This window comes from Grampus griseus (assembly GCF_964374135.1).
Source record: "Grampus griseus genome assembly, chromosome: 8".
NCBI lineage: Eukaryota > Metazoa > Chordata > Mammalia > Artiodactyla > Delphinidae > Grampus > Grampus griseus.
This window is the reverse complement of record NC_139002.1, coordinates 31221244-31365422: the sequence shown is the minus strand read 5'-3', so window position 1 is coordinate 31365422 and position 144179 is coordinate 31221244. Positions and strand designations below refer to the sequence as shown.

Genomic DNA, 144179 nt, shown 5'->3' with positions numbered 1-144179 from the left:
TTGAGAATTTCTATTGGAAAGAATGTTCAAGATGATGTTGCTGAGTTAAAAGGATATGTGGATATAAGCTTTTTTTTTTTTTTTGCGGTACACGGGCCTCTCACTGCTGTGGCCTCTCCTGTTGCAGCGCACAGGCTCCGGACGCGCAGGCTCAGCGGCCATGGCTCACGGGCCCAGCCATTCTGCGGCATATGGGATCCTTCCGGACCAGGGCACGAACCCGTGTCCCCTGCATCGGCAGGCGGACTCTCAATCACTGCACCACCAGGGAAGCCCGAGATAAGCTTTTGATAGTTGCCAGTGGACTCTCCTGAATCAGAGTGGGATGGTCTTGCTATGACTGAATGGATGCAGGACTGTGAACAGGTTTCCTCAGCCTCCCACTGAATGAGAATTGTGGTGGGATGAACACAGCTCAGAGCCAGGGGAGGAACAGGGTTTGCAGGTCTCCAGCCAGCTCCTCAGGACTCTTAGCCAGGGCAGCACCTCCTGTGAGGCATCTGCCTTTTTGAAGCTCTGGGACAAATTTGAGAAGAGTGTCCTTATAAAACAGAGGCTTTGGAGGATGGAGTTATAGTGACCAAGAAGCTCAGCAGGCAGGCCAGGGCCGTCACACCTATCAGGGTGGAGGAGAATGGATTCCTAGGTGACATGGGAAACACTGGCCGTAGGCTTAGAGAAAGGACTGAAGCCCTTGGTGAGGGGAGAGTAGAATTTCAGCCAGATCTTTCTCTCTGTAACCCCTGCTCCTGCACATAAACACTCCCACATAGCAGCTCTATTAGCAGCTCCACTGTTGACTGAAGTCCATGTTGCTTTGCTGTTGCTGCAGAGGTGAGGGGCCAGGAGCAAACAGCTGGGCACCTCAACCTCCTCTCCCTCGGTATGTTGGGGCTTTAGCTCCTGGCTCCAGAAGAACCAAAGCAGAAGAAACTTTTCGCACCTTATTTCATTAGATACAACTTCAAATACAATGTTGAAAAGGAGTGGTGAGAGAAAACACATTTGCTTTTTTCCTGATCTTACCAGAAGTCTTCTGGTTTCTCACAATTAAGTATAATGTTAGCTGTACGTTTTTGTAGATGGTCTTTATCAAGTTGAGGATGTTTCTTTCTATTTCTTGTTTGCAGAGGTTTTTTTTTTTTTTTACCATAAATGAGTACTGAATTTTGTCAAATGCTTTTGTTGCATCTGTTGATACAATCATATCATTTTTTTCTTCATTGTACTATTGACGTGATGTGTTACATTAATTGTTGTGAATGTTGAACCAGCTTTGCATATCTGGGATAAAGCCCACTTGGTCATGGTGTAGAATTTCTTTTATACATTGTTGGATTCTATCTTATAATATTTTGCTGAGGAATTTTGTATCTATGCTTATGAAATTTATTGATATGTTCTTTTCATTTCTTGTGATCTTTTTGTCTGTTTTTGGTCTTTGGGTACTGAATGCTGGCTTCATACAACGAGTTAGGACATATTCCCTCTGCTTCTATCTTCTGGAAGAGGCAGCAGAGAATTGCTTCTTCATTAAAATTTGGTAGATTTCACCAGTGGATCCATCTGAGCCTTGTGATTTCTATTTTGGAAGGTTTCTAAACCTTGACTCAAATTCCTTAATAGATGTAGGACTATTCAAATGGTCTCTTTTTTCTTATTTGGATTTTGATAAATTGGTTCTTTTAAGAAATTAACTTTTTCTCCAGGATACCAAATCTGCATAGAGTTGTTCAAAACATTCCTATTTATCCTTTTAATGTCCATAGTATCTGTCATAATGTCTCCTCTTTCATTTCTGATATTAATAATTTGTGCCTTCACTCTTTTTTCTTAGTTAAGTTGCATAAAGACTTTTTCATTTAATGATTTTTATTTACTGTTAAAAAGCACAGTATATATGGGCTTCCCTGGTGGCGCAGTGGTTGAGAGTCCGCCTGCCGATGCAGGGGACACGGGTTCGTGCCCCAGTCTGGGAAGATCCCATGTGCCGCGGAGCGGCTGGACCCATGAGCCATGGCCGCTGAGCCTGCGCGCCCGGAGCCTGTGCTCTGCAACGCAAGAAATCGTATAAAATTTTGTCAACAATATTTTATGAAAAGAATTCCAATTAATATATGCATGCCCCAGAAAGCAAAGCATAATCTACCTCTCTTTTAAGGATAGGAAGTACTTAGTGACTCAATTCCATAAAACAGAGTAATAAAAGAGGAAAAAAATCAACGTTACAGGAAAGAAACCTTCCAAATACGACCTTAACCAAGTAATCATGCTTAACATCAACAGTCATGTCAGGTGGATACCTCTTAATTCTGATAGGATGTGATGAGAAGAATGTTTTACCTTTGTGTTGCTCCTCTCGAAAACATAACCCCAGTCTAATTATGAGAAAACCCAACAGTGAGCATCATTTTACAAAAGGCCTGGCCAGTATATTTTAAAACTGTGAAGGTCATGAAAATCAAGAAAAGAAACTGTCACAAACCAGAGGAGGAATGAGCACAAAGGACCATCCTTGATGGGATCCTGGAATGGGAAAAGGATGTTAATATGAAAACTGGTGCAATCTAAATAAAGTTTGGAATTAAAAAATCTGGAGATAATAGTAGTCAATGTTGATTTCCTAGTTTTGACAAATGTTGCATAAAATAAAAGATGATAATTTTAGGGGAAAAAGAAACTACGTGAGGGTGTATATGATAAATCTCTGTATCTTTTTTTCAACTTTTTTGCAATTCTAAAAATAATCCAGAGTAAAATTTAAAAGTTTACTAAAAAGATAAACACATGAATAATTGAATCTCCATATGAACTGTTAAATCCACACAGTGTAATATTAAATAGAAGATGAAAAGTATACAATCTTTGCATGTACTGATATGAAAGTACTTCATGACATATTTCTCTAACGAAAAAGGCAAATTCTGGAAGGGTTTATATAACATAATTGAGTATCTGCAAAATATCCACATAAATCAGTGTTTTCCTACCACGAATTTTGTGTGTGTGATAGGTGGAAGCCTGATTCAGACCTGAGTCTCTGAATCTCCACAGCTGGGTCTGCTTTTCCTCTCAGTTCTGCTCTATGCCTCTGTTTTTCTTTTGCGGTATCTATCGAGGATGTCACTTCAGGAGCAGGCTTTCACGTTGCACTTGCCTGGCATTTTCTCTTTTCTGTTGTGATGGTTTGCGAGTAGATCCTCATGGGATGATACATTCACAGCTAAATCCTCTCAGTGAAGATCTCAGGGATGACTTGTGTCCAGCTTAGTCCCATCAAATTTGAGAATCAATTCTTTCTGCAGAAAAAAAGACATGTCTAAAATCTCATATGGGATTGTCTTCTGTGTGTAATATTTCGTACTATGTTTCAGTGCCTAAATCGTGACTATGAGTCAGTGCCTATGATATAAGGACAACAATAACTGCCTAGAAATAAAAAGAGTGGGGATCTGTGTTTGTGGAAAGAGCAGAGGGGACATTTGAAGAGAGGAGAGCCAAGCACCATGGGGGAAGGCGGTGAGTACCAAGAATCTGGAAAAGCTATAATGGGACAATATAAAAATTATAATAGGTAATACTTTTAATTTTATGTGCTTAGAAGACTTTTTTGTGATTTTTAAATATTGAAATCAAAGAAAGGGAGTTATTATTTATCTGAAGCTAGGATAATTCTGAACAGTTGTGGCTAACTTAGGTCTATGATAGGTTCCAGAGCCTGAACAGATTCTGATTCTGTCTAAGAAAAGATGAGTCCCACAGATTTAGCAGAAAGGTTAGGGAGGACTTTGAACATTATCTGCATGGAGCATTTTGAGCCAAATATTTCTATTTCTTAAGAAGCAGAGTGGGGGGGACCTTGAAGATGGCGGAAGAGTAAGACGCAGAGATCACCTTTCTCCCCACAGATACACCAGAAATACATCTACACGTGGAACAACTCCTACAGAACATCTACTGAAGGCTGGCAGAAAACCTCAGACCTCCCAAAAGGCAAGAAACTCCCCACGTACCTGGGTAGGGCAAAAGAAAAAAAGAAAAAACAGAGACAAAATAATAGGGACGGCACCTGCACCAGTGGGAGGGAGCTGTGAAGGAGGAAAAGTTTCCACACAGTAGGAAGCCTCTTCGCGGGCAGAGACTGCGGGAGGCGGAGGGGGTAGCTTTGGAGCCGCGGAGGAGTGCACAGCAACAGGGGTGCGGAGGGCAAAGCGGGGAGATTCCCGCACAGAGGATCGGTGCCGACCGGCACTCACCAGCCCGAGAGGCTTGTCTGCTCACCCGCCGGGGCGGGCGGGGCTGCGAGCTGAGGCTCGGGTTTCGGTCGGAGCGCAGGGAGAGGACTGGGGTTGGCGGCTTGAACATAGCCTGAAGGGGTTAGTGCACCACGGCTAGCCGGGAGGGAGTCCTGGGAAAAGTCTGCACCTGCCGAAGAGGCAAGAGACTTTTTCTTCCCTCTTTGTTTCCTGGTACGCGAGGAGAGGGGTTTCAGAGCGCTGCTTAAAGGAACTCCAGAGACGGGCGCGAGCCGCGGCGAAAAGCGCGGACCCCAGAGACGGGCGCGAGACGCTAAGGCTGCTGCTGCCGCCACCAAGGGGCCTGTGTGCGAGCACAGGTCACTCTCCGCACCTCCCCTCCCGTGAGCCTGTGCAGCCCGCCACTGCCAGGGTCCCGTGATCCAGGGACAACTTCCCCGGGAGAACGCACGGCGGGCCTCAGGCTGGTGCAACGTCATTCCGGCCTCTGCCGCCGCAGGCCCGCACCACACGCAGTACCCCTCCCTCCCCCCCGGCCTGAGTGCGCCAGAGCCCCCGAATCAGCGGCTCCTTTAACCCCGTCCTGTCTGAGCGAAGAACAGACGCCCTCCAGCGACCTACACGCAGAGGCGGGGCCGAATCCAAAGCTGAGCCCCGGGAGCTGTGAGAACAAAGAAGAGAAAGGGAGATGTCTCCCAGCAGCCTCAGAAACAGCGGATTAAAGCTCCACAATCAACTTGATGTACCCTGCAAGTGTGGAATATATGAATAGACAACGAGTCATCCCAAATTGAGGAGGTGGGCTTCGAGGGCAAGATCTATGATTTTTTACCCTTTTCCTCTTTTTGTGAATGTGTATGTGTATGTGTATGCTTCTGTGTGAGATTTTGTCTGCATAGTTTTGCTTCCACCATTTGTCCTAAGGTTCTATCCGTCCATGGTTTTTTTTATTTTTAATTTTTTTCTTAATAATTAATTATAATAACTTTATTATACTTTTCTTTCTTTCTTTCTTTCTTTCCTTCCTTCCTTCCTTCCTTCCTTCCTTCCTTCCTTCCTTCCTTCCTTCCTTCCTTCACTACTTTAGACAACGAATCATCCCAAATTGAGGAGGTGGTCTCTGAGAGCAAGATTTATGATTTTTTCCCCTTTACCTCTTTTTGTGAGGGTGTATGTGTATGCTTCTGTGTAAGGTTTTGTCTGTATAGCTTTGCTTCCAACATTTGTCCTAAGGTTCTATCCGTCCCTTTTTTTTTTTCTAAATAATTATTTTTTAATTCAATAACTTTATTATACTTTAAATTATTTTACTGTATCTTCTCTCTTTCTATCTTTTTTCCTTCCTCCCTCCCTCCCTTCCTCCTTTCTTTCCTTCTTGCCTTCTTTCCTTCTTTGCCTCTTTCTTTCTTCCTTCCTTCCTTCCTTCCCTCCTTTCTTTCTTTCATTCTTCATACTTCTACTAATTCTCTCTACTTTTTCTCCCTTTTATTCTGAGCCGTGTGGATGAAAGGCTCTTGGTGCTCCAGCCAGGAATCAGGGCTCTGCCTCTGAGGTAGGAGAGCCAACTTCAGGACACTGGTCAACAAGAGACCTCCCAGCTACACCTAATATCAAATGGCAAAAATCTCCCAGAGACCTCCATCTTAACACCAGCACCCAGCTTCACTCAACGACCAGCAAGCTACAGTGCTGGACAACCTATGCCAAACAACTAGCAAAACAGGAACACGACCCCACCCATTAGCAGAGAAGCTGCCTAACATCGTAATAAGGCCACAGACACCCCAAAACACATCACCAGACGTGAACCTGCCCACTAGAGAGACAAGATCCAGCCTCATCCACCACAACACAGGCACTAGTCCCCTCCACCAGGAAGTCTACACAACCCACTGAACCAACCTTAGCCACTGGACACAGACATCAAAAACAGCGGGAACTATGAACCTGCAGCCTGCAAAAAGGAGACCCCAAAAACAGTAAGATAAGCAAAATGAGAAGACAGAAAAACACACAGCAGATAAAGGAGCAAGATAAAAATGCACCAGACCTAACAAATGAAGAGGAAATAGGCAGTCTACCTGAAAAAGAATTCAGAATAATGATAGTAAGGATGATCCGAAATCTTGGAAATAGAATGGACAAAATGCAAGAAACAGTTAACAAGGACCTAGAAGAAATAAAGATGAAACAAGCAACGATGAACAACACAATAAATGAAATTAAAAGTACTCTAGATGGGATCAATAGCAGAATAACTGAGGCAGAAGAACGGATAAGTGACCTGGAAGATAAAATAGTGGAAATAACTACTACAGAGCAGAATAAAGAAAAAAGAATGAAAAGAACTGAGGACAGTCTCAGAGACCTCTGGGACAACATTAAACGCACCAACATTCGAATTATAGGGGTTCCAGAAGAAGAAGAGAAAAAGAAAGGGACTGAGAAAATATTTGAAGAGATTATAGTTGAAAACTTCCCTAATATGGGAAAGGAAATAGTTAATCAAGTCCAGGAAGCACAGAGAGTCCCATACAGGATAAATACAAGGAGAAATACGCCAAGACACATATTAATCAAACTGTCAAAAATTAAATACAAAGAAAGCATATTAAAAGCAGCAAGGGAAAAACAACAAATTACACACAAGGGAATCCCCATAAGGTTAACAGCTGATCTCTCAGCAGAAACCCTACAAGCCAGAAGGGAGTGGCAGGACATACTGAAAGTGATGAAGGAGAAAAACCTGCAACCAAGACTACTCTACCCAGCAAGGATCTCATTCAGATTTGATGGAGAAATTAAAACCTTTACAGACAAGCAAAAGCTGAGAGAATTCAGCACCACCAAACCAGCTTTACAACAAATGCTAAAGGAAATTCTCTAGACAAGAAACACAAGAGAAGGAAAAGACCTATAATAACGAACCCAAAACAATTTAGAAAATGGGAATAGGAACATACATATCGATAATTACCTTAAATGTAAATGGACTAAATGCTCCCACCAAAAGACACAGATTGGCTGAATGGATACAAAAACAAGACCCTTACATATGCTGTCTACAAGAGACCCACTTCAGACCTAGAGACACATACAGACTGAAAATAAGGGGATGGAAAAATATATTCCATGCAAATGGAAACCAAAAGGAAGCTGGAGTAGCAATTCTCATATCAGACAAAATAGACTTTAAAATAAGGACTATTAGAAGAGCCAAAGAAGGACACTACATAATGATCAAGGGATCGATCCAAGAAGAAGATATAACAATTGTAAATATTTATGCACCCAACATAGGAGCACCTCAATACATAAGGCAAATACTAACAGCCATAAAAGGGTAAATCGACAGTAACACATTCATAGTAGGGGACTTTAACACCCCACTTTCACCCATGGACAGATCATCCAAAATGAAAATAAATAAGGAAACATAAGCTTTAAATGATACATTAAACAAGATGGACTTAATTGATATTTATGGGACACTCCATCCAAAAACAACAGAATACACATTTTTCTCAAGTGCTCATGGAACATTCTCCAGGATAGATCATATCTTGGGTCACATATTAAGCCTTGGTAAATTTAAGAAAATTGAAATTGTATCAAGTATCTTTTCCGACCACAATGCCATGAGACTAGATATCAATTACAGGAAAAGATCTGTAAAAAATACAAACACATGGAGGCTAAACAATACACTACTTAATAATGAAGTGACAACTGAAGAAATCAAAGAGCAAATCAAAAAATACCTAGAAACATATGACAATGGAGACACAATGACCCAAAACCTATGGGATGCAGCAAAAGCAGTTCTAAGGGGGAAGTTTATAGCAATACAAGCCCACCTTAAGAAGCAGGAAACATCTCAAATAAACAACCTAACCTTGCACCTCAAGCAATTAGAGAAAGAAGAACAAAAAAACCCCAAAGCTAGCAGAAGGAAAGAAATCATAAAAATCAGATCAGAAATAAATGAAAAAGAAATGAAGGAAACAATAGCAAAGATCAATAAAAATAAAAGCTGGTTCTTTGAGAAGATAAACAAAATAGATAAACCACTAGCCAGACTCATCAAGAAAAAAAGGGAGAAGACTCAAATCAATAGAATTAGAAATGAAAAAGGAGAAGTAACAACTGACACTGCAAAAATAAAAAAGATCATGAGAGATTACTACAAGCAACTCTATGCCAATAAAATGGACAATCTGGAAGAAATGGACAAATTCTTAGAAATGTACAACCTGCCGAGACTGAATCAGGAAGAAATAGAAAATATGAACTGACCAATCACAAGCACTGAAATTGAAACTGTGATTAAAAATCTTCCAACAAACAAAAGCCCAGGACCAGATGGCTTCACAGGTGAATTCTATCAAACATTTAGAGAAGAGATAACACCTATCCTTTTCAAACTCTTCCAAAATATAGCAGAGGGAGGAACACTCCCAAATTCCTTCTATGAGGCCACCATCACCTTGATACCAAAACCAGACAAGGATGTCACAAAGAAAGAAAACTACAGGCCAATATCACTGATGAACATAGATGCAAAAATCCTCAACAAAATACTAGCAAACAGAATCCAACAGCACATTAAAAGGATCATACACCATGATCAAGTGGGGTTTATTCCAGGAATGCAAGGATTCTTCAATATACGCAAATCTATCAATGTGATAAACCATATTAACAAATTGAAGGAGAAAAACCATATGATCATCTCAATAGATGCAGAGAAAGCTTTTGACAAAATTCAACACCCATTTATGATAAAAACCCTGCAGAAAGTAGGCATAGAGGGAACTTTCCTCAACATAATAAAGGCCATATATGACAAGCCCACAGCCAACATCATCCTCAATGGTGAAAAACTGAAAGCATTTCCACTAAGATCAGGAAAAAGACAAGGTTGCCCACTCTCACCACTGTTATTCAACATAGTTTTGGAAGTTTTAGCCACAGCAATCAGAGAAGAAAAGGAAATAAAAGGAGTCCAAATCAGAAAAGAAGAAGTAAAGCTGTCACTCTTGGCAGATGACATGATACTATACATAGAGAATCCTAAAGATGCTACCCGAAAACTACTGGAGCTAATCAATGAATTTGGTAAAATAGCAGGATACAAAATTAATGCACAGAAATCTCTGGCATTCCTATATACTAATGACAAAAAATCTGAAAGTGAAATCAAGAAAACACTCCCATTTACCATTGCAACAAAAAGAATAAAATATCTAGGAATAAACCTACCTAAGGAGACAAAAAACCTGTATGCAGAAAATTATAAGACACTGATGAAAGAAATTAAAGATGATACAAATAGATGGGGAGATATACCATGTTCTTGGATTGGAAGAATCAACATTGTGAAAATGACTCTACTACCCAAAGCAATCTATAGATTCAATGCAATCCCTATCAAACTACCACTGGCATTTTTCACAGAACTAGAACAAAAAATTTTGCAATTTGTTTGGAAACACAAAAGACCCCAAATAGCCAAAGCAATCTTGAGAACGAAAAAAGGAGCTGGAGGAATCAGGCTTCCTGACTTCAGACTATACTACAAAGCTACAATAATCAAGACAGTATGGTACTGGCACAAAAACAGAAAGATAGATTGATGGAACAGGATAGAAAGCCCAGAGATAAACCCACGCACATATGGACACCTTATCTTTGATAAAGATGGCAGGAATGTACAGTGGAGAAAGGACAGCCTCTTCAATAAGTGGTGCTGGGAAAACTGGACAGGTACATGTAAATGTATGAGATTAGATCACTCCCTAACACCATACACAAAAATAAGCTCAAAATGGATTAAAGACCTAAATGTAAGGCCAGAAACTATCAAACTCTTAGAGGAAAACATAGGCAGAACACTCTATGACATAAATCACAGCAAGATCCTTTCTGACCCACCTCCTAGAGAAAGGGAAATAAAAACAAAAATAAACAAATGGGACCTAATGAAACTTCAAAGCTTTTGCACAGCAAAGGAAACCATAAACAAGACCAAAAGACAACCCTCTGAATGGGAGAAAATATTTGCAAATGAAGCAACTGACAAAAGATTAATCTCCAAAATTTACAAGCAGCTCATGCAGCTCAATAACAAAAAAACAAACAACCCAATCCAAAAATGGGCAGAAGACCTAAATAGACATTTCTCCAAAGAAGATATACAGACTGCCAACAAACACATGAAAGAATGCTCAACATCATTAATCACTAGAGAAATGCAAATCAAAACTACAGTGAGATATCATCTCACACCAGTCAGAATGGCCATCATCAAAAAATCTAGAAACAATAAATGCTGGAGAGGGTGTGGAGAAAAGGGAACACTCTTGCACTGCTGGTGGGAATGTGAATTGGTTCAGCCACTATGGAGAACAGTATGGAGGTTCCTTAAAAAACTACAAATAGAACTACCATATGACCCAGCAATCCCACTACTGGGCATATACCCTGAGAAAACCATAATTCAAAAAGAGTCATGTACTAAAATGTTCATTGCAGCTCTATTTACAATAGCCCGAAGATGGAAACAACCTAAGTGCCCATCATCGGATGAATGGATAAGGAAGATGTGGCACATATATACAATGGAATATTACTCAGCCATAAAAAGAAACGAAATTGAGCTATTTGTAATGAGGTGGATAGACCTAGAGTCTGTCATACAGAGTGAAGTCAGAAAGACAAAGACAAATACCGTATGCTAACACATATATATGGAATTTAAGAAAAAAAATGTCATGAAGAACCTAGGGGTAGGACAGGAATAAAGACGCAGACCTACTGGTGAACGGACTTGAGGATATGGGGAGGGGGAAGGGTGAGCTGTGACAGGGCGAGAGAGAGTCATGGACGTATACACACTAACAAACGTAAGGTAGATAGCTAGTGGGAAGCAGCTGCATGGCACAGGGATATTGGCTCGGTGCTTTGTGACAGCCTGGAGGGGTGGGATAGGGAGGGTGGGAGGGAGGGAGACTCAAGAGAGAAGACATATGGGAACATATGTATATGTATAACTGATTCACTTTGTTATAAAGCAGAAACTAACACACCATTGTAAAGCAATTATACCCCAATAAAGATGTTAAAAAAAAAAAAGAAGCAGAGTGACTCCCACTAATATTTGGGTAACTGAAGGAACAATTATATGTCTGCCCTTTGTATTGTCCTGTGGGAACTGCTGTGTCATAAAGTGAAACAAACAGCAAAGAAACAGCAGAACCTGGAGAGGTCTCAAGATAAGCACCAGTTCTGACATCCAATGTCTTCTGTGTCCAGTGCACTAAGGCTGGTCCTTAAAAATTAAATACTAGCAATACTAACAATGGGTCCCTAATTCATAACAGACCAACATACAAAGGAAGAGTCAACATTTCCCCCCAAGTATTGGAGGCAATAACAGAAAGAAATCATTTGCTAAGAAGGATAGGACAGACACACCACAAAAATTACCCCATCAGTGAATATTATACCCAACTAATGATTTTTCTTTGTGTTGAAAAATATCATTTTCTCAGTATTAGCACCAAGGAAAGCAGAAGCATCTGGATGAAACTGAATTAAAAGTTCTCCTCTACAATATTTAATTGGCATACATGAGTGCATATATATATGACAGTGAGTTGTGTGTGTGTGTGTGTATATAATGAAGGAAGAAAATATGAAAAGGTTTAACTATTGCCCATGATATTTGATTTGACTGATAATATTTTGTGATATATCTCAAAAAAATGGATGCCTTTTAAATATTAATTCTATAATAGAAATTTAAAGATGAATGATCCTACTCTATGGTTACTATAATCCACTTATAATATATGTAATTTAATTCTGTGGATGAAATTATGGAAATATAAATTTAACCCAAAACCTATTCTGTATTTCAGAAGGGGATAGGCAGAAGTCTATTTCCCCTTAGCACCAACCAAAAAGCACAAGATAAAATAGTTGCATAAGTAGTACCCATAATTCTCAATTATTTTTTGAGCAGTGTTTTTGCAAGTGACAATTTCCATAGAGTCAAGGTGAGAAAGGAAAAGAGGTAGAATTCAGGGCTGTAGCCTCTATTTTCCATTCAAGGACTAACCTGCAATGTTTCTTCTGTTCAGAGTCATTTGGAGTTGGCTGGACTATGGAAAACTCTGAAAGTTACAGCTGCTGACCCATCCAAGAGAACATAGAACCCCTGACCTGATTGGATGGATTTTCCTACCAGCATTGATGAGATCCATTCTACAATCTTCTTGTGAGTAAAACTTTCTGAGTAAAGGAATTCATATTTCTTTCCCTTAAAAATAAAAATTTTTTTTAATTTAACAGCAGACTTAAGAATTTCTCAGGTGTATGAAATATTCCTAGTTAATAAAAACTATGTAATTACTTTCAGTTTACTCTGGAGCCATAGAATTATAATCCCTACAAATGTTTGAAATTTATAAAGGAATACAAATGTTTCTGCTAATTTATGATTTCTATGGTGTAAAAGTAAGATGTGGGTTTCTGGAGAGGAAATCCTAGACAGGTGGTTTTTCCATTTGGCATGATACCTAAAACTTGGTTGGGAACCTGCGTTGTAGAAGGTGAAGAGTAATGCTTCTTCAGGAAAGTTTGCAGCTTCGGTCTTTAAAGTGCCCCATGACAATCCAGCAACTGGTGATGGCTGCGAAAATGTAACACTGGTGACACACTGAATACCAGAAAGCAGAGGAACTTCTGCACTCGCTCTGATATAGAAGTGGGAATTTTGATTAATTTCTGTCATTTATTTGAAAGCACGGTATATCAGATGGCACTGGTTTTTATTTTAACTTGGAATTTTCATATTTCCAAATGGGACAACACTTGTGATAGGATAGTCAATCTGATATGATTGGCAATATATTGATCTGCTAGTCTAAGAAATGGATTCCCTTTACATTAAGGTCACTTAAATTCACGGGTGTCAATGTCAACGAGAAGAGAAAATTCAATTGTTTGAATTCTCAAAACTGAAGGTTGTAGTTAAAAAGCGACTAATACACTGCTAATGAATTATTTTTATTAGTGATAGATAGGAATGAGTTTTTAATAGAATAGAATATTGAACAATAATTTTGTTTAGTGTAGGTATACTGTGTGTGTAATGTCATTTTTTTTTCTCAAGTTGCTCTATCAATGGGTGGTAAGAAGACTATTTTTGTGTATCAGTGCAGGAGACAAAATGCAAAGAAGTGCTTCTGCTGCCAGCTCCTAAAGTACCTGCACATTTCTCCATAATGGCAGTTTTTATTGATATCTTATTTGTTCGTATCTGTGAGCTTCCGTTGAGAGATATGTTTTCGTCATCTTTATATCTCTACCAAAACAGAGAGTACCTGTCTTATTGTATATGATTGTATTTAATATACATTAATATAAATAATGTCTACTGATGTTACCAGAAATGAGATATCTAGGTCTTTAGCTCCTTGGCCCTTACATACATCTTTACACTTCTCTTCCTTTCACCTCCCTATCGTACTTCCACGATATGTTTGTTAGATTAATTATATCAGTTATTCTCTTTTGTTAAAAAAAGATGTAGCTCAGCCAAGAGCTGTATTGTGAGTACAATTCCTGTTTCTTATAACATCTTCATTCTGCAGTTTACAAGTTTATTTTCTGTGGCTTTCTCTAAACCTATCACACACTCAACCTGAAACTCTGAACTGAAACCTCTTCTCAAGATATACAAACATATTAGTAATCCCTGAATTTCATCTAGAAGCTGTCTGTCCCTTTCAGGTTCAGTTTCCCACTGTTACAAGCCTTTGGGAACCTCAACTCCTTGTAGGTTCCACTCACCAGGCTAATAATATTGTTAGTATCCCCTAACTAATGAATGATTTAATGAAATCGTTCATTAAACGATTGAGCTATCTGTGATAAATTTTTTCCCACTTTTCTGATGAATGGAATCTATTTTTAAAACTGAAAAGCTCTTCTTAAAATCTTTACTTTTAGTTTTTTTTTTACCTTTTTCGTAATTTAGGTAAGTAAATAAACTCTCTTAATGTTTTTAGTTTCCTCATCTAAGTCCTGGGATAATAATAAATGTAAGCTATTTGGAAAAATGCCTGGCTCGTAAAAGTGCCACACACAAAAACTACAGCAGAACTGTATTTCAACCTTCATTGTTTTAAATACATTATCTTATCTTTTACAATAATTGGAAAGAAAACAATTTTTCCTCTCCAGATTCAGATTTCAAATATTCCACTTTTCATTTGTAAAGGTGATTTTATATAATTTTCCACCTTTTTTCTTAGTTACCATATATCTGAGAAGGCTTAGTTTTACACTAGAGGAATATCCTAAGAGATTGTTCAAGGTGTTTGGGGCAAGATCTTATTGTGTACCACAGATATGAAGTTAGAAAAGATCGTCTTTTCTATCCAACTAATTGGATAAATGGATATGAGAAAATTGTGCGCTCTTACAGTTCTTCCACTTGTTTAAATTCTAGTAAGTACCAGGTTTTTTGTGGGGAGTTTTCTGAAGGAGGTAACGCTTTCACTATGGCTTAAAGACTGATACAGTTAAGAAAATAAATACTCTAAATATTACATAATTTTCACTAAATCCTTTCCATTTAAAGACAAAAATTATGGCTCAATAAAATGCATTTATTCTAATGGACAGAGTCCATTAGTCTATAAATCAGTCATTAACTTAAGGTTCAAGTGTTCATGACTGATCCATGAAGTGCTCAGAGCAGGATGCAAGTCTGGAGGGTCTCCTAGGCTTGTCTCATTTCTATTTCTAGCTCCTCAGTTGCACATTCAGTCCATGGCCATCAGGACCCTTCTTAGAAGGTAGCTATGCTCTGGAATCCTGTGGAGTGTTACTGTTTTAGAGAAGATTAGATTCACAGTAAAATTGAGTAGAACGTACAGAGAGTTCCCATATACCTCCTGCCTCCTCCAAATAAACACACACACAGTATCCCGCATCATCATACACTGTACCAGAGTGGTGTATTTATTCCAATTGAAGAACATACACCGGCACTTCGTTATCACCTAAAGTCCATGGTTTTACGTTAGTGTTCACTCTTGGTGTTGTATATTCTGTAGGTTTTGACTGATGTATAGTGAACATGTGGAATCATGTATCCACCTTTATAATATACAGAAGAGTTACACTGCCCTAAAAACCTTTTGTGATCACCTATTCATTAGTACCCCCAGCCTCAACCCTTTGCAACCACTGATTATTTTACTGTCATCATATTTTTACTTTTCCAGAATGTTCTATAGTAGGGCTCATGAAGCATGTAGATTTTTCAGATTAGCTTCTTTCACTTAGGGATATGCATTCAAGTATATGTCATGTGTCTTGATGGCTTCATGGCTCATTTCTTTTTAGCACTGAATACTATTCCATTGTCTGGATGTACCAGAATTTCTTTATCCATTCACCTACCTAAGGACATCTTGGTTGCTTTCAAGTTTTGACAATAATGAGCAAAGCTGCTATAAACATCGCTGTGCAGGTTTTTTTTTTTTTTTTAATGAATACGGGTTTTCAACTGATTTGGGCAAATACAAAGGAGCATGATTACCGAATTACATGGTAAGAGGATATTTAGTTTTGTAACAAACTGCCTTATTGTCTTTCAGAATGCCTGTACTAGTTTGCATTCCCATCAGCCATGAATCAAAGTTCCTGATTCTCCACATCCTCTCAGTATTCAGTGATGTCCTTGTTTTGGGAATTTGACCATTCTTATACATGTGTTGTGGTATCTCATTGCTATTTTAAAGCCCTTTCCTTTTCAAGCATTTTAATTTTTAAAGTTCCCTTCGTTTTCTCTTACCCTATGCCCCTTGAGTGAGTAGCCAGTCTTTAGTTTTGTTCATTTGTAGTTAAAACAAGCTGTGGTGAGGTTGATTGGAAGGCATGTTGGAACGGGGCCTGAGGATTTTTAATTGTATGAAAGGAGCTCTTAATGCTCAACATGAACCTCAACTCAGAATTTGGGCCTGTTTTCATTTACATTTTTAAAGGTAAATTAAATGATAGAAGGGACATATCCCAGGTAGGGTGTGCTTTTCTTGTGTATCACATAGGAGAGAACCTTTCTTTTTCTTTCTCTTCAGAAACATAGAAATCACACACACTGCAGGACTTCCAGAAATAACTCACCAGCTGAATCTTGAGAGTGAAGAAGCTGGAGATTTGCTGAGGTGTTTGAACTGCTGGGATGATATAAGTATCCCAAAGAACAAGAAATGGTGTTGCCTAAAGGCCAGGATGACAGGTCCAAAGAAGATATTGTGAAGTTATTGGAATATATGGTGAATAACATTCCATCCAATGACAGGCACGTGTTCAAAACAACCCAGTCACTGATGGACTGGGAAAAAGTAGCTTTTAAAGATTTTCCTGGGGAAATGTGCAAACTCAAATGGTTAGAAATTTCTTATAACTTGAGAAAGTTTTGCACTTTGAAAGAATTAGTCCTGGAAGCAAAGGAAAATGTTGACAATCCTTACAAATGCAGAAAACACAAGAAGCATCCTGATTTACCCAAGAAGCCCTTGACAGCTTACCTCTGCTTTTTCAAAAAGATGCGACTCCAGTACACCAAAAACACCCTAAGCTGAGCAACCAGGAGCTGACCAAGGTTCTGTCTGAGGAATACAAGAAGCTTCCAGAGCAGCTGAAGCTGAAATATAGTCAAGATTTCTAGAAGGAGAAACAGAAGTTTAAGGAGGAAATGACTCTGTTCAGAGAACAGCACCCTGATCTGGTCCAGAGCTCCACGAAATCTGATGTCCCCAAAGGAAGCCAAATCAAAGTGCCAAAGAAGTTTCAGGGAAATGTGCAAAAAGTGGTCTCCCCCCAGAAACAGTTTATTCATGAAGAGCCCAAGAAGCCACCTATGAATGGCTATCACAAGTTCCACCAGGATTTGTGGTTGAGTAGGGAGCTGAAAGGGTTGCCCTGAGGGAGCACGTGGTAGAGATTAGTAGATGCTGGCAGCGTGTCCCACAGAACCAGAAGGAGCATTATAAGAAGGAGGCTGAGGAACTGCAGAAACAGTACAAGGTGGACCTTGATCTCTGACTCAAGAGTCTGTCTCCTGAAGAACATGCTTATTACAGAGAGACAACCTATTTGAAGCGTAAGAACATGAACATGATGGGAGGCCCTAATCCCAAGATTAGGAGGATGGATCTGCAGTCCCCATCATCAGGGAATCTGCAGGGAGGGCTTGGACTGGGCCAGGGGCTTCAGGCTCCAGAGACAGAATTATCAGATATGATTGGAGAATATTTTCCTGCCTCAGGGAGATCAGAGGAAAATAAGGAAGATGAACAAGAGGAGAAAGGCAGCAACTCCTCAGACCACAGCATTAGGTGAAGATGAAGATTGTGTCTGAGGACAGTGGCTGCAGCTCATCTACCTCAGGGGAATCCTCTGGCTCCAATTCCAGCTGAGCTTTTTTCACAACCTGAACAAAGAACTCCCCAGCAAAAGGCCATGGCATCTGGGCTTCCCTGGTGGTGCAGTGGTTGAGAGTCCGCCTGCCGATGCAGGGGACACGGGTTCATGCCCCGGTCTGGGAAGATCCCACATGCCGCGGAGCGGCTGGGCCCGTGAACCATGGCCGCTGAGCTTGCGCGTCCGGAGCCTGTGCTCTGCGACGGGAGAGGCCCCAACAGTGAGAGGCCCGCGTACCGCAAAAAAAAAAAAAAAAAAAAAAGGCCATGGCATCTTCATCAAATGGAAGGGCTCTTCTCCCTGTGCCCTTTCATTGCCTTCCTTCTTTCCTTCCCTCTTCAATACAAAGTATGACCAGTTGGGAAAAAGACATCTCGTGCAGTAATTTCTGGTTCCTCTCTGTACCCCAAGTCCACCCCCAGAGACAGTCAATGCCATGAATACTCTTGGAATAAACAATGATCTGATTGGGCTGCCGTACACTCTGGACTAGGCTGAGTTTCCTGAACAGAGAAGTTTTATTTTCCTCACCTTCTGCTGCCAGAGCTGTGAGGGAGCCCCGAGGAGTCTGTGACTCCTCCCTTCTCTGTGATCCTGTCCCTTAGGACTTCTGCATGGGAACAGGGAATGGGAAGATTTGATTGACTGGAGGTAGGAGAGTTGCCTTTAAGAAGATTGTCAAGCTCCTGATGTCTCTCTCCCTGCTCTGTGAAGTGAGAAGTTGGCCCTTCCCTATCTTGCTAGTGGCAGGGGCATGCGAGCAGCAGCATTTCTATATGTATATTTATCGCTTAGCTGTCACTGAGATTGTTCTTACTGATTTCAAAAATTAGAAATTAATTTTTAGAACTTCATCATTTCCATTTGAATTAACTCCTCCTTAAAATCAGTCTCCTTTGACTCTTGGCACTAATTTTCCAGGCCATGTCTAAATTTATTTTGGTTCTGCCCCAATCCCTTCCTCATGCTCCGGGTTGTAAGTGAATAATGTTTTCACCATACACTTGATTTATTTGTATTACGTTATGAGTTTGTACGTGTTGTGTGTATAAGTATTTTAGTCCATAGGCTACTAAACTTTTTGGAATTAATGTACAAATATGACACTGCTTTTATTATTTTGGTTTACTGATATATATATATATATATATATATATATATATGTTTAACATCCTTAGTGCAGTATAATTACTTTACAATGGTGTGTTAGTTTCTGCTTTACAACAAAGTGAATCAGCTATACATATACATTTATCTCTGTATACCCTCCTTCTTGCGTCTCCCTCCCACCCACCCTATCCCACACTTCTAGGTGGTCACAAACCACCGAGCTGATCTCCCTGTGCCATGCGGCTGCTTCCCACTAGCTATCTATTTTACGTTTGGTAGTGTATATATCTCCATGCCATTCTCTCACTTCATCCCAGCTGACCCTTCCCCCTCCCTGTGTCCTCAAGTCCATTCTCAACATCTGCGTCTTTATTCCTGTCCTGCCCCTATGTTCTTCAGAACCTTTTTTTTTTTTTTTAAGATTCCATATATCTGTGTTAGCATATGGTATTTCTTTTTCTCTTTCTGACTTACTTCACTCTGTATGACAGTCTCTGGGTCCATCCACGTCACTACAAATAACTCAATTCCATTTCTTTTTATGGCTGAGTAATATTCCATTGTATATATGTGCTATTCCTCGGCTGATGGACATTTAGGTTGCTTCCATGTCCTGGCTATTGTAAATAGAGCTGCAATGAACATTGTGGTACATGTCTCTTTGTGCACTATGGCTTTCTGAGGGTACATGCCCAGTAGTGGAATCACTGGATCGTATGGTAGCTCTATTTTTAGCTTTTTGAGGAACCTCCATACTGTTCTCCATAGTGGCTGTATCAATTTACATTCCCACCAACAGTGCAAGAGTGTTCCCTTTTCTCCACACCCTCTCCAGCATTTATTGTTTCTAGATTTTTTGATGATGGCCACTCTGACTGGTGTGAGGTGATACCTCATTGTAGTTTTGCTTCCCATTTCTCTAATGATTAGTGACGTGGAGCATCCTTTCATGCGTCTGCTGGCAATCTGTATATCTTCTTTGGAGAAATGTCTATTGAGGTCTTCTGTCCATTTTTGGATTGGGTTTTTGTTTTCTGATATTGAGCTGCATGAGCTGCTTGTATATTTTGGAGATTAATCCTTTGTCAGTTGCTTCATTTGCAAATATTTTCTCCCATTCTGAGGGCTCTCTTTTCCTCTTGTTTATGGTTTCCTTTGCTGTGCAAAAGCTTTTAAGTTTCATTAGGTCCCATTTGTTTATTTTTGTTTTTATTTCCATTTCTCTAGGAGGTGGGTCAAAAAGGATCTTGCTGTGATTTATGTCATAGAGTGTTCTGCCTATGTTTTCCTCTAAGAGTTTATAGTGTCTGGCCATATATTTAGGTCTTTAATCCATTTTAATTTTATTTTTGTGTATGGTATTAGGGAGTGTTCGAATTTCATTCTTTTACATGTAGCTATCCAGTTTTCCCAACACCACTTATTGAAGAGGTTGTCTTTTCTCCATTGTATATTCTTGCCTCCTTTATCAAAGATAAGGTGACCATATGTGTGTGGGTTTATCTCTGGGCTTTCTATCCTGTTCCACTGATCTATACTTCTGTTTTTGTGCCAGTACCATATTGTCTTGATTCCTGTAGTTTTGTAGTATGTTCTGAAGTCAGGAAGCCTGATTCCTCCATCTCCATTTTTCTTTCTCAAGATTGCTTTGGCTATTTGAGGTCTTTTTGTTTCCATAAAAATTGCAAAGTTTTTTTTCTAGTTCTGTGAAAAATGCCGTTGGTAGTTTGATAGGCATTGCCTGAATTTGTAGATTGCTTTGGGTAGTATAGTCTATTTCACAATGTTGATTCTTCCAATCCAAGGACATGGTATATCTCTCCATCTGTTTGTGTCATCTTTAATTTCTTTCATCAGTGTCTTATAGTTTTCTGCATACAGGTCTTTTGCCTTCTGAGGTAGGTTTATTCCTAAGTATTTTATTCTTTTTGTTGCAATGGTAAATGGCAGTGTTTCCTTGATTTCTCTTTCAGATATTACATCATTAGTGTATAGGAATGCAAGAGACTTCTATGCATTAATTTTGTATCCTGCTACTTTACCAAATTCATTGATTAGCTCTAGTAGTTTTCTGGTAGCATATTTAGGATTCTTTAAGTATAGTATCATGTCATCTGCAAACAGTGACAGTTTTACTTCTTCTTTTCCAATTTGGATTCCTTTTATTTCTTTTTCTTCTCTGATTGCTGTGGCTAAAACTTCCAAAACTATGTTGAATAAGAGTGGTGACAGTGGGCAACCTAGTCTTGCTCCTGATCTTAGTGGAAATGGTTTCAGTTTTTCACCTTTGAGAATGATGCTGAATGTGGGTTTGTCATATACGGCCTTTATTATGTTGAGGTAAGTTCCCTCTATGTGTACTTTCTGGAGTGTTTTTATCATAAATGGGTGTTGAATTTTGTTGAAAGCTTTTTCTGCATCTACTGAGATGATCATATTGTTTTTATCCTTCAGTTTGTTAATATGGTGTATCACATTGTTTGATTTGTGTATATTGAAGAATCCTTGCATTCCTGGGATAAACCACACTTGATGATGTTGTATGTTCCCTTTAATGTGCTGTTGGATTCTGTTTGCTAGTATTTTGTTGAGGATTTTTGCATCTATGTTCATCAGTGATATTGGCCTGTAGTTTTCTACATCTTTGTCTGGTTTTGGTATCAGGGTGATGATGGCCTTGCAGAATGAGTTTGGGAGTGTTCCTCCCTCTGTTATATTTTGGAAGAGTTTGAGAAGCATAGGTGTTATCTCTTCTCTAAAAGTTTGATAGAATTCACCTGTGAAGCCATCTGGTTCTGGGCTTTTGTTTGTTGGAAGATTTTTAATCACAGTTTCAATTCCAATGCTTATGATTGGTTTGTTTATATTTTCTATTTCTTTCTGATTCAGTCTCGGAAGGTTGTGCTTTTCTAATAATTTGTCCATTTCTTCCAGGTTGTCCATGTTATTGGCATAGAGTTGCTTGTAGTAATCTCTCATGATTCTTTGTATTTCTGCAGTGTCAGTTCTTACTTCTCCTTTTTCTTTTCCAATTCTATTGATTTGAGACTTCTCCCTTTTTTTCTTGATGAGTCTGGCTAATGGTTTATCAATTTTGTTTATCTTCTCAAGGAACCAGCTTTTAGTTTTATTGATCTTTGCTATTGTTTCCTTCATTTTTTCCCCATTTATTTCTGATCTGATCTTTATGATTTCTTTCCTTCTGCTAACTTTGGTTTTTTTTTGTTCTTCTTTCTCTAATTGCTTTTGGTTTAAGGTTAGGTTGTTTATTTGAGGTATTTCTTGCTTCTTGATGTAGGATTATATTGCTATAAACTTCCCTCTTAAAACTGCTTTTGCTGCATCCCATAGGTTTTGGTTTTCGTGTTTTCATGGTCATTTGTTTCTAGGTATTTTTTGATTTCCTCTTTGATTTCTTCAGTGATCTCTTGGTTATTTAGTAGTTTGTTGTTTAGCCTCCATGTGTTCGTTCCATGTTGCTTTTGGATGGAATGTCCTATAAATATCAATTAAGTCCATCTTGTTTAATGTATCATTTAAAGCTTGTGTTTCCTATTTTATTTTCATTTTGGTTGATCTCTCCATTGGTAAAAGTGGCATCTTAAAGTTCCCTACTATGACTGTGTTACTGTCTATTTCCCCTTTTATGGCTGTTAGCATTTGCCTTATGTATTGAGGTGCTCCTATGTTGGGTACATAAATATATACAATTGTTATATCTTCTTCTTGGATTGATCCTTTGATCATTATGTAGTGCCCTTCTTTGTCTCCAGTAATAGTCTTTATTTTAAAGTCTATTTTGTGTTACATGAGAATTGCTACCCCAGCTTTCTTTTGATTTCTGTTTGCATGGAATATCTTTTTCCATCCCCTCACTTTCAGTCTGTATGTGTCCCTAGGTCTGAAGTGTGTCTCTTGTAGACAGCATATATATGGGTCTTGTTTTTGTATCCATTCACCCACTCTATGTCTTTTGGTTGGAACATTTTATCCATTTACATTTAAGGTAATTATCGATATGTATGTTTCTATTATCATTTTCGTAATTGTTTTGGGTTTGTTATTGTAGGTCTTTTCCTTCTCTTGTGTTTCCTGCCTGGAGAAGTTCCTTTAGCATTTGTTGTAAAGCTGGTTTGGTGCTGCTGAATTCTCTTAACTTTTGCTAGTCTGTAAAGAAAATTTTAATGATGATAGAATACTTTTTCTGTGTATTAGCTATTTCACTCATGTATTTGTTCATTCATTTGCCTTATATTTATTTTTGTTATGTTCTAAGTGCTTCATTGGATCGTGGGAATATAGTAGTAAATAAGTCAAAGGCCATCCTTACTCTCTCATAATTTTCAGTCTGCAGTAAAAAGTATCTAGTAATTTGGGGAAAGTTTGTTGAACATTATGTGAGATGACATATGCTCAGAGAGTGTGTTATAAGAGGAACTATACTGGTCTGTGGAGTCAGGAAAAACTTTCTGGAAAAGCTGTTGATGAGCTGTGATGTGCTGAATGACCAGGGTTTAGAGAAAGTCTAAATGTTTGACAAAGAGAAAGAGTTTGACCAAATCTGTCAAATACATTTATCCAACCAAGTAGGTCACACTTGAAGAAAAAACTGAGCTATTCCTTTTGTTTACTATGCTGAGATATATACCACTTCATTCTTCTACCCCAATATGGTTCAACTATGGAAGAAAAAACACATTGCTTAAAATGTAAATGAACCTTATGATATGTAATTTTTATTTTAATACAAATATTATTTTTTAAAAAGAATATTGATTATATTCTAGAAATGCTCGATAAAAAAATTTTTATTAATAGATCATTTAATTAACAAATTTATACATTCAACATGGTTATGCCATTTTATAAACATACCATCATTATGTTCCATTAAATTACAATAGGCTCAGAGACAGTCAAGTATCATCCTGTAGCCTCACATGAGGTCTCAGGACAGTAACTTCCTCCGACGAAAAGTTCATCTAATAAATGGTCATGGAACTTGACTATTCATGGAGACCTAAGGCAAAGGAAAGGCTTCAGAGGGGAGGAAAAGAATGAAGGAAAGAAAGTATATATGAGGGAACCTCTGCAAACATCATAGAAGCTCACAATTCCATTGTCATAATCCAGAAACACTCCAATCCCACCCAGAGGCCTTTGCACATACTGAATTAAGGGTGGGGAGTTCGTGGACAGAATATAATGATTGTTCACTTTCATAGAAGATAGCAAAAATGCTTCTTCAGAATCAATACTGATAACAGTATTGCTTGTCAAGATATCTTTACAGACTCCCAGAATCCAGTTCGAGGAGTGTGTCACATCCACCTCCCAGTAATGCCTTCCGGAGGTGAAGGCCACAGCTCCCCAGGCCACAAAACTCTCTGCACCCTGGAGCTCTCTGGACACACCATGATGGTCATCTCCATATATCATAGTTGTATCATCCTCAGAAAGGCTCACATTGTGAATGGTCGTTTTCTGACTCAGAACGTTATCCACTGCAGAAACAGCAAAAATGTGGTCAACAAGTGGGATTTCCATGGCCTGAGAGGCAGAGGCTCTCTACCCAATGAGTCTTTTCATTTTCCCTCCTCCAAGGAAATACAAAAGGAAGACAAAAGGGAGTTCAGACTGGCTCTTCTGTGAAGAACAAGAGTTATAACTATCTCTACAGCACATAGAAACACCTCAAATCATATAGAAAAAGAAAAAATCATACAGACATATCATGAACTCTGTGAAGTCTGATTTAATGTCAAATTCTTGATAGTTTATTTCAGGACACATAAAATTTTATTTTTTTCTTTAGAAAACTTTTCTTGTGTCTTTTGTCTTTAACACTGTTTAATATATAGAGAGCATTTTGATATTATGTGCGTATTTGTTGGGCTAGAGTCTCTACCTAGCAAGTTTTCAAAGCAAAAATGTTGATAGAAATCCATCAATGAATAGTTTGGAAGCTTCTAAAAGCATGTTATGACTAACCATGTTCACATATCCCTCACCTTTCAATTATTTTGAGTTTGATCTAACAGCACTACAATGATTCTGCCTAAGCCAATTGTAGTCTATTTTGTCAAAAGTTAGTAATTATAGAAATAAGAAATATTCTTTGTATAATGCATGATAAACAATTGTAATATAGAACAAATTAAAACCAGCAATGCCATATATAACCTTTCAAGAGTGAAATAAACTGAATAAACATACAACATTAACTGCTACTCTGAGAACTAAATATTCTGTTCTTTATAACTAGCTGATCAATCCAGTTGCTCTCTTCTTGCTCAGCCTATTTCAGATGTAACTAAAAATATGTATCTTGCTTTGCATTTGCAGTAAAATATAGGTTGCAAAGTTCAGCCTTGTTCTTTGTAGCATGACTGTATTGGCAGAAAAGATATAACAACTTTGGAAAGTCATGTACTAACTTCATGTCAGAAAAAATAAAATCAAAGAAGACTCCTTCCCAAGAACCATCAAAGAAATGGAGGCCTGATCACCAAAGTGCTGACTCTTACCTCTGAAGCTGTTCAGCATGTCTAGGATTCCAGTGACAGGCCAAGAAGTGAGCTCTGGGTTCACTGGCTGAGGCTTTTGCATCTGTACCAAATCAGTCCTGTAAAAAAATGATATCAGTTACACTTCAGGGCCAAAGGTTAATCACACAACCATTACAAAAGAAGCCATTTATTATATTTTTTTATTGGAGTATAGTTGCTTTACAATGTTGTGTTAGTTTTTGCTGTACAGCAAAGTGAATCAGCTATATGTGTATATATATCCCCTCTTTTTTGGATTTCCTTCCCATTTAGGTCACCACACAGCACTGAGTAGAGTTCCCTATGCTATACAGTTGGTTCTCATTAGCTATCTATTTTATACATAGTAGCGTATACATGTCAATCCTAATCTTCAAAAGAAGCTATTTTTAATCCTAGATATTTCATCAGAATTCTCCCATTTTTGGTTAATTGTGCATTCATTATATTCTACACTCTTGGGATTAAAAAAATATGTTACCTTACTTTTTTTCAAAATATAAATTATATCCGTTTTCAAATTCCCCGTTCATTTTAGTCATTATTCCATTTCTAGAAATTTTGAGGTTTGTTTACTCGCTCTATTCAATCTCAGGTGATGCAAAGATCCTGGGCATTTTACGGAGAGCACAAATTCAGGCAAAGCTTTTGTACTTCAGTCAGCAAGTAGTCACCAAAAGGAAGAGTACACTGAACCAGACAGCTTTGCTCTTGTCAGCACAGCGAGGGAATTCAATTCCAGCCTGACTACCCTTGTCCTGAAAGTACAACTTCCCAGTGTGCACCAGGAAGCCATTCCCTCTGAGGTCCAGCTTACAAGGGGGCTTTCAGTGATGGAACAGGTTGAGTCACTGCTACTTCTAGGAGCAAAATCACAGCCCCTCTTCCCACTCTTAGGGAATCTACCTCTGTCCAGTATTATTCACCTTCCAACTCACTCAGGTAGGTTCTTCCTCTATTGCAACTGAGAAAATTTCGTTCAGTACGTTTTACTGTGGTAAGGCTAGAGAGGTGGAACAAAGTCCAGAATGTCAGAAGCCTTTTAGGTATATTTGAAATCAACCAAATGAGCAGGAAACTTCTGAGACCAAGGAGTAGGAGTCCTTCAGAACTCTTTTGAAATAAAATAGAAAATAGCCACAAAAACAATGTTAATAGCTCAAAAAATGTACAGTCCACCTGCCATTTGTTAGGATTCCACACCTGTGGATTCAATCATGATTTGAAACTGTGAAATCTGAATGAAAAATATTCAGAAAAAAAATCAGGAAATTTCAAAAAGTAAAACTTGAAAATGCCGCACACCAGGCAACTATTTACATAGCATTTAATTTACATTATAATAGGTGTTAGAAGTAGTCTAGAGATGACTTAAAGGATACTAGAAAATGTTTGTGAGTTATTTGTACATACTATGTCATTTTGTATAAGGGATTGTACATCCTCAGATTTAGGTATGGGGGAGGGCTTGGAACCAAATCCTCATGGTACTAAGGGATGACTGTACATTTACTTCATCAAAAAGACAGAAACATTCTCAGAAATCAGAAATCTTTAGTGTAAACTCACCTTTCCAATACATTGCCCAAGTTCTGCAAGGGAAAAAGAAATGATGATGTTAATCATCAGGGTTCTGTCCTTTTGCATCTTCTTTAGTATTTTTGTTTATTCCTTTCATTAAGGTATTTATTCTCTGATTCTTCTCTAAGGAACAATTAGAGGTTATCTTAATAACAGAGCCTAAACTAAAACATGATGGACTTAGTCAAGATGCATTACAGAAGGAAGAAGGCCAGGAAGAGTCTGTGTTATGATGCAACAACATCTAGGTCTCCAATGTCACTCAGTGCCCTGTCCTATTCCCAAGGAGAGATCTCATTTATGATAACAATTAAAGCAAAACAGAGGACCATACAAAATGAATTATAGAATACATTGAAATTGATTACCAGTTCTAATTTTTTCTAGACAATGGGCAAAACCTCAATGTATTCAGTAAGTATGGGATAACAGAGTGACAAGGGATTAAGGGAACATATATTGAAAATTATTCCAACAAAGTTAACTTTTCCTGGCTACAGAATTTTGCTGGCTTTGGATAATCAGTGTGGAGAGTCCCCCTGATCACACCGAAATAATTTTGTCCTATGTTAGCTAGTGAAAGGATTAAAAAAAAAAAACTCCCAAAAATTACCAGGCTATGAGAAATAAGGGATTGGACAAGTAAGATAATGGGAGTCAAGGAGCATCATCCCTTAGCTGAGATAAGAGTATATGCAGGTAACATTTCAATGTCATGGCAACAGTGCCCAGAATAGTACTTCTATCTCTGAGGATGGAACCTCCCTTCTCACCTGGAGCAGCTCCAAGTCGGGCTTGTGGCACATCTCAGTCAGCTCTCTGTACATTTCTTTCAGACTTTCTTTCTGTTGAGTCATTCTGAATTCACTCTCCCTGAGTTGCTGAAGAGTCTCCTTCGCTTCTTCCTCCAGCGCCTCCAGATGGAGTTGCTCCTGCTTCTGGAGAAACAGGTGGATCATCTGATACTGAACTTTGATCATCACCTTCCTTATGGCCGCATAGTTCTGCAGAGATAGTGGATTCAAAGAATCACTCATCCTCATTCTCAACAGAAAACGTCAAACATTATTTCCTTACTGTCATCAGGAAAGCTCTTGACAAACTTTCTACCTCACACCTCAAAGGGTCCTTCCTGTCCATCCTTCTCTATATTCCTAGTTTCTTTCCCCGTTTAAATCAAGCCATCCGAAGGATCCCAGTTTTTCTCCCTAGGAGGTTTCTTCAGGGTTCCTAGTCCATTATTTATTTTTTCTCTTACCTGAATCTTCTTTTCTTTTTGTTCCTTTGCCTGACTTTTCTAAATATATTTTTAAGTATGTAAACCCCATATTGTACAGTTTAAAAAATATTCTTTATTTTTCCTCTAGGCACTACTCTATTCCTCTCCTCTCCTTTAGAGTCACACTGAGTGCAATGTTCTCTTATCATCCATATCTAAGAAAGTTTACCCAAATCTTCAAAATTTGGACTATGAATAATTTTCATGCCCTGGTTTTCCCATATACTAGCAATATTTGAAATAGCTTGTATGGGCCTGTATATTTGTGATCACTGATATGTCATTTGAAACCACTACTTCTCCAGGGAAGAGACCACTGTCCTTTAACTGGGAACTTAAACTGAGCTAAAAGTCTAAGCTAGAATTATGTCAATATTCATACAAATGAAAAGGAACATTTTCATCCTTACCTCTAATGACAGAGTTTTGTGAGTTTCCAGATTCAGATGGTTTTGCATTTCTTGTGTCATTTTCCATAAAGAGCCCATTCTCTTTAGAAGTTTCTCCTGGAAAATACCCATAAGCTTTAGTGACACAGATGATGATACTGTAAATTTCATCCCCTTAATTATGAGCAAAGGGAGTCATTGAAAAACCGGTAATTGTGATTTAAAATGAAGTGATAAGATTTTTCCACATTAATCTAGTCTGATTCTAATATTTTGAATATCAGAAATGACAGAGACGTATCCTAGAAAATTGGGGGAACTTTACAGATGATGGAATCCATTTCCTAAGAAATTGAGACTCATATATTTATATAACCTGACTGAGAAAGCCTCAAGCTCACATCAGAAGCCAGTATGCCTGGTGCTGCCACATGCCCCAGGATGCAGCATTTCCACATGTTTGGACAATTGGGCAACAACATTGAAATGATACATTTCTATCTTGGGACCCACACTGAAAAATCTCCACCTCGACCATCTCCATCCCCATCAACTTCATTATTATCCTCATCTTTCTCTCTGATTTAGGAGCCTGTAGGTTCCTAACTGCTTTAGAAACATCACCTACCCGGTATTCCTCAGCAGCCCATTGTATTGGACTGTGGCTGTGAGCTGCATGCTCTGGGGACTCAGAGCAGGGGCCACAGAGCAGGGTCTTGTCAACCTCACAGAAGAGTCCTTTGGCTTCTTTGTGTGTCAAGCAGATCTGCGCCTCCAAGCTGTTGGTTTGTTTAGCTGCGTCCTGTCTGGCGAGGGAAGCCAGCCTCTTGAGTACAATATTGGTTTGGAAATCTGGCTTCTCTGATAGTCCCCTGCACTCAGGGCAGCTCTTTGGAGTCTGGTCTTCCTCCCAGCAGAGGTACAGGCAGGGACGGCAAAAGCTGTGCCCACAGTCTATGGTGACGGGGTCTATGAAGTAGTTCATACAGACGGAACAGGTTAGTTCATTCTGGAAAGCTTGCATGAATCCTTTGGAATCCATGTTTCTAGAAATTAAAGAGAAAGAACAAGAGTAATCATTCTAGTGATCATTCTTTTACCCTGATTAGATAAAAAACAAAACAAAAAACAGCCTTTGGACAAAGCTTGTCTGCTTGAACTCTATCTGATTTACCTATTTGCTTACCCCCAGTACAAACCTAGAAGTGGTGAATACAGACAGATTGGGTTCATGCTATAACACAAATGATGAAATTAGAGAAGAGACTACCTAGCAACTTTATTGTTTAAAATAAGCATGGTCTCAATCATACCTAAATTACATGGAAAAGCTTAAATATTAGAGCAAAGGCTAAGAGACAGGATGACACCAGAGTACTTTTTAATAGATGATTGGTGCAGAAGCACAGAGAGAATCTCAATCTCTTTCTCTCTCTCCATGACTGGTACCCATACATGCACACACTTCATCGCTATGCTAATGGTCTCTATGCCTCATATCTCCCAAGTGACAGATACCCTTTTCCAAAGACAAAATTGTTTACATATAATTTAAGCTTGTTCATTTAATCAATGTTGACTGAAATTTTGGAGTCCTAAAACTATAAAAAGTTGAGTATTTGCTTCCAACTTAAATAGCAAAACTCCTCCTCTCAAGGAAAAAGTATACTATTTCTAGCTCAGGAAAACATTTTTTCCCAGTCTTTTCAGACAATCAGAGCACCTTCACATTTCAAACTGATGAATGTTCAAGCTACAACGATAATCAGTAAAAATCAAAATTTAAAACCAACCACCCCCCAAAAACATTATAATTTACACAGCAATTTCCTCTCTACACTAGAATATCCAGAGATGCAATTGATGGAGGCATGACCATAGACCTGTGTTATTGATATTTTCTTATATGATCAATGTCGCTTCTTGGAAGTCCCTACCAGGTGATTGGATCTAGTCTGAATACATTTCAACTCTAGACTGCAAACTGAAGGCTTTCAACAGGTAGCAAATAAGACCTTAAAAAATGTATCATAATTAGTTCAATACATTTAACTCATGTTGATCTGTACAAAGACCATGTAATGTCTACATTACATTCAGCATTTTAGGTGTTTTATGTGCTCCATAGATACATATAAATGGGAAAATTTAAGACCTAAAAACATCTAATACCACATAAAGTAATGAAATAAAAAGTATTAAATAACAATATTACAAATATCAATTTATTGCAATGGCTCTAGTTACAGATATTTTAAATATTGATGTCATTTTAAAAAAAACGAAGAAAACTACTTGTTTGCTTGGACAAGACCCAAGTAGGCCAAGAGGTAAATGAAAAGTATTTGCATAAGGGAAAGTAGGCATGAAGATATTTGCAATCAATTCCTTGCTTACCAGAGTCTACTGTGAGTGGTCTCACCTCTGGAAGCCTGGACGTCCTAGTAGCCTGTGGAGGTCAGGGTCAACAAGAACTCTCCAAAGCTTGGCAGCTACACACTCTCTCAGTCTACCTTGGAGAATCAGTCGCCTCTGGACAAAGGTGCTTTTTAAAGGATTAGACTCACTTGAGGCCACACCTACTTCCTGAAATTGGATACAACCTTCAGACAGGAAGGTGTGAAAACAGCTGATTGGGTTTGCAGCATATAGAAAACAACACTTGAGGGGTAAGACCCTAAAAGAATACAGACTTCCTTTAGGGTAAATGTAAGAAGGTTGACCCCACACAAGTTGTTTGAAAATACATTTGAACTGAAGAAATGATTTCATGAAATGATTTTTTATTCTTCAAGCAATGACTTCATAATTGTTAAAATGTATATTCTTACTCTACTTTTAAAATTTGTAATAGCTAATGATGTTTCTAGCCATTGTTTATCTGATTATGCTTGAAAATAAAACATTAATTGGAATAATTGACACACCTACACTATATACATTTCTCATAAAAAAGGGTAACTAGGCATTCAAATGTTGTTTAAATAATTGTATATATAATAATTGGTGAAATTAACTGTGCTAAGCTTTTTCTTACCTTTAATATTTTATGAGTACTGTGGAATAAGTGGTTTATGTCCAAATAAAATCTATTGTTTGGACTCATACATTTGTAAATTTTCTTTTTTTGGGGGGTGGTACGCGGGCCTCTCACTCTTGTGGCCTCCCCGTTGCGGAGCACAGGCTCTGGATGCACAGGCTCAGTGGCCATGGCTCACAGGCCTAGCCGCTCCGTGGCATGTGGGATCCTCCTGGACCAGGACACGAACCCGTGTCCCCTGCATCGGCAGGCGGACTCTCAACCACTGTGCCACCAGGGAAGCCCCTGTAAATACTTTTAATCAGAATACTTTGTATATATTATGCATATAACATATACATCAATGGATATATTCATATTAAAATATAAATATAATGTAGTAACTACTTATACAATATTTATGTGAATAATTATCTTTAATAAAATGAATAAAGAAAATTGGTTTTTCGTGAGGTATAATTGACATATAACATTATATAAGATTCAGATCTACAAGCTGAATGATTTGTTATTCATATATATTATGAAATAATCACCACAATAAGTCACACTTCGTCACACTACATTAACATTCGTCACACTACATAATTACAAATACTTTTTCTTGTGAAGAGAATTTTTTTTATAATGTTAATTTATTTATTTATTTTCTTATTAGTCATCCATTTTATACACATCAGTGTATACATGTCAAACCCAATCACCCAGTTCATCACCCCCACCCCCGACCGCTTTTTCCCCTTGGTGTCCATAGGATTGTACTCTACATCTGTGTCTCAATTTCTGCTCTGCAAACTGGTTCATTTGTACCATTTTCTAGGTTCCACATATATGCGTTAATACACAATATTTGTTTTACTCTTTCTGACTTACTTCATTCTGTATGATAGTCTCTAGATCCATCCACATCACTACAAATAACCCAACTTCTTTCCTTTTCATGGCTGAGTAATATTCCATTGCATATATGTACCACAACTTCTTTATCCATTTGTCTGTCGATGGGCATTTAGGTTGCTTCCATGACCTGGCTATTGTAAATAGTGCTGCAATGAACATTGGGGTGCATGTGTCTTTTTGAATTATGGTTTTCTCTGGGTATACGCCCAGTAGTGGGATTGCTGGATCATATGGTCATTCTATTTTTAGTTCTTTAAGGAACCTCAATACTGTTCTCCATGGTGGCTGTATCAATTTACATTCCCACCAACAGTGCAACAGGGTTCCCGTTTCTCCATACCCTCTCCAGCATTTGTTGTTTGTAGATTTACATGTAGCTGTCCAGTTTTCCCACCACCACTTATTGAAGAGACTCTCTTTTCTCCATTGTATATTCTTGCCTCCTTTGTCATAGATTAGGTGGCCATAGGTTCATGGGTTTTTCTCTGGGCTTTCTATCTTGCACCATTGATCTATATTTCTGTTTTTGTGCCAGTAACCATACTATCTTGATTAAATGTAGTATCATTTGAAGGCAGGGAGCCTGATTCCTCCAGCTCTGTGCTTCTTTCTCAAGATTGCTTTGGCTATTCAGGGTCTTTTGTGTTTCCATACAAAATGTAAAGTTTTTTGTTCTAATTCTGTGAAAAATGCCAGTGGTAATTTGATAGGGATTGTATTGAATCTGTACATTGTTTTAGGTAGGATGGTCATTTTCACAATACTGATTCTGCAATCCAAGAACATGTTATATCTCTCCATCTATTTGTATCATCTTTGATTTTTTTCATCAGTGTTTTATAGTTTTCTGAGTACATGTCTTTTGCCTCCTTAAGTAGGTTTATTCCCAGGTATTTTATTCTTTTTGCTGTAATGGTAAATGGGAGTGTTTCCTTAATTTCTCTTTCAGATTTTTCATCATTAATGTATAGGAATGCAAGAGATTTCTGTGTATTAATTTTGTATTCTGCGACCTTACTAAATTCATTGATTAGCTCTAGTAGGCTTCTGATGGCATCTTTAAGATTTTCTATATATATTATCATGTCATCTACAAACAGTGACAGTTTTACTTCTTTTCCAGTTTGGATAACTTTTATTTCTTTTTCTTCTCTGATTGATGTGGCTAGGACTTCTAAGACTATGTTGAATAATAGTAGTGAAAGTGGACACCCTTTTCTTGTTCCTGATCTTAGAGGAAATGCTTTCAGTTTTTCACCATTGAGAATAATGTTTGCTGTGGGTTTGTCATATATGGCCTTTATTATATTGAGGTAGGTTCCCTCTATGCCCGCTTTCACCCTGCAATATTTTAAACACTTTATTTTGAGGATCAAATGTGCAAAACAAATTTACTGAAGAAATGACTTAATATTTTCAGCTTTCATCTCAGATACCAGTTTCCACCTTACATTTTGGTGAGTGTCCATTGAAGTGGCTGTTTCTTTGAGAGGCTTCCTAAGCCAGCCTGAGATGGGACGGGTGGTAGGTGGAGAATACATACACATATGCATACTACACACACACATAATTGCTTTTGATTTTTATAAAAACTAGAAGCCAAAAAAAAAAAAAAAAGCCTTTATCCAAGAAATAGATCATGGTGAGCATAACAACAAAAAAAATTCCTATAAATGCAGAAAATCTTCAAATTCTGATATATAATTTTGAGTTGGTTAAACGAGTTTTAGATGAGGGATAGTCTTTTCATTTTCCCACCTGTTATGTATCAAGGTACGGCCTCTATCTTTCTTGTTCTGGGGGTTTAGTTCATAGCACAGTGCCTGACACACAGGGAGACTTCCACAGACATTTGTTTAATCAATGACGAGGGAAGAGCAGTTTTTGCAGCACTGCCCATATTCGTTGCAAGTTTTGACACCTTAATGGTGCTTGTAAGTGAAATCATCTTTTTCTAAATTGTCTTTCTAACAGCCCTTCACAGTACCCTGAACTCTGTGAGCATTTAATAAATTTGAATTTCAGTCACACTGTATTAGGAAGGCCGAAATGCATTCCATCCGGTTTCCAGTTCTGCTGAAATTAGCGGAGCTCGCCAGGTCCAGGAGCTCAGTCGGCCCGGCGCCCACAGCACAGCACAGCCCTCCAACCCCAAACTCTCCCGCTTTTCGCTTTGGAGGCTGCAGGGAGGAGCGGAAGATCTGGGATCCGGGGAAGGGGTCGGTATACATACCCAGCATAAATCCACCCAGGAAATATGCCAGCGCTGTAGCCAAGCACATCCAAAGCTACGGAAGACCCTGGACTTGGCCATGGCTTCCGCAGGACTGAGAGAGAAGAGCCTGCTGGCCGAGCGAGCCTCGGGAATGCTGGCGAACTAGAGCGCGCCCAGGGGATCCAAAGAACGGCCAAGTTGCTGCCAACCTCACCCGCTGCAGCCTTGCGCAAAGCCCCGCCTCCGCCCCACAGGTGGGTCCAGAGGCGAATGGAAACTGGCAGCAAACTCCTGGCCCCTGGAGCACCTGGGGACTTCTATGGGAGAGAGGAAGCCGTGCAGGGAGAGGAGACATTCTGCTTGTTGGCAGACAACGTCCATTCTGTTGACCCTGGACAAGTTTGCGTTCCGGGGGACTACTGAAAATGTCCCTGCTTGTTCCCTGAAGAACTCTACTTACCAGCCTCTTTCCAGGAGCTGCTGAATGTTGGCAGCCAAGTGCATTTAACTACTGCTTTTCCTTCACTGTTGATCACTCTGCTGTCGGATTCTAATTTCTAACTTGGCACATTTGGGAAACATTTCTGGTCCTGGCTGCTCCCTGATAACACGTTAGTTTCTCAACAACATATAACATCGAAACTGATGGGATTGTGTTCTTTGGTTCTCCCTTACCTGAACAAGTCTCCAAATTTCTGTAATTCTCAAGTTTCTTCCTCTGTGATTGGGGTTTTTGCCTACCTCACTACAATGTTGTAGGTTCAAATTGATACAATTAACCACTGAAAATGCCTTGCAACATAACTTGATGGTAGGTTTTCAACAAATGTCATCTTCCCTGCCCTCCCCCCTCCTATCACATTTCCCCCAGTATTTCTTTCTGAAAGTGATTTAAAGGTTTACAAATGGTGGTCCTCTTAAATAGGATGACTCCATCCATTCATTTTACCCTGGAGGAAATCTTTAGCAATTCCTGAAGGGATTCCTCCTATCCAACCAAAAGCAGTTTGCAGTCAGAGCAAAGATGGCTGCTGAGTGGAATATGAACAGGATAGTACATGTCTGGTTATACCCCCAATCTTCGCTGCATTGTCTGAAGCCCTGATAATCTTAGTAAAGACACTTTTCTTTGTTCCTATCAAGTTGCCGGAAGGGTCTAATTTCTTTTTCTTGCACTGTAATTGTTGATAGATGTATTTGATGGTTTTTCCCTTAGCACTTCTGTAGAAGTAATGTACAATAGAAGAAATACAGGTTTCTAATAACTGTCAGACTATACTACTGAATTGGGTAACAAAGTACAGAACTCTAAAAATCTAATGGCTTCCTAAAACTGCTAACAAAAGATCAAGCTCAGCAAGAACCAATCACATTCATGATTGAATGAACTGATGAATATGACTATAATTTTTATGACTTTTTGTTTGAAATATTACTTTTTAATCTTTCATTTTCATATATGAGGAAACATTTCCTCTTATGTAATGAAATATAGCAATTTGGTAAATTATACCTTTGTAAGCAGAATTGAAACATTTATATTTGTTCTCCCCCCCGATCCCTCCAGAATTTGAAAACTCTTAGTGAGTATTTGTGTTTTTATGGCAATAGTTACTTACATAAATCCACTAATAATCTGTTCTCCTTTTAAGAGGGCACAATTGGAAAAATTAATTATATTACAAGGCTTTGACTAGAATGTCACATTTTAGAATATGCATCCAATCAGACATGACCAGATAGTTTTAAGGAACTAAGATTGACTTTATGGAGACATAAAGCCCCTTGGAAAATCAGCCTGGTACCTTGCTTGTAAAGTTCCCAGAAGCCTTAACAGGTGAGAAAGTAAGGTCACTTCCTGGCAGATATAAGAACCTCAGGATATTTGGGGGACCTCAAGAAGAGAATTAACCCAAATCTATAGGTATTACAGGTGAGTCTGATGGTAAGTTCTTGGCTTGGCTGGCTGACTTCAAGAAGCTATTAAAAATTCAGTCTGGAGATTCCTTATGAAAAGTTTCAGCAAAGAGGATTTAAAAGAGCCTATGTGAAAAAAAAAAAAAAGAGCCTACGTGTTCAATTGCTATCCTTGCCAGACTTATGTAAATATTCAGGCCAAATTTCATGTAACTCATCTTATTTTGCAAACAAATTAATTTTAATTTGGCTTTCTTTGATAAAAATGAGGGTGACGATAGAGAGGAAAAAATTCTCTTTCAGTAGAAACTATAATACACTGTTATTAATATTAGATTCTAGTTCTATTAATCATCCTTGAGATTTTTGTTGTCCACCTGAAAACCAAAATGGATCCTGAATTCTTCTAGTTTCTTCAAATATTTGACTACAATTCTTCAAACTAACATTTCCAGTTTTTCTCCCACTTTTGACTTGGAATCATTGAGAACTAAAGCTGCCCTTTCCCTGAAGCCCTGCTATCTGAAGCTGAACAGCTTGATATAAATGTAAGAGAGACCACCACAATAGCCCATGCTTAGGCAATCTCTGTACCTGTTGCTTTGTAAGCCACTCAGAAAGTTTACATGAATACCTAATGACATCATCAGAGACATTTCTAACTGCAAAATATACTTCAAACTTCAGATCTAGAAATCTTCTCAAATGGAAACTCTCAGGACTCAGTTGCTGAGTTTATATTTGTTCCAATCATTAAACTTTGTTTTACTTTTGTCTCCACAGAAATGCATCTTATTAAATACCTGACTGCTCGCACCCTATAGGCCTAACTTTGAGAGCCCACTTGCATCACTGCCTCCTGAAATGAGTAACTGACATGACCTACTGTCAGAACTAAGAAATTGGCTCAGTGAGATGAAGCAATCTATTGACTCAATTTCTGGAATGTGAAACTTCTTAAAAGAAATTTCAAAGTCAGGACTGTAGGAGAGCAAAATTTGCCACCCCTAAATGTCTCTTTGGTATGTGTACTATTTCTAGATGAAAACAGCCAAGGCCTCAAAGACTCAGGAATAAACTTTTACCTTCCCCCTAACTGCCGAAAAGAATGTAGATAGAGGACCAGTGGCAGGAATGGAGCTATCACCATTGATAACTATAGGATGAACCAGGTGTGGTAGACAGGGAAGAACCAGGAATAGTCTGTTAAAATTCCTCTCAGTGTTCCATTGTCTCTACCTGGCCCAGCAAACTTTTTTTTTTTTTTTTTACCAAACATTTGCTTTTCCATTTCCATGTGAAATGCCTTCCTCCCCTTTGAAGTCCCAAACCCTGAGAGTTTTAGCCATTGTTGGGAGTTACTCAGTTTTCTGGGTCTCTCTCATGTATACATGTTAATAAATTGTTTGATTTTCTCATGCTTTAAAAGAAGGACTAAGTTATTTGTGAAATTTGTTTTTTCTTACTCTTATCTCAATTTTTATAGCTAGTAAATGTTGACTAATAGAAAAATCATTTTATTCATTAGCACAGCTTCCTAACCTGATTAATCTTCCCAAATTAAAATTAGATTATTCATTTTTTCAGTATTTATTGAATGGCTATAGCATTCCAGACATTGTGAAAAATTCTGATGATATGACCCTTGCCTTTAGGAAGCCTACAATACAATAAGAAGGCAAATATTGAATATGTAATTAAATGTAAAAAGTTCTAAGAAGGAGCAGTATTACCTTAAATGTGAAGCATGTCGCTGCCTTAATAGGTGGCATCTGCAATCTTGATCTTGCCAATCCATTGTAAAAAGTCCAGTTAGCTGGTTTAGCAAGTCTTTGGACTTTTTAAAAAAATATATGGATACAAATTCAATATCTCTTCTTCTTAATTAAGCTTAAAGCAGAAGGCTGCTATCTAATTATTAGCATCTTAGAGGATATTTGTATCTTACAAAGCACACTTAACAAAGCAACATTGTTGATTTATGCCAACCCCCTGCAGTCCTTCCTTCGAAGCTAAAAAATATATAAGAGACTTTTAGTACTGGAAAATCAGTCTCTCAGTAAAACTATTAACACATTTGATCTGCACATTATTCAGAGCCTCTAGCAAGACAGAACTCATTATCTTCTCCATTCATAAAATTAAATTGTTCCTATATAATCTTCCCTCACCCCTTCTAACATCCTAGAAGAGGCAATCTTGTAACTTCAAAGTCCAAATCCCTTCAAATGGGTCACAGCAAGGTTTGAAAACAAAGTACCACATATATACTAACAAAGCAGTATATGTAAATTTCTTAATAAACATACCAATAATTAAGATTCAATAGAGAAGAAATAATGTTTAGTGTCAAATTTCATGTTTTGGCTGAAGATGTTACCTTATCTCTCATAAATGAGGAATCACCTAGATGCTCACTGTACAGATATAAACATGATGCCATTAATAATGTCACAAGGTGACAGGATGATCTGGTCATCCAGATAGCAACATTCTGTTTCCAAAAAAGTGAAAAGTTGATGTCATGATGGCTGAGATTCATGACAAGTGTTACATTCTAGTTGAGTATTAAAATCCTATGTCTAAAAACTGCCCAAAGTTAGTTTGAAACTTAAGATGTTAGAATGTTAGTATATTGTACAATAAACCGTAACATATAACAGGTGAGAAGTGAGACAGGAGTGTAGTGTGAAAAGTATAAAAGACTGATAAAAGTAAGTGAGAAGAAAGTTTAAAAGAAAGGCAGAAAACCATGACTGGATGATTTCCTCCTGAAGTCACAATTACTCTACTCAACAGTAAATGTAGAAATTAGAAAAGACCCACCAAGTTAAAGTGTAAAACAGAAAGAGGGCTGCAACCCATGTCCTCCTATCAATACCGGCTGTGTGTACCATGATGCTAACATTCCAGGCAGAATGGTAAATTATATTATTTGGCCTTTAAACCATGTTTCCCTATTCAGTATTATAATTAACATGTACCTTCAGCCTATTTTCCATGATAGCTTTTATATAATACTACTAGGATTAGGGGACCCCCTCATGGTTTTTCTTCCAACATTCATTCCTCATTTACATCCTCAGTCCCTGTGTACCTTCAGTACCATTAGATTATGAATAAATCGCTCTTGATTTATTTATTATTTATTTATTTTTTGGCCGTGTTGCACAGCTTGTGGGATATTACTTCCTCCACCAGGGGTTGAACCCCGGCCCTCTGCAGTGAAAGCACAGAGTCCTAACCACTGGACCACAAGGGCATTCTTAAAATCTCTCTAGATTTTTGATCTTCCTTCTAACAGCACTTTCTCTATTCTATCTTACCTGACACATATTTTTACTTGATGATACCCTTTCCCCTAAAAGCAGAAAAAATTCCACTTCATGGGAAAGTAGAAATAAGTCCTTTAGGGCCTCATGGGGTCAGAGAGGAACGATGGACCTTTGCTCTGACATCATCAATTCACTGGTTGTTCTCTTTTGAAGTTACTACCCTCTGATTATATCATCTGCTTCTTATTCTCATCACCGTCCCCAGGTGAACACCAAGATATTCTCCCACCTTCTGCAATGTTTTTCACAGCTGTCTTGTAGATTTTTGGTGCACCTCTGGCCCTTCACTCTTCCTTTTCTTTCACACCTTGCATACAATCCATCAGTAAGTTCTATTGGCTCTGCAATCAATATATGTCATGAATCCAGCTGCTCCACCAGTGTTCATCTAATCCTAGCCACAGTCCTCTCTCATCTAGACTTCTGCAACAGACCCCTAGTGGGGCTCTTCCTCCACTGTTGCTCCCATACCCATAATCATTGACTCAGTAGTTTTCTTCATAAAGTAGCAATCAGATCATATTATTATTAAAAATCCTTCAAAGCTTTCTCATTAAACTTAAAAACAAAATTCAGACTCGTTAGAGTGGCAGCTAAACCTACTTGTTCTAGCTTTTGAAGCTGCCTCCCTTCAAGGGAAGACAACACTAAGGAAACACATGCAGACCAAGTGCACAGAGACCAGGAAACAACCACATCAGCAGAGATCACCAGCATCACAAAGAAGCAGGCAATCCCCAAGCGAGGCCTGTGGTACTGTGCTCTCCCAGCGCTGGTGTAGTGCGTCCATATGCCTACAGATGAAGGCATTGGTAAATGGCCAGTGGTTAAGAGAGTCACTGGTCTTCTTTCAGGGTCTTTTGTGGTGACATATAAATTTTATGATTGTTTTTTCTTCTTATGTAAAAAAAATGCTATTGGACTCTTCATAGAGATTGCATTGAATCTACAGATGGCTTTCTGTAGTATTGCCATTTAAACAGTATTAATTCTTCTAACCTATGAACACAGGAAACCTTTCCATTTATTTGTTACAATATATTCTTTTTTTTTTTTTTGCGGTACGCGGGCCTCTCACTGTTGTGGCCTCTCCCGTTGCGGAGCACAGGCTCCAGACGCGCAGGCTCAGCGGCCATGGTTCACGGGCCCAGCTGCTCCGCGGCATGTGGGATCTTCCCAGACCAGGGCACGAACCCGTGTCCCCTGCATCGGCAGGCGGACTCTTAACCACTGGGCCACCAGGGAAGCCCTATTTGTTACAATATATTCTTAATAATGGTCTGAGGAAACTGACCCCATGCTCTATGACTCAGATTGTATACAAATACCTGGCAATATCCTCTATATTGGGTATTTTCAGGCTCATTTTTGTATGATCTCTACCTCTGGCCCAACTTTAATATGTTAGAGGTTCTCAAGAGGAGGCTAGAGACAATGATACCACTCACAGTTTTTAAACCTCCAGATGTCTGCTTCCTTCTATACGTTGGATCTCTTAGGTTTCCAACATATTGACTTCACATTAGAATCACTTGGGAGTTTTCAACATGCCAATGATTGGAGCACAATCCCAGAGATTCTAATTTAATTGGTTTGATGCTACGTATTAGTGCACTTAAGAGCTACCCAGGTGAATATGCAGCTAGAGCTGCAAACCACTAGTCTATAATCTTATTTAAAGTTTGATCAAAGATCAGCAGCATCAGTATCACCTGAGAGCAGTTTAGGCTTTATTTTAGATATACTTAATCAGCATTTGCATTTTGACAAGACACGCAGGTGACCTAAATGTACTTTAATTTAGAGACGCACTGGTCTAGAAAATAAGTTGATATCTTGAGAACAAGTCCTTCAACATGTGTTTTTCAAGATTAATTGGAATATTTTCAACACTTTGAATTTTTATATATCTTTTAGAATCAAGTTCCATTTTCACAGGAAGAAAAAAATCCTGGGTTTTTGGTTTTAATTTTATTCAGAATTATCTGACACGCATTATTTAACAAATTAAACTGTATATTAAAACATATTACCCCTAATGTAGCTTCATAGAACAAATATCTACATCTGCTTTTAAGAAAGGGGAAAAGGCCTGAAGTTGCATCATATTTATGAAACTGGGGGAGGCGGTGTTCCCGGGCAGAGTGAGCCCAGGCGCCACGGGAGGCCTCCCATCCGCGCCCGCGCTGGGAAATCGCTGGGCTTCCTCTCGCCAGCCATCGCCCCTCTGAGACCATTCGAGCCCGTCCGAAGCCGTCCGAACCCCTCGGAGCCCGTCCGAGCCCGGGGCCAGCGAGCGTCTCATGCACAGGCACCTGGTTCCCCGGCCCCGGCCCCGGCCCCGGCCCGGGGGCCGCGGGCGGCGCGTCAGAGGGAGGCGAGCGCCGCAAGGTGGCGGCGCCTCCTGCGGCCGAGATGGCTCAGGCGAGCATCAGCATCAAGGCCAACGAGGTCGCTTCTGCTGCTCCTCGTTCATGGGTTGACCTCTCCAGCCGCCTTCTGGAGAGCCTGGACCAGCTGGAGCGCAGGGTGGAAGCTTTGAGAGAAGCTGCTGCTGCAGTTGAGCAGGAGAAAGATTTCCTTCTGAGATGATGCACAGCATCCAGAACAGCCAGGGCACGCGCAGATCGGCGACGGGGAAAGAGAAGAATTAAATCTGACTGCAAAGCGTTTGATGGGACCGTTGAAGTTTCAATGGAAACAATTAGAAACCCCCAGCAGCAGGAGCCCCTCAAGCATGCCCCAGGATCATCAGCGAGGTGGTCAGCACGTTTCTGGATGATTTGGGAAACGCCGAGTCACCTAGCGTCGATGTACAGCGCATGCCCCTCAGAGGTGCCTCCTGGGCTGGGGGATCAGAAGTTTCAGTCCATAGTAATTGGCTGTGCTCCTGAAGATCAGAGGAAAATTAAGAGAAGACTAGAAACCATGCTTAGGTCTGAACACTAATTGAATCTGCTTTCAGCACTTTGTTGCAGTTTTGGAACCAGTTCCTTTAGAATGCGCTAGCAGCTTGATGATGGCCTTGTCAGAGTTTTCTAAGAGCCCTTATAAATAATGACGTATTAAGGATAAAATATTATTTTAAGTGCACATTCTAAAGGAACTGGTTCCAAAACTCTGCAACAAAATGCTGAAAGCAGATTCAATTAGTGTTCAGACCTAAGAGCCCTTATAAATAATGATGTAATAAGGATAAAATACTATTTTAAGTGATAACTAGTTCCGTATGTTAGGCATAACAACTAATTTGATACTGATAGTTGTTTCCGATGAGGAAAATATTTCAGTGTCGTTAGTTTTGTGAAGAACAATTAAAGCTAGAAATATTTTGGTTACCTTTCTAGACGTTTTTAGATTGAATTCTTGTCTTGTGCTAGGCTCTAGCACATCCACTGTTCTTGGATGAACACTTAGTGTGTGAAGGAAAATAAGTGCTCGTCTAAGGGAAAAGCCTCATGGTTCTTTTCTGGCCTGTGTCTGCGAAGACACCGGGGCACACGGGGCACTTGTTTGACTAGACATTCTGTACATAAAGCAGTCCACACATTGACCACACATCTGCTAACCAACCAGAGAGCTTAGAGGAATGGAAGGGAATTTTCTCTACATCTTCTCTTTCATTCAGCAGTTGTTTTTTTTGAGATCTGTATCAAATTATTTTGAACCTAAAGATATATGCATCTCATAATATGAATGTATTCCTTGATAATACATGAAAACATGACACAAAATGTGAGAGAATTCACCTCTAGTTTTATCACTGTGAACAACTATATATCCACTTCATCTTTTTTCAAATGCATCATCTTTAAATTTTTAATCATTACAGAAATACAATGTTGTAGCTTGCCTTCAAACAGAAAAAATTAAATGCTGTTGTAAAGTCTGCTCTTTTTTTTTTTTTTTTCAATTTTTGGCCGCACCGTGTGGCATGTGGGCTCAGTAATAGAACCCATGGCCCCTACATTGGGAGTGCAGAGTCTTAACCACTGGACCGCCAGGGAAGTCTGCTTTTAATCCTCAACTTAAAAACCTCTTATTCTTAGTCCTAGCAGTTCTAATTTATTTGAATTATTTCAACAAATTAGTTGGATAAATTTACAATTTATATGTAAATCATGTTTACTGCATAAGAAATTTGTAGCTAGTATACAGACCCCCCAAACATGGCTTGCATATTAATTTGTTTATCAATACACCCAAAAGGATGTGCACAAAATTTCATTAATACTAGATAACATAGACGCCCCTACTATATAGACAGGACCTTATCAATCTTGTCCCCCAGCGTTTATGTGGGTAGCTTTCCTAAAACTGTACAAATATTACATGTTTAATCTTTCGTAATATGATATTACAAAGAAATTGCTTTTATTCTTGTTCAGCTCGGTCATCTTCATATATGTTTAATCCTTACTAGTCACTTGTGTTGTTTAATTTTCTTCTTCTTTTGTTTTTTTTTTAAATTTCCCTTGCTATATATAACATCTTCACTACTGGTTTCTAAGAACTCATTTATGAGTGAGAATGTTAACCATTTGTGATGCAATGCAAATCAAATACCATATTTTATTGCCATCAATTTACTATGGTGTTTTGTATTTTGGTTGTGTATTAAAGTATAATCATGTTGTGTTTTCTGTAGTGAGTTCTTAGAAAAGTCCATTATTGTTAAGCCAGGACAAAATGACTTACAGATGGCTCCTTAGGGGGGGAAACTTGAGGAACTAGAGAAGGTGTGTGAAAGAGAGATCATAAAACACTGCAGAACTGACCTTCAGGAACAGCTAGAGGTGGCTAGGCACAGTGGTAGAGATAGATCCAGGGAGATGAAGCTGTGCGTCTGCGAGTTTCTGGGGCAAAGGAGCAGAGAGGGCCTCTGAGGGTCGTGTTCTCCCAAGATGGGAGCACAAGGCTGCGCTCTTAATGTAGCTCTGGCATCAGGGCTCTTCTGGCAACTGTCTCTCTAAAGGCCACTTCATGAACAGTCATACCAAGTTCTATTATATTAGGAAAGGTATTTTCTTCCCTCTGGATTCTTCCTAAATATGAAGTGAAAAACGTGCTCTATTGATGGTATTTATATGCAATTAGTCTTCTTGGACTTTTATAAGGTGAAGGTAGGTCAAGGTAGCTTTCTTCACTTCATAAGTCTAGAGGACTCGGTTGTTTTCCTAAGGTGTTCAGTAACATGAACTCAACTTTTTGCCATCTCCTGTTTCTGCTTCTCTTCCCACTTCTTTTCTTGAGACATTCTCCTTCTTTGCTCCTGCCGCCTAAGTCTTGCTTCGTACGTATTTTACTCCCAGTACTTTTTTCTCATTATGAAGCCTGGTCCTGGAAGGGAGCTTTAGGTGGTTATGTCTGAGAGTTGTAGGGACTGGAGGGTACCAGCCCCTTCACATGTTATTGTGGATTCCTTGCATATTTCAGCCTGAACGCACTCACCCTACTCAGGTTCATCAGTTATTCTTTAAGGGACCTGCCAGCTTTCAATGAATCCCTACTGCTAACTTTTGGGGTTCTGAAATTTATCAGATATCCTGTCCTTTCCTTCTGTTTCCTCCTAAACAGATTCTGATACCCCATGAATCTTAGATATCCCTGATTTGTCTCCATCTGTCCAAATTTTGGGACTTCCAGACAGTTTTGTTGTAGAAAAGGTTCACGAATTTTGATACTGTATCCTAGTTTTTCTTCTGTTTTATTTAGAGTTTTGGAAATATTCCTAACGTACATTGCACTTCTTTTATATTGCCAGAATTCACAAGTGTAGTTTGGAGAAATGCACTGTATAAAAAAATGAAGAGTGCCTCCAACCTGGATCGCAGTGTTTTTAGTAGTTTCCATAAGTTGTATATAAGAGAGAACTAGGACAAAGGAATTGTGGAAGTAGTTCTCCAAGGCATCATGCTCTCCTTCACTTTGAATTTTTGAACATGCTGTTTCCTCTATCTGAACATCACTTCCATTACCCCTTTTCCTACTTAATCTCTATTTATTCAAGGGCAAATTGTGGAATAATTTCCTTTCAGAAAATGTTTACATTTCAAAAAATGCACTTCTAGCAATTTCCATCGCACCATGGATCTCCTACTATTATTTTGTGTAAATATATCTACATAGCAACAGGACTATTTTAAAAATTTCTAGAATGATGCTTTGGGCCAGAGTTGGAACAACATTCTAGCAAGATTATAGGTCATCATGACATATATATATATATAGTAGAATAATTTCATTAAGTGTATTTAATTTTTTAACGTAATTTATTTTGCTATCTATTATGTATTAGTGGTTTCTTGTTGGAATTCAGTAAAAGATAAGTATGGTAGATGGATGAAATAAAGGAAGCTAAGTGCTATGATCTTAATGTCTGTGTCACCTCCAAATTCATATATTGAACCCTAATGCCCGATGTGATGGTATTAGGAGGTGAGCTCTTTGAGAGGTGTTTAAGTCGTGAGAGTGGAGCCCTCATGAATGGGATTAGTGCCTTATAAAAGAGGCTCCAGAGAGATCCTGAGTGTCTTCTGTCAAGTGAGGACACAAGAAGTCTGCCCCTGAAACAAAGCCATCAGCCAACCACCTTGGCACCCTGATCTGAGACTTCCAGCCTCCAGAATAGTGAGAAATAAATTTCTGTTGTTTGTCCAGTTTATGATATTTTTTTATAGCAGCTCCAATGGATTAACCTAACATTTTCTATGAATCTACTGTGAGCCAGTTATAGGCATTAAATTTAATCTTCACTTATACTTATTCTCATTTCATGAACATATACATGAGGAAACAGATAAGCAATCAGTTAATTATTTTAACCAATGTCATCTTATTGTAATAGCTAATTCACAATTTTAATCCATATTTACCCAATTCCAGTATTTGTACTTTTTTGACCAAATAATGCTTTCTATTACTGATTACACTTACTGGTCATTCTTCAATGTTAGAATGATATATTAAAGTTAAGAATTGTAACTTTTATCTCTGTATCCCATGCAACAAGGCATGGCTTAGAAAACATTAGGTGCTGAATGAATTAGAAAATGCATGCGTTAAATTCACAAGAAGAGCCCCACTTGACTGGATATCTCACTATCTATTCTGGTTTATAAGCCTTACTAGCACTTGAGGGCAAAAATGACTTATGGGAAAATCTGCTGATTTTCAGGTAAAAAGAATGAATTCTTAGACCTAATTTTGCAAATTTAAAGTCAAGGAAGGAAGCAAATAACACAAACTGCTAAAGGATTTTCCAAATAAATTCAACATGTTAGCCATCTAGATGGCATATAAAATTGATAAATCTCCAGTAACTTTAAGAGATTAAAAGCATATATTTACAGAGCATACCTGTGTATGAAATTGTATATGGTGGACTCTATGGGAAATAAATGTATTATTTTTTGAATACCAAATGCCTTGTGCACTACTTATCTGCCTGTTTTTTCCAATGAAAACTCAAAATCAGCTTTAATAAATATTTGTTTTAATAAAGTAAAACATAAAAATGTGTTTAAGAGTGTGCAATAGCCATCTATCTATCTATCTGTCTATCTATCCAACTATTTATCTAATTCAATTATCTTTATGTGTTAAAATAAAAATATTTTCATGTACCAATAGTGAAAACTATGGACTTGGGTGACAATGATGCGTCACTGTGGGTTCATCAGTTGTAAAAAATATATGCTGCATACAGAGAGACAACCTATACTAGATGTAAGAACATGATAATAAAGGGATCCCTGAAACCCAAGATCAGACAGGCAGATCTACAGTCCCCATAGCAGCATATTCCTCAGGAAACAGACTCTTTATCCCGTGATCCAGATCCACCTTGTATTGTTTCTGCACCTCCTCAGCCTGTTTCTTATAGTTCTCCTTCTGATTCTTCAGGATGCCTTGCCGGGATCTCCACCATACGATCCCTCAGGGGCATATCTTGCAACTCCTGACTTGACGGTGAATCCTGGTGGAACATCTGATAGGTGTCCTTGGAGGTTGTTCAGTCTCTCCATGGAATCTAATCCTCATGGTAAAATAGTTTTCTGGGGGAGACTTCACTTCTTGCACATTTTCCTGAAACTTCTTTTGGCCTTTGATTTAGATTCCTTAGGGGACATCCGATTTCTTGGAATATTGGACTAGTTCAGAGTGGTGTTCCCTGAACTGAGCCATTTTCTCCTCACACTCCTGTTTCTCCTTCTGGAAATCTTGAATATGTTTCAGCTTCATGTTCTCTGGGAACTCCTTGTCTTTCGCCTGGTACACAGTTTGGGGTGTTTTGAGGAGTACTAGGGATACATCTCTTTTAAAAAGTGGGGGTAAGTTGTTAGGGGCTTCTTGGGTAAATCAGAATGTTTCTTCTGTGTGTTGGGGGGTGGGTGTTTTGCTTTTGTGAGGATTTTTAACATGTTCCTTAACTACCAGGACTAATTCTTTTTTTTTTTTTTTTTTTTTTTTGCGGTACGCGGGCCTCTCACTGTTGTGGCCTCTCCCGTTGCGGAGCACAGTCTCCGGACGCGCAGGCTCAGCGGCCATGGCTCACGGGCCCAGCCGCTCCGCGGCATGTGGGATCTTCCCGGACCAGGGCACGAACCCGTGTCCCCTGCATCGGCAGGCGGACTCTCAACCACTGCGCCACCAGGGAAGCCCCCAGGACTAATTCTTTTAAGGTGCAACAGTTTCTCAAGTTATAAAATGTTTCTAACCATTGGAGTTTACACATTTCTCCAGAAATATCTTAAAAAGCTACTTTTTCCCAGTCCATCAGTGACTGAGTTGTTTTGAATGCATGGCTGTGATTGAACAGGGGATTATTCTCCATTTCTTCCAGGAACTTCACAATGTCGTCTTTGAACCAATGGTGTTGGCCATTGGGCAACACCATTTCTAGGATTTGGGGCTGCTTACAAGGTCCCAGTTCTGCAAGCACCACCACAAGAGCTCCAACTTCCTCACACTCAAGACTCAGCTGGTGAATTATTTCTTGAGGTTCTGTAGTGTGAGTGATGCCATGTTTCTGCAGAGAAAGGGAAGGAAAGGAACTTTCCTTCTATGCCATGAATGAGATAATCACACCTCATCTGTTATAAGTCAATTCTATAATTTAATTGACTCTTAAAAATAAAATGAAAACCTTCCCAAATTCTAATTTGAAATTTATGTTTTGTTTTCAGATGCATCATCTGTACTCTTTAAAATTCCCCTTGCCTCTCCAGCCTTCATTCCACCCAATTTTACAGGGCTTACCATAAATGGAACTTAACAAAAAAATGAGTCATTCAATCAAGAGGCTTAGAATAAGAGATATAATCAAAGAAAATGGAGGAAAAAGATCAAAATGAAAAGAGAAATGGCTAAAAGGAAAGGACTTTCACTCCATAGTGCACTGAATACTTCCTTTGAATTGTAGGACTGAAGATATAGTGAAGGATCTGGAGATAAAAATGAGACAAACCAAGAAGCTCCTTCTTGTACTCTGTAAAAAGAAAACAAAATACATCCAGCTCTTGAGTTTTTGTGAATTGGATATTATAGATTGAACTTGAACAAATTATCATTTAATATATTCTTGTGGAGATGTGCCTGAGAATGAATGCTTTCTAGTGAACCATACTGTTTCTGCTTTCAAATGACCAGGGTATAATGAACATTATAGAACAATTACAATATTTTTTAGGTATCATATTATATTACAGAATTCTGTATTTCTGTCTTCTGAATTATTCTTCAAATTTAAATTGGTTTTGGCCTTCCCACTGCTAAGGAAATTATACCACCTTATGCTTAGTAGTATTTTATATGTCAGTTTAAATTCTGACAGTCACCATCATGTGAAGTCCCATCTTCTGTTTCCATATCACTTTACGTAGGGTCTTCATCTTCCAGTAGATTGTACTGATCGTCTTAGGGAAATCTCAAAATCAACACTATAAAACAAAATTATGCAGTAGTTATTTTAAACCTCAAACTAATGGAATTTTCTTAGGCTGTAAAGCTGCAGATCAATTACCTCTCTTTTGTTGACATTATCAGTTAGCATTTTATGTCTATTATGTTAGCTACATTTTGGAAAACTTTATCAATGCTGGAATAATATTTGTTTATATTAATTCTTTCATTCATGTATTTGTTCATTGATTCATCCTATACTTCTGTGTATTATGTTATAAGTCTGCATTGGATAGTAGGAATATAGTAGTAAATAATATACTGTCCCTACTGTCTCAGAATTGTCTGTCAAGTAGTAAAAGTGCGAATTTGAGGAAGGTTTGTTGAACATTATGATGAGACGGTATATGCTCAGAGAGTGTGTAATGAGAGGAACTACACTGGTCTGTGTAGTCACGAAAAACTTCCTGGGAAAAATGTTGTTGAGCTGAGATGTGCTTAATGACTAGGATTTAGAGAAATGATAAAGTCTGTCAAACACTTGGTTCTTACCAACTAGGTCAGCTTTGAAGAGAAAACTAAGCACCATTCCTTTTGTTTACTAACCTGATATATATATTACCTCATGCTTTCACCCCAATCTGGTTCAGATACGCAAGTAAAGCACACTGCTTACAATGTAGATGAATCTTGAAAGCATTAAGTGAAAGTAAACAGATATCAAAAGCCACACACTGTGTGATCCAATTTATTTGAAACCATGTAATAGAAAAATCCATGAAGAATAAAACTGGATTAGGGGGTGACTTGGGAGGGGGAGGGGGAATGGGGAGTAAATGTTAATGGTCATTGGTTTATTTTGGGGGTGATGGATATGTCCTAGAATTAGACAGTTATGGTTTCACTTTTTGAATATTACTAAAAGCCACTGAATTATATAGTTTAAATGGGGTGACCTTTATGGTATGTAACTTTTATTTTAATAAAACTATTATTTATGACAGAAGAAAAGCAACTGATTATACTCTATGAAATATTCCATAATAAATTTTTATTACAAGAAAATTTAATTAACAAATTTATACATTCAACATCGTTATGCCATTTTATAAACATATAGTCGTATGTTCCATTAAATTACAATGTGCTCAGAGATAGTCAGATATCATCCTTTGGCCTCACGTGAGGTTTAGGAAAGCAATTTGTTCAGGCAAGAATTTCATCAATTAAATGGTCATGGAACTTGACTATTCATGGAGACCTAAGGCAAAGGAAAGGCGTCAGCGGGGAGGAGAAGGAGAAAGGAAGGAAACTATATATGAGGGAACCTCTGCAAACATCATAGAAGCTCACAGTTCCATTGTCATAATCCAGAAACACTCCAATCCTACCCAAAGGCCTTTGCACATACTGAATTAAGGGTGGGGAGTTCGTGGACAAAGTATAATGATTGTTCACCTTCATAGAAAATAGCAAAAATGCTTCTTCAGAATCAATAATGATATCAGTATCACTCGTCAAGATATTTTTACAGACTCCCAGAATCCAGTTCGAGGAGTGTGTCACATCCACCTCCCAGTAATGCCTCCCAGAGGTGAAGGCCACAGCTCCCCAGGCCACAAATCTTTCCACAATCTGGGGCTGTCTGGACACGTCGTGATGGTCACCTCCAAACATCACACTTGTACCATCCTCAGAAAGGCTCACATTGTGAATGGTCATTTTCTGACTCAGAACATTATCCACTGCAGAAAGAGCAAAAATGTGGTCAGCAAATGAGATTTCCACAGCCTGAGAGGCAGAGGCTCTCTACCCAATGAGTCTTTTCATTTTCCCTCCTCCAAGGAAATACAAAGCAAAGACAGCAAAGGGAGTTCAGACTAGCTCTTCTATGAAGAGTAAGAGTCATTACTATCTCACCAGCACACAGAAAGACTTCAAATCATACAGAAAAAGAAAAAAAAAAGGGAGATATGAACTCTGTGAAGTCTGATTTAATGTCAACGTCTTGACAGTTTATTTCAGGACTCACCAAAAACATTTTCTTTTTCTTTCATTTAGAAAACTATTCTTGTGTCCTTTGTCTTTAATATGATCTAGCACGTAGATAGCACTTGCTATCATGTGGGTATTTATTGGGCTATGGGCTCTACTTACTACATTTTCAAAGGTCAAAATTTTGATAGAAATCCATCAATGAATAGTTTGGAAGCTTCTAAAAGGATGTTCTGGAAGCTTCTAAAAGGATGTTCTGGCTAACCATGTTCAAAGATCCCTTGCCTTTCAGTTGTTCTGAAATTGATCTAATAGCATTACAATTATCCTGCCTAAGCTAATTTTAGTCTTTTCTGTCAATTCTTGCTGATTTTAGAAATAATAAATCTTTTTGTACAATGCATAATAAATGAGCTGGTAATACAGAACAAATTAAAAACCAGCAATGCCATATTTAACTTTATAAGAGTGAAATAAACTGAATAAACACAATATTGATGGTTACTCACAAAAGTAAATATTGTCTCTCTTTATAACCACATGAGCAAGCTGGTTGCTCTCCTCTTGCTCTGCCTATGTCATATGTAACTGAATATATATCTCTAGCTTTGCATTTTCGGTAAACTATAGGTTGCAAAGTTCAGCCTTGATCTTTGTAATACGACTATACAAGCAGGAAAAATGTAACAACTTTGGGAAGTTATGTACTACCTTCATGTCAGAAAAAATAAAATAACAATAAAAGAAGGCTCCTTCCCAAGAAGTTCTAATGAAATGTAGTCCTGCTCACTGAAGGTTGACTCTTACCTCTGAAGCTGTTCAGCATGTCTAGGATTCCAGTGACAGGCCAGGAAGTGAGCTCTGGGTTCACTGGCTGAGGCTTTTGCATCTGTATCAAATCAGTCCTGTAACAAATGACATCAGTTGCATTTCAAGGTCAAAGGCTAATCACAGGACCATTACAAAAAAGCAGTTTTTAATCCAGGATATTTTGTCAGAATTCTCCTATTTTTGGTTAATTGGATATACATTATATTCTACACACTTGGGAATATAAAAAGTTACCATACTTTTTTCTAAATATAAATTACATCAAATTTCAACTCCCCTATTCTTCTCAGACTTTACTCCAGTTTTCAACTTATTGAACTTCATTCACTTCCTCTATTCCAACTCAGGTGATGCAAAGATCCTGGGCATTTTACAGAGAGCAAAAAATTCAGGCAAAGCCTTTGGGACTGCAGTCAGCAAGTAGTCATCAAGGATACGTTCAGTGTCTAAAAGGAAGAGTTCACTGAGCCCGACGTGTTTGCTCTTATCAGCCCATTAAGGGAATCCAATTCCAGCCTGGCTGCCTTGGTCCTGAAGGTCTAACTTTCCAGTGGGCACCAGGAAGCCATTAGCTCTGAGGTCCTACCTACAAGGGGGCTTGCTGTAATGGAACAGGCTGATTCAGTGCTACTCCTAGGAACAAAATCACAGCCCCTCTTCCTATTAGGGAATTTGCCCCTTTCCTGCCATTTTCACCTTCCAACTCATTAGTGTAGGTGCTTCCTCTGTGATATCTCAGAAAAATCCCTTCCCTAAGTTTTACTGTGGTGAGTCTGGAGAGGATGGGGTGAGTGGGTGGAACAAAGCCCAGAATGTCAGAAAGTTTTCAGGTATATTTGAATTCAGCCAAATGAAAAGGAAACTTCTCAGACCAAGGATCAGAAGGCCTCTAGAATCCTTTTGAAATAAAACAGAAAATAGCCAAAAAGACGATGTTAATAGATCAAAAGATGTACTGTTCGTCATCCATGTGCAAGGGTTCTGCATGTATGGATTCAACCACGGATTGAATCTGTAATTTCTGTTTTATTTTATTTATTTATTTAGTTAGTTAGTTAGTTTACACTAGGTCCTTGTTTGTTATCTATTTTTTTGTTAAATTTATTTTACTTATAGAATAATACATAGATAAATTCTTTTCAAAAAGTTTGAACATTATAGGTAAAGCTAAAGTCTCCCTTGATCACCATTTTTTTTTTTTTTTTTTTTTTTTTTTGCGGTACGCGGGCCTCTCACTGTTGGGGCCTCTCCCGTCGCAGAGCACAGGCTCCGGACGCGCAGGCTCACGGGCAAAGCCGCTCCGCGGCATGTGGGATCTTCCCGGACCGGGGCACGAACCCGTGTCCCCTGAATCGGCAGGCGGACTGTAAATCACTGCGCCACCAGGGAAGCCCTGACCACCATTTTTAATCCTGATCTTCTTCCCTATGGTTTGAGATAACCACTGTGTGTTATTTATTTTAAATATAGCAGTGTGTACATGTCAATCCCAAATTCTAAATCCATCCCTCCCCTACATTCTTCCTCCCTGGTTCTAAATGGAAAATATTCAGAAAAAAAAAATTCCTGGAAGTTCCAAAAAGTGAAACTTGAAAATGCCACATACGTGGGAACTATTTACATAGCATTTAATTTACATTTTATTAGGTGTTATAAGTAGTCTAGTAATGACTAAAGTGTATGGGAGCATGCTTATAAGTTATCTGCAAATACTATGGCATTTTCTATAAGGGATAGTGCATCCCGGGATTTAGGTTTTGGGGATGGCCTGAAAACAATTCCCCGTGGCACCAAGGAATGACTATCCAACCACTTCATCAAAAAGACAACAACTTTTCCAGAAATCAAAAGTCATTAGCGTACACTCACATTTCCAATACATTTCCCGAGGCCTGCAATGAAAAAAAAAAAATCACGTTAATCATGAGAGTTCTGTCCTTTTGCATCTTCTTTACTATTCTTGTTTGTTCAATAAGGTATTGTTTTTCTCATTCTCCTCTAAGGAACAATCAGAGGCTATCTTAATAACAGAACTTAAACTAAAACGTGATGAGCTTCCTCAGGGCACATTAAGGAAGGAAGGAAGGAGGCCAGCAAGAGTCTGTGTAATGATGCAACAACATCAGGTTTCCAATGTCAGTCATTTCTCAGTCCTATTCCCAAGGAGAGATCTCACCATTTATGATGACAATTAAAGCAAAACAAGGAACCATATAAAACGAATTATAGAGTGCATTGAAATTGACTACCAGTTCTAAAAATTTTACCTAGACAATGGGCAAAACCTCAATGTCTTCAGTAAGTGTGGGATAATAGAGTGACAACGTATTGAGAATTACTCCAAGAAAATTAACTTTCCCCTGGTCACAGAATTTTGCTGATTTTCGATAATCTGTCTGGATAGTACTCCTGATCACACTGAAAAAATTTTGTCCTATGTTAGCTAATGAAAGGATTAAAAAAAACCTCCCAAAGATTACCAGGCTATGAGAAATAAGGGATTGGACAAGTAAGTTAATGGGAGTCAAGGAGCATCATCCCTTAGCTGAGATAAGAGTATATGCAGGTAACATTTCAATGTCATGGCAACAGTGCCCAGAATAGTACCTCTGTCTCTGAGGATGGAACCTCCCTTCTCACCTGGAGCAGCTCCAAGTCGGGCTTGTGGCACATCTCAGTCAGCTCTCTGTACATTTCTTTCAGACTTTCTTTCTGTTGAGTCATTCTGAATTCACTCTCCCTGAGTTGCTGGAGAGTCTCCTTCGCTTCTTCCTCCAGCGCCTCCAGATGGAGTTGCTCCTGCTTCTGGAGAAACAGGTGGATCATCTGATACTGAACTTTGATCATCACCTTCCTTATGGCCGCATAGTTCTGCAGAGATAGTGGATTCAAAGAATCACTCATCCTCATTCTCAACAGAAAACGTCAAACATTATTTCCTTACTGTCATCGGGAAAGCTCTTGACAAACTTTCTGCCTCACACCTCAAAGGGTCCTTCCTGTCCATCCTTTCTCTAAGTTTCTCGCCTTTTTTCCTGTTTAAATCAAGCCATCTGAGGGGGTTCCAGTTTTTCTCCCTAGGAGGATTCTTCAGGGTTCTTACTCCATCAATTATTTCCTCTCTTACCCAAATCTTGTTTTTTCTTGTTCCTTTCCCTGATTTTTCTAAATATTCTTTTATTAGGTAAACCCCATACTGTGCATATTTAAAAATATGCACTAATTCTCCTCTAGGTACTGCTGTATTCCTCTCCTCACCTTCACAGACACACTTAGCACAATGTTGTCTTATACTCCATGTCTGAGAAGGTTTATTCAAATCTTCAAAATGTGGCCTAGGAATACGTTTCATGCCTTGGTTTTCCCATATACTAGCACTCTTTGAACTAGTTTGTATTGGTCTGTTATAATTGTGATTACTGATGATAGGTCATTTGAAACCACTACTCTTTCCAAGGAAAAGACCACTATCCTTTACCTGGTAATTTGAATTTTGCTAAAAGTCTAAGCCAGGATTATATCTGTCTCCATGCAAACAAATAGAATATTTTAATTCTTACCTCTAACAACTGAGTTTTGTTAGCTTCTTGATTCAGACTGTTTTGCATTTCTTGTGTCATTTTCCTTAAAGAGTCCATTCTCTTCAGAAGTTTCTCCTGCAAAATAACCATGAGCTTTAGCGACACAGATGATACCATAACTTCCATCCCCTTATGTATGAGCAAAGGCAGTCATTTAGAGCAGGGGTCCCCAACCCACCGGGCCGAAGACCGCTACCAGTCCACAGCCTGTTAGGAACGGGGCCGCACAGCAGGAGGTGAGAGGGGGGCGAGCAAGTGAAGCTTCATCTGCCACTCCTTATGGCTCCCCATGGCTCCCCATGGTTCGCATTACCACCGGAACCATCCCCCCAACCTCTCCCTGCCCCCATTCATGGAAAAATTGTCTTCCACGAAACTGGTCACTGGTGCCAAAAAGGATGGGGACCACTGGTTTAGAAAATAGAAATCTTGAGTTTGAATGATGTGGTCAGATTTTTCCACATTAATCTAATTTGATTCTAATATGTTGAATATCAAAGTGACAGAAACATATAATGAAGAATTGGGGTGGGGGGACTTCCCTTGTGGCGCAGTAGTTAAGAATCTGCCTGCCAATGTAGGGGACACAGGTTTGAGCTCTGGTCCTGGAAGATCCCAAATGCTGCAGAGCAACTAAGCCTGTGTGCTCTAGTGAGCCTATGCTCTAGACCCCATGAGCCACAACTACTGAGCTCGCGTGCCACAAGTACTGAAGCCTGAGTGCCTAGAGCCCATGCTCCACAACAAGAAAAGCTACTGCAATGAGAAGCCTGTGCACCACAGCAAAGAGTAGCCCCCGCTCGCTACAACTAGAGAAAGCCCACACGCAGCACAAAGACCCAATGCAGCCAAAAATAAATCAATTAATTAAAAATTTAAAAAAGAAAGAAAGAATTGGGGAAACTTTATAGATAATGGAATCTCTCATTTCCATGAGAGAAATGAAATTTCTCATTTCCTAAGAAATTGAGACTCAGATTTTTATATAACTTGACTAAGAATGCGTCAAGCTCACATCAGAAGCCAGTGTGCCTTGTGCTGCCACACGCCCCAGGATACAGCAGTTCCACATGTTTGGACAATTGGGCAACAACATTAAAATGATACACGACCTACACTGAAAAATCTCCACCTCGACCATCTCCATCCCCATCAACTTCATTATTATCCTCATCTTTCTCTCTGATTTAGGAGCCTGTAGGTTCCTAACTGCTTTAGAAGCATCACCTACCCGGTATTCCTCAGCAGCCCATTGTATTGGACTGTGGCTGTGAGCTGCATGCTCTGGGGACTCAGAGCAGGGGCCACAGAGCAGGGTCTTGTCAACCTCACAGAAGAGTCCTTTGGCTTCTTTGTGTGTCAAGCAGATCTGCGCCTCCAAGCTGTTGGTTTGTTTAGCTGTGTCCTGTCTGGCGAGGGAAGCCAGCCTCTTGAGTACAATATTGGTTTGGAAATCTGGCTTCTCTGATAGTCCCCTGCACTCAGGGCAGCTCTTTGGAGTCTGGTCTTCCTCCCAGCAGAGGTACAGGCAGGGACGGCAAAAGCTGTGCCCACAGTCTATGGTGACGGGGTCTATGAAGTAGTTCATACAGATGGAGCAGGTTAGTTCATTCTGGAAGGCTTGCAATGTGTCTGAATCCATGTTTCTGAAAATTCAAGACAGAATTAGAGAGGATAAGAGAGAAAGTCTTTCTTCTGCCCTGATAAGGGAAAGTAAAGCCTTTGGACAAAGTCCTGTCTGCTTGAACTCTATCTAATTTACCTATATGCTTACCCTCAGTACAAACCTAGAAATGGTGAATACAGACAGGTTCATGCTGATACAAATGATAAAATTAGATAAGAGAGTCCCTAGCAACTTTTTTGTTTAAAATAAACCATGTTCTCAGTCATACCTAAATTACATGGATGTGCTTAAAGCTTAGACCAGCGGGTAAATGGTGACTCCAGAGTTACTTTTATTAGCTGATTGGTACAGAAGCACATATATAATCTCAATCTGTCTGTCTCTCTCTCTCTCCATGACTCCATGACTGGAACCCATACTTGCACACACTTTGTCTCTATGCTAATGTTCTCTATGTCTCCTGTCTCTGAACTGACAGATGTGCTTTTCTAAAGACAAATAAAATTGTTTAGAATAATTTAAACTTAATATAATCAATGTTGGCTTTACCTTTGGCATCTTAAAACTATAAACATTTCAGTGTTTGCTTCCAACTTAAATAGCAAAACTCCTCCTTTCAAGACAAAAAAGGAAAAAATTATGTTATTTCTAGTTCAGCAACACAATTTTTCCTGGAGTCAGTTCAGATCATCAGAGCACTTCACATTTTTAACTAGTGAATGTTCAAGCTACAACAGTAATGAGTAAAAATTAATCAGTTGTTTTTTAAAACCAAAGAAAAAATTTGAATATACATGAGGATTTTCTCTCTACACTAGAAATTCCAAAGATATAGTTAATGGAAGCAACATCATATTCTCTTTGTTTCTGATATTTCCCTATTTGACCAATGCCACTTCTTGGGAGTCCCTATCAGTTCATTGGATCTATCCTGAACACTTTTCAAATCTACACTGCAAACTGAAGGCTTTAAAAATACAGCGCCTTTATTCTGGCATGGACATATATACACTACCAAATGCAAAACTGATAGCTAGTGGGAAGCAGCCGCATGGCACAGGTTTATCAGCTCGGTGCTTTGTGACCACCTAGAGGGGTGGGATAGGAAGGGTGGGAGGGAGACGCAAGAGGGAGGAGATATGGGGATATATGTATGTATATAGCTGACTCACTTTGTTATACAGCAGAAACTAACACACCATTGTAAAGCAATTATACTCCAATAAAGATATTTAAATAAAAATATATATATAGTGCATATGAACTTTACAAGAAGATATTCTAATTCATTCAACACATTTAACTCTTATGTTCATCTGTATAAAGGCTATGAAATGTATACATTATGTTGAACATTTTAGGTGTTCTATGCGTTTCATAAATACATATGTCTGTAGAAATCTCATTTAAGACCTAAAAACATCTAATAACATGTAAGGTAATGGAATAAAAATGATTACATATGTTAATATTACAAATATCAATATATTACAATTGCTCTAGTTACAGATATTTTAAATATTAAGGTCATTTAAAAAAACTAAGACAACTACTTGTTTGCTTGGACAAAACCCAAGCAGGCTAATAAGTAAATGGAAAGGATTTGGATGAGAGAAAATAGGCATGAAGATATTTACAATCAATTCCTTACTTACCAGAGTCCACTGTGAGTGGTCTTACTTCTGGAAGGCTGCACGTCCTGGAAATCTGTGGATATCAGGGTCAACAAGAACTGTCCAACACCTGGTAGCTGCACTTTTCCTCAGTCCCCCTGAGAGAAGCAGTCACCCCTGGACAAAGTTGCCTTTTAAAGGGTTAGACTCTCCTGAGGCCACACCTACTTCTTGAGATTGGATAATAGCTTCAAAGGGAAGTGGAAAATACTGATGTTTACTCAGAAAGGTGTGAAAATGGTTGATTGGGTTTTCGGTATATAGAAAACCCAATCTTAGGGGGTTGAGAGCCTAAAAGAATATAGACTTCTTTTGGGGTAAATATAAAAAAAAAATTGGTGAAAACTTTTAAACAAAATACTTTATATATGTTATATATACATACATAATAATATACATCAATGTATATGTTTCTATTAATATGAATATAATATAGTAATTATTTATACCATAATTATGTGAGTAATTATATTTAATACAATGCATAAAGATGACTGTTTTTTATTGGGGTATAATTGACATATAACCTCATATAACTTTCAGGTATATAACATAATGATTTGCTATTTGCATCTATTGTGAAATGATCACCATATTAGTTAACATTCATCACAGCATGTAGTTAAAAATTATTTCTTTTGTTATGAGAACTTTTAAGATCTACTCTCCTAACAACTTTTAAATATGCATTACAGTATTATTATCTGTAGTTACTATGCTGTACATACTGTAGAATATTATTATTATTTTTTTTTTATATACTTTTTTTTTTTTTTTTTTTTGCTTTACGCGGGGCTCTCACTGTTGTGGCCTCTCCCGTTGCAGAGCACAGGCTCCGGACACGCAGGCTCAGCGGCCATGGCTCACGGCCCCAGCTGCTCTGCAGCATGTGGGATCTTCCCGGACCGGGGCACGAACCCGTGTCTCCTGCATCGGCAGGCGGACTCTCAACCACTGCGCCACCAGGGAAGCCCTAGAATATTATTTTTAACAGAAGTGCCATACTACCTGTATTTTGCTGACACCTATCACAGTTTATCAAATTACCAATGCTTACATACATGTTATTTCACTAAATTATCTATTGTTTGTTAATTGAAGCACTACTTATAAAAAAATATGGGAGCTTCCCTGGTGGCGCAGTGGTTGAGAGTCCGCCTACCGATGCAGGGGACACGGGTTCGTGCCCCGGTCCGGGAAGATCCCACATGCCGCGGAGCGGCTGGGCCCGTGAGCCATGGCCGCTGAGCCTGCGCGTCTGGAGCCTGTGCTCCACAACGGGAGAGGCCACAACAGTGAGAGGCCCGCGTACTGCAAAAAAAAAAAAAAAAAAAAAAAATACATATATATATATATATATATATATATATATATATAAATTGACCTTGCTAGAAATTTTTAAAGTGAAAATATAAAGAAGATCAATAGTTTTTCAATTTTATTTTATTTTTTTAAACAGCAGGTTCTTATTAGTCATCCATTTTATACACATCAGTGCACACATGTCAATCCCAATCTCCCAATTCATCACACCACCACCCACACCCGCAGCCACTTTCCACCCTTGGTGTCCATACGTTTGTTCTCTATGTCTGCATCTCTATTTCTGCCTTGCAAACCAGTTCATCTATACCATTTTTCTAGATTCCACGTATATGCATTAATGTATGATATTTGTTTTTCTCTTTCTGACTTACTTCACTCTGTATGACAGTCTCTAGGTCCATACGCGTCTCTACAAATGACCCAATTTAGTTCCTTTTTATAGCTGAGTAATATTCCATTGTATATATGTACCCCATCTTATTTATCCATTCGTCTGTCAATGGGCATTTAGGTTGCTTCCATGACCTGGCTATTGTAAATAGTGCTGCAATGAACACTGGGGTGCATGTGTCTTTTTGAATTATGCTTTTCTCTGGGTATAAGCCCAGTAGTGGGATTTCTGGGTCACATGGTAATTCTATTTTTAGTTTTTTAAGGAACCTCCATACTGCTCTCCATAGTGGCTGTATCAATTTACATTCCCACCAACAGTGCAAGAGAGCTCCCTTTTCTCCACACCCTTTCCAGCATTTGTTTGTAGATTTTCTGATGATGCGCATTCTAACTGGTGTGATGTGATACCTCATTGTAGTTTTGATTTACATTTCTCTAATAATTAGTGATGTTGAGCAGCTTTTCATTTACTTCTTGGTCACCTGTATGTCTTCTTTGGAGAAATGTCTATTTAGGTCTTCTGCCCATTTTTGGATTGGGTTGCTTGTTTCTTTAATATTGAGCTGTTTATATATTTTGGAGATTAATCCTTTGTCCATTGATTTGTTTGCAAATATTTTCTCCCATTCTGAGGGTTGTCTTTTCATCTTGTTTATAGTTTCCTTTGCTGTGCAAAAGCTTTTAAGTTTCATTAGGTCACATTTGCTTATTTTTGTTTTTATTTCCATTACTCTAGGAGATGGATCAAAAAAGATCTTGCTGTGATTGATGTCAAAAAGTGTTCATCCTATGTTTTCCTCTAAGAGCTTTAGAGTATCCAATCTTACATTTAGATCTCTAATCCATTTTGAGTTTATTTTTGTGTATGGTGTTAGGAAGTGTTCTAATTTCATTCTCCTACATGTAGCTGTCCAGTTTTCCCAGCACCACTTATTGAAGAGGCTGTCTTTTCCCCATTGTATATCCTTCCCTCCTTTGTCATAGATGAGTTGACCATAGGTGCGTGGGTTTATCTCTGGGCTTTCTACCCTATTCCATGGATCTATATTTCTGTTTTTGTGCCAGTACCATATTGTCTTGATTACTGTAGCTGTGTAGTATAGTCTGAAGTCAGGGAGTCCGATTCCTCCAGCTCTGTTTTTTTCCCTTAAGACCGATTTCGCTATATGGGATCTTTTGTGTCTCCATACAAATTTTAAAATTTTTTGATCTAGTTCTGTAAAAATGCCATTGGTAATTTGATAGGGATGGCATTGAATCTAGATTGCTTTGGGTAGTATAGTCATTTTCACAATATTGATTCTTCAAATCCAAGAACATGGTATACCTCTCCATCTGTTTGTATCATCTTTGATTTCTTTCATCAGTGTCTTATAGTTTTCTGCAGACAGGTCTTTTTTCTCTTTAGGTAGGTTTATTCCTAGATATTTTATTTTTTTGTTGCAATGGTAGATGGGAGTGTTTCCTTAATTTCTCTTTCAGATTTCTCATAATTAGTGTATAGGAATGAAAGAGATTTCTGTGCATTAATTTTGTTTCCTGCTACTTTACCAAATTCATTGATTAGCTCTAGTAGTTTTCTCGTGGCATCTTTTGGATTCTCTACATATAGTATCATATCATCTGCAAACAGTGACAGTTTTACTTCTTTTCCAAGTTGTATCCTTTTATTTCTTTTTCTTCTCTGATTGCTGTGGCTAAAACTTCCAAAACTATGTTGAATAATAGTGGCAAGAGTAGACATCCTTGTCTTGCTCCTGATCTTAGAGGAAATGCTTTCAATTTTTCATGATTGAGAATGATGTTTGCTGTGGGTTTGTCATATTTGGCCTTTATTATGTTGAGGTAGCTTCCCTTTATACCCACTTTCTGGAGAGTTTGTATCATAAATGGGTGTTGAATTTTGTTGAAAGCTTTTTCTGCATCTATTGAGATGATCATGGTTTTTATTCTTCAATTTGTTAATATGGTGTATCATGTTGATTGATTTGCATATATTGAATAATCCTTGTATCCCTGGGATAAATCCCATTTGATCATGGTGTATGATCTCTTTAATGTGCTGTTGGATTCTGCTTGCTAGTATTTTGTTGAGGATTTTTGCATCTATATTCATCAGTGATATTGGTCTGTAGTTTCCTTTTTTTGTAGTATCTTTGTCTGGTTTTGCTATCACAGTGACGGTAGCCTCATAGAATGAGTTTGGGAGTGTTCCTTCCTATGCAATTTTTTGGAAGAGTTTGAGAAGGATAGGTGTTTGCTCTTCTCTAAATGTTGGATTGAATTCACCTGTGAAGCCATTTGGTCCTGGACTTCTGTTTGTTGGAAGATTTTTAATCACAGTTTTAATATCATTACTTGTGATTTTTCTGCTCATATTTTCTATTTCCTCCTGTTTCAGTCTTGGAAGGTTAAACCTTTCTAAAAATGTGTCCATTTCTTCCAGGTTGTCCCTTTTATTGGCATGAAGTTGCTTGTAGTAGTCTCTTAGGATGCTTTGTATTTCTGCGGTATCTGTTGTAACTTCTCCTTTTTCATTTCTAATTTTGATTTGAGTCCTCTCCCTCTTTTTCTTGATGAATCTGGCTAATGGTTTATCAATTTTGTTTATCTTCTCATTAGAGGAGGAAGATGGCAGAAGAGTAAGATGCGGAGATCACCTTCCTCCCCACAGATACATCAGAAATACTTCTACACATGGAACTGCTCCTATAGAACACCCACTGATCACTGGCAGAAGACCTCAGACCTCCCAAAAGGCAAGAAACTCCCCAAGTACCTGGGTAGGGCAAAAGAAAAAAGAAAAAACAGAGACAAAAGAATAGGGATGGGACCTGCACCAGTGGGAGGGAGCTGTGAAGGAGGAAAAGTTTCCACACACTAGGAAGGCCCTTCGCAGGCAGAGACTGCGGGTGACGGAGAGAGGAAGCTTCGGAGCCTCGGAGGAGAGCGCAGCAACGGGTGCGGAGGGCAAAGCGGAGAGATTTCCGCACAGAGGATCGGTGCCGACCAGCACTCACCAGCCAGAGAGGCTTATCTGCTCACACGTGGGGACGGGCGGGGCTGGGAGATGAGGCTCAGGCTTCGGTTGGAGCTCAGGGAGAGAGGGAGTCCAGGAAAAAGTCTGGACCTGCCGAAGAGGCAAGAGATTTTTTCTTCCCTCTTTGTTTCCTGGTGTGCGAGGAGAGGGGATTAAGAGCGCTGCTTAAAGAAGCTCCAGAGACGGGCGAGAGCTGCGGCTAACAGCGAGGACCCCAGAGACGGGCATGAGACGCTAAGGCTGCTGCTGCCACCACCAAGAAGCCTGTGTGCAAGCACAGGTCACTCTCCAAGACCACAAGTTATAATGTGAATCAACTCCAGGTAACAAATTGTCTCTTATAAAATGAATAAATGCAATAATCTCTTCTAAACTGGACTAAGGGTGCCCTATTTGTGTTTCTGAGAGACCATAATATTTTTGCTCTTTTTTTCCCCAGAGTTTTTGATTTACATATAACTCTGAGTTGTCAATCAACAAGTTTAAATATTTATTTAAACTTGTTGAAATTTATTTAAAGATACGTCTATAAACTAAAGGTGTTAAAAGATATGTAAAGTATTGCATTTCACTACCTGTGTTCTCAATTGATTCAACACAATCATCCAATCTATATGAAACACTTACTTTTGCCTTTCACGTATGGTAGGTGAACCAAAACAAGATAGCTGAGCCTTCTCCCCCAGAAAACTTACTGTATAGTTAGAAAGATAAGGCAAACACAAAACAATTTTTCAAAACATTAATCACAAGATTTAATAAAATACAACTGAAATGCTTAATGCAAAAAAGATTTAAAGAATAAAATAATAATAAAATTTTTATGGAAATATAATCTGAACCATATATGTATTTTTAAACTTCTTAGTGTCCACATCATAAAAGGTAATTAAAAACATTTGAAATGAATTTCAATAATATACTTAAATATATTCAAAAATTATCATTAAAAATATAAATAATATTGAAAATATTAATGAGCTATTTTACATTCTTTTTTCTATACTAAGTTTTTGATGTCCAGCATGCATTTCATATTGACAGCACAGCTCAATTCAAACTAGTCACATTTCAAGAGCTTGATATCTACATGTGGCTACCCTATTAGGCATTATGGAATTAGACAAACCACCTATTACATGGGAGACACATTGTTTTCAAATCCTCAGGTGACAGAACAATTTCAAGCAGTCTTAGGAAAAGAGGGTGGATTGGAACCCACTATCTCCAAATTCCATAGCAATAGATGAGCATTATAAACAGTCTCATGATAATTTTAGAGGAAAAGTTGTCAAAATCAGCCAGTCTGTTTGCTTTGTAAGAGAGGACTCATTGGCATCTGTACTTGGCATCTTAATGTCCACCAGTGAAGTTCTTTATTTTCTGGATACTGTGAATTGTATTCTTTAGGCCTTTTGTAGAATTTCCAAAGACTAGACTTTTCTTAGGATATTGTACGTTAGAGAAGATTAGGTTATCTTAGGTGTAAACACAAGCTCAAATCATTTTGATTGGATTTACACAATGGCCTAATTTATTTTTAAGGAAACATCTACATGTTCCTGCAGTCCTCAATCCAAGGGACAGTGATTGCTCCATATATCTGTAATTCTTATATTCTGTTTTTTTAAAAATAATTATTTATTTATTTGGCTGTGCCAGGTCTTAGTTGAGGCACACAGGACCTTCCTTGCAACACGCGGGCTCTTAGTTGCAGCACGTGGGGTCTAGTTCCCTGACCAGGGGTCGAACCCGGGCCCCCTGCATTGGGAGTGTGGAGTCTTAGCCACTGGACCACCAGGGAAGTACCTGTAATTCTTATATTCTTTAAACTTCTTTTCACCTTTTACTAGACAATACTTCATTGCTCCAATGCTATTGTAATTAATTATTCTTTACGTTAACTTTCTCTGTTTATGTTTCTGTGTGGTTTCTCTGTCTTGACTAAATGCTAATGCATAAGTGTTATATCAATGCAAGGGAATGCTCTGTGTCAGTGGACTCTAATGACCTACAGCCACAATAATACATGGATGAAATGTCAAAAGTGAGTGAAAAAATCAAGTCCTAGAAAAATATACATGGTACAATTTTATTTATAAAAATTCTAAAAATACACAACAAATAACAGACTGATGTTTTCTACACGTGCAGTGACAGGAGTAGTTTTGTAAGTGCTGAATTAGACATGACTCTCTGATAATGCCACATAAGTGTATTAAAATTTTACTCTGTTCTTAATTTCAACACTTAGTCCAACTTCAGAATAACTTTCTATAATTACAGAATAAAAATCATCCATCTTCCTTATTCGATATATATGGAGAAGAAAAAAGAATGCCAAGGTGGATATATGTATCTATCTGTATCTATATATGTATATATATGTACATAACTTTATTTTTCAGTTTATCAGTACATCCAACATGATTCTTTCTGAGTGATACATCATACTAATTCAACGTGTTCCCCAAAGAAACTTCTTAGGCTACTTCTCTCAGAGTCCCTGCTGCAGCCTGCACGGTGAAGGCTGCAATAGAAATGTGTCTCTTCACTTCTTCCCAGGCCTTGGAAGGATCCACCTTGCTTTCAATATCAAACAGAGCATCGAAGATCCCTGGGAATGACTCCCCCATATACTTGTTGTGGCTGCTTGGAGCATAGATGACATGTCTGTTGATAAAAATAGTTTGCTATCAGTTGCTCGAATTATATATACAAGGGAAAAAACAGGGACATTCTACAATTCGTGGATTGTATAATTCTAATTGCTACTTGTCAACTAAATTTACAAGTTCAATCTCCAAAGACTAGTCTATGAAATATGTGGCAATTAATTATATTTTGACTTTAGACAGATGACTTAAAGTGTCTCAGAGCAACAAAAATGATGACAATGATAGCAACAACAGCTTGTCACCTACTATGGATCACGCTTGGCATTCAATTATTTACCTATCATTTTTCTAATCCTTGAAAATAAACTCTACAGAGTTGAGATTATCATTTCAAAGAGGAGGAAATTGAGATCTGGGCGATGAAGTGATCACTCTCAAGGCACACTGCAAGAAGTGATGACTTCAAAATACCACTCTATCCTCTGAAATGTAGCACAACTGTGATTATAGGGTTTCATTTGTGACCAAACAACCTATCATTGTGTTTTCCTCCTATTTAAAAAAGAAGTCATGTTATAATACCTAGTGTCAAGCATGAAGAATCATTCAAAACAGTTTTAAAACATTCAACATGACCTAGGAAGAAGGTGATGTTTTTACTGAAGGAGCTTAGCCAGTGCATGTAACAGCCCTGGAAGAGAAGGACAAGTTCCACAGTAAAGAGGTAAAGAAGGAAAGGAACATGATTATGCCACTAAGGGGGATCCATTCACCCTGTTTGGATGATGCCCTTATGCCCAATTCCAATTCTTTCATAGATAATCCCTAAACAGAAAGATGAGGTCGTTTCTGGCTGGTCAATGATCTAATTCTTTCTGAATACTTAGTAAGATCAACCTGGGGACAGTTGGTGTTTATGAGAAATAATTATAATTGTCAAAAATTAGAAAAAAACTAAATGTCAACATTAAGAGATAGAGTAAATAAATATATATCTTTATTATGCCTTATGTATATGCATAAATATGCATATATTCAAAATAAAATAAGAGAGGGGCTAAAATTATGTATACCAAAGGACAAACATGATTTTATATCTGACAAGTACAGTTGGGGAGATTTTTATTTTCTACTTCTGACTTCCTGGGTTTTCTAAATTTCCTGCAATGAACATATACTCTTTTATACATAGAAACAAAAAAGATAATAAAATAAAGATCTGTAGTACTCACATTATATAAATAAATAATATATTTATCATTTACTACATATATTTTGGAATTTTTTATATGCTTGCAAGAAATCAACTATATTTTTCCCACAGGGCAAAAAATAAGAAAAAAATTATATTAAAATAAAGAGTCATATTTTTACCCTTACCTATAGAAAGGCCTGTCCGGTAATCCTAAAGGATCAATAAATGCTCGTTCCAAAAACATCAGTTGATCATTCATAATTCTTAATAATATTGGGCTGGAAAAGGAAAGGAATACAGTTGTAGCTTCATGAAAATATGTGCACTACTCAGCAAACTAAAAATTCAAAACAAAACTAAACACAGCTAATATATTTTAACTTCCTATAACATGCAAATTAAGAACAGTAGCATGCATAGTTACATTTTTTTAAATCCTACAAAATACTACTCTGCTGAGGCTTATAAAAGGACTGAAAAAGTTCAGTGTGCCCATGGAAAAAATATATAGTAATTTTTATTTATATTGAAATAATTAATTGATAAACCTAGGTATTCAAATACAGGCAAGACTTTTTTCATCTTAAGTCTCATAAACATCTGTTCATAGAAGTCATTTCAATATTGAAATGGAATAGTCTATTAATGTTTAGTAGGGTACCTGGGGAATTATACATATTTACCAAATGACAGCTAATAATATTTTTATTATTATTTTTAAAGATAAACCTATCATGAACAAAAGGGGTGGTGCTTATTTCACCCTTTCAACAATATTTGAATGCCTGTTATGTATCAGACACTTCTGGCTTTCACAGAGCTCACATTCCAAAGTGTGCGGTACAGCGTTACTATAATAAAAATGACTCAATACAACTGAAAATTTACCAGCAAGCCTGGAGTAGGGCAACAACGTTATTAAATTCAACCTATTAAGTCTGTCATAATGAGAAATAACCATTACCATAAGGAATCATAAATTACTTTATATAAAAATTTATCTTAGTTTTGTTATTTTTTAGATTTAATAATAAAACAATGTGCCCATTACTATTCTGAATGTTTATAAAATTTGTTCTTTTTAATCTTCAGAGCAGTCCTCCAAGTTATGCAGGATAATAGCCCCGTTCCACAGATGAGATACTCAGATTCAGTAGATAAATGACTTGCCCAGGTTCACAACTAGAAAGTTTTAGAGTGAGTGGTAGCTCAGTACTATTCCTTCAACTGTACTGTGTTGACAACAGGAAGACAGACTAATTAAAGGTCCCACAGATTGGATTTGAGCTATTTTCAACATTCATTTATTTAGCATCAAGGACTCAGGTTTTGCGATAGTATAAAGCTAAACTGGGCATACACTTTACCTGTGAGCAGTTCTCATAAACTAACAAAGGCGGCAACTGAATGAACCATAATTTCAATAAGACGCTACAGGTTTCCGAACCAAATTCATAAAGCATTGCTACAAACACAAAAATTCATGTGGTTACGCACACACCCCATTTGGATGTTCCTTGTACAGAGCAGGGTTCAATCTGAAATATCCCTGGGAGGTAAATGCTCACAGCACCAGATGTATGTAAACAGGATCTATTTCCACCAGAAGCAGGCTGGCCTCCCTAGGGTTGGAGGAGGTAGGTCTTGAGGTTGAATACTATGTGAGCATAAAAGTACCAGGGAGTCAACACTCTGTACCCTTTGATGGGTTAAGGGATTGATTTAAGAAAAGCAGGATTCAAGAAGTGTCTCTTCCTCACATTTCAAAGTTTTGGTTGAGAAATTCAACATCTACTTTAATTTACTTTAGCCAGCATTTACTCATATTATGTACAAAGCATGGCTCCAGGTGTTTCAGGATATGTACCTTAACTATCATTTAGAGATGGTAAGACAAATACAGAAATACTCAAGGAAGTGAAAGCTCAGTGTCCTGGATTACCATACCATGCCAACAGCAGTTCTCCACAAGGAAGAAACGTCATTTATTTAATGATAGAAAATCAGCTTAATAGACTATATGGTGCTTGGCATTTCTCTAAAATTTATTTATAATTGTTGATTTTTTACTCACATAAAAAATTTGGAAAGAATTGTAAAGTATAAGGAAAAAAAATCTTCCTATTCACCCAAGGATAACACGATTATCATACTAATTGGTTTTCTGTAAGATTTTCTCTATATTCAATAAAATATTGTATATGTACAATCTTATGACCTTTTTGTTTGCTTAACATTTTATTACAAATATCTTATTATACTTCCTTTATAACCATCAGTGTTAATCTTTACAAAATGTTTAAATGGGTGGACATCTGATTGTTTAGTAATTTCTGTCCTCATAGGTATGAAGGTTGTTTTGAATTATCTGATATTATAATTTGTAACTTTCTCTGAGAAGCCATTTTATTCCCTCAAATTTGAAACTCTTTCCTGAAGAAAAAAATTCAAGAAATAGAAATACTATGGCAAAGTGTAAGAACCCTGTCATGGCCCTAGAAACTTTAACGATATGTATTTATGATTTTTAATAGTTTAAAGCAATTCACAATGCTATCAGAAAAACATGAGAGCATCTGCTTCAGTGTACTGACTGTAGCAATGTGTACAAACAAGTTTTAAATTGCTACTCATTTGGTATGAAAATAGTATGACATTATTTTCATTTGTATTTTTGAATTATTAGTAAATTGAATACTACATTATTTTCATTTGTATTTTTGAATTATTAGTAAATTTGAATTTTTTTATCTGTTTCTGCACAGGTGGTATCTTCTTTTTGAATGATTTCTCTTGATGATTAGTACCAATATTTCCAACTTTGTTCTTTTGATTTTCTTATCAATTTTCAAAAAAAAAAGTATTTTTATTATATCTATATTACCCCCCTGTCCATATTTTCTGGAAAAGAGTTTTTCCAGTCTTTTATCTTTGATTTGCAGTATCAGTTTCCATATTATTAACCATTTTAATATTCTCAAATCTGATTGCATTGTTATTTCTAAACTTGGAATCTCACCTCCAAGATATTTCAATTTTTACTAAAAATTTCTTCTATCCCTGTTGTTTATTTTTGCATAGAATGTGAAGTGAGATTTTGAATTCACTTTTTTATCGATTCCTGAAAGAGCTTATACAATATTATTGTTGAATACCTTTCTTTCTCATTTGACTTTAATGTATCCTTCATTACAAATACATCCTTGTATATCATTGGTCTATTTTTTGTTCTGTCTGCTCTTTGTCTTTCTATGTATTCCTGCATCAGGCTCTAAGGATTTGATATTTGTATCATCACAATATTTTTAATATATAGTAGATATTCACTCTCAAAATTCTACCTTTAAAGAATTGTCCCTAACATTCTCTTTTTCTCCAGTCTTAAAATTTTGTTCATATTATGTTTCACTTTTGTGATTTTACAAAAATTAATCCCAAATGCTTAACATCTGGAAAAAAACTAATGGCTTTACCTTATTTGCTAGTCTGGATATAGAGAATTTTTCTAGGTGGAAGTGGAGATTAGGAGCTCTTTGTGTGGGTAATGACATTAAGAAAAGGGAGGAAGAAGGTGTGTTTTGGGAATAGGAGAGCTTGGTTGAAGTATGATTTACAGATGTTGAAAGAACAGGAGATAAAACTGGAAAAAGATGGGGACACACAGTGGAGGACCTTCAATGTTAAGGCGGAAATTTTGTAACTACCACTCAGTTGGTAGTAAAGAAGGTACCAGCATTTCTCAACAGCACATATGCCACTCAGAATGTCAAAAATATCTCTTTGAGAGATATTGCAGCCCTGTATAGCCTGTTAGAATGAAGAGAAAGAAAGCAGAAAAAAACTTTCCAAAGATACTTCAACAACAAAGATGTCAGCTAGTATTTCTTTTTCATTATATCTATTACATGCAAAACTTATATCTATATATATACAACGTACTTGTTTTTGTCCAAGTCTTGCAGTCTCTCACTGAAGTTAGAAGCAATTTCTGTAAAATTCTTCACTGCAGAAAATAGTGATTCTGAAATAGAAATGAGGACCTAATGGCATTGTTCTATAGTTTAAGCAAAGGAAACAATATAGAAGGTTGTTCTCTTTTGTATTTAACAAGGTATTTATACTTTGTATATTGCAAGACAGGCATCAATGAAATGGAAGATACATTTATATGCATAAAATATTTGATCATATGGAATAGCAATAAGTAATAAATGGGCCTAAGGTAGATCATTACATTTTAGAGATTAATAGAAACATACAGACTGTGAATTTTGAAAAAGGAAGGGTATCATACCAAATGACACATTGTATGTTTTCATTTCTTGTGGATGTTTCATTGAAATATTGTAGATTTTATCAGCATACTTTCTTAAAACGACAGCATAATCTCGACAGTCAAAAGGGAGCACTATGGAATTGGCTAGTTCGAAGACGATTCCTCCTCGAACCTGAGCCACAGCAAGGTGATACTTAAAAGCTGGATCATAAAACTTTTCCACTAATTCATATGTTTCATAGACACTGTGATACAGTGGATAGCTGCTGAATTTGTTTGTTGCCTACAAAAAAACCCAAAAAACAAAATATATCTCTCATGAGATAACTTATATAAAATGCATAGTATCATAGATACTGTTAATATTAGTAAGACTGTTTCTGTCAGCAATGAATAAAGGAAAGTATTTAAGTACCTCAATAAGCCACTTACTAAAGGGTTAATATAATATTAAAACCCACCCCAGGTTTTCACCAGTTAAAAAGTATGTGTATATAACATAAACAATACTATGAAAATTACCTTGGAAAAAAACCTAACATTCTTGCCTTTAAGAAAACAAGAGATGTAATAGAAATATTTCTGAAATAAAGACAAGATAATGTTGCATTTGGGTGAAAACAATTTAAGAAGACAGAGAATCATTAGAAGCAAGGAAATAAGCATGATACAATATTATATAGGGCAATGCTGCAAATCGTTTAATGACTGAAATTCCATGAATAACTTTCTGACAAGCAGTGTGCTGACAAGTAAAGAGTGAACAGTGAGGATTTCAGCAGTAGATCCAAAATCTCACTAAGTAAAGAAGTAATGCTCAGACGGGTATAAAAAAAACAAGAACATACACAAAAGGCAAGAGAGAACAACTTTTCAAATTCTGAGTTGCTGATTTATGCCTTTTGCCCATCGTTTAGATGCTTATTCTTTTTTTTTTTTTAACTGATATAACAGAACATTTTATATAGTGGTGCATTGAGAGTGGGACTCTGGAATTAGCCTGCCAGAGTTTGAATCCAGGCTTCATGGCTTATTACCAAATAACTCTGGGAGGTTATTAACCCAAAAGTTATTAACCTTTCTTTGCTGTAGTTTTCTCATAAGTAAAATGTAGATAATATTAACATCTACCCTCATCACCAGCCCCAATGGTAAGAGATTATAAAGATTTTCTGTCTGGGGAGAATAACTAGCCCAAGACAAAAGACCTATAGATTCTCTGCGTTAGTTGGCTCTCAATGAAGCAACAAGAACACGCATTCTCAATCCCTCTCTTGTGAGGCCCCCCCTACAACAAGCACCACCCCTGCATACAGGGCTTCAATCAGCTTTTTATGGTCTCACTCCCAAATAAGATACATTGCCAAAGAGGACCAGACATTTGAAGAAAGTCTTTAACTTGAAAGATACATACCAAGCACACAAACTAAAATAAAATCAACCCACGGTAAGGAGGTACTACGGGAATGGAGGGAAACAATAAAAAAGAATGAATGAATGGCAGAGTTGAGAAAAATATCCCAGAATGTAGAAAAAGACACAGATAAGAACACAAAAGAACAGATAAAGACATTGGAAAATAATGCTACAGATGCTAAACAAATTAATAATGGTTTGAGAAAGAGGAAAGAGGGAATAATCAAAGAAAAAAACATTTCCTACACCTACAATACATAGGTTTCCAGAACAAAGAGTCCACTTTGTTCCCAGCTCAGCGTATTAAAAAATGGCATAATACACATGTACACCAAGGGCAACACAGTCATAAAGAGAAGATACTAAAATCTTCCTTTTAAAAAAAACCAGAGGTGGGACTTCCCTCGTGGCGCAGTGGTTAAGAATCTGTCTGCCAATGCAGGGGACACAAGTTCAATCCCTGGTCTGGGAAGATGCCACATGCCACGGATCAACTAAGCCCGTGTGCCACAACTACTGAGCCAGTGCTCTAGAGCCCCCGAGCCACAACTACTGAAGCCTGCGTGCGTAGAGCCCGTGCTCTGCAACAAGAGAAGCCACGGCAATGAGAAGCCGGCGCACCACAATGAAGAGTAGACCCTGCTCACCGCAACTAGAGAAAGCCCGCGCACAGCAACAGAGACCCAATGCAGCCAAAAATAATAAATAAATAAATTTAAAAAAACAAACAAACAGAGGCAAGAGATCAAGGAACAAGGGACTTCCCTGGTGACGCAGTGTATAAAACTCTGCACTCCCAATGCAGGGGGCCCGGGGTTTGATCCCTGGTCAGGGAACTAGATACCACGTGCATGCTGCAACTAAGACCTGGTACAACCAAGTAAATAAATAAATTAGATAGAAAAGAAAGAGATCAAGGAACAAACAACATCTCTCAACAGGCAATGAAGCAATGAGGTCAAAATTCTAAGGGTACAGAATTTTCAAGCAAAACTTTGTGCCCAGTCAAATTATTGAAGAATTTTGTGTAGTATAACAGACATGCAAGGTGTTTAGCTGTCATTCACCCTTTTCAAGAAGTGCCTGAAGGATGTGCTCCCAAAAACGTGGAGAGTAAATAAGAAAAAGGAATAAAAATCTGGGAAACAGAAAATCCAAACTACGAGTGAAATGAAGATTCTCTCAGATTTCTTAGTGAGGGAAAATTTCACAGCCAAGAGCTGTGCCACAGGCAGAAAGAATAACCAGAGAACCCAGAGGAGCAGAAGAGCCCCAACGGGAAAAATGGAGTCTGCCAGTTCACCTGATGTGTTTGAATATACTAAGAGTTTGAGGTGAGTTAAGTAGGGATACACGGAGGAAAAAAATGTCTTCTAATCAACAAGGGTAGCACAACTATATATTGAAAAAATGCGATGAGGGAAAGTATTTGGGGGTTGGTAGAAGAAGTGATATAAGAGAACTGAATGCCTAGCTTTCCTAGTAAGAAGTAAATGGATAAATACCTAAAACTGAAAAAGAAAGAAATAGCAGCAGAAGCATATTATTTACAAACATGCAGATTGATATCAGAAGAAACCAATTAAAATACTGAAAGAATTTCAATTTGATGAACATAATCAGAGATGGAACAAGCACGGTGCTTAAGTCGCTTTTTTTGATCAGAATTATTTGTTTAGCTAAAATATATTCATAACTAACCATGAAGAACTCACTGATAGACTTACCCAATCTTTAGTGTACCGTGCTCTGCCTGAAGCAATTCCAAGTCTTTGGAAGAACACTTCAAAATCATTACCAGATCCTAATTTGCTAATCCTTTTAGGGATAAAATACAGGATTATTTGAGTAACTTCTTCACTGAGTACAGATCAATACTAATTAAACTAATCTCCACTCAATACTATAAATATAATTTTTAGATATATTGCGTTGGATATATTTTAGATATAAGCAGCAAAAAAAACCACAAAAAGTGGGGGGGAATGTCAATTCTGATCACAAAATATCTACTTCCATAAGATTGTTTTAGGGAGAGGTGACCACTGTTCTTTTGGGTTTCTGGATCCAATTCCAACCTGTTTGTGTGTGTGTTGTCGGCGGGGGGGGGGGGGGCTGTTCCCCACACCAACAACAAGCGATTCTCCAGGCCATCAGCTGGGTATTCTACAATTCAACTCAATTCTGACATTGTCCACCCAGAGATAGGGTCAGGTCCCACACATTAAGGGCTCAGTCCCAAGAGACTGTTCCCCCCCAACACACAACCACCACCAGTGCTTCTGACCAACTGGCTGTAGATGAGAGGTTCCCATGAGTCCCTCCTTGGGTTTGCTAGAGCTGCTCGTAGAACCCAGAGAAACATATACTTACTAGATCATCAATTTATTATGAAAGGTTATAACTCAAGAGCAGCCAGATGGAAGAGATGCATAGGACGAGGTATGGGAAAGGGGTCAGAACTTCCACGCCCTGTCCAGGCTCACTGGACTCTTCCAGCACCTCCACGTGTTCACCAACCAAGAGGCTCCCCAAACCCAACCCTTTTGGGGTTTTATGAAAGCCTCATTCCATAGTCATGATCAATTAAGTCATTGGACATTGGTGACTGAGTCAACCTCCAGGCCGGCTCCCTTCCTGGGAGGTTGAGGGTCAGACTGAAAGTTTCAACCCTCAAGTCATTTGGTTGGTTCTCCTGACAACCAGCCCCCACCTTAAGTGGGGTCATATCACCTCATTAACATAACAAAAGACACCTTTGTCCCTCTCATCACTTAGAAAATTCCAGGGGTTTAGGAGCTCTGTAAGAGATCAGGAGGACCAAATATGCACTTCTTATTATGAATCACAATATCACAATTGTATGTTGCTTTTTTAGAAAAAGATTATTGAAGTTGGAAAATATTTTCCTTCACTAACTTTTTTTATTACCTATATTTGTTGTACATGATAAAGTTAAAAGAATCAGAAAATTTTCAGATAACTCAGATTTAATTCCCATCCTTAAAAATTTAAATTATTCATATTGTTATCTTTAATCTCAAACTACTGAGATATTTATTCCTCTTCCCGTGCTTGTGAAGACACAGCTAAACCCAAAATGATGCCTATATTCTTCTTATAACATTATGCAGTTAACAAAACACTTGTTAACTGTATAATGTTCAGAAAAAAGAATCTTTATACAGTGATGAGAGGACAGACTTAGGTGTCATGTGTATATATTACCTACTCAAAAGCGAACCATATTTTGATGGCCTACAGATTTAATTTCAAAACACACAGCAATATTTTGTAAGCAGATAGGGTAGGGGGTCCCTGGAGAAAGAGAACTAGGCATGGCTTTCTTGACATAAGACAACTCATTTTTGGCCTAAGCCATTTTGCGGTAAAGGCCTGACCACAATGCTTATCCTTGAACTGGTCTCAGTCATTAATGATCTTAAGGCAGCAAGAGAATTTAGGAACAAATGACTTATCAGGCAAGAGAAGTAACAATAGCAAAGATAATAAATCAGTTGTAAAGACTCCCAGTTCTGTTACAAAGGTAAAGATTAGCCTGAAGAACATTCTTGAGCTGTTTTGCAGAATTTGGATCCCCTTGAGCACTCAACCCCCAGATCAGCTGAAATCTAAGGAATGATGATGTTGACCCTTTCTGAACTCAATCAACTAAAGTTTGGACTCTGTCAAACTTTGCCCCAATTCTATACTGAATTCTCCTCTGCTCAACCCCCCTCATGAATATGTATGTACCCTTAATTGAAACTTCCCCCATTTTGCTGTCCAGGGAGACACTGCTTTGGAAAAGATCCCCGGTACTCTCCTTACTTGCTGCAAGTAATACATCCTTCCATCTAGTGCTCTTTGGGTTGGTTGTGCCATTTGGCTGACACCCACCAGGAGGCAGATCCAGTTTTTGGGTAACAATTTTATTTGTAAACCTAAGCATCACTTTTTCTTTAACAGATATAAGAGAATTTTAAATTAAATTTTTATTATTTGTTGAAAGAAACTACCCTTTTATTTTCAACACAATTCCATACTGAATTTAGTAAAGAGTTTTCTTTGTTCACCTGGGCAAGCCACTGAATTCGGGTGAAGGGCTTTTTTCATTCCAGCTGTCAAAAAGGGATTTGCCTTCAAAACCTTCATCAGGACTTTGGAGCTATACAAGTTAAAAGGAAAAAAAAAAAAAAAAAGAGAGAGAGAGAGAGAGAGAGAATACTTATAAATCAGATGTTTTAAAACCTAAACATCTATTAACCAGGGAATGAGTAGCCAAATTATATTCAGGAAAATAAGGAATGCAATTCATACATTAGCAGTCATTAAGAATTACAACAATGAGTTTCTCACAATATAGGAAAATGCTCATGTTATTATATATAATGCACCTATTATAAAAAAAAATACATGGAGTGTATGGAAAAGAAAGCTATACCAAATTATTACCAAGCCATTGTATTCAGACGAATGGTCACACTGTAAGATTTTTTTTTTTTTGGTCTATTTTTCCAAATTAAGGGAGGCTACTCTCAAAAACACATTCATCCTCCTTTTATAAAAAAAAAATGAAAAGAAGCAAGCTGGTTAAGGGAAGGTTTGTTTTTTTTGTTTTTTGTTTTTTTTTTAAATATTGCTTTGTGCCAACAAGTTTGTCAAAGTCATTAAATAATACATAACAAAACAAATGCACTAATATCTTATTTAATTAGTTGAGTATTTATCGTAATTGTGTTAAGCACAGGGCTTTCAATACATTTTCAGATTTTACAGATGAGAATTCTAAGGGAGTACAATATGCCCTACTATTGAATGCTAAACTCAGAGCATTAAATGTTATGCCAAAACGTTTAGCACACTAAACTGTAACTAATACTCACTAAACTGTAACTGAATAATATATGGCATAAAAAGTTTTTATTTTTTATTTAATAAAAGTCCTATGCTCTATTTTTTAACAGTTTCAACTCAAAAGATTTTATAGACTACCTATTCTGTGGAAGACTTTTTGTAGATGTCAGCCATACAAAGTTTAATAATACAAATTACACACCATCTACTAGTGGGAACTATAAATAAAAATGTGGAATTCATGTGCTAGGTGCTATAATAGACGGATGTGCAAAGGTCGATGGGAACACAGATAAATTTATATAAACTTGGGGAGAGAGAAGTTATGTCAGCATCTTAAGTCATAAAATATCAATACATAAAGCAGCAAGATAATTTTACTCAAGCTTACAAATTTACACAAAACTTTGATACAAGGGACAGTACCACTCCATTTATTAAGTAATATGAATTTGAAATTATGTATTTAGAAATATATTACTAAAGTCACAGTTTATCACTAAAATTTGAAATACCGCGAATCACCTTCCCCAAACAAAAACAGAATTTTAAAAATCCAAAACTGTCAAGCATCATATAATTTCAAACTTCACCTAGAAAGTAGTGTTTTTGCATTTGTCACAGGGTGCCACCAATCCACCTGGTAAACAAATATAACTGCCAAGCTTCCTTAGCATTGACCTCAAATTACATAAATGGTGGGAATTCTCTGAGGCACAATGTTTCAGATATTTAATTTTGTATACACTTCATGGGAATTGTAAAACTGCAGGCACCTGACAGAGATCTTAAGTAACAATGTGAATAGATTAGTGTCAAATTAAACTTTTCTATTCCTACTGGAGATGTTAATAAATTAAATTCCATGCTTGGGAAACCAAACCTTAACAATATGTTTAGGATCTATTTAAAATCCCTATATGAGGGAAATAATTGTCTTTCATGGTAATTACATTTCAATTGGTAATTCTGTTAAATAAGCAAGTCTTTTTATCCTTTCCAGTTCAAATCAGGTAATTAGCAGTAACAGCAAAAATCTGCCATGCAAAACATTCCTTATGCCTACCTTTAGGAACGGTGGCTTTATGGGGCAGGATAATTAAAATGAAGAGTTGCCTATTGGTCCTATAGAAATTCAGGCACCACCTCTCTGCCAGATTTAGTATGTTGTGCTGCTGTCAGAATTACAATAACTTTAACTCAGTGGACTGAAGCCCACAGCAGGAAATCAGGAATTGGGTACATGGTCTTACCCAGTCGGTGTCCCAGGAGTCAACACCTGGTTTTTTACACATTCTCTTTCTCAATCGGTTAGAAATGTCAACTCTTCCAGAGTCCTAAGTTAATTGGTATCATTATATTAAAGAGTAAAAACCAGTTTCAAAATTAAGGAGTTAAACCGCAGGACCAAGTCCTGGTTCAGCTACTTGAACAAGTTGTGTGACTCTAGTGGCTAATGCTTTTTGGGCTCAGTTTTCTCGGTTTCAAATGGAGATGGTAGACGCAATGCTCTCCATAGACTGCCTCAGATTGGTGTGGGAGAAATGGGCAAAAGTTATAAAACAACACAGATGTTTAACATAATAATCCACCTCAAGAAAACATCATTTGTAGAACTTAAAATTCCATGTAATTATTTTTACCTCCTTTGTTAGGTTGTATACCAAGCTGTACATAAGTGGGGTACAATCAACTCTCAGAGTGTAGTTTCCTGAAAGACAAGATAGTTTGTTTTCTATTTCATTTCTTTATTTTACTCTTCCACTCAAAGACCATTCCTAACTCCTTAGCCAGAATGATCCCTTTATAACCTAAGTCTGGGGAATTCCCTGGTGGTCTAGTGGTTAGGACTATGCGCTTCCACGCAGAGGGTATGGGTTTGATCCCTGGTCAGGGAACTAAGATCCCGCAACACATGTGGCCAAAAATAAATAAATAAATAAAACCCAAGTCTGATCAAAACTCTCCAACTCATCACTCAATAAAATTCATCCTCACCATGACCCTTGGTGCCACACATGAAACAATCTCAGGTCACCTCTCCACATCTTCACCTACTCCACCCAAGCAAATGTTCTATACAAGAGAGATAATAAAATTACTCACCTCACAGGAATATTGGGTTAAATAAATGTTTATATTTAAACATTGGTTGGTACTTTGTGTGGGCTAAATTCTACATATGAATGTCAACATGATGGAAATACCTCAGACTGAGGACAGTGGTTCCTTTGAAGAGAGGATTATTTGAGAATGGTTTCAGTAGAAATTGTTTTCTTTGTAAATTTTGCATTTTAACATTAGAAAGCTAATAGATGACTTATTTTATTATTTGAAAAATGAACAGTTAATACAATTTTAAATATAAAACAAAGTGAGACAAGCTGTATTTCAATCACAGAGTAATGAGTGTGTTATTTGCTCCTGATCCTGAAAATGCTGGGGAGACAATGCAGCATTTTAAACCAGGGAATGACGTAAACAGAAAAATCAAAGATTAAAAAAATGCATTAAAATCAAGTCTTAAAAAAAAAAAACTAGCAATAGAGAGAACATTATTCTACTTTTGAAGAATATATGTTTGGTGTACTTATTCTGTGTGGCAAAGGTGTTTCATCTTCATATGTGTGTTTAAATAAGGACAATAAGGAATTCCCTGGTGGTCCAGTGGTTAGGACTCTGTTCTCACTGTGGGGGGCCCAGGGTTCAGTCTGACACATGGCAGATTTACTAATAAACTAAAGAAAATATTCTATAAGTCCACCCTTCATTCATTTATTCATTCATTTGTTGCAAACACCATTTATTTAATAAGACATTAAGAATCCAGGAATGAAGAAGTAGGATCCTGCCTGTTCCTGGCAGAAAAATATAGTCTAGAAAGGGAGTGGGTTTGTAAAACAAATAATTACTTAATAACAGCAGTGATGAGTGCTACAAAGATGGCTTCCCAGAAAAAAAATAACACTCCTGGGGAGACTGTAAGAATAAGAATTAAACAGATGGTGTGTCGAACAGCAATCTCAGTACAGAGAACAGCAGTTGCAACGGCTGAGAAGTTGCATGTGGTCAAGGGACAGAAAGATTCGTGCGGGGCTACAGTATAGTGAGTGAAAATGGACTGTTTCAGTTTCTTGAAAATCGACTTGAGATTGTCCCTTAGTTTGAATCTCTGTTTATCAAAGCAAATCCATTCTAAAAGGCCTGTCTTCAATGCCTATCTCATTTCTCAAGCCTTTCCTGACGTTTCTATCATTATGTCTTCTGAACTCCAAGATCAGTCTGATAATATCCTTCTGAGAGTACCGGCATATATTAGAATCCTAGACTGATTTATTTTATCATCCATACTGAGTCTTAAACTCTTGAGTACTAGACTCTTCTTTACTAACCCCTAATTCCTTTGAAATCCTGGAAAGTACACTGCATAGAGAGGTGCTTAGTAAATATTTGCTGAATTGAAGGAAAAAATATTTAAGAAGAAAAAATTCTTGGTGAAAGATGAAATCTGGGAAATCAGCATTTGTTTTCAAAATTTGTGTGCATGATATTATGATGACAGTAGTTAAATCATACCTTTTTGCTAACCCATTCTAAAATCATAGAAATCTTTAGTTCCATAACTGACTTATTCATTTAAGAGATATTCACTGAATTCCTACCATAGATAAGGTAATCTGCCAGATGAAACAAACAAATTATAGAGTGTTGTTTCGAGAGCCCAAATCAGCACCCTAGAGCTCACAGCTGCCATGAGCATGACAAACCAGCAGCAAATTCCCTCACCACTTGTTAATGGATTTGCATTCCTAGTTAGTGCATAACTTACGAACTAAACTGCTGTTACTACCAAGATCATATATTTTCCTTTGAAACCAATAATATTCACCTTCTATAGAAGAATCAGCATTAATATAGGCCACACCACGCACTTGAAGAAGTCTGGAATTCTCCTATAATATTAAATGAATAAATAAACAAACAAATAGCCATAACCCCTTTCTAAAAAAACGCACATCTACATTTACTGTATGGAGGTTTCTGAATTAAGTTGGCCCAAGTTCACCCCAAATTTGACATGTAAGGTTTTCAAGCGTATGTTTGAAAGAATTTCAATAAATGTCACTGGTAAGAAATAACAAACAAAACATTTTTAAGACTAAAATTTGAGATGAGACTATCCACATTCATAATACAGTGAGTGGAAAAGGAGTTGATTTCTTTGGTTTTAGTGGGTAGTTACTGTGCGAGGGCTTTCTCTAGTTGTGGCGGGCTGTTCTTCGTTGTGGTGGGCAGGCTTCAGTAACTGTGGCACATGGGTGTAGTAGTTGTGGTGTATGGGATTCGCTGCTCCATGGCATGTGGGATCTTCCTGGACCAGGGATTGAACCCGTGTCCCTTCCATTGGCAGATGGCTTCTTAACTGCTGTGCCACCAGGGAAGCCTGGGAGTTGATTTCTTAACCACACTGTGGTTTAATCCGTCAAATTAAGTTCTCCTGTGTTATGACACCACCTACTCGTCAAAACTTTAAAACATTTTTCTCAGCTTTAAAACACTGACAAAGTATAGCAGGATTTTGTTGATATAAGTGGATTATGAATCTCCAAAACAAGCAATTTTCTAAGTGTCCTGACTGTAAGAAATAAAGTGAAAAAACATACAGCTCTAGGTGATGAAAATAAGATGAAAGACGCAAATCACACCCTCAAAATATTTAGGCTCTTCTTGATGCCAGCATGAATCTTTGTCTACAGGAGAACTACTTTTTTTTCTACCCCAGAGAAAATTGAAGTTTACAGGGCTTCTCATAATTCTTAGATAATAGGAAACAAGTAAATATTTATAGCATGACTAGAAGTTAATGGAATGTTAATTTTGCATATGTTTACAAGTAACACTTCTATGACACAAAGCCAACAATGCATGCAGGTAAAATTACTTTCCAAGGAGCCTAGTAAATATTCTGTGGTGGGGCATTCCACTTCACTTTTAGCATGATTTACAGTAGGTCATTATGATATGAGGAAGACAGTACAAGCTCAAGGAATATTTAAATGTAATTAGCTTTAGGAGTTAATTTGAAAAAGTTAAAACATTATATCTTATTATGATGTCCAGTTTCTAGTGAATTTACTTAGCTACTATCACACTCCCAGACAACGAAGATCAAATTATTTCCACAATTGACATTAAGTGGCTTTAAAAGTTCAAACAGGGCTTCCCTGGTGGCGCAGTGGTTGAGAGTCCGCCTGCCGATGCAGGGGACACGGGTTCGTGCCCCGGTCCGGGAAGATCCCACATGCCGCGGAGCGGCTGGGCCCGTGACCCATGGCCACTGAGCCTGCGCATCCGGAGCCTGTGCTCCGCAACGGGAGAGGCCACAACAGTGACAGGCCCGCGTACCTCAAAAAAAAAAAAAAAAAAAGTTCAAACAACACTTAGTTCTCAAGTGACAAAAAAAATTTTATCGTTGATTTTTGAACAAGAATATGTTGCTTCAGACTTTCTGGAAAAAAGTTTGAATATTTTCTGGCTGGATTGACCAGTTATTCTTACATTCTTGTGAATTAAATACTAACTGCTTTATTATTATGAAAATGTATGTTATATCGAATTATCAACTAACCTCTGCCCACTCAGTGGAACCAAGAAGACCAAATTCTTCTGCATCCCAGCTTGCAAACAAAATTGTTCTTCTAGGCCTCCATCCTGAAATATATATGCATACTTATAAAAGCTGGGAAAATGCATAATATTGCCAAGACATCACCATGCCCAGCATGCCCAGCAGAGTAACAACAGCAAAACTTCATTGGTTGTTTAGGAGGGTGAATTATGGTGACAATCTTTACTTAATTTCCTTTGGAAAGATTTTAAAGCTAATCTGTCAATACAAAAGAGCACATCTGTATTGAAAAAGGGGGAAATGCAGACATGGTAAAAATCCTGTGAGATCATAAAATATTCTAATAGGTTTATAATGATTGCCTATGCTAGGAAGCCATCTGTGGTCTGCAGCTGCCTAGAGTGAAAGAAGAAAGTGCTGGATGTGGTCTGTGCTCTGAGACAATACAACTGAGAGAAAATCCTTTACAACTCTTCCATGCTGTGTTGGCATCACACAAACAATTGTTCAATGTCAGCTGGTTGTGTGATTTCACTCCATTCTCTGCCAGAATTAGTCAACAGAAGCTCCATTCTCAACACTAGTGTCTGCTGCCGCTGAGAAGTACACCATTCATTAGGACGGTCATATGGCTTGGAGTTATAAATACTGATCTTGAAGTTAAAGAAAGATCTTATTTCAAGCCTTGGTTCTTTCACTTACTAGCAGTATGACCAAGGGAATGTTATTCAAACTTGTTAGGCCTCTTGTTTCTTCACCTGTATACCAGGAAGAGCAGAGTTAAGATAACACTCCTTGATTGTTAGGAGGATTAAATGGAATAATATTTATAAATATAGCACTGAACAAGTGCTCCAGGCATGTAAGTTATTGTTTGAGTACATATTTCATTTGTGCTTAAGGATATATATCCCTCTAGCTGTTGAGTCCAGAGCTTCATTTTTGTTAAGTATATTAATAGCATTATTCAAATCTCCTGTTAATTATTATTCCCCATCATTGCAGTCTTTTGGCATACTTTGTAATTGTCATAGTGATGTTTTGTATTTACCACAGAAATCTTCTGGCAAAATCATGAAACTTTTTGTAATACTATGAAACACAACCTAATTCACAAGCTATGTAAATTCAGGTCTCCATAGTTCTATTTTCTTAAAAAATAAGATAGCTGTGTGGAAAAAAGAATAGAGCACCTTTACATTTGATTTCAAAGAGTGACATCACTGTTTTGTGGACTGGGAGACAGAAACCTGAATTTTAACCCTAGTTCTCTGATTCTGCCACACACCAGCTACAAAACGTTGGGTGAATTACTTCATTCTGGAAACCTCAGTTAACTTATTTGTAAAATGAAAAGAGAAATAACTAAACATATCCCTCCTCCTATGAGTTCAAAATAGATAACACGTGATAACACTGTTTCTCTGAGAGAGTAAGTACCAGGCAAATGTAACATATTTTTACCACATTCATTGTTGCTAAAAAAAAAAAAAAATATGGATCACATTTACAGCCCATAGACACCTTGTTTGCAGGGTCCGTAAACAAAGTAGAGCTTCTGTTCTCAGTATGTAATGTTTACTTTAAAAACTAACCATTTGAACTCAATTTTATTTTGGGTTTCATATGAAGATTCTAAAATGACTGAAGTAACTGTGCTAGTAGTATAATCTTCAATTCTGTGAGAGAAATCAAAGCTGGGGGTGTGAGAATACAGATATCGAACTTTTGACAGCATCCTATTAAGCAGGAAGACCAGCATTTTTCTGAATTAGCTTTCATCCCCTCAGTCAGTTGGTGTACTTGACCTGAGGCCTGAGGCTGGAAGATCCCAAGAAGCTCACATTTCTCAGACCAGGACGCTTTGGCTTATGACCTAAATCTGGTGTCTACTCTCCAGTAAAGAAACCCATCTCCATCTTCTTTGTTGCCAGAGAAACCACTAATAGTATAATTCCTTTATTTCAGATTATAATTTAATATATAAATATAGATAATATGAACTTTATTATATAAATAAGTGAATTATTAAAAATGAACATATAAAAATGAATAAACAATATCATTAACCAACATAAGTAATATAGCTGCTAGTTATTGAAAGCTACTATCTACTATTAAGCACTACTAAGTACTCTATGCTACTCAGATGATATAATTTGCATGCAACCTCTCTGTTGTGTTTCACACAAACCTATGAGGTGGTATTTTTATACTCACTTTACTGAGGACCAAACTGAGATTCAGAAAAAATGGTCTTTTTACATTTTGCTTACATTACCTTCTTTTTTCAGCTTTCCAAAACTCTTGACAATTTCCTGAACAACAGCTGCTCCACTCTGAGGGTCAATGCCACCAAATACCCAAGAGTCACGGTGACCTCCAAGAATGACATATCTGTCTAGAAAGCATCATTGCAAAATTACTTGCCATTACAGGTCAAGAACAGAGGAAATTGCAAATGACTCAATAGCACTAAACACAAAGCACTCAGGACTCAAGTTAAGATAGCAAAGGTTCCTGAAGACTTTTGTAAATGTATCACTTTGCTCTGAATTTGATGTATGAAGGAAATATGAATGTGATAAGCAAATGTATACTTCAATTAATTACAGTAATTATAAGTATGTAAGTAATGATAAGTGAGTATAAAAGTATCCTTATCCACTTCTTTATATAATTCTCTGTTACTTCTCTCTTACCTATTTACGCTATGTTTCCAGTATTTTCAGAGTAAGAGAACACAGTGGCCAAATAATGATTTCTCCACTTCCTAATTCTTCTACTTAGTTTTTAACGTACAGCTCAAAGATTCTACCTCTCTATGATCTGTTTCTATTTTCTGCAGGGAGAGGGAATTGCACCCCTATCCAGCTTTCTGGGCAGTCTTTTCATATTGATAAAGCATTTACCATGGGGCTTCCCTGGTGGCACAGTGGTTAAGAATCTGCCTGCCAATGCAGGGGACACAGGTTCAAGCCCTGTTCCGGGAAGACCCCACATGCCACAGGGCAACTAAGCCCGAGTGCCACAACTACTGAGCCTGTGCTCTAGAGCCCGCGAGCCACAACTGCTGAGCCCGAGTGCCTAGAGCCTGTGCTCTACAACAAGAGAAGCCACTGCAACGAGAAGCCCGCACACCACAACAGAGTAGCCCCCGCTCGCCTCAACTAGAGAAAAGCCTGCATGCAAAACAAAGTAAAAGGATTTTTTTAAAAAAAGCATTTACCACACTTAACTGTAGGGGTCTTCATGTCTCTGGTCTGTGTCTTTTTAAAAAATCCCTCCAACCCCAAAGCCTAGCACAGAGCTGGCACAAAATATGTACTCAGTGAGATTCAATAAATAGCCAGTGGTACACTGTTTAGTGCTCATTGGAAGCACATCAATATTCTTTATCCCTGAAAGAAAGTCCTGGCTGCTTGCACAAGAGATATTCAGTTTAATTCTGTCTGTTTGGGTAGGAAATATAACCATATAGTTCCTAAGGAATCAAACATAATAAAGTAAGATTATTTTCAAATGTATCATCGAGCGGGTTATCTGAAATCATATGGAAATCACGTGTATATATATTCCACCCATTTCAGTGTAAAAAAAAAAACCATGTAAAGGATTCATTAACTTCTGGTTATCTTAATTTTCTAAGAGTGTTACTTATTGTTGTAATGAAGATATTTCTCCAGGTAAAATATGCGGTAAGGAAATCCAAAAAGCTCAGATTAAACACCTGTAAACCATCTCTCCTTGATCTTCCTCTCTCGGTCCTTTAATTGAAGCATGCATAGTTTATCAACAACCTCGGTCATCTGACCAATCTAGTCCCAACATTTACTTTCTTCACAACATGCATCACAATGTAAAATTACCTCCTATTGATCTATTTTGTGTTTATGTGAGTTCCATTAGGACAAAGAGTTGCTTTGCTTTGTTCACCTTACATTCCTAGAGCTCAGCGCAGTACCTGGCACCGAAGAATTGCCTGATCGATATTTGCTGAGCAAATGATCAATTTACCTGGCTCCACTGCCCCTCTGAGAGTTCCAATCACATTGTAAATTCTTTTCACTTTATTGTTGGAATGGATGTGCATCTTGACTTTTCTAATGCAAAAATAAAGGACACAGACTAAAAATACTGGTTAACAGCTTGCCACCCACAATTTTTAAATCTGACATTGTTTTGAATATTTCTAAAGGCACACAGGCAATAATTGCATTGACCAATTGTCCAATTGTGAGGATATATGTGTATTCCCCTTTTCAACCTGTTGTTATGTCTCCTGCTGGTAGTAGATTTTACTTTTCAGTCATCCTCTGTAATTGTTTTTTGAAAAAGCTTTCCTCCCCCTAAAGAGTTATTATAAAAATAGTCTCTTAACTTGGTAGAGAAGTTTCCAGTAAATCCAGGTCCAACATTGTAGGGCACGTGGAGGCTTCCTTTCCAGCTGTGATCTGGTGGTGATGATGCACCCATTTTTCTGTTGAACACAAAAAATATTATTAGCTGAAGGAAACCTTTGAAGTTATAAGTTAAAATGTCCTTGAACTTGTTTTCTTGAGTGCCTGCTCATAATAGCTTCTATGAGTCATGGTAGTACAAAGTGCTTTGCATAGGGATATGCCGTTTAACTCAATACACCTCTTATGAGGCGGTTCTGCTATTACTCCCCACTTCAAAGATAAGGAGGGTGAGGCTTAGAGAGATTAGGTAACATGCCCAAAGTCAAGCAGCTGATTAGTGGTACAATCGAGATTCAAACACTTGGTAAGAATTTGGACTCTGTGTTACCAGTTTCCAACAGTAAATCATGTGAAAAGTGCTCTCAAGAGCATGCCCTGAAGAAACAGCAGGTGCCAAACTCTTTGGAATTTCCCATTATGTTATTTCTCCCACTGATAAATACATTCCCAAATACATGTATGGTCATCCTTTACAAAGTACTTTTGCACTCATCTATTAGGAAGGGAGGAAGGGCAAAGGAAGGGATGTCACTTCAACCAACAGCCCCTCAAAGCTTTATACACTATTTATTTTTTTAATTCAAAAGGGTGGAAAGATTCAGGTGGACCAGCCCATATATGCCACTAGCCGTGGTTATCTCTCACCAGGTGATTGAGAAAAATAATATGATAATATCTGTGGAATGGTGAGGTTCTTCCTGTTTCATTTCAGCATATCTTCCTTTACTGTTTAAGAGCATGGATTGACTTATTCTTGATTTGGGCATGGAAACCAAATGTATTTTTGCTACCTAGAAGCAGATAGAAGAAGATGGCTCCAGACAAACTTAAGAGAGTGAAAAACATCAATCTGTCTTTTATGCCTCAATCTCTGGTCCACACACCTGCATGCGCCCTATGATTTACAGTGAAACATTTTCTGTAGTTTCCTCCTTTTTTCTGTGCCTGCACACAGGTACTTATTCCCTGCCTACTAATTTGAGGTAATGGGGACAGCTCAACTTGACCTAGAATATATTATATGTGCAAAACTACATCAATATGATTATCTTCTCATGGAAAACTAAGTATAAATAATATTTTGTTTTAAAATGCTCTATCAGAGAGTAAATATTTACTCTTTTATTTTCCTATCTCATGAGGGAGTTTAATAAAGATAATTTCATGTAATATACTATATAATTTATTTATCTATATACAATAAAATTTCACATGAAAAGCATCAAGTAAAATGAAGGGGCATTATACATTGTTAAATATCATAATGAATAGTCAAAATAGCAGAGTATTATGTATACAAAAAATGGTAGAAGCCAAGTGAAGAATATACATATACTTGATTATACATAAAATATTTTTATAGTACTATATTGCAGACTAATAATATTGATTGCCTTTGGGATGGAAATGGGTAGGAGGGAAACTTTTTATTGTATACCCCTTTGAATTTTGAACTGTGTAAATGTATTTCCTTTTCAAAATAAAAATATGGAAAACAAAACAAGGTGCAAATTCATCAGGAAGTCAATTACATATTATAAGGAAGGTAATGAAGAGTCCCTATTCCCAGAAAATAATAAAATATAAAGCCAAGATTACAGTGCCCCCACAAGGACAAGAAAATATCGCACATCTATGGAGAACAGAGGTTTTAGTCACTAAATTTCACTGGGATAATTAATCAGGGATATAATTTTCTTTAGGTCCTTCTTTCACTCTATAAATAAAAAATAAATTCTGTGAAAATTAAAAGGTTGAATATTTAAATTTCAAATCATAGAAATTTCAGAAAATATAATATTGGAAATGTCTTTGAAAGGATTTGATAGGTCATAGATGCTCAATAAGTATCTATAAACAACACTGAATTTAAAAATCTATATTGTGTAGCATATTAAACTTTATTTGTCCATTTAGCAAAGATTTATTCTCTATAATGCTCAAGGTACTGTATTGTACTCACTAAGGAATACAAATATGTACAAGACATGGTCATTCTACCAAAGAGTTTATAAGTCAGAAAAAGATAGATATAAAACAGAGCATGATATATGATAGATAAAGCTCTGAAGGACAAAACAGAGCTTGATTCCCCTTGTGGGATCAGAAATAATTTTCTTTCTACAGGAAGTTTCACTTATCTGGATTTTTAAAGAATGAGCAAGATGTGGGCAGGGAAGATGGAGGTAAAGAGCATTCCAGGTACAATTCCAGGTATGATGTAAACAGTCACGAAGGCTGAAGAGTCAGAGCAAAAGTAAGGCATGGTGATTAATCTGGCTGGGGTATAAGATGATAAGGATACCATAACAGAGAAACTTGAAAAATAGTGAGAATTTGCTTCTGAGAAGATGCACTTTACCCTATTCATCCTGATGAGTACAACTAAATTCCCTGGACTATAAATACATAAAAAATAAACATAAGACTCTGAAAGGTGGAGAAAAGAAAATAAACCAGCTCAGGACCTCAGGGTGCAAGAAACGACAAAGTGGTGAGTTCCTTGGGTTTTCATATGGGCTCTCATATCTCAGACATAGAGCTGAAGAAGCTGGCAAGCCAAAAAGGCCAAGTGGCTCATATGAAACATGTTACTCAACAAAAGCCTTGAGTATGAATACGTACTTGAATACGTATATATATTCAAGTGCTCCTAGGACAATTTTCAGGATAGACCATATATTAGGCTATAAAAAAACTCAATAAATTTAAAAGGCTGAAATCATATCATCTCTTTATTAATCATACAAACCTTTTACTAACCCAACTATAGTATAAAGAATTTAGTAAGCAAGGATTCTTCAATATATGCAAATCAAGCAATATGATACACCATATTAACAAATTAAAGAATAAAAACCATAGGATCATCTTGATAGATGCAGAAAAAGCTTTGGACAAAATTCAACACCAATTTATACTAAAAACTCTCCAGAAAGTAGGCATAGAGGGAACCTACCTCAACATAATAAAGGCCATATATGACAAACTCACAGCAAACATCATTCTCAATGGTAAAAAACTGAAAACATTGCCTCTAAGATCAGGAACAAAATAAGGATGTCCACTCTCACCACTATTATTCAACATAGTTTTGGAAGTCCTACCTATGGCAATCAGAGAAGAAAAAGAAATAAAAGGAATACAAATTGGAAAAGAAGCAGCAAAACTGTCACTGTTTGCAGATGACGTGATACTATACATAGAAAATCCAAAAGATGCCACCAGAAAACTACTAGAGCTCATCAATGAATTTGGTAAAGTTGCACAATACAAAATTAATGCACAGAAATCTCTTGCATTCCTATACACTAACAATGAAAGATCAGAAAGAGAAATTAAGGAAACAATCCCATTTACTATTGCATCAAAAATAATAAAATACTTAGGAATAAACCTAGCTAAGGAGGCAAATGACTGGTACTCAGAAAACTATAAAACACTGACGAAAGAAATCAAAGATGACACAAACAGATGAGAGATATACCATGTTCTTAGATTAGAAGAATAAATATCGTGAAAATGACTATACTACCCAAAGCAATCTACAGATTCATTGCAATCACTATCAAATTACCAATGGCATTTTTCAAAGAATTAGAACAAAAAATTTTACAGTTTGTATGAAAACACAAAAGACTCCGAATAGCCAAAGCAATCTTGAGAAAGAAAAACGGAGCTGGAGGAATCAGGTTCCCTGACTTCAGACTATACTACAAAGCTACAGTAATCAAGACAGTAAGGTACTAGCCCAAAAACAGAAATATAGATCAATGGAACAGGATAGAAAGCCCAGAGATAAACCCATGTACCTATGGTCATCTAATCTATGACAAAGGAGGCAAGAATGCACTATGGAAAAAAGACACTCTCTTCAATAAGTGGTGCTGGGAAAACTGGACAGCCACATGTAAAAGAATGAAATTAGAACACTCCTTAACACCATACACAAAAATAAACTCAAAATGAATTAAAGACCTAAGTGTAAGACAGGACACTATAAAACTCTCAGAGGAAAACACAGGAAAAACATAAATCACAGCACCCACTTCCTAGAGTAATGAAAATAAAAACAGAAATAAACAAATGGGACCGAATTGCACTTAAAAGCTTTTGCACAGCAAAGGAAATCATAAACAAGACCAAAAGACAACCCTCAGAATCAGAGAAAATATTTGCAAATGAAGCAACTGACAAAGGATTAATCTCCAAAATATACAAACAGCTCATGCAGCTCAATATCAAAAAAACAAAAACCCAATCCAAAAATGCACGGAAGACCTAAGTAGACATTTCTCCAAAGAAGAGATACAGATTGCCAACAAACACATGAAAGGACTCTTAACATCACTAATCATTAGAGAAATGCAAATCAAAACTATAGTGAGATATCACCTCACACTGGTCAGAATGGCCACCATCGAAAAGTCTACAAATGATAAATGCTGAAGAGGGTGGTGGGAATGTAAATTGATACAGCCACTATGGAGAACAGTATGGACGTTCCTTTAAAAAACTAAAATTAGAACTACCATATGACCCAGCAATCCCACTTCTAGACACATACGCTGAGAAAACCATAATTCAAAAAAACACATACACCCCAATGTTTATTCTTTTTTTCTTTTCTTTTTTTTTTTCTTTTCTTTTCTTTTCTTTTTTTTTTTGCGGTACGCGGGCCTCTCACTGCTGTGGCCTCTCCCATTGTGGAGCACAGGCTCTGGATGTGCAGGCTCAGCGGCCATGGCTCATGGGCCCAGCCACTCCACGGCATGTGGGATCTTCCCGGACCAGGGCATGAACCCGTGTCCCCTGCATCAGCAGGCGGACTCTTAACCACTGCACCACCAGGGAAGCACCCCAATGTTTATTGCAGCACTATTTACAACCGCCAGGACATGGAAGCAACCTAAATGTCTATCAACAGATGAATGGATAAAGAAGATGTGGTACATATATACAATGGAATATTACTCAGCTGTAAAAAGGAATGAAAATGGGTCATTTGTAGAGATGTGCATGGACCTAGCGTCTGTCATACAGAGTGAAGTAAGTCAGAAAGAGAAAGACAAATGTCATATATTAATGCATATATGTGGAATCCAGAAAAATGGTACCGATGAACCCATTTGCAGGGCAGCAATAGAGAGGGTGACATAGAGAATTGGCAGTGGACACATTGGGGGAAGGGGAGGGTGGGATGAACTGGGAGATTAGGATTGACATATATACAGTACCATGTGTAAAATAGACTGCTAGTAGGAACCTGCTGTACAGCACAGGGAGCTCAGCTCGGTGCTCTGTGATGACCTAGATGGGTGGGGATGGGGGGATGGTGGGAGGGAGGTCCAAGAGGGAAGGGATATGGGGATATACATATACATATAGCTGATTCACTTTGCTGTACAGCAGAAACTAACACAACATTGTAAAGCAATTATACTCCAATTTAAAAAAAAAGAGAGAGAAAGAAAAGAAGAAAGCAGTGGTCTAAGAATAGCCATGTATGGATGCTGACTGCCACCATCATTAATAAATGATCCTGCACTGAAGCCAAATAATTAATTTGAGAGTAATTTATGATAATGTGTTGCTAGGCAACTAAAATAAACTTCTGAGGAAAAAAAATAACAGAAAAAAATTGGGAAAATTTGCAAATATATGAAAATTAAACACTGACCCTAAATAACCAATGGCTCATAGAAAAAAATCACAAGAGTAAATAGAAAATACTTTGAGATGGGGGCTTCGCTGGTGGTGCAGTGGTTGAGAGTCCGCCTGCCGATGCAGGGGACACGGGTTCATGCCCCAGTCCGGGAAGATCCCACATGCCGCGGAGTGGCTGGGCCCGTGAGCCATGGCCACTGAGCCTGCACATCCAGAGCCTGTGCTCCGCAACAGGAGAGGCCACAACAGTGAGAAGCCTGCGTACCACACACACACAAAAAAACTTTGAGATGAATAAAAATGAAGACATAAGACACCAAAAGTTATGAGATGCAGTTAAAACAGTGTTTAGAAGGAAATATATAGCTGTAAACACCTATATTAAAAAAGTAGAAAGCTATCAAATCAATAAACTAATCTTCCACCCAAAGAAACTCAACAATGAAAAGAAAGCTAAATTCATATAAGCATAAGAAAGGCAATAATAAAGACTGGAGCAAAAATAACAAAATAGAATCTAGAAAAAAAGATAAAGAAAAATGAATGAAAGCAAATGTTTGTTCTTTGAAAAGATCAACAAAATTGACAAATCATTAGCTAGACTGACCAAGAAAAAAAGGGGAAAAGACTAAAAATCAGGAACAAAAGAGGGAATACTACTATTGACTTTACAGAAATAAAAAGGATTATAAGGGAACACTATAAACAGTTATATACCAACCAATTAACCTCAATGAAATGAATTCCTGAAAAGATATAAACTGCCAAAACTGAAGAAAGAGAAAATGTAAGTAGGCTATAACAAGTAATCAAAACTTCTCAGAGGGTTTCCCTGGTGGCACAGTGGTTGAGAGTCTGCCTGCCGATGCAGGGGACACGGGTTCGTGCCCCGGTCCGGGAAGATCCCACAGGCAGTGAGCCATTCAGCAGTGAGCCATGCTGCTGAGCCTGTGCGTCCGGAGCCTGTGCTCCACAACGGGAGAGGCCACAACAGTGAGAGGCCCGCCTACCGCAAAAAAACAAAACAAAACAAAAAAAACTTCTCTGAAAGAGAAGCCCATATGGCTTCACTGCTGAATGCTAGCAATCAGTAAAGAATAAACACCAATCCTTCACATGCTCTTTAGAAAAACAGAAGGAACATTTCTAAAGTTACCCTATGCGACAAACATTACCATGACACCAAAACCAGATAAAGAAATCACAGGGAAACTAAAGATAAATATGAATATTGACACAAAAATCATTAATAAAATACTAGAAAACCAAATTCAACAGCATTTTGAAAGGATTATACACCATGACCGAGTAAGATTTATTCCATGAATGCAAGACTGATACCACATACAAAAATCAAAAAGTGTAATATACCACATTAACAGGCTTAAGAAAAACCACATAATCAGAAAAATTGATGCAGAAAACAAACAACCACAGCAACAATAAAACACTGGGGAAAATTCAACATCCATTCATGATGAAAATTATCAGAAAACTAGAAATATTGAAAGAAAATACAAGACAAACCTGAAATATTTTGTGATGTCAGAATACAAGTGCTTATAAAAGGATTGGAAGAACTGTGTTTTTTTTATATTGCTGGTAGGATGTAAAAGGATACAACCACTATGGAAAAGGTTTGTCAGATTCTTACAAAAGTAAACATGCTATTATCATATGACCCGGCAATTGCACTCCAGAGAAATGAAAACTTACGTTGACACACAAATCTGTACATGATTATCTGTAGCAGCTTTATTCATAATAGCTACAAACTAGTTGTTCTTTGAATGGTGAAACAAACTGTGATACCAAATACAACGGAACACTCCTCAGTATTAAAAAGAAAAGAACTATATATACAACAACTTGAACAAATCTCCAGAGAATTATGCTGAGTGAAGAAAAACCCCACAAGGGTATACATTTATATAACATTCTTGAGATGATGAAATTATAGAAATGGTGAACAGATTAGTAGTTGCTAGGAGTTAAGGTTAGAGGGTATGGATGGAGGGGGACAGGAAAGGAGTGGGTGTGGCTAAAAGGGCCACATGAGGGATCCTGGTGATGATGGAAATGTTTTGTGTCATGAGTATAAAAAGAAATATATCAGTATCTTGGTTGTGATATTGTATTATACTTTGCAAGATGTTACCATTGGGGAAAGCTGGATAAATGGCCTAGAGGGACTCTTTAGTACTACTTACAGTTGCATGTGAATCACAATTATCTCAAAATAATGAGTTTAATTCTTAAAAATTAGGAACAAGCTAGATGGGCAGAAAATGATGTGCTAGAATTTCGTGGTTTGTCATGTAGCCTCTATTTAGCTGTGAGCTTCTATACTATATTTTGAGGGCCCTGAGAACAAAGTCTATATATAAATCATACTCTTATCACAGTGCTTGACAAAAAGAGGCCACTCCATAAGTGTACCTTGAGTGGACAGGCTGTAGGAAGCCATTAAAAGTCTTCTGAGCAGAGACACAAGAATGAGACAGTGTCTTGACAAAGAGATGCCTCCTAAATGCTTGTGCTGTTGAATAGAGAATAAGTGATGCTCAACAAAGCTGTCTTTTACATCAGACATGAATTTGGGTCCCAGATCTATCACATACTCTCTGAACTTTGATTTCTTTATTTGTAAAATTAGTTATCACAATACTAACACATGTAGTTGTTTTATGGGCTAATTGATAAACAGTATGTAATCATTTAGCAAAAAGTAAGTGCTAGAATATAATTAGCACTCTATGCATGTTAGATGCTATTATCATTGTCTTTATTATTATTGTCGTTGCTGTCATTATAATCCTGATAGTTACTCAGGGAGACAAAAAGAAACCATGTAACCACATTCCCTTCAGTACAGATGCAAAAAAGAATAAGAAAGAACACACACCCTGTTCCCCTTTTCTCCCACCTAGGTAAACACAATTTTCTTTTTTCTATAATTCACATTTCATCAACTTTTTATTAAAGTTGTCGGCATACCTGGGCCATTATATAACTTTATGTCTCTCCTCTTCTTCTCAAATACTTGTTAAGAAACTTTCATTTTATGATATATCCAATTTGTAAAATACTGTCTATTCTAATTAATACATAATGTTACACTGCTAACCGTTTGTGGGAATATGGGAACTGACTATAATGGATATGTAGCACACTCCCTAGATAATTATGCAGAGGGAGTAAATACTCTCAATTAAATTCATAAACAAATTACATGTTCTTAAAATGTTTTATGACTAAATTCCAGTCTAGAACATTTCACTATACCTTAGAAGGTATGGATGGTAAAACAGAAATTATCTTATTGCTTTTAGTATATACAGATCATCTTCTCCTTCCAAATACATTTTAATACATTTCTGTACTACCAAAATTCATTTTTAATCATGGTGTTTTGAATGCAAAATATACTTCCATAGAATTTATGTTATTTAATGATGACTGCATTTACAAAATGACTTACTAAAGCTGACTTAAATACATTTGGTAATTTTTTTGATCAAGTATTAATAATTCTACTACCCAGTTAGGGCATAGCCAAATTCAACTAGTTTACCAGAGCAGTCAAATGGTAGACATGGCTAAATAAACCTCACGTCCAATTCTGTATAATCCTTCCTTCTTTCCTTCCATGCACTCTTTTTCTAACTACAAAGATAATACAGGTTCACTTTTTAAAACATATAATTTAGGGATTTTATATATATATATATATATATATATGTATATTTGAAATCTACTTTTTCTATTTAATAGTATAGCATAAGCATGTACCCACATTGTTAAATACTCTTGTACAACATATATTTTAATGGCTTCATGTACTGTCATAGACAGTAATATATTTAACTACTTATCAATTATTGAAGATTTGTGTTGTTTACAATTTTCCACTATCACAGGTAAAGCTACAATCACGTTCATCTTTTAAATATAATGAATATTTAGACTTTATATTTACACAAACACATAGTCCGTGGTGCCCTCAAAAGTTGTGCCCCATCCTGAATCTTAACCCATGTGGTAAAGCTAAGAGCTCAAAAGAAAAAAAGACCAGGGTGCTTGCTATTCCTTAATCTGCCCTTAAATTGGACAGACACCTCCAATTCTCTGATGACAGCCTCCTCACCTGTAAAAATGAGGGCACTGAACTAGGTCATAAATAAGTTTTCTTATACATTCTAGAATAAAATGATTAAGAATGCCTTAAACTCAAAGAAGAAAAGGGACTAACTGGCCAGATGCTTTGGTCTCCAGTGATTCTACTTTCAGAGAAGTCAGTGCTCTCTCCCCTCCTCAAGGATAATGGAGAAGAAGGGACATGCAGATGAGAGAAAGCAGGACAGGAAAGAGGAAAGAGCTCCAATGTCAGGTTAAACAATAACAACTTTGGAGAAGCTTCAATAGTGAAAGCAGAGGAAGAAGTGGAATGGATAAAGATGAAAATCAATGGAAGATGCTTTCAAAGGGCATTATTCCAGGTCCACCAAGAAGTAGACAATAAGAGGTTTCAATAAGTAAGAGATTTATTAGGGGAAAGGCGTGTAAAGGAAATAGCAAGGGAGCTAAGAGAGGCTGAGAAAGCCATCAGACTGCAATGCAGGTCAGAAATGGGGTAAAAGAGAAAGAGAAGAAAGAAGAATGCTGGTGGCAGAATCCCTTGATAGCAAGGCTGTCAGGGAGTCCTGAGCCAGAGTCTCCCATCAGAGGAGTCCCATGCCTCCCAGTAATGGGCCTCATTTAGTACCCTTGCTGCATTTAGTTACTGACTGGGAGCATCTATGGGAAGCATGGCCTTGATACAAACAGGGTGATGGATTTCAAAACACAGTGGAGCACCTTATCAATGACACTCCCCACAGTTGATGATCTGAAAGACTCACTTTCATGGCTGTCACACACTGGATACCAGTATTTAAAGCAAATCCCAGGTTAGAACCACTGTTCTATAAAATGGTGATAAAATTGTATGCTTATTTGATTTTCTGCCAACACACAAAAGAATAGACACTATCTGATTCCATTTATATCAAGTTCAAAACCAAACTAATCAATGATGATAGATATCAGAAAGTGGTTGCTTCTAGGGGGGTATGGTAAAAATTGAGCACAGAAAACTTCAGTATCAAATAATGGAGATAAAAGCATGAAAGTTGAAGATTGCCAGTAAAGAGAATTACCCAAATAGCCATCGGTTTGTTTCTTACAAACTTACTCTAGGAGCTTCTGTGCATCATAGTATCCAATTGGATGAACAGGAATACTTGGAAGACCAACAGCCTCTGCGATTTCACATCTATAAGCATATTCTGAAAAAAAGTTGAACATACTTCTAATAAAAATGGAGTCCCTTTCAAAATGTTCTCTGTAAATCAGATTAAACATATTCTTAAATTGCATCTACTAGAACTGTTACAATTAGAAAGACAGTTTCAAATGTTAGCGAAAATGTGGAGCAACTGAAACTCTCATACATTCTTGTAAGAGTGTATAATTAGAGAGTCACTTTAAATAACTTCTTTGAAAAATAATGTTATGCAGAATTATGCCCTATGGCAGAACAATTACACTCCTAGGTATTTACCCAAGAAAGATGGAAACATATGCCCACAAAAAGACCTGCACAAAATTGCTCATAGCAGCTGAATCTAGGTAGCCCATACGGGACACAGTCCAGCTGTTTGTAAATAGGAGAATGAATAAGCAATTTGTAGAACAGTCGCATAATAGAATTCTACTCAGCAAGTAAAGGGAAGAAACTATTAACACACACAATAACATGAGTAATCTCTAATCGTTGTACTGAGTGAGAGCAGCAAGGCAAACGATGAGGGAAAATCATAAATTTTTCTATGACCGGGAAATCAAACTAAGAAAGGAAAAAAATAATATGCCCGCTTTGTGGTAGGCCTTTCCCAATGTTCAGTGTGCATCTGTATTGTACATTAACCAGACCTCCTCAAACAGGAGGATGTAATCACCTTTAAGAAAAATGGTTGCTTTATTCAGACAATTTTCAGGTTATTTTAGTTTCTTTTTCATCCCATACAGGGAGTTGTATTGACCAAAACATCTTTGATCAACTTTATGTAGAATGCTAACCTGTCAATACAACACAGAAATTCTTTGTCTCAGAAATGTATAAAATTGCATCTCTAACTCCTGACCAATGGAACAGTTCTCACAGCTTCTGCAAATCTGTTCCCTGGGTTATAATCCTCAGTTTGACTCAAATAAAATTCTCTTTTCTTTCTTCTTAGCTTGACTGTTATTTGATTTTACACCAGCACACAAAAGAATAGTTACTATCTGATTCCATTTATATGAAGTTCAAAACCAAACTAATCAATGATGACAGATATCAGAAAGTGGTTGCTTCTAGGGGAATATGGTAAAAATTGACCAGAAAGGGGCACCAGAGAACTTTCTGGAGTCATAGAAATGTCCTATATCTTATTTTGAGTGATATAGATACATGTAATTTAAAAAAATTATTGAATTAACTCAAGACCTGTGCGTTTTGTTACATGTAAACTGCACCTCAAAATAAAAACACATTTTCTGTCATTTCTTCAGATTTAAGAAAAATAAGAGCTATTTTTCCATTTTTTTCTTCAAAGTTTTAAATTATAAGAGCTTTAGGGGATTGCAAAAGCTATTCTTTTTATAGTAAAATGACATAATAATATGTTGCATTGGATTTGTTTTAAAATTCCTTAGGGTAATAATGCAAAAGGAAAGACGAAGAGATAAAATAAGATTGACAAAGTGGTGACAATTTTCTCTATTTTTTTGTATGTTAGAACTATTCCATAATAAAAACTAAAATTAAAAGGAAAAGAAAAAAATAGGGCACAAAAGGGAATTCAACAAATGCAAGCCTCACAGGGATAACATCATTTTTCTTTCTACAATGTCATCTTTTAAATTTGAGGATAATAAACAGAAATAGTCCAGTTAATCTTATTTTATGTTCACATGTTTTTTTTTTGTGTGTGGTATGCGGGCCTCTCACTGCTGTGGCCTCTCCCGTTGCGGAGCACAGGCTCCGGACGTGCAGGCTCAGCGGCCATGGCTCACGGGCCCAGCCCCTCCACGGCATGTGGGATCTTCCCGGACCGGGGCACGAACCCGTGTCCCCTGCATCAGCAGGAGGTACAATTTTAACTTTATATAACCAACAGAGCTTGGGAGAAGTTGCATTTTTCAAAGCTTGGGAATAAAAAGGCTAAGTAAGTAAAGTTCAGGTAGACTTAAGTGATTTTACTATAGGATAATATGTATTGCTTTACAAAAATCTATGATAATGTACTATATTACAAGATTTACGAAGCCAAAATGCATAAACTTTAAAGGAGTTTACAATTTGATAGAAAAACCAGATGAAATATAAATATGGAAATGCCATGGATACTTGGTAACCTATTTTATCCAAGGTACACACCTTAGTTAGTTTTAAACCACACAAATTAAGTGATCACAGATTTTTGTAAATGTCATCAACTAGCTGAGTACATTCAAAATAAATTAGCTCCCTTTGTTAATGATCTACTGTTTTACAGCAGAGCATTTCAGCATAAGACAAACATGTGGACTCCGGAGCCAGACCATCTGAATTTGAATCCCCACTCCTCATTTAGTGGTGTGATGGTCTAGGGCAGAGTTTGCTTACTTCTAGTCTCGCTTCCCTCCTCTATCAAGTAGAGATAATAACATAACAAAGCTTATAGGGTTGTTAAGGCATGTAAGAGCTAGCATTTAGGAAATACTCCTTGAAAGTGATCACTATTATCTTTATACAGCAATGATACAATAAGCATTTTCTAGGCTCTAAATTCTAAATGTCATTTCAGGGATTTATAGAACTTCTTTTGTTCTACTATCCCTTATCTACAACTAGAAATTTTAAAAACTGTGAAATCCATTAATTGGGGGGAATTTACTTGTCAACAAAACATGATCTGATGTAAACTAATCTGGAAGCAAGATCTGACTTGAATAGACAGACTATATTACTTACATTCCTCTGCTTAATATGATTATTCATACATTTTACTGCAAAAATATTTACATGCTTGCTTCCCATTTTATGTTCCAGCCTCCTATGTGAATGTTATGCAAGAAATGGTATATGCACCATATTACTTTTAAATATCTGAAAATGTCTGCATTTCAAAACCTATCAGACCCGAGGATTCCAAATAAGGGATAAGGGACCCGAACCAACAATTTTCTGAGTTCAAATTCCTTTATTCTTAGACACAAAGAGAACGAGAAAAAGACATACTTTATCCATGTGTCAAAGGAAATCCTTTGGTAAAATCACTTTACAATGTTAAGGTTTTTGTGATGATTAAGGCCTGGTCACTCACCATTTGCTGGGTAGCCAGGTGTGAGAGGGTCCCCTGCACCATTAAGATTTAAGATATTTCCACGCTGAACACCACCTCCAGGAAGATTCCAACCACCTGGATAGGACTCCACCCCGGGAGCAAAGTAATCAGCAGGATCTGAGTACAAAATGATCCCTTTGGCCCCAGCCAGCTGGGCATTTTTAACCTGGAATAGACAGTCTTTCATATTTTAGGTTGGTAACTCAAAATTACTCTTAAATAAGTAGCTAAACTTTATCTTCAATCTTTTATCCTTAGACTTAAAACAAGGGACATCTCACAGAGAGTTGGCTTTTTCTTTTTCCTACTGCAAGCTCTAAAAATGAGTTTCCAGGGCTGAATCAGCCCTCAGAGCAGCAGATTTTAAAAATGTACATATTAGTGGTAGTGAGTATGTGCTACTTCCTTCCTCTAGTCTAGAAGCACAATAAGCAAGTAGACTCCACAGACTAGACTCCCATTTCTTCTATGGTTGAGAGGGAATATTTCTGAAATTTAGTTTCCCACAAAAAAGGAAAAAATATTAGCAAATCAAGCCAAATTAAGTGATAGTAACTTTCAAAACTGCTGTGTATAAATTGGTTTCTCTCATTACCTATAATAAGAATACTAAAATTTAATTTAGTAAATATTTTCAAAGGTAACATTTAAAACAAAGATACTGAAGGTTAACAACAAATCAAATGCATGCTTCTTTGTAGACCACAGGCATAATGTGTAGGTATGGAAAAAACCTGTTCTGTTTCCCTGAACTTCTACCCTGGCCGAATTCAAATGACCCAGTTTAAAACCCCTGTATATAAGCTAGAAAATGTATCTTCCCTATTAGGTGGGCTGGTACAGAGTATGAGAAGATCACAGTCCTCCAAAAGTTTTAAGGATGTGGTTCTACCCATGTAAGATACAATATAACTTTTTATTTTTGTGGAAAAGAAAAAAAGATTATTTTTTACCTTATTTCCTCTGAAAATTTTCCCATATCTGGCAATCAGAATCTTCCCAGAGCAATTAATTTTCATGTCCCGCTCTAGTTTAAAGAAGTCTTCAGTTCGTGCGTAGTTAACATAGACTAGGTCACCCTGTTGAGATCATGGATGACTTACTACAAGTAAGATTTAATAAAAGAGGTTTTTCTGCGTGAAGACTGTTTCACATCTTTGAAAGAGGTAAGAGACAAGAGTATGCAAGAGGGTCAGAAAAGCATGAGCCTCAGGTAAGAGATTCAACAGAGAAATGAACTTGAATTAAGAAGGCAATTACCTGGGTAGAGACTTATGAGTTAACTATTAAGTTCTGTTTATGTTGATGTCTCCTGTAAAGTGACCATAAAACTATAGAAGTGTTCGTCAGGAAAATACACATAAATATACACACTGCAATTTGGCAGAGGTCAGATATCCGAGGTGAAAAAGCCCTAGATGAGAGCTGTATTCTCTTTGAAGTATATTCACAATGGGTCTTCACACCACCAGGTAAAAAAGAAATGTCAGGTAATACTGCTTTACGGGTCTGGCTTCAGGATTAGGTGCGAGTATGCTACCATCTCGGAGTATCAAGATTATCATTTGTAAAATGGCCTGTTAGATTAGAGCAGTGTTCTTCACACATTTTTTCTGCTCACCTACTCCCTAGATTATTTTTGAAGAGAAATGTATCCCTCCTTTATTTTTTATAATTTGGATTTTTTAAAACATCTTTATTGGAGTATAATTGCTTTACAATGGTGTGTTAGTTTCTGCTGTATAACAAAGCGAATCAGCTATAGGTATACATATATCCCCATATCCCCTCCCTCTTGCATCTCCCTACCACCCTCCCTATCCCAACCCTCTAGGTGGTCACAAAGCACTGAGCTGATCTCCCTGTGCTATGCGGCTGCTTCCCACTAGCCATCTGTTTTACCTTTGGTAGTGTATATATGTCCATGCCACTCTCTCACGTCGTCCCAGGTTACCCTTCCCCCTCCCTGTGTCCTCAAGTCTATTCTCTACATCTTTGTCTTTATTCCTATCCTACCCCTAGGTTCTTCAAAACCACTTTTAAAAAAATTTTTAGATTCCATATATATGTGTTAGCATACAGTATTTGTTTTTCTCTTTCTGACTTCACTCTGTATGACAGATTCTAGGTCCATCCACCTCACTACAAATAACTCAATTTCATTTCTTTTTATGGCTAATATTATATTGTATATATGTGCCACATCTTCTTCACCCATTCATCTGATGATGGACACTTAGTTTGCTTCCATGTCCTGGCTATTATAAACAGTGCTGCAGTGAACATTGTGATACATGTCTATTTTTGAATTATGGTTTTCTCAGGGTATATATGCCCAGTAGTGAGATTGCTGGGTCGTATGTATGGTAGTTCTTTTAAAATTTTTTAAGGAACCTCCATAGTGGCTGTATCAATTTACATTCCCACCAACAGTGCAAGAGGGTTCCCTTTCCTCTACACCCTCTCCAGCATTTATTGTTTGTAGAATTTTTGATGATGGCCATTCTGACTGGTATGAGGTAATACCAAATTGTACTTTTGATTTGCATTTCTCTAATGATTAGTGATGTTGAGCATCCTTTCATGTCTTTGTGGGCAATCTGTATATCCTCTCTGAAGAAATGTCTGTTTAGTCTTCTACCCATTTTTGGATTGGGTTGCTTGATTTTTGATATTGAGCTGCATGAGCTTCTTGTATATTTTGGAGACTAATCCTGTGTCAGTTGCTTCATTTGCAAATATTTTCTCCCATTCTGAGGGTTGTCTTTTTGTCTTGTTTATGGTTTCCTTGCTGTGCAAAATCTTTTAAGCTTCATTAGGTCCCATTTGTTTATTTTTGTTTTTATTTCCCTTTCTCTAGGAGGTGGGTCAAAAGGGATCTTGCTGTGATCTTGCTGTGATTTATGTCATAGAGTGTTCTGCCTATGTTTTCCTCTGAGAGTTTTATACTGTCTGGCCTTACATTTAGTTCTTTAATCCATTTTGAGGGGTTTTCTTGTGTATGGTGTTAGGGAGTTTTCCAATTTCATTCTTTTACATGTGGCTGTCCAGTTTTCCCAGCACCACTTATTGAAGAGGCTGTCTTTTCTCCATTGTATATTCTTGCCTCCTTTATCAAAGATAAGGTAACCATAGATACATGGGTTTATCTCTGGGCTTTCTATCCTGCTCCATTGATCTATATTTCTGTTTTTGTGCCAGTACCATACTCTCTTGATTACTGTAGCTTTGTAGTATAGTCTGAAGTCAGGGAGCCTGATTCCTCCAGCTCTCTTTTTCTTTCTCAAGATTGCTTTGGCTATTCGGGGTCTTTTGTGTTTCCATACAAATTGTGAAATCTTGTGTTCTGGTTCCATGAAAAATGCCATTGGTAGTTTGATAGGCATTGCATTGAATCTGTAGATTGCTTTGGGTAGTAGAGTCATTTTCATTCACAATGTTGATTGTTCCAATCCAAGAACATGGTATACCTCTCCATCTGTTTGTGTCATTTGTAACTTCTTTCATCTGTGTCTTATAGTTTTCTGCATACAGGTCTTTTGTCTCCTTAGGTAGATTGATTCCTAGGTATTTTATGCTTTTATTGCAATGGTAAATGGGAGTGTTTCCTTAATTTCTCTTTCAAATTTTTCATCATTAGTGTATAGGAATGCAAGAAATTTTTGTGCATTAATTTTGTATCCTGCTACTTTACCAAATTCATTGATTAGCTCCAGTAGTTTTCTGGTAGCATCTTTAGGAGTCTCTATGTATAGTATCATGTCATGTGCAATCAGTGACAGTTTTACTTTTGCTTTTCTGATTTGGATTCGTTTTATTTCTTTTTCTTCTATGGTTGCTGTGGCTAAAACTTCCAAAACTATGTTGAATAATAGTGGTGAGAGAGGGCAAACTTGTCTTGTTCCCGATCTTAGTGGAAATGGTTTCAGTTTTCCACCAACATTGAGAACAATGTTGGCTGTGGATTTGTCATATATGGCCTTTATTATGTTAAGATAAGTTCTCTCTATGCCCACTTTCTGGAGGGTTTTTATCATAAATGGGTGTTGAATTTTTTCCAAAGATTTTTCTGCATCTATCAAGATGATCATATGGTTTGTCTCCTTCAATTTGTTAATATGGTTTATCACATTGATTGATTTGCATACATTGAAGAATCCTTGCACTCCTGGGATAAACCCCACTTGATCATGGTGTATGATCCTTTAAATGTGCTGTTGGATTCTGTTTGCTAGTATTTTGTTGAGGAGGTTTGCATCTATGTTCATCAGTGATATTGGCCTGTACTTTTCTTTTTTTGTGACATCTTTGGTTTTTGTATCAGGTGGCTGTGGCCTCATAGAATGAGTTTGGGAGTGTTCCTCCCTCTGCTATATTATGTAAGAGTTTGAGAAGGATAGGTGTTAGCTCTTCTCTAAATGATAGACTTCGCCTGTGAAGCCATCTGATCCTGGGCTTTTGTTTGTTGGAAGATTTTTAATCAGTTTCAATTTCAGTGCTTGTGATTGGTCTGTTGATATTTTGTATTTCTTCCTAGTTCAGTCTCAGAAGGTTGTGCTTTTCTAACAATTTGTCTATTTCTTCCAGGTTGTCCATTATATTGGCAGAGTTGCTTGTAGTAATCTCCCATGATCCTTTGTATTTCTGCAGTGTCAGTTCTTACTTCTCCTTTTCATTTCTAATTCTATTGATTTGACCCTTTTCCCTTTTTTTTCTGATGAGTCTGGCTAATGGTTCATCAATTTTGTTTATCTTCTCCAAGAACCAGCTTTTAGTTTTATTGCTCTTTGCTATTGTTTCCTTCATTTCTTTTTCACTTATTTCTGATCTGATCTTTATGATTTCTTTCCTTCTGATAACTCTGGGGTTTTTTTGTTCTTCTTTCTCTAATTTCTTTAGGTGTAAGTTTAGGTTGTTTATTTGAGATGTTTCTTGTTTCTTGAGGTAGCATTGTATTGCTATAAACTTCCCTCTTAGAACTGCTTTTGCTGCATCCCATAGATTTTGGATCATTGTGTTTTCATTGTCATTTGCCTCTAGGTGTTTTTTGATTTCCTCTTTGATTTCTTCAGTGATGCCTTGGTTATTTAGCAACATATTATTTATCCTCCAAGTGTTTGTGTTTTTTACATTTCTTTCCCTGTACTTTATTTCTAATACCATAGCGTTGTGGTCAGAAAAGATGCTTGATATGATTTCAATTTTCTTAAATTTACTGAGGCTTGATTTGTGACCCAAGATGTGATCTATCCTGGAGAATGTTCCATGAGCACTTGAGAAGAAAGTGTATTTCATTGTTTTTGGATGGAATGTCCTATAAATATCAATTAAGTCCATCTTGTTTAATGTGTCATTTAAAGTTTGTGTTTCCTTATTTATTTTCATTTTGGATGATCTGTCCATTGGTGAATGTGGGGTGTTAAAGTCCCTTACTATTACTGTGTTACTGTTGATTTCCCCTTTTATGGCTGTTAGCATTTGCCTTATGTATTGAACTGCTCCTATGTTCAGTGCATAAATATTTACAATTGTAATATCTTTTTGGATTGATCCCTTGGTCATTATGTAGTGTCCTTCTTTGTCTCTTGTAACAGTCTTTATTTTAAAGTCTATTTTTTCTGATATGAGAATTGCAACTCCAGCTTTCTTTTGATTTCCTTTTGCATGGAATATCTTTTTCTAACCCCTCACTTTCAGTCTGTATGTGTGCCTAGGTCTGAAGTGGGTCTCTTGTAGACAGCATACATATGGGTCTGGTTTTTGTACCCATTCAGCCAGTCTATGTGTTTTGGTTCGAGCATTTAGTCCATTTACATTTAAGGTAATTATCAATATGTATGTTTGTATTATCATTTTCTTAATTGTTTTGTGTTTATTACTGTAGGTCTTTTCCTTCTCTTGTATTTCTGCCTAGAGAAGTTCCTTTAGCATCTGCTGTAAAGCTGGTTTGATGTTGCTGAATTCTCTTAGTTTTTGTTGTCTGTAAAGGTTTTAATTTCTCTGTCAAATCTGAATGAGATCATTGCTGGGTAGAGTAATCTTGGTTGTACGTTTCTCCCTTTCATCACTTTCAATATGTTCTGCCAGTCCCTTCTGGCTTTCAGAATTTCTGCTGAAAAATCAGCTGTTAACCTTATGGGGATTCCCTTGTATGATATTTGTTGCTTTTCTCTTGGTGCTTTTAATATTTTTTCTTTGTATTTAATTTTTGATAGTATGATTAATATGTGTCCTGGCATGTTTCTCCTTGGATTTATACTGTATGGGGCTCTCTGCACTTCCTGGTCTTGATTGACTATTTCCTTTCCCGTATAAGGGAAGTTTTCAACTATAATCTCTTCCAATATTTTTGCAGTCCCTTTCTTTTTCTCTTCTTCTTCTAGGACCCCTATAATTTGAATGTTCATGCGTTTAATGCTGTCCCAGAGGTCTCTGAGACTGTCCTTAATTCTTTTTATTCCTTTTATCTTTTTTTTCTGCTCTGTGGTAGTTTCTTTCACTATTTTATCTTCCAGGTCACTTTTCCATTCTTCAGCCTCATTTATTCTGCTATTGTTTCCTCTAGAGAATTTTTAATTTCATTTATTGTATCGTTCATCATTGTTTGTTTGTTCTTTAGTTCTTTTAGGTCCTTGTTAAATGTTTCTTGTATTTTCTCCATTCTATTTCCATGGTTTTGGATCATCTTTACTATCATTACTCTGAATTCTTTTTCAGGTAGACTGTCTATTTCCTCTTCATTTTTTGGCCTGGTGGGTTTTAACCTTGCTCCTTCATCTGCTGTGTATTTTTCTGTTTTCTCATTTTGCTTAACTTACTGTGTTTAAGGTCTCCTTTTCTCAGGCTGTAGGTTCATAGTTCCCATTGTTTTGGGTGTCTGCCTCCAGTGGGTAATGTTGGTTCAGTGGGTTGTGTAGGCTTCCTGATGGAGGAAATTGCGGCCTGTGTTCTGGTGGGTGAAGCTGGATCTTGTCTTTCTGGTGGGCAGGACTGCATCTGGTGGTGTGTTTTGGGGTGTCTGTGAACTTAGTATGATTTTAGGCAGCCTCTCTGTTAATGGATGGGGTTGTGTTCCTGTCTTGCTAGTTGTTTGGCATGGGGTGTCCAGCAATGGAGCTTGCTGGTCGTTGAGTGGAGCTGGGTCCTAGTGTTGAGATGGAGATCTCTGGGAGAGTTCTCGCCAATTAATATTACAAGGGGCTGGGAGGTCTCTGGTGGGCCAATGTCCTGAATTCAGCTCTCCCACCTCAAGAGGCTCAGGCCTAACACCTAGACAGAGCACCAAGACACTGTCAGCCACACAGCTCAGAAGAAAAGGGAGGAAAGAAAAAAAGAAAAGAAAATAATAAAATAAAGTTATTAAAATAAAAAAATTAAAATTAATTATTAAAATTAAAAAGTAATTTAAAAAAAGAGCAACCAAACCAATAAACACATCCATCAATGATAACAAGTGCTAAAAACTATACTAAAGGAAAAAAAATGGACAGACAGAACACTAGGACAAATGGTAAAAGCAAACCTATACAGACAATATCACAGAAAGAAGCATACAGATACAAACTCACAAAAAGAAAAAGGAAAACAAAGAAACAAACTCCCTCTCTCTCTATATATATATATATATATATTTAAAAAAGGAAAAGAGCAACCAAATCAATAAACAAAGCTACCTATGATAATAAGCTCTAAATACTAAACTATGATAAACATAAAACTAGAAACAAATTAGATGCAGAAAGCAAACCCCAAGTCTACAGTTGCTCCCAAAGTCCACTGCCTCAGTTTTGGGATGATTCATTGTCTATTGAGTTATTCCACAGATGCAGGGCACATCAAATTGATTATGGAGATTTAATCCACTGCTCCTGAGGCTGCACAGAGAGATTTCCCCTTCTCTTCTTTGTTCACATAGCTCCTGGGATTCAGCTTTGGTTTTGACCCCGCATCTGCATGTAGGTCGCCCTCTGGTGTCTGTTCTTCACCCAGACAGGAGGGGGTTAAAGTAGCGGCTGATATGGGGGCTCTGGCTCACTCAGGCCAGAGGGGTACAGAACGTGAGGCGAGCCTGCAATGGCAGAGGCCAGCATGACATTGCAACAGCTTGAGGGCATCGTGTGCTCTCGCGGGGAAGTTGTCCCTGGGTCACAGGCCCCTGGCAGTGACGGGCTGCACTGGCTCCTGGGAGGGGAGGTGTGGATAGTGACCTGTGCTCGCACACAGGATTCTTTTTTTTTTTTTAACATCTTTATTGGAGTATAATTGCTTTACAATGGTGTATTAGTTTCAGCTTGATAACAAAGTGAATCAGTTATACATATACATATGTTCCCATATCTCTTCCCTCTTGCATCTCCATCCCTCCCACCCTCCCTATCCCATCCCTATAGGTGGTCACAAACTACCAAGCTGATCTCCCTATGCTATGTGGCTGTTTCCCACTAGCTATCTTTTTTACTCTTGGTAGTGTATATATGTCCATGCCACTCTCATTTTGTCACAGCTTACCCTTCTCCCTCCCCATACCCTCAAGTCCATCCTCTAGTAGGTCTGTGTCTTTATTCCCATCTTACCCCTAGGTTCTTCATGACCTTTTTATTTTCTTTGTTAGATTCCATATATATGTGTTAGCATACGGTATTTGTTTTTCTCTTTCTGACTTACTTCACTCTGTATGACAGACTCTAGGTCCATCTACCTTACTACAAATAACTCAGTTTCGTTTCTTATTACGGCTGAGTAATATTCCATTGTATATATGTGCCACATCTTCTTTATCCATTCAACTATTGATGGACACTTAGGTTTCTTCCATGTCCTGGATATTGTAAATAGAGCTGCAATGAACATTTTGGTACATGACTATTTCTGAATTATGGTTTTCTCAGGGTATATGCCCAGTAGTTGGATTGCTGGGTCATATGGTAGGTCTATTTTTAGTTTTTTAAGGAATGTCCATACTGTTCTTCATAGTGGCTGTATCAATTTGCATTCCCACCAACAGTGCAAGAGGGTTCCCTTTTCTCCACACCCTCTCCAGCATTTATTGTTTCTAGATTTTTTGATGATGGCCATTCTGACCAGTGTGAGATGATATCTCATTGTAGTTTTGATTTGCATTTCTCTAATGATTAATGATGTTGAGCATTCTTTCATGTGTTTGTTGGCAATCTGTATACCTTCTTTGGAGAAATGTCTACTTAGGTCTTCTGCCCATTTTTGGATTGGGTTTTTGTTTTTTTGTTATTAAGTTGCATGAGCTGCTTGTAAATTTTGGAGATTAATTCTTTGTCAGTGGCTTCATTTGCAAATATTTTTCCCATTCTGAGGGTTGTCTTTGGTCTTGTTTATGGTTTCCTTTGCTGTGCAAAAGCTTTTAAGTTTCATAGGTCCCATTTGTTTATTTTTGTTTTTATTTCCATTTCTCTAGGAGGTGGGTCAAAAAGAATCTTGCTGTGATTTATGTCATAGTTTTCTGCCTATGTTTTCCTCAACATCTAAGAGTTTGATAGTGTCTGGCCTTACATTTAGGTCTTTAATCCATTTTGAGTTTATTTTTGTGTATGGTGTTAGGGAGTGTTCTAATTTCATTCTTTTACATGTAGCTGTCCAGTTTTCCCAGCACCACTTATTGAAGAGGCTGTCTTTTCTCCACTGTATATTCCTGCCTCCTTTATCAAAGATAAGTTGTCCATATGTGTGTGGGTTTATCTCTGGGCTTTCTATCCTGTTCCATTGATCTGTATTTCTGTTTTTGACACACAGTATTCTTGGTGGCTGCAGTAGCAGCCTTAGCATTTCATGCCTGTCTCTGGTGTCCTAGGCTTGCGCCCGTCTCTGGAACTCATTTAGGCGGTGCTGTGAATCCCCTCTCCTCGCACACCCTGAGGTCTTTTGACTCTTTGGCAGTTCCAAACTTTTTCCCGGACTCCCTCCCAGCTAGCTGTGGCGCATTAGCCCCTTTCAGGCTGTGTTCATGTAGCCAACCCCAGTCCTCTCCCTGGGGTCTGACCTCCGAAGCCCGAGCCTCAGCTCCCAGCCCCACCTGCCCTGGCAGGTGAGCAGACAGGCCTCTCAGCCTGGTGAGTGCTGGTCGGCACCGATCCTCTGTTCGGGAATCTCTCCACTTTGCCCTCTGCAGCTCTGTTGCTGTGCTCTCCTCCATGGCTCCGAAGCTTCCCGCCCCCTGCCCACCCCCGTCTCCACCAGTGAAGGGGCTTCCTAGTGTGTGGAAACTTTTCCTCCTTCACAGCTCCCTCCCAGTGGTGCAGGTCCCATGCCTATTCTTTTGTCTCTGTTTTTTTCTTTTTTCTTTTGCCCTACCCAGGTACATGGGGAATTTCTTGCTTTTTGGGAAGTCAGGTCTTCTGCAAGCATTCAGTAGGTGTTCTGTAGGAGTTGTTCCATATGTAGATGTATTTTTGATATATTTGTGGGGAGAAAGGTGATCTCCACATCTTACTCCTCCACCATCTTGAAGGTCCTCCCCCTCCTTTATTTTTTTTATTTTTTTATTTTTTTATTTTTTTTTTTGTGGTACGTGGGCCTCTCACTGCTGTGGCCTCTCCCGTTGCGCAGCACAGGCTCCGGACGCTCAGGCTCAGCGGCCATGGCTCACGGGCCCAGCCGCTCCGCGGCATGTGGGATCTTCCCGAACCAGGGCACGAACCCATGTCCCCTGCATTGGCAGGCGGACTCTCAACCACTGCGTCACCAGGGAAGCCCCCCACCTTTATTTTTAAGTTGACATCTGAAATTTTTTGGCATGTCTTTAAGTTGTGGTGAACAATGCAATTTCCAGCACATTATAAATATTAACATTTTCAGAAGTAGTCTTGCCTCACTTTTTATTTATATCCAAAGGAATTTAAATATTGTAATGATTTTTTATTCAATATCATCCACTTTAAAACCACACTCTTCAGTCAGAATTTTATCATCGCTTTTTCTCCTTGAAGTTGTATTTGCCCGTTTCCCTAAAGCATTTTACTCTAAAGTAAAATGTATTTGTGCTGGACACCAGTGCGTTGGTGTCGATTCCCCTTCACTGAAGATGTTCTTGCTCCTGCTGCAGGGCAGGCTCTCTGCAGGCAGCCTTCAGGAGTCAGCCCCTTGCTTACGATCAGCTACAGACAGCCACCTTGTTCAAGGTCATGCCCCTTCTTAGGATGCACATGTTCAATGACTGATCGATGTGGGAATATGAATACCTGGACATCTTTGTCCAGCCCAGGACAATCTTGAAAGGCTATTCTGACTCCAGAGCTGCCCATTGGGTCAGCTGAGGCTGTCCTTGAGCTAGCACTGAGGTGCAGCTTCTCCCTCTGCCTATTCCAGCTTCCTTCTCCTCCCTGCTACAGATATTGATCCCAAGAGAACATTCCTTAATAACCATCTAGCATGCTAAATTCCATTTCAGTTTCTGTTACCTAGAATCTGGGTATATTTGCAAGTCTTTTATTAATCACTGCCAAACTTGCCTTGATTAAGAATGTGTGTGTGTGTGTGTGTGTGTGTGTGTGTGTGTGTGTGTGTATAGTGCTTAAAAATATTTATTTCCTATGACAAGCTGTACATGTTAAGAAAATTCTTCAAGAGTAATTTACTATTATAATTATTAGTAGTATCAATTCAGCCTAACAACATCATTACAAACTTTTATAAATAATATATACCTAAGCATAAAATTTTACTTGAAATACAACTTTTAGTGCTATGGGATGTTAAAACATTAGGTCATGGATCTACGGATGAATAAATTATTTCCAGAATGAGTCAGGACTCACTCTCAGTTTTATTTACATTTCTTGTTTTTAGACAAGTTCTGAGAAACCTCAGGATGGGGATGATAAAAAATGGAATTTCCTTATATTATCTAAACTCTTTCCAAGTTACAACTCCTAAATCTCACACTGATCTTTTATCCAAGTTAATTCTAATGATACCAGCTGGAAACTCAATTAGGCTCATCTTTAATTTTGTTCAACTATAAACCATTTGACTTGCCAAATCTTTGTTACCCAGCTATTAGAATCTTTCACTATTGTCTCTTTGTTTGGAGCCCCAGAGATTGTTTTTACTACTCAGAGATATTCTTCATCTTGTTTTAGGATGAATGAGTGATGTCTCTCATTCATAAAATAAGATAAAAATAACTATAAATAGGGAGGTGGAGACAGAGTACTACCGGGACCTCACCACGGGCTAGGTCTCAATACCATGGAAGAGTCCACTGAGAAATTGATGATGCAACTGATTTATTTAAAACGATCCTATGTCTGCCTTTGGAAAGTCTTCACATACCCTAGAGTTTGAAGTCCCTGTCCTACACGATTTCTGATATCCTATCATTTTATTTTGGTTATTATTTTCCTCTTTAACTACATCTCATAACATGTGCACAACAAATTTATAACATATTGACATAAGGTTGTTTCCAAGCTGATTTTAGGATTCATTCCACAAACCTGTTGAGGGCATATCATTCTAGGAATTAGGGATACAGCAAATCCCTGTCCTTGAAGAAACTTACATTCATGTGGAAAGCAGAGAGATAAGATAATAAACAATAAAATTAATAACTAAGTAAATTGTATATTATATTAAAAGGTGATGAGTTCTGTAGAAAAATTCAAAAAAAAAGTTTAAATACAGTAGGCAAACAGGGAATTTGTACTGTACTCAGTTGGGTGCAATTTTCGAAAAAGAGAGAAAGTCTATTGAGAAGGTGACATCTGAATCTTTGCTTCAGTAAAAGGATTAGTTTTAGCTATTACTTTTCCTCCTAAGACCAATGCAATATTAATGCACTATTGATGATAGCACTGTATGTCTGATTTATAACTGTTAGTCTTCTCTGGAACTCACTCTTATACTACTGTGAATACAAAGCCATTAACCAATTTGGTTTCAGTGAATTTTGTTTTAGTGTAAATGTTCTACTTGAAATTTATTCATATTTAATATCACCAACTTTGAGAAGACTTCTGTAAATGTCTGTAAATTGTGGCTATCTTTTAATAAATCTGCACTCCTCACAAAGCAAATTATGATGGAGAAGGGATTGGAGAAGATATTAGTTTGAAAATGACAGTAAACTTTGAAAATGAAAACAAGTGTGGACAGATAGGCCCTCTCGGCACTTCACAAATGCAAGTTGTCACTGCTAGTTAGAAAAAAATATTTATTTTCAGACAATGACCTTCTTGTAAAATTTACACTGTACCATTGTTCTATAACTGGGAATAAATACAATCTTGCACTGTTAGCCTACAATTTTCCATTTCTTTTATGCTTCCATCTTCCTGCTCTTGTTAATAGAGACAGAATTGGGACGTGAGACCAGTGGTTCTCAAACCATGGATCTTGAACCAGCAGAATCAACAATATCTAGCAACTTGCTGGAAACAAACTCTCAGGCTTCACCCAAGACCTACTGAAACTCAGGTGATGGGAATCAGAATCTGTGTTTTATATGATTGTTTATAATTTCCTTTGCTGTGCAAAAGCTTTTAAGTTTCATTAGGTCTCATTTGTTTATTTTTGTCTTTATATCCATTTCTCTAGGATATGGGTGAAAAAGGATCTTGCTGTGATTTATGTCATAGAGTGTTCTGCCTATGTTAGGTGCAAGAGGGAGGGGATATGGGGATATATGTATACATATAGCTGATTCACTTTATTATACAGCAGAAACTAACACAACCTTGTAAAGCAATTATACTTCAATAAAGATGTTTAAAAAAATAATGAATGAGGAAATTAATAAAGACCCAAAGTGTGAAAACATAAAGAGAACACTGGACAATATCACAATTAAAGAATCCTTTTCAGTAAAAAGCAACATAAATAACATGAACAAATATAGATGAAAACTTAGGAGAAGCTGTTTGCAATATCTAAACCAATAGGAGATGAATAACTAAAATATTTAAGAAACCTCTGAAGTTAATAAGAAAAAGGCCAGAAACTCAACAGGAAAAGAAGACTATAATTAATCATTTCACAGAGCAAAAACACAGCATAGCTAATAAATATATTTGGAGATGTACAATCTTATTTGTAATAAAAAACATGTGAATCAAAATAAATTAAAACAACAACAAAACAATTAGATGAGCAAAATTTAGAAAGTTACATAACTTCAGCCATTGATGAAAATGTGAGGAAACAGGAACACTCATACAGTATTGGAGGGAGCAGTAAACTGCTACACTCTTGACAGTGTGAAATGAAGTATTCCCTACAAACCAGCAATCCCATACCTGGTTTAGTTTACACAGAGAGCCCATACATGAGCATATTCACTCCAACACTGTTTGTGGTAATTTAAATTTAGAGGCAAACCACATGTTTGCCACTAAGAGAATGGATAAGTTACATGTGGTGTGCATGATAACATGGGATAACATGCAACTGTGAAAAGTAACAAACTACTCTGACATAAAGCAATAGATTAAAAAAAAAGTTGATTGAAAAACAGTAAGAGACCAAGTAAGACCTAAGGTATAATATTATTTGCGTACATTTAAAATACACCTATCACAAAATTAAGGCCATGTTTTTGTAAGAATACATACATTTCTAAAAGTATAAATACATTAGTCAGTGGCAGGGTGTAGTGGAGTGGAGAAGAGGAATGAGATTGAAAATAGGGATGAGAGATGAAAGGAAAGAAATTAAATTAGGGATCTTACATGGACCCATTATTATTATTCCTTGAGGAATAAGTCTAGGTGACCTCAAGACACCTGAGTTTTAAAATATGCTATATCTTCATTCCCAATTTTTATATAACTTATTTCTATGTCATGTCAATTATGAAATAATTATAGTGATTATAAGCATTCTATTTATGTGCAAATATTTAGGGAGAATTTTTCTAATACTGTTCCCTTAACTATGATGTTAACTACTCATTTGAAGTAAATTTCATACAACCAATAGAAAATATTCTATTCTAAGTTTGTGAGAGTTTTTAAATTATAAGTTAATCAAATATTCAAAACATTAGCAAACAATAAAAATAGTGTTTTTTAACTTTACTTATTAAAAAACATGGCATTGCCAAATATTAAATCATCCTTATATTCTTGCAATAAATTTTAACTAATTGGTGAAGATAGAACTTTAAATGTCAATTCAATTCTAAATGTAAATTTTTTACTTAGGATGTTTCTGATGATAGTCAAGCCCTTATCTCCCTATTGAGTGATATTTCAATATGCCCAATTGTCTATTAGCAACCTCTTGGAATATATCCTAGGCACCTCAAACTCAATATGTCCAAAACTGAATCTACTTAATGTTAAATATTACGGTAGGAGATATAACATTTTAAAAGACATTAATAAATTATATTCAACTGTTTCAAATTTAACTTTCTTATAAAAAAACAAAGTACTATGCAAGAATCTGGGGATTTACTGTAAAATCTCAGATGATAGTTATACACACTGCTTTATTCTTTTTTTTTTTTTTTGGTACATGGGCCTCTCACTGTTGTGGCCTCTCCCGTTGCAGAGCACAGGCTCCGGACGCGCAGGCTCAGTGGCCATGGCTCACGGGCCCAGCCGCTCCGCGGCATGTGGGATCTTCCCGGACCGGGGCACGAACCCATGTCCCCTGCATCAGCAGGCGGACTCTCAACCACTGTGCCACCAGGGAAGCCCCACACTGCTTTATTGAGTAAACCACGTAACATTTTCTAAAATGGACATTCGTACTCTTCACTTGAAAATGGCAACAATTTCAAATTCTCATTCAAGTTCTTTGAAACTTAATCCAACTTATACAGTGGTAGTAAGATATGTAGTATTTTCATACAATGGAAATTACTTGGCAATAAAAAGGAACAGTCTACTGATAAATGCAAAACATGTGAATTTCACAGACCCTATGCTTAGTGAAAGAAAATAGACACAAATGATTACATGGTATCAATTCTATCTATATGAATTTCTAGTATAGGCAAAACTAATCAAAGGTGGCAAAAAAAAATCAGAAGAATGATTGCCTTGAGAGTGTGTGGAGTTGATTGAGAAGGGGCTCAAAAGTACTTTCTGAAGTGATAGTAGTATTCTATATGTTGATGGGGTTTGCATTACACAGGTGTATGCATTTGTCAAAAGTCCATAAATGTACATTTTGGATTTCTCCATCTCAGTGTAGTAAATTTTATCTTTAAAAAAACTATGAACACAAAATAGTATGTATTCCTTTTTATTACTAAGAAATTCTATTTCTTAAATATAAAAAAAGGTGAATTTGGATTACATCAAAAACCTCCTTAATACCTCTTTAATTATTGCCTGTATGTATAAGGAAGTTCTCTTTGTTATTTCTATTTTATTGCATGCATTTTTACCTCTGGCATTCCTTGTGGAGAAAAGGCACTGAAAGGTGGAACAACATCTGAAACATTTTCATATCCTGGAGGAGGTGGTTCAAATAATGATGTGTTGAAAATCTAGAGAAACAAAATATAATAATCAGAGGCAAATCAGGTAAAGTTTCATTACTATGACCAAACAAGGAAATGTGTACTATCCCTTTCTGTCAGTAGATGGTTAATGAAGCCTTTGGTATTTTCAAGATACAGATCAAAGAGCCAGCACTGTGCTAGAGGCTATGAGGATTTCATGATATGAATAAACTTAGAGACCCTTAGAGGATGTATAAGCACTAGCTTTTGATTTAGAAGGAAAACTTTAATTCCCAAATAAAAATAACAGCGTACAATATTCTTAGTCACTTATAAAAATGCTAAGATAATTACTTGGGAGCAAATTAATGTTAAATTCACTTTGAACCAAATATAATATAATCTTTCAAGTGTATCACTGTCATTGTTAAGTAGGTATCAATTTTTTTTTTAGGTTCCAAACCACTACCTCTAAAAGAGAGCTCCAAGCTACAGGAAGAAGAAACTGACAGAATTCCAAAGGGAAATAAAAATAATCCACCACTATAGTGAGATAATCTAACATTCCTTTCCCAGAAATTAATAAAGATTGCAGACAAAATAAGACTACATCAAGGATAAAGGCGATTTTAGCCAAACAATTAACAAACTTGAACTAATGAACAAATATAAGATCATTAAACTCAACAGCTGAATACATTTTTTTCAAATAAACACAGAACATTTATAAAAATTGACCACATAATAGGCTATAAAGGAAGCCTCAACAATTGCTAAATGACTAGTGTCATACAAACCACATTATCTGATCACAATGTAGTTAAGTTAGAAAATCAGATGAAACCGAGAGTGGAATAACTTTTAAATTTGGAATTTTAAAAATACCCCTAAATAGCTCCAAGGTTCAAAGATGAAAACATAGAACTTAGAAAATATTAAGATATTAATGATAACTAAAACACTTCTCCAAACTTGTGAGATCTAGTTGAAGTGGCTCTTAGAAGGAAATTTATGGTTTTAAATACTCATATTAGAAAAGAAGAAAGGTTGAACATCAATAAATTAAGTATTCAACTAAAAATGTTACAAAGAACAGCAAAATAGACACCAGGAAGGTAAAAGAGGAAATTATATTAAGTAAGAACAGAATTAATGAAACATAAAACATATATACAAGAAATGATTGCCAAAGCTGAAGGTTTATTCTTTGAAAATACAGGTAAAATGGACATATCTCTGTCAATGTCAATAAGAAAAAAATAAAAGGTAAGCACAAATAAATAATATTAAGGGTTGAAAAAAATTCATATCTATAGATGTCGAACAGATTCAAAAAGGTAATAAGAAAATACTAGGAAGAACTATGCCAATAATTGAAATCTTAGATGAAATGGAAAAATGCATTTTAAAAAATTTATTAAAACTGACATAAGGATGCATTTTTTAAAACCTAAATAGTCCTATAACAATAAAAAAAATTGAATCAGTACTTTAAAATCTCCCACAAAACAAAGTATCAAAACCAACTGGTTTTACTTTGAGTTTGAAAGTAAAAGATTAAGTATAACACAACGTATTTCAGAGATTAAAAACTCAGCTCATTATATAAGGCAAGTCTAATCTAGAAATTATACCCCAATAAGCAAATTGCAGAAATACAGGCCAAACATGCTATGAATATAAACTGAATATATATAGATATATGAGTTGAAAACTCTACTACTGACTAATATTACAAATTTCAAAAATGTAAGATAAGTCTAATATTACAATATCATTTAATATAATTATCATTGTGAAAAAGAAAAATTATACGCTCATCTCAAAAGATATCCAAAAAAAAGAAAAAAAGTGTTGATAAAATTCAACATAAATCCAGGACAAAAAGTCTTAGTAAACTTGGAAAGGAAGTGAATTAACGTAACCTGATATAAATATCAAAATTAAGGTGAAACATTAAAAACGTTCAAGTCAAGGACACCTGCTATCACCACTCATTTTTAATGTTAAACTATAAGTCCTGGTCCATGCAGTAATGCAAAGGGTTGTGGGAGATGGGGAGTGACTCTGAGCTGACATTATATTGTACTGACTAGAGCACCAGTTACCTACTTCTGATGCTGATAGAACCTAAAATGACACCAAATCAACTACTACTCTTCAAAAATTCCCATATCTTCCATCTTTCCCATAATTTTTCTGTGGTCCACATAGGGTACAAATGCAGCTGAATCACTGGGAAAGATTATAAGAAAAACTATACTAAAGTGCAATAAAAATTCATCTAGAGACAAAGTCATCCCACCAGCAAGTCTTTCAGCCAAGGAAGTACTCAAGCTCGTCTCACTTGATTTGCCTTTATGGTAATCTTCAATTTTACAACACCACTGAGCAGGTGGATTTTACATCAAGTTTATGAGTTATTCTAACAACTAGGAAAAGTTTCTTAAGGTAATGGAAAAGAGTCTTTTGGGTGACTTTATCAAAGGTAGACAATACACCAGTGATCACTGCTCACTATCCAAAATTCACTAATATAGCCTCAAATTATGTATTCTGAGTATAACTAAAATAATTTTGGTTTACAAATTTCTATTTACTTTTTTGTGACATAAAAAAGGCAATATATATACTTCAATCCATATGGCATGTTATCCTTATGTAAACAAAGATGAAATAATGCATATAGCATTAAAAATATTTCTTGCAGAATCTATAAAATGCTAATCATATTTGTTGCCTGTGGGAAGGGGAATTCCTCTGTGTCGTGTAGGAAAGTAAAAGTTTGCAGTTTACCACATAGCTTGGCTATGAATAGTCACAATAATTAAACTGGGAGATGGGGACACAGTAAAAGAGCATTTGTAGTTGGGGTGAGAATAGAGCTGAACTGTCACAAGGTCAAAAGATAGTGCCTGAATTTGAAACACAAGCAATACAAGCATGTCATTTAAAGAAACAGAAGTAAATACCAAAAGAACCACTCAGTGCTGAACAGTGATTGCCTCAGGGAAGGGGGATATAGAGGGGCCCTTAGGAGAACTGTGTGATTCTTTTTGTGCAGGTAAAACTTGGGTAAAAATAAAAATGATTCAATGATATAACTTCCAAAAAAGTTAATAAGCTTTTGGCAGCTAACACCATTCAAGAAAATCTCCAAAATGAAACTTCTACAAGTTAGGTTTATATTAAGTGACAGGCTTTAGAAATTTCATAAGTGCTTATAATAGCAAAAAGAAACAATGAAATGAAATAAAAGCAAAGGTACAGTCAAAATTGGAAGTGAAGAGCAAGGAAAAAAGAAGAGAATTGAAAGTTTGCTATTTTCCTCATTGCACACAATTGCCAAATTTGATAGATCAAATTTGGTTTAAGTATGTGTATTTTTTAACGTTACCAATATTTTATTACATCATTAAATAATCTTCCTAAATATACATTTAAAGACCCCTTAATACTTAATTATATAGATATGACCCTGCTTATTTAATAAAGGTTATGGGACCATAGGAAGTATATCAGTATTCCCCATACCTACCTTAAAAATATTTTTAAAATTTTGAAATAGTTTGATAATATTTTTTAAAGTTAAACAGTATTAACTACTATAATTGAAAATAGTGAATATGGAAACTTTCAACTCATATTAGGAAATTTAGCATGGGATTACATCACTGACTGTAAAACAACATATTAATTATTAAGAAGAGGCTGATTCATTAGTCAATAAGGGGAGGTGATTAAAAATTTATATATACTTAAATCACATGACATTTTTAGTTGACTGATCAAACTGAACATATCTGAAGCTATATGCAATTTAGAAGGCCCAGCTAACCAAAGGACTGAAAGAAGCTATCCAGAGTAAAAGGGGCTACTTTAAATATGGTAGCTGTAAGGCAAATAGGGATGAATGTTGACTTATATTTTATGAGCTTTCATATTGAATATATATCGTGATAAGAAATACCTCAATTACTTGTATTATCTTCTTTCCCAAGTGCCCTAACTAGCAAAGAAGATTGTAAATTTTTTAGTGTAGATATAATTCTATAGTATTTCTGTCCAAATTCTCCTCCTTCCAAATGCCCACACCCAAGTTCTGGGCGCAGAGCTGAACACATGATCATATGAGATTTAATCATTAAGTACAAATAAAAACCTGCTAGCTCAAACAGCACTTCTCTGAATTTTCTAGCATCTTCAAATCTATGCATGATCTTTTATAGTCCAAATCTTTCAAAAATGTATCAATTTCGTTGCTTAGAAGTTTACTGATATATCATATTTTATATTAGTGTACAATACTAAAACACAGAAAATAGCAAATGTCATCAAACATCAATTTTTCAGAATCTTTCCAACATCACATAAATTCAAACATCATAAGAAAGAGTTGGCACCAGTAATAAGATTATAAAAGGCATCATTCACAAGTGTCAATATTGATTTCTACCAGTATTTGGACATGGTAGAGGGCATTCTTTCACATAAGGTATTTCAAAATAGTAGACCGGGGGGCTTATTTTTTCTTTCTTTCTTTTTACCTCATTTCCATCTTCATCAATTATTGAGATGTAGTTGGGATGAGTCTTATTTGGATAGGACAACAGGACATCATAATGGGCTAACTCAACAGAATCCAGGCCAAATTCTTTCCACTGAGATTGAATTTGCTTTGCAAGCTGAAAGTTTTGTTCTGTTCCAGCTAAATGTGGTATCCGTGTAAAATTGCTGTTGACAAAAAATTGAAAGTGGTTAGAAATTTTTAGTCAGACTTTATCTTAAATCAACAACCAAATAAGGCTGATTTACATTAAAAAAAATATTTTGAGGTGTTATACTTTACAAAAGCAAAGTGGGGGCTTCTCTGGGGGCACAGTGGTTGAGAGTCCGCCTGCCGATACAGGGGACACGGGTTTGTGCCCCGGTCCGGGAGGATCCCACATGCCGCGGAGCAGCTGGGCCCTTGAGCCATGGCCGCTGAGCCTGCGCGTCCGGAGCCTGTGCTCCGCAATGGGAGAGGCCACAATGGTGAGAGTCCCACGTACCACAAAAAATAATAATAATAATAAATAAAAAATAAAGGAGAGAAGGAATTATATATGTTGCTAAAGAAAAAAAAACCCTCCCCTGAAAGCCACCTGGGATTTCTGGTCTTTTGAGCATAAGCTGTCTGTTCTCCCTATTTGACGCCCTACAGTAAATGCTGGACTCCTTCACCTCAACCTGGTGTCAGTAGACTGGCTTTGCTGCACAGCAGGCTAGCAGACCCAAGTTTGGTTAGGTAACATTATGAGTGAAATTCCTGGTAAAATTTTGTCATTACCCACCAAGATGCAATGGTGTTCTATGATCAGGTTTAGAATCCACTCATTTGGAGCAAAGATAATCCTGAAAATGATGAGTAGGAAAAAAGATTTGTTTCCAAGGATAAATAAATCAACTGGCCACAAAATCAGTGCATTACAGGTTTTGCCACTAACTTGTTGTGTAATCCTGGCCATGTCTTCAATTTCTCATCCATACATGGGGAGAATATTGCTACCTCACTAATTCACAAAGATTTGAGGCTCAATTAGACAATTGCTAAGAAACAGAAGTTCGTTTTTTTTTGTTTTGTTTTAATCAATTGAGAAGTGTGTCACACTGTCTTGATTCTATTAGAATATCCAGTTATTTTCTAATAAGAAGAATAATTTACAAATTATCCAAAATAGCCAACAACATGTATTAACAAAACAAATAGGCTCATACATCTCTGTCTGGCTAGAAAAGGTTATATATGTTCCAAGGATCATTATGTTATCTCAATTAATAAAGGGAGCTATTGGTATTCCTGTTTTCATACATTGCATCTGGTTTACAAATGCACAGTGCTTGGAGAAGTTAGATGACCTAAAGACAGCCAGTGAAAGACGGAACTGGTATTCAAATGTAGATCAGTGAAAGCTAAGACACTCTTCTGAAATAATCTTGTCTTTCAGAACTGGGTGGAGAAGGAAATTCCCTCTAAAGACATGCAAAATAGTGAACAGATCTGAGAATTTAACTAGATGTTACAAAACAAAAGGGAAAACACAGGACAACCTTGCACCCCAAGGAAGACTGAAAAGGCAGCCCTTACTTAACGCCCCGCCCCAGCCACTATTGAGAGTCAGGTGACTTAGTAGTAGTAGAGCATTTTTAGTAGTAAAGCGAAGGATTAGAAAGGGGAACAAGACAGAGGATCTGAGGCTTTAATGACCCCTAACCTAAGGGTCTAAATAGACTGAAAGCACTCTGATGGACAAATGGCAATTTGGAATTCTGGAGAGTCCAGGAGGCTTCTGGAGGTTCTGTGGTCCTTGGAGGGGTGAGTGGGGGGTTCTGTTAATCTCTTTCTTTTGATTGTTAATGATGCAAATCCTTGAGTTCTAAACAGTTAGAGGAGCTTGTTCAAGGCCACGGAGAATAAGCAAGAAGCTGACGGCCCAGAAAGTGAGCTAGAGGCAGGCATTCATTTTATTTCTTTGCCGGTCACTCCATCTCACAGGTTAGAAAAGGAAAAATGAAGCAGAGGCAGCACCCCTGTCTAGGAGTGAAGATTATATCTCGCCAGACTTCCACTTTTATTATACCTATTATACATAATTATAGTAAAAGAAGTGCAAGAGGCAGAAGGATTTCCACAAAATTTAAGCTTCTGGGTCTCTCACTTGAAATGGCCCTTCCAAAGACTTGAAAGGTGCCCTAGCAAATTTTATTCATAGTTTTAATTCTATCGTAATTAAATAGACATATGTGTTTGTATGACTATGTGTATGTACATCTATACATATATATATTTACTTGACTGTTTTTACATAAAATTATAACTTGTATTCACTAAGCAGTCCTTTAATCGTTATCAGGACTTCAAGTATGTCACTTTGAAAAAGCTAAGTATTCCAATCAATTATTCAATAAAAGTGTTTTATTTTTAGTAGCCTTGCAAATACTTTTTATATTTACTCATTTACCCCTTTTTCCCTACACCAGGGATAGCTATTTCAGGAAATAGGGAGCTGGTTTTTACACTAGGTCACATATATGCTCTCTAATTTCATGCTCATCAGAACAATATCACTATCCCCATTTTATAGAGGTGAAAATGATGGCTCAGGAAGGTTAAATATTCACTCAAACTTACTTTAATATCAGTGGGCGAAGATGGAATTTAAACTTGCGTATGTCTGACTTCGAAGTCCAAAATTTATTCTTTTGACTAAAATATACTATCTTCCTCCGAAACAGGAGTCAGCAAACTATGTTTCACTGACCAAATCCAGCTCACTTCCTTTCTTTGTACAGCCCACAAGCTAAAAATGGTTATCACATTTTAAATAGGTGAAAAAAATCAAGAGGAATAATATTTTGTGACATATCATTTATATGAAATTTAAATTTCAGTGCCTACAAATAAAGTTTTATCGAAACTGTCACACTTACTCAATTACGTATTTACTATCACTTTTTTGGTGCTACAATAGCAGAGCTGAGTAGTTGGGACAGAGATCAGCTGGCCTACAAAAGCTGGACCTTTACAGAAAAAGTTTAGTGACACCTGCTTTAAAACATCTATCATGATAAAGTTCAGCTGAAGGTACAATCCTCTCCAGATGAAACATGATACAAGATCTTCAGTAATAAAACCTTTTAAAAAGTCAGTTTCTGTTTATGAAATATTGGATCAAAACTTCTAAACAGAATAATAAACTTTTAAGTATATGCTTACTACAAGAATGTCTTGATGTTCACTGCTTTCAACTCATCCAAAAATGCTTTCTTCACATTATGGGGTGGAATGTTAGTAGCTTCACTGGAGGATTTTATAAACCATCCTGTAAAATACAAACAAATATAGGAATGAGATATGAGCTTATAGACAGGGCCTATCTCTCCTTATTATTGTATTTATCATATATAAAACATCAATGACCTCTGGTATTAACTGAGATTTTCTGAAGTTTCATTGCTCTTGCCTACTTCCATTGGAAAAAAAATCATGCAGACACACTTAATTACAAATCAGTTGCAACATATTTTTTAATCCAATTTCAATAAGCATTGCTGTTATTCTAAGAAATGTTTTATGAAATTAGCACTAAAATTGAAGATGGTTCAACTGATGGGAAAAATGAAGGCAAAGAGGAGATCCACCTTCTTTCTCCTTAAACCTTTTATCCCCAGTGACGACGCCTCTGCTGACCCAGAATAAGCATTTAGTAAATGTTTGTAATGAATTAATTATGAGTATATTTCAAGTACATAAATTATTTCAAAGAGTTGAAGGCAATTCAGACTTGTAATTTGTTCTGGTTCTGAAACTAAAGCCAAATATGCTTAAATATTTTGTGCTTGCAGTTGAAGTAGGCTTCAAAAGTTCAGCTTCAGAGAGCTACAGTGAAACTCCAATTCACCCAACATCTCTGCAAGACACACAGTGAATACAGAGACTAGAGGCAATGGGTAGCCAGATCGCGTAGAGCCATTAGCCCTGGTAGTTGGCTTCGTGACATAGTTTATTTAGATAAATGATATGATCTGTGCATAAAATGGTTACCTAAATCATCCAGCTAGCTTTCATGGAGCTTTCCAGTTATTAATCACATACACGTTACACACATGCATATATACACGCATATTGAAATAAATGGTTGGCAGCAAATGGAAATACAGTTCCACCAGTATGTAAAATAAAGGGACTTGGATTAGACTGTAGGATAAGGGCACTCGGAGGATGAAATGCTTGAATCGAGATCTAAAAAATAAGCTGGATAAAGAGGACGGAGGCCTGTGGGAGGGAGGGAGCAGAGAATCCTAGGAAAAAAATTAACAAACATTAATAAAGAACCCACAGCCATTGAGCAGTGAATATAGGGATGGGGCTGAGGGCTATACTGGGACGAATAAAATGCTTTTAAAAGATGCAGAAGATCTTAATCCTCATGCTACCCTTGCCCACGTTGTACAGCTGAGAAAACTGAAACTCGAGTTGAAGTGTGCCCTTAACGAGCACACTTATCTAAGCCCCACAATAACCCTAATATCCACATGCTAGTTATGAGCAGAGTGTGGCTCAAAGGTTACACAACAAGCAAGGAGAGGCTGAATTTGAGCCAGCTTAGTTGGTCTATGCCCTGGTCTTCTAAATCCCAGAAAGGGGACCCAGAATTCAGAGTAGGGCCGAACTACCAGGCTATACCTTAACGCTAGTCCTGTGCATTAATGTCCAGTTAGAAGCATCTCCTCACCAGGAAAGAATTTTTTAAAAGTGCCAATACCCCAGTACTGTGCGAGGAGCTTTAGATGCTATTTCGTTTACGATTCCCACTAACTTACAGATAGTATTCTTACAAAGGTTGACAAACTGTGGCTCAGAGAGACTCGGTAACTCGCTCAAGGACACAGAGAAGTTGCAGAGTTAATATTAGAATTTAAAAGAGTCTCAGCAAATCTGTGCTGCCCCCTGGTTATCATGGAGAGTTGGGTTAAGTCTGCAAATCAATACACAGGGGAAAACGCTAAAGAACTGCTATTAAGGATCTGTTCAGAGCACTGACAATGTCAGCCAGTTATCTCCTAAATGTTCCTATTTATTTACTCCCCAGGACGAAAGAATGAGAGAATAGGGCTCCCACGCAGCAGTGCCCTGAGTTCTACCTACTGTATACACGAAGCAGGTCCAAGCACAGGCACTAGATAAAGACCCCAAACAGGTAAGAGTCGTTTCTGGCAAAGCTCCTTGGACGACCTAGCAAATGCCCCCAGAGATCCGGCGCTCCTGCTAAAACGTACCGATTGCTCGCAGGGCCTCAGCAGTTGGAACTTTCTCAAGTTCAGTTTGAGTCTCTCCGTTCTACTCCTTACCCTGGGTGACTGTCCTACAGTAGACCGTCCAGAACCCAGCTGTGCACCGCCCCCAGCAACTCCTACCTAACTCGCGGGTGCTCGTCCCCACGTTCCCCCAACCCGGTCACCGCCCCCCACCCCCCGGGAGACCGGGAGACCAGCAGCTGGCCCCACGCGGCAGCTGGCACGGAGTCGCGCGAACCGCCAAACAGCCGGGTAGGCTCAGGGTTGTCCGTGGCGAGGGCCCCGTACCGAAGAGGAAGCCGAGGACGAAGAGGCAGGCGGCCAGCACCAGGGCCCCAGCGCACAGCCAGCGCGCGCGGCGCCAGGCGACAAAGGTCGACTCGGTTTCGCGCAGGGGGATTCCACATCTCACCGTGTGGCCCGCGGGGCCTCCGGGGACCGGTGCCTCTGCGGTGCGCCCCCGCTGCTGCCTCGCGAGCGGAGGGGCAAAGGCTTCCTCCTTCGAGGGCCGCTCTTAGCAGTTCTGCAGCCTAGACTCCACTCGCACTCCCAGGGCACTCCCAGTTTCTCCGCCCCTGAAAGTATTTCTAGTTTACTCTCAACCAATCCCGGAGAGCAAGAGGCAGCATCAGTCCCCAGAAGAAAAAAACCCGGCACCTTCGGAGGGGTGCTTAAAAAAAAAAAAAAAAGTTTAGCTTGAAAATTTCTAGCCCTTATTTTAAAATAAAAGGAAAAGAAGGAAGAAAGGGAAGGAGGAAGCAAAGAACAAACTCTTCTCCTTTCTCCACTTCCAGACCACAAATTGATTCAGAAAAAGAACACTAAGTACCCCGTAATTCAATAGAACGATCCTCTTTTGTCTGTCTAGGAAAATGCATGTTCCAGGCAAGTTGGTAGACTAAACTATTCCTCAAGAACTTTTTTCAGATCCGAAATCCTATTAAATACTATTATAGCCCTAAAAAGAGTAAATTCAAGTAGAAAACGGTAGTGTCCAGTTCTGGCACTGCTTTGGATATTCAGGGAGTGAATTTTGGTGTCAATGCCAGTTACCACTGTGCTCTTTTTCCTAATGAAGATCATTGATACTTATCAATTATTAGAGAATTATTCCTCCCTTTACATAGCACAACCATTTTTAAAGAAATATTATTGGAATTTACTGAAGGCAGAGAGTACATCTCTTTTTATATCAGAGCTGCCCTTGGCACTGTCTTACACTGTGGGTATGAAATCAGTCTTTGTTGAGTTAACCTGAAGAGTCAATCACACATAAATCTACCCCTGTTATAAGTTCTTAAAAAATTATAACAATGATACCTAAAGGAGGACAATAACGACATGCTTTATAAAATCAACGATGTTTTTATAATCTGTAAGGGAGACTGCATGCATGGCCTCTAGCTAGGAGTGCTTTATGGAAGTATTGCATTTAAAAGAATCGTGAAGTACCAGCAGAGTTTGAACCAGGGGAGATGAGAAGAAACTTTGGGTCTGGGAGCCAGAGCGATAGTCAAGGAATGGCAGATAGTTTGCTTTGGGAAAGGGAGCGAACAGGGAGAGAGCGAGGAGACACGGGGCTACATCATAGAGAATGTTGGGTACTTTGATAAAGAATTTCTGAGCTAAGTGAAGTGATGTGGGAAAATTAAAATGTTAACAGTGAACCAAGACAACTACTAGATGACTTAGGACAGGAAAGGAAGGAGTTTCTTCAGGCCTTTCTAACAATAGCTTATATTTATTAAATGTCTCCTAATGTTCCTATTGTTAAATCTAACCAAGAATAGTGGAAGAATAATACTTCCTGAGCACTTTCTGAATGAGCCACTTTATATACATCAACTCGTTTAATCATCGGTACCCTTCGTGGTTGATACTATCACCCTTCCCGTTTTACATGTAGGAAAACTGAAATTTAATGAGATGAGATAAATCACTCAAAGTCACAAAGCTAAGACAAAATCCAAAGTGTGCCTTACTCTAAACCACTGTACTGCCTCCCTTGAGCATGGGCTGCTTTTGCTAAGCTCTTTGCTTGTATTGGGAGGAACACTGGGCTTGGAGACAGAAGACTTGGACTTAAGCTTTGGATCTGGTCCTGTCTAAGCCTTGTACCCTGGAGAGTCACATATTCGGTTTACCTGAATGTATCTTCTCATTTGTAAAATATAGGATCATCTAATAACATTATTAAGTACCATCTGTTAATAAAGATGTTCTGAAGGTCAGATGCGAGTATAATTGAAGGAAATTATATTTATTAAATATAAGAAGGGTTTTGAACAATGTCACAACTACCTAACAATTTAATTAATACTCTTATGGTGAGCTGGGCTACATTTGAAGAAATCAGAGAACAAATGAACATCTGTGAAATCTTATTGAAAGGATTCGTTCTCTCCTCATGAAGCTTACAGTTTAGTGGGGAAAACATAGCTTTAAGAGTAATTAATGACTGATTAATATTATGAGCACATTCCACATGGCAGGCACTTGCTATATGCTTTACAGAATTATTTCATTTAATTATCAGGATTTAGCCCAAAAGAATTTGAAATATCTAACAGGTGGTTTTGCAAGCCACACTAGATTTTTCTTTTCTTTTCTTTTTTAAGATGCTCTCTTTTATTTATTTATTTATTTATTATTTTTGGCTGCATTGGGTTTTCGTTGTTGCATGCAGGCTTTCTCTAGTTGCGGCGAGGAGGGGCTACTCTTCCTTGCAGTACGCAGGATTCTCACTGAGGCAAGCCACACTAGATTTTTCTGTTGCTACTATTTCTCTTTTACAGCTGAAGAAACTAAGCTTTAATGAAGTTGATTAACACCCACCCTCCCCCCAAAAAAACCTGACACATGTTTGCTTTGATAAGCATTAGATCACACTGTACTTCCTGCTTCGACTATTGAGGAAAGTTTGTAGATGACTCTTCATATAAGGACTTGTAGAAGAAGAAGAATGCCGAACCCAGTAAGACCCAGTAAGATACATTCTTATTTTTCTTGACTGTAACATTTACCATACTATATTGTAACTGTGTTTACTTGTCTATCTTCCTGGATACTGTGAATTTTTTTTTGAGGTCAAGGACTTTATTTGATACATATTTATACCCATAATTCCTGGCACAAGATAGCTAGGAATGGCTATTTGTAAAATATAGGATCATCTAATAACATTATTAAGTACCATCTGTTAATAAAGATGTTCTGAAGGTCAGATGCGAGTATAATTGAGGGAAATTATATTTATTAAATATAAGAAGGGTTTTGAACAATGCTACAACTACCTAACAATTTAATTAATACCCTTATGGTGAGCTGGCCTACATTTGAAGAAATCAGAGAACAAATGAACATCTGTCAAATCTTATTGAAAGGATTCGTTCTCTCCTCATGAAGCTTACAGTTTAGTGGGGAAAACATAGCTTTAAGAGTAATTAATGACTGATTAATATTATGAGCACATTCCACATGGCAGGCCCTTGCTTATATGCTTTACAGAATTATTTCATTAATTATCAGGATTTAGCCCAAAAGAATTTGAAATATCTAACAGGTGGTTTTGCAAGCCACACTAGATTTTTCTTTTCTTTTCTTTTTTAAGATGCTCTCTTTTATTTATTTATTTATTTATTATTTTTGGCTGCATTGGGTTTTCGTTGTTGCATGCAGGCTTTCTCTAGTTGCGGCGAGGAGGGGCTACTCTTCCTTGCAGTACGCAGGATTCTCACTGAGGCAAGCCACAGTAGATTTTTCTGTTGCTATTAGTTCTCTTTTACAGCTGAAGAAACTAAGCTTTAATGAAGCTGATTAACACCCACCTTCCCCCCCAAAAAAACCTGACACATGTTTGCTTTGATAAGCATTAGATCACACTGTACTTCCTTCTTCAAGTATTGAGGAAAGTTTGTAGATGACTCTTCATATAAGGACTTGTAGAAGAAGAATGCCAAACCCGTAAGACACGTTATTTATCTGGATTGAAACCTTTACCATATTATATTGTAACTGTGTTTACTTGTCCATCTTCCTGGATGTTGTGAATGTTTTTTGAGGTCAAGGACTTTATTTGATACATATTTATACCCATAATTCCTGGTACAAGATAGCTAGGAATGGCTATTTGTTTCAATTAACGAACAGGTGAATGATTGAACAGAAGAACAACTTTAATGTTAGAAAGGAAAACTATTTGCTTGATAATTCACTATGTATTATGTCACCTAATGACAAACGAAAAATCTGACATCCCTACACCTTGCCTCGGTGCCTATTTGAGATTTCAAGAGCATTGATTTCATACTATACTCTCCCCAACCCTGCACCATTTACTTCTTTCACACATTCATTATGGCTCATAAACTCCCAAGGAAAAATGAATACAACATCTGTTTAATAATGCTTTATTTTTGAAAGTGTCCAAAATTGCAAATGTACTCATCTATGTGGAAATCATATTTCCACTTTCATATGCATAACTTCTTATATGGACGTATTATTTCCACTTTCATATGCATAATTTTTTCTCTCTTTAAAGATACTGCTTAAAAATACCTATGTTGTGAAGTCTTCTTGATATTCATAGACATTTGCTACTAATACACTGATCTCTACTTTTCCTTTTTTGTGTCAGCCTTTTGTTACACATGTTACTCTCTTATTCCCTTTCAGATTTTAAGCTTCTTGGTGCCAGGAACCATATCATGTTCCTGTCTATTTTCCAGAGTTATCACAATGCCTCGCATATAGAAACATCCTTTTGAATGAATGGATGACATGCTAAGTAAAGAAGCGATTATGAGGTATAAGAGATCATTACTGTTACTGAAGAACTTTACTCAAAGGGGGAAGACAGGACCTAAACGGAAAGATAAATAACAATACCAGAAAGCAGAGATTATGAGCCAAAAAGAACAGCAATAGCTTGTGCTCAGGAAAGCGTTCTGGGCTCCTTGTTTGTACCTAATGACTCATATTAACCTCATTAGCTTTTGTTTGAAGAACACCTTGAAATATTTCATAGTGCCATACGCCCATCCATACACAAAAATGTGTGGCTTTACTTTGTAGGTAGGTAGATAAGGTAAAATGTGACCTGATCATCCTCTTCCTCTCCCAGTGCAGGAAATAAGAGATTCAGAATAGAAATATTAAACGAAGGAAACGTAATACACTTGTATCTGCTACTAGTTATCAGCTCTTACAGAATCTCTAGACTGAAAGCTCCAAAGAGGAAGGGCTGTGCCTGACAGAGCACTTGGCACATAATACGTATACGATAAATACCTTTAAATGATTGAACAGTACAGCAACTATTAGATGATGAATAGTTATTACCTAGTTACAAAACTCTTTTAAACAATAGAACAGTAGAGTACAAAATGAAACTATTTAACTTTAATTCAGTAAAGAGAGAAAGCATTTTTGTCCTTTACTAATATATACTCATTTAGATATTTTATTCAGTCTGAAAGGCATTTCTTAAAATTATCAATATGGGCCAAGTACTGGGCTGCATCACAGAAACACCAAATAATAAGATCTTTGTTTGCTTAAGCTGCGATTTCTGACTGTCTGAACTGTAAGGTTTGGTAAAAGCAGATGCTCAATAAATAGTAGCTATTATGATTCCCTACCTATGACTGGCTAGAATTGAATATATATAAATCAGTACAAAATAGTTGTGCTGGCTAACCAGCCCTGGAGAGAATGTGTATAATCCAACCTTGTTAGGCTGAAATGATTTAAAACAGTCTTGACCAAGAAATCTTGGAATCTTGCTGTCAACTCAAGTGGGAGGAAGCTTGAGAGCTCAAACAGAACAATGTTGTCAGATTAATTTTCCAAGATCTCTACTCTGTTTTTGATTTCCCAACTCAGAAACCTTAAGTGGAAGCCCGTGCACTATATAGTGATTCTAAATTCCTTAACAAAGCACTGCAGGCTATCTAGATTTTGGATTCTTTTTGGCAACATCCTCCATTAACCTCCCTGTCGTGTACTCTAATGTAATTTCCTTAGTCTTGCTAACCTTCAGTTTACTCATCTATAAAATAGTAATAATACAAGTTCCTGTTGCATGCGGTGGTTAAAAAATTTTAGCAAACAAGCCTGGCACTTAGATCACTGTAAGTGAATAAGAGATGCTGTCGTTACGTATTTCAAAAAAATCATGTAAAATCATTATCTTATTTGATCAGATTATTTTAAGTAAACATCATATATGTATTTAGAAATCTCCTGTTTGAAACCAATACCTTATCATTACGCTAACCTACACTTAAGAAAAACCTATTCTTATCAGAACAGTAAAGAAATATATTCCAAAGAGTAAAATGAGATACTCTATGCATAATACTAATATTTCTTTCATAAATTGAAAGTGATGAGATCAGTCAATATGGCAATAAGGAAAAGGTAAATCTGTCTTTGTACAGACATGAACTAAATCAAAGAGTATTACACTCTTCGGTGGAATATGTTTGAAAGAAAACAAATAAAATTATTTTAGGTCCTTTATCCCCAGGCTCTAACACATATTTACTTTTTAAAAATACTTTAATGTTCTAAAAAGAAAAATACTTTAAAGCTCCATGACAAAGGAAACCATAAACAAAACAAAAAGGCAACACACAGAATGGGAGAGAATATTTGCAAATGAAGTGACCGACAAGGGATTAATCTCCAAAATATACAAACAGCTCATGCAGCTCAATATCAAAGAAACACACAACCTAATTAAAAACGGGCAGAAGATCTAAATAGACATTTCTCCAAAGAAGACATACACATGGCCAAGAGGCACATGAAAAGATGCTCTAACATCTTTACTATTAGAGAAACACTAACTAGAGAAATGCAAATCAAAACTACAATGAGGTATCACCTCACACTGGTCAGAATGGCCGCCATCAAAAAATCTACAAACGATAAGTGCTGGAGAGGGTGTGGAGAAAAGGGGACCCTCCTACACTTTTGGTGGGAATGTAAATTGGTACAGCCACTATGGAGAACAGTATGGAGGTTCCTTAAAAACCTAAAAATAGAACTACCATATGATCCAGCAATCCCACTCCTGGGCATATATCCAGAGAAAAACATAATTTGAAAAGTAACATGTATCCCAATGGTCATTGCAACACTATTTACAATAGCCAGGACATGGAAGCAACCTAGATGTCCAACAGAGGAATGGATAAAGAAGATGTGCTACATATATACAGTGGGATATTACTTAGCCCCAGAAAAGAACAAAATAATGCCATTTGCAGCAACATGGATGGACCTAGAGATTGTCATACTGAGTGAAGTATGTTAGACAGACAAAGACAAATATCATATGATATCGCTTATATGTGGAATCTATAAAAATGGTACAAATGAACTTATTTACAAAACAGAAATACAGTCACAGATGTTGAAAACAAACTTATGGCTACCAAGAGGGGAACGGGGGGATAAATTGGGAGATTGGGATTGACATATACACACTGCTATTTATAAAATAGATAACTAATAAGAATCTACTGTATTTCACAGTGGACTCTACTCAATTCTCTGTAATATCCTATATGGGAAAAGAATCTAAAAAAGAGTGGATATATGTATATGTATAACTGATTCACCTTGCTGTAGAGCAAAAACTAACACAACATTGTAAATCAACTATACTCCAATAAAAAAAACCTTTAATAAACATTCTTGAACAAAAAAACAAAAACAGAAACAGAACTCCATGACTTCTACTTAATCTGTAAACACAGAGCCCTTGCACTCTAAATTACACATTAAATAATGTAGCTTGGAAAGACAAGAACTCTCTTCTCCAAGTGATTTTCTATCCTTTTAAAATTTTCAATCTTTTAAAGTTGGAGGGTGGTTATATGAACATATATATTTGTAAAACTCTTTTCACTATTCACTGAAAATCTGTGCATTTTATTGTATATAAATTATAAATCACCAAAATTGATTTAAATAAAAAGATAGGTGTATAGGTAAATAAGATTATTTCTTAATGATTCCTCTAAATTCCACTCTTTTAAACGAATTAATTCTCATTCTCCTAAACTAGGGGAATCTTTGCAGACAAGTTTCTTTCCTTTGAAGTTTTGAGAAATAGAATATTTAGCTTTTCAATCAAATGATAGAATGGGATTGTAAAAGGACAAGTTTTAAGAAAAAATGTAGAGGGTTTAGGTTAAATTTTATTACTAAAATCAAGCGTGTTTCTCTTTTTAAGAAATGTATATAGAAGTATAGGAAATAAGAAGCTCAAAGTAATCTTTTACACCCTTCTTTCCTTTCCTACACCATATCGCCCTCCAGAGGTAAGTATTGTAAACATCTTAGTATTAATCCTTCCAGACATTTTTCGATGCATATACACAATACCTTTAAAAATACAAAATGATATCATGCTATGCATTTATTTTTTTTTATTTTAAGAAAGCTTTCAATTGATGTGTACATACTTACAGAAAAGTACACAAATCATAATCGTACAGCTTCATGAATTTTTAGGAGGGACAAACAATGATAATTCAGCATCAGGATCAAGAAACAGAACTTAACCAGGAACTCCATGCCCTCCTCAATCCCCTTTACATCACTATTCCTCACATTGAATAATATCCACTATTCTATCCTGAATTCTAACACCAACGTTTAGTTTTGCAGTTTCTATAAATAGAATTATATAGTATATTTACTTTTGTGTTCGGCATCTTTCACTCAGAATTACATTTGTGAGATACTTGCAGTGGTGTACTAGTAAATCAGCTCTGGCAAGGGAGGGGAAAGCCCTGATTTGTGGCATCTCTTAATTTCCATGATGCAAATACTCCCACAGTGGTAGAGTTAAAGCTAACAACGTGATGTATGTGAGTTGGAAGGAGATGCCCGTAATTGCCTTTTTTGGGGTTGCATTGGGTCTTTGTTGCTGCACATGGGCTTTTCTCTAGTTGCAGCGAGCGGGGGTTACTCTTCGTTGCGCTGCGTGGGCTTCTCATTGCAATAGCTTCTCTTGTTACAGAGCACAGGCTCTAGGCACATGGGTTTCAGTATTTTCAGGGCATGGTCTCAGTAGTTGTGGCTCGCAGGCCCTAGAGCACGCAGGCTTCAGTGGTTGTGGTGCACGGGCTTAGTTGCTCTGCGGCATGTGGGATCTTCCTGGACCAGGGATCGAACCTGTGTCTCCTGCATTGGCAGGTGGACTCTTCACTGCTGAGCCACCAGAGAAGACCCCCATAATTGCCTCTTGTAAGCTGGTAGGAGCAGGCTCCAGCATACTACTGGGCCATATTTTTTCCATGTACCAATCATTCAAACATTCTCTGGCCTATGAACTAACCAACTGTACAAATATGCCACCATCTATTTATCCATTTTCCTGTTGATAGACATCTAGATCATCTCCAGTTCTTAGCTGTTAGAAACTGTGCTTCTACGAACATTTGGCCATTATATGTATTTATTTCTGTGGGTATATATCTAGAAGTCACTCTTACCAGCAGTGCATGTGAAATTCTAATTCCGCCATATGCTTGCCAACTAAATTGTATTTCCCTGACAGCTAATAAAATAGAACAGCTTCTCCTAAGTTTGTTGCCCCACTTGTATTCTTTGAAGTGACTGTTCAAGTGTTTTGTCCAATTTTCTGTTGGGTATTCTGACTTTTTCTTTTGGTGTTTTTGGAGGAATTTTTTTGTACTTATGCCTATAATTTTATAATACATTTATTTTACTCACTAATGCAGACTTTCATGTTAGTACATAAATTTTTTCCTTTATTGCTTTTAGTAGCCTTATAATATTTTAAAGAATAGATGTGAAAAATAGATTTTTTCATTCTTAAGCATACTAAAAATTTCTATGTGTATCTGATTCATATGAGAGTTTAATATATTGGATCAAAGCTGAAATCTGTCCTGGAAAGTAGCACCAGGAATTTTGTTATGAATAAATATTTAAAAGGAAGAGTGGCCCTTAAAGAACTTGAAAGATGAAAAGGTATTCTCCAGTCTGATGCAGTAGAAAGGGCCATTTTATTCCACACACAGCAGAATAATCACAGAACGCTGGTGATTCTAGTTTGGTAAGAAGCAAGGTGAGTGTGATTAGGATAGGATAAAGTAAAAATTGTTGAGATTTGTTTGGAATATAAAAGGAAGAGCTCAGCCAGAAGCTCATTAGGAATAACTATTGGCAAAGGTCACAGTTTTGAAGGTCTGTAGTGGGAATTCTGAGAAAAAATACATTATTAAGACCTAGACTAAAGAGAATTAAAGTAGCAAGTGTTTAAAGAAATATCTTCCTCAGAGTTGTTGAGAAAATATGGAGAATGGTAAACTAAAGATTCAATTAAATGAAATTTTATTGGGAGAGCGGAGGAGTGTTGATTGGTGGGATGTTTCTTTATTTAAGCTAGAAACTAAAAACTCTGTTTTTTGGGATTTTGGTTTTGCTTGTTTTCTAAATAATTGGAAGTCTTTTACACTATTGTTGGGAGTGCAAAATGGTGCAGCCACAATGGAAAACAGCATGAAGGATCCTCAAAAATTTAAAAAGAACTACCTTGTGATCCAGCCGTCCCACTTCTGGGTATTTATCCAGAAGGATTGAAAGCAGGACTCGAAGAGATATTAGTACTTCCATATTCATTGCAGCCATATTCACATAAGATAAGATGTAGAAGCAACCTAAATGTCCATCAACCAATGAAAGGAGTTTTTTAAATAAAGTAGGTATACGTAACATAGAATACTATTCAGCCTTAAAAAAAAGGGAATCCTGCAATATGTGACAACATTGATGAAACTTGAGGACATTATGCTAAGTGAAATAGGCAGTCACAGCAGGGAAATACTGCATGCTTCAACCTATATGAAGTATCTAAAGTAGTCGAACTTGTAGAAGCATAGAATAGCATGGCGGTTGCTAGGGAGGTGCTAATGAAGGGCTATAAAATTTTCGTTACGCAAGATGAATAAGTTCTAGATATATGCTGCATAACATTGTGTCTACAGATAATATTGTGCAGAATAGATAGCAGTATTGTTTGGAACACTTAAAAATCTGTTAAAAGGTCAGATATATTAAATATTCTTACCACCATTAAAAAAAAGAACAAAAAAACTAGATGAAAATTCTAAAACTAAAGGATGCTAAAAGGCCCCAAATATAACCAAAACAATACATTAACAAAAATTTAGTTTTTGAAATGTGGTATCTTACATTCATTGAGAGTGTTCACTTTGAAAATATTAACAAAAAATATTATTGAAAAGACACAAACATTCACACATACAAATATGCCAAAGTACATATTTTCAAAGTCATGGCTTTGAAATCAGACATATTTGATTTTAAATCTACCTCAGGTGCTCACATACACAATTATAGGTAAATTGTTCAGTTTTACCCCTTTTATAGTCTCTACCAACTCCACAGAAAAGGCTCTTCGCAAAGTTACCAAGACAGTGGTCAATTCTCTTTGCTCCTCATTTTCTCTCTCTATTTCTCTCCCTCTCCCTGTCTCTGTCTGTCTGTCTGTCTCTCTCTGTCTCCCTCTCTCCCTCTCTCTCTTTTATTAGTGAGATGGACTCCACCTTGGCACTGTATAGTCATGAGTTATCTACACCCATATGGAAATCTGTTTCTACCAAATGGGAAAAACCTGACCAAAGTGTAGGTTTCCATTAAGATCAGAGTTCTTTAGACCTATGTAGGAAGAATCTGAAATAACATAAGAACCAAAAGAAAATTAAACCCAGTGATGTAACCACCTGAGTGAGGTTGCAGAGTCTTGTGAGAAGAAAAATTAAGTCAAATCTAAACCCAAGCATGTAATCTCTGTTGGTTATTAGACCTACAAGACTATTAAGTGAATTGATATAGTGACTACAAATAGGGCATCAAAGGCATAGTATCTCTGGTCAGTATCTCAGGTAAATATGCCAAACATGTAAGAGAGTATCCTTGAAGACTCTTTGCGGTGGCACCAATACTTCCTTTGTGAGAAAGCATATTTTTACCTCTAGAATATTTAGATTTAAACATAGAAATGTTTAGGTAATCAAATTCATTATTCATTATTCCATTAATTATTATTTCAAAACTGTGCTGTGTGATATTTAAGAGAATTTGGCCTATTCGATAAGACTTGATTCTAATATAAGCTATATAATTGAGTAATTCAGTTAATCTTTTGGGTTTTAAATTGAAATTACTTACTATATTTATATGCAGTTTTACTGAAATATGTAAAAGAAGTTAATATTCCCCATAATTATAAATTAAATTTTTTTAGACTTATAAGAATTAATTTTAAGTACTTGATAAGGTTTGTCAGGTGATTGAATTGCTTAAAAATTAACAGAATACATTAAATGTATAAATGCTATTTAAAATGTTTGATAGTATTTAATTAACTTTGTAAAATAAGACTAAACTTATGAAAGGGCCCAGGGTTATTGTTAAAATTTACTTGAGTTATTAATTGAATAAGATAAATATACTGAAACTAAAGTTAAGAAAGAACAAGTTCTTTTTTAAATTTCAAACTTCAATCAACCAAATATAGATTATAAAAATTAACGTAAAATTCTGAATAGGTTTTTTTTTCTGTATAAAACCTGCCCTTAAGGATATTTGAAACAATTTTTTAAATGTTACAATACAGATCCTCAAAGAGTTTAGTAAAGTGAAATGCTAGTTCCCCAATTAACACTTTCTCTTCCAGACCAGATGACATCACTTCTCTCAAACTGGCATTCCTTCTCAGTCTCCTTTGCCAGCTCCTCCTTTACCAGCCCTTTAAATGCTGGACTGTCTCAAGGCTCTGCCTTTGGCCCTGTGCTCTCTTCTTTCTATAGCATCTCTTGAGGTGATTTCAAACTCTAAGTATGATCCATGCTCTGGTAGAAACTGCTCACCAAACACATTTCCTGTTTCCTAGGCGTACAGCTAGGCCAGAAGTTCTCAGTCTCCCTTGAAGTTAGGTAGGTCCACATTACTGTGTAAGGGTTAATAAAATATAGGAGGAAGTGATATATACCACTGCCAAGCCTAGCCTTTCAATACTTCCTACATAATCCTCTCTCTTCACTTCAATCATTTGGCTGAATACACAAGACCTAGGAGAGATATCAGAGGCTCTAGGGGGTGGTATTGCCTCAAGATGGAAAGAGCAACCATTTCTGAATCATTACTTGGAGGAGTAACCAGCAATCAAGAATGCTCACTGGATTTTATACATGTGAAAAATAAACTATTTTTTTAATCCTATAGATTTGTCACAGAAGTCAGTGTCACTAATATCACTGATCTTGATAGAATCCTCCATTTTTTCATGTTTTTTGTCAGCCTAGACTTTATTCCTGGGATCCAGAATTAAACATCCAATTGCTTAATTGAAATCTCCACCTGAGAGTCTATCAGGCCCACCAGTATTAGTCAGGGTTCTACAGAGAAACAGAACTGATAGGCTATATAGAGGTATACAAAAGAGAAGATTTATTATAGGAACTGACTCACATGGTTATGGAGGCCAAGAAGTCCCACAGTCTGCTGCCTGAAAGCTGAAGAGCTAGGAGAGCTGATGGTATAATTCAGTCCTCAACCAAAGGCCCGAGAAGGGGCGTGGTAGGGGTGTGTCTCTCGTATAAGTTTTCAAGTCTGAAGGTCCAAGAACCACTTCCTCTGATGTCTGAGTTCAGGAAAAGATGAACGACCCAGCTGAAGAAGAGAGAGAGGAATCTCATCTTTCCTTCACCTTTGTCCTGTTAGGACCCCAATCACATTGGTAAGGGCAAATCTTCTTTACTCAGTTTACTGAATCAGGTGCTAATCTCTTCCAGAGACACCCTCACAGATACACCCAGAAATAATGTTCTACCAGCTCTCTGGGCATCCTTTAATCCAGTCAAGTTGATACATAAAAGTCACTTCACTACCACCCCCAACACATTTACTGTCCACTCTCCAGCCTCACCCCCACCTCCACCCAGCTTCCCTATCTGCCCTATCTGAATAAATGACACCATTCTCCATTGTTGTTCAGGATAAAAGCCTAAGGCATTCTTTATCCATTTACCAAGGAAATATTTATTGAGTCTCCTATGCATCAGGAGCTGTGCCAGGTGCAGCAGATACAATAGTAAACAAGGTAAACCTGGTTGCTGTTCTCTCTTTTAGTCATATCCAACCACCACTAGGGTCCTCCTGAAAAATAAATGTGATCATATCTGACTCTTGCTTGAAAATCTTTGCCTTTACTCTTTTTTACCCTTCAAAATAAAGTTGAATTGTTTTCATCAGGATATGCACATTTTCCCAGGACCTTATACTAATCTATTCTTGTAGTGGACATCTACCTTGAAACCCTCATGCCTCTGGGTACAGTTAGTTGAATGAAGAAAAGATACCTTATTCCATTTAGCAGACAGTATATTCTTTGCTGAGGTATTGAATTGTAGTTTGAAGTGGCTGGAAGTGTTACATATGTGACCGGTCAGCTTCTGCCTACCACATGGATACATTCAGAGACCTGGGATTAACTAGAAAGTATAATAAAGCACGTGTCCAGAGAGGAGCAGAGATAGTATTAGAAATGGAGTACTCCCTTAATTCCTGACCTTGATCTTGATTCCAGGGTTTCTTGACACCCAGTGTCATTCCTACCCTTGGGTTCTATGAGATACTCTTGTGTCCTTGTGATAAACCCCTACCCCTTTGTCCATTCTCCCTTTTCCTTAAACTAATTTTTGTTTATTTTACTTGCAACACTGAATCCTGAATATTTAAGCTCTTCAACCTCATCTCTCCTTCAGCTCTACTCTCCCATTCTCTAATCCCTTCATCTATCATAAAAACTTGTTACATAAAATTTCAAATGGTTTCTGAAACATTCTTGGCTGTTTTGTGGCATTAGGCTTTTA

General features: G+C 37.3%; 4 protein-coding genes and 2 pseudogenes across 6 annotated transcripts; 2 read left to right on the top strand and 4 right to left on the bottom strand.

Moving 5' to 3' along the window:
- Positions 1-16543: 16543 nt before the first annotated feature.
- Positions 16544-17678, top strand: LOC309826067 (upstream-binding factor 1-like protein 1; the record flags this gene model as incomplete). Its single annotated transcript, XM_082660056.1, is given in 5 exon segments — positions 16544-16895; positions 16898-17001; positions 17005-17257; positions 17260-17378; positions 17382-17678. Coding segments are annotated over 5 exon segments (1125 nt in total).
- Positions 17679-23879: 6201 nt separating this feature from the next.
- Positions 23880-34506, bottom strand: LOC309825676 (tripartite motif-containing protein 64-like; the record flags this gene model as incomplete). The annotated part of the gene is made up of 8 exons (XM_082659307.1): positions 23880-24373; positions 25397-25494; positions 26987-27009; positions 27772-28002; positions 28688-28783; positions 29295-29712; positions 31089-31252; positions 34435-34506. 8 exons carry the CDS (start codon positions 34504-34506, stop codon positions 23880-23882), a joined length of 1596 nt encoding a protein of 531 aa, XP_082515433.1.
- A 7982-nt stretch (positions 34507-42488) lies between these two features.
- LOC309825675 (BAG family molecular chaperone regulator 2-like) lies at positions 42489-43022 on the top strand (annotated as a pseudogene). Its single transcript has one exon. The product of its transcript is annotated as a BAG family molecular chaperone regulator 2-like (transcript).
- Positions 43023-47840: 4818 nt separating this feature from the next.
- Positions 47841-48756, bottom strand: LOC309825674 (putative upstream-binding factor 1-like protein 6; annotated as a pseudogene). The gene has a single exon. The product of its transcript is annotated as a putative upstream-binding factor 1-like protein 6 (transcript).
- Positions 48757-51227: 2471 nt separating this feature from the next.
- Positions 51228-58025, bottom strand: LOC309826474 (tripartite motif-containing protein 64C-like; the record flags this gene model as incomplete). Its single annotated transcript, XM_082660648.1, has 6 exons — positions 51228-51721; positions 52779-52876; positions 54672-54694; positions 55443-55673; positions 56363-56458; positions 57615-58025. The coding sequence occupies 6 exons, from the start codon at positions 58023-58025 to the stop codon at positions 51228-51230; spliced, it is 1353 nt and encodes a 450-aa protein (XP_082516774.1).
- Positions 58026-65427: 7402 nt separating this feature from the next.
- Positions 65428-123969, bottom strand: LOC309825946 (glutamate carboxypeptidase 2). Its single transcript, XM_082659834.1, has 17 exons — positions 123945-123969; positions 119341-119442; positions 103928-104053; positions 102954-103140; positions 99797-99890; positions 88815-88913; positions 88451-88536; positions 86715-86834; positions 84434-84516; positions 82694-82757; positions 80448-80515; positions 78024-78115; positions 75675-75765; positions 72550-72814; positions 72195-72276; positions 68441-68533; positions 65428-67115 (listed from the first exon to the last, which is right to left on the bottom strand). Exons 2-17 carry the CDS (start codon positions 119347-119349, stop codon positions 66926-66928), a joined length of 1749 nt encoding a protein of 582 aa, XP_082515960.1. The 5' UTR covers positions 119350-119442; positions 123945-123969; the 3' UTR covers positions 65428-66925.
- Positions 123970-144179: the final 20210 nt, after the last annotated feature.

Excerpts from the sequence above, each read along its gene's own strand:
- LOC309825946 (XM_082659834.1), bottom strand. Across the intron at positions 99,891-102,953 it reads ACCTGGCTACCCAGCAAATG|AATATGCTTATAGATGTGAA; the intron begins GTGAGTGACCAG and ends ACTTTTTTTCAG. Across the intron at positions 72,277-72,549 it reads AACATACAATGTGTCATTTG|AATCACTATTTTCTGCAGTG; the intron begins GTATGATACCCT and ends TTTCTATTTCAG.